The sequence below is a fragment of the Apium graveolens genome, chromosome 5, assembly GCF_009905375.1.
Source record: "Apium graveolens cultivar Ventura chromosome 5, ASM990537v1, whole genome shotgun sequence".
NCBI lineage: Eukaryota > Viridiplantae > Streptophyta > Magnoliopsida > Apiales > Apiaceae > Apium > Apium graveolens.
In genome coordinates, this window is record NC_133651.1 from 36,241,052 (window position 1) to 36,385,230 (window position 144,179).

Consider the following 144,179-nt stretch of genomic DNA (forward strand, 5'->3'; position numbering starts at 1 on the left):
CTTTGTCATTGAGTGTTGAACTGGATTTCCTGTCATAGCAATAGCACTTTGATTATCACAGTAAATGGGTATTTTAGAAAATTCTAACCCATAGTCCAGTAACTGATTTTTTATCCAAAAAATCTGTGCACAACAGCTTCCTGCAGCAATATATTCTGCTTCTGCAGTTGATGTGGAAATTGATCTATGTTTCCTGCTAAACCAATCTATTTTGCATCCTGTAAAAACTGCATTTGAGTAACCTATTAGCTTAAAATCTGATTCCCTAGGATACCACAATCCTAGATCAGCTATACCCTTGAGGTACTTGAAAATTCTTTTCACAGCTATTAGATGAGGTTCTCTTGGATCAGCCTAAAATCTTGCACAAACACAGGTAGCATACATGATATCAGGTCTACTTGCAGTTAAATAGATTAAAGAGCCAATCATATCTCTGTACTTAGTAATATCTACTGATTCTCCAGTATCTTTATCTAACTTGGTTGCAGTGGCCATTGGTGTGGATGCAGTTGAAATGTCATGCATTCCAAATTTCTTGAGTAAATTTCTGGTGTACTTGGATTGATTTATAAAAGTACCTTCTTCATTTTTCTTGACTTAAACTCCCAGAAAATAGCTAAGTTCTCCCATCATACTTATTTGATATCTTGACTGCATTAGCTTTGCAAACCTTTCACAGAGTTTGCTTAAGGCCATAAAATGCTTTATCATGCTCTTGGAGCTTGCTTAAGGCCATAAAGTGCTTTATCAAGTCTATAGACATGATTAGGAAATTTTGGATCTACAAATCCTGGTGGTTGTTCAACATATACCTCTTCCTCTAATTCCCCATTTAGAAAAGCACTTTTTACATCCATTTGAAAAACTTTAAACTTCTTGTGAGCAACATAAGCCAAAAAGATTCTTATGGCTTCCAATCTAGCAACTGGAGCAAATGTTTCATCATAATCAATACCCTCCTATTGCGAGTAAACTTTAGCAACCAGCCTTGCTTTGTTTCTTGTAATTATGCCATCACTGTTAGTTTTGTTTCTGAACACCTATTTTGTGCCAACAATGGATCTGTTCTTTTGTCTTGGCACTAGGGTCCAGACTTTATTTCTTTCAAATTCATTTAACTCTTCCTGCATTGCTTGTACCCAATCAGCATCTTGAAGAGTTTCTTCCATTTTCTTTGGTTCAGTCTGAGATAGAAAGGAATGATAGATACATTCATTTGATGTTGTTCTAGTTCTGATACCTGCTTCAGGATCTCCAATTATTAAGTTAGGTGTGTGAGATTTAGTCCACTTCCTTGCAGATGGAAGTTGATCTCTAGAACTAGATCCTCCCCCATGATCCACGCTATCTCCATCAGCATTTTCTAATGCTCCCCCTGAAGTTATGCTGTCTGAAATTTCAGAATTTGAGTTGGATCCTTCAGGAATTGAAGAATCAGAGTTTCCAGAATTATCAGAATTTGGCTCATCGGAACTTGATGAATCAGAACTTGAAGAGCCAGTGATAGGTTCTGATGCTTCTTGAGAGTCTTGAGATGTGGTAGGATCGTTAGATTGTCCCCCCTGAATAGGTGCATTCTCCCTTGGAGTAATTACCACAGTTTCAATGACATCAGAATTTAACCCGTCAGAACTTACAGGATCAGGATTTAGGTCATCAGAATTTGCAATATCAAAATTTATATCTTCATTTTCAAATCTCAGATTGATCATGATCATTGAAATCTTCAAGTCCTGATATCTTTTTATCATCAAAAGATACATTGATAGATTCGATGACAACCCTTGTTCTTAAATTGTAGACTCTGAAGGCTTTTATGGAAAGTGGATAGTCAACAAAATTTCCTTCATCAACTTTTACATCAAATTTTGACAGCTATTCAGGATGAGTCTTAAGAACAAAATACTTGTATCCAAATACATGAAAGTATTTCAGATTTGGCTTCTTTTTTTCACTATCTCATATGGTGTTTTTCCATTCTTGTTTATGAGTGTAGCATTCTGTGTAAAATAAGCAGTCTGCACAGCTTTAGCCCAAAAGTAGGTTGGTAGCTTTTCTTCATCAAGCATAGTTCGTGCATCTTCAATTAGAGTCTTGTTCTTTCTTTCTACAACTCCATTCTGCTGTGGAGTTCCAGGTGTAGAAAATTCCTGCTTTATTGTATGCTCTTTGTAGAACTCTTCCATGATTGAATTCTTGATCTCAGTGCCTTTATCACTTCTTATTATTTTAACAGAATCTTTGACCAACTTATCTAGCTGTCTGACATGATCAGTTAGAGTAGATGCAGTTTCATTCTTCTTGTGCAGAAAATACACCCAAGTGTATCTTATGAACTCATCCACTATAACCATAGCATATTTCTTCTTTGCAATGGACATGACATTGACTGGACCAAATAGATCAACATGCAGTAAGTGATAGGGCTCAAGAATTGAGGATTCGATTTTGCTCTTGAATGAAGATTTTCTTTGTTTTGCCTTTTGACATGAATCACAAAGACCATCGGGAGCAAATACTGATTTTGGCAGTCATCTCACAAGATCTTTCTTTACTAGCTCATTTATGTTGTTAAAACTTAAATGAGAGAGTCTCATGTGCCAACTCCAGCTTTCTTCAATTGATGCTCTGCTTAACAGACAGATTGCAGAACCATCAGAACTTGTTGAAAGTCTGGCTTCATATATGTTACCATGTCTATAACCTTTCAGAACCACTTTGCCTGTAGAATTACTTATAACTTCATAGTGTTCTTCAAAGAAATCCACATGATAACCTCTGTCACATATTTGACTCACACTTAGCAGATTGTGTTTAAGTCCCGAGACAAGAGCTACTGATTCAATTATGACATTTCCAAGATTGATATTACCATATCCCAGAGTCTTTCCCGTGTTGCCATCTCCATAAGAAACTCCTGGGCCAGCTTTCTCTACAAAGTCTGATAGCAGGGCTTTATTTCCAGTCATATGTCCTAAACATCCACTGTCCAGAACTAGGATGTTTTTCATGTTGCCCTGCAATCACAAAGACAACTATTGATTAGTTTTAAGGACCCAGACTTGCTTGGATCCTTTGGCCTTTTTAAGTTTGTTAGCATTTGCAGCGGATTTAGTTTCAGAGTTTATGCTAACATGCTTTTAATCAAACTTTATATTAGTCTTTGCATCAGAATTTATACTAGAAGGAATTACAATAAATTTCTTCAAAGAAGGTTTTATATAATAATAATCATAGTACAAACTATGATATTCCTTACAAGTATAAATAGAATGCCATAAACTACCACAATGAAAACAAGGATTTTATGGTTTAAACCTAACAGACTGACTCTTAACTCCTAATTTAGGAGGTAAAGAGTTTATATCTTAATTTTTCCTGCAAAAAGAAGCAAGATGGCTAGAGTTTCCATAATTATAGCATTTCTTTCTAGGAGTATTAGAAACAGGCATATAATTATTGCTTTTATTCACACCTTCCTTTCCATTCCTATTTTTCCTAGCTTCCTTTACCTTGTTCACATTTGTAATCTCTTTCAGCTTATGCTTAAGCTGCTTCTTTGTCATTAAACCTATGTTTACTTCAGCTGGTTTATCCTGTTTTAATTTGTCAGAAGTTGACTTTTCTTTGACTTCGGTTTTAGAGTCTATCATCTTTTCAGATTTTGACTTAACAGAATTTGACACAAATTTGACAGGATTAACTTTAGGCTTTTCAGCTTTCTTGGTAAAGTTTGGTTTAGATGACACAATTTCCTTTTCTTCTTTATCATCTAGGTAACCTAGACCTTCTTTCCAATTTCCATTTTCTAAGATTTTCTGAGTTGTTCTTCCAGGGTTAGTCCAAGTTTTGATTATCTCCTTTTCCTTTTCCAATTCAGATTTAAGAGATTTATTCAATTTTAGCACTTCATCTCTAACATACAAAGCCTCATCTCTTTTTTTTTCTGAGTTTGATGGAACATAACTAACTCCTTTTCTAAGTAGTTATTTCTGTTTCTAAGAGCAAGACTTTCAGATGTTAATCTTTTATTTGTTATAGTCTGATCTCTAAAACTAATGAACATTGTTTTAAGATATAATCTTAGCTCAGAAATATCATCCGTATGAAAAGCAAGAGTTGATTGAGGTACCTTCAATTCAGCAGCATCAGAACTACTATCAGCATTTGCCATCAAGGCATAGTTCACCTCTTCTTCAGAATCTGAAGTGTCTGCCCAGTTTTTCTTTTTTGTGATAAGTGCCTAGCCTTTATCACTTTTTCCTTTCTTGCAGTCAGGAGAGATGTGGCCTCTTTCACCACAATTGTAGCATTTGACATTTGAGTTGTCTCCTCTGTCAGACTTTCCTCCTTTGCGATCAGACTTTCTGAACCCTTTCTTTTCAAAACTTCCACCTTTCCTGGAAAACTTCTTGCCCTTTCTGAATTTCTTATAGGCTATCTTTGTGATACCCTTCACCATAAGAGCACACAGTTGCATCATCTCTGCATCAACATCAACTTCAGATAAATTTTCAGATTCTGAATCATCATCATCATAATATGATGACTCTGAATCAGACTGTATGATGAGAGCCTTTCCTTTGCCCCTCTTTGAGACAACCACTTTAGGAGATTCCTCCTCAGCTTTAAGAGCAACTGTCTTTGACTTTCTTCCATGCCTTTTGCTCCTTTGATCCATCTCAAGTTCATGAGTCTTGAGCATACCATGAATTTCATCAAGAATAGTTTCAGCAAGGTCATAGTTGTCCCTTATGGTAGTAGACTTCAAATCCTAATTTTCAGGAAGAGCTAAAAGGAATTTTAGATTTGAATCTTCAAGATCATATTCCTTATCCACCAGTGACAGATCATTCAAGAGTTTGGCAAACCTGTCATATAAATCAGTTAATGACTCATCAGCTTTTGAGTCAAAGTGCTCATACTCTTGAGTGAGTATAATTTTTTTGTTCTTTTTGATTGCAACATTTCCCTGGCATCTTGTCTCCAAAGCATCCCATATCTCCTTTACAGTCTTGCATCCAATTACCCTGTTTGACATGACATTGTCATTTGCACTGTGCAACAGATGTCTTACCCTTGCATCCTTGGCAATAGATGAGATTTCTTCAACTGTGTAATCACCTTTCTCCTTTGGTATCATCTTTGATGGTTGATCAGCAACTGCAACAGAAAGCTTAGTAGGATTATATGGTCCATCATTAATTCTATCAAGGTATTCTGGATGTGTGGCTTCTAGAAACATAGCCATTTTTACCTTTCATATATGATACTCAGATGCTCTCAGTATGGGAACCATATTACTCTCATATCGACTGTGAATTTGATTATTTTGAGTATCTTGAGTTTTGGTGGGCTTAGTTGGAGTTTGTGTTTCTTCATACATGATTGTATACTGGATCTCACTGTTTGTATATCAACAGAGATGCTCTGATATCACTTGTTAGGTCACACAACACTATAGAAGGGGGTTGAATATAGTGTTTATACAATCAAATCGATTTCAAACACAAGTATGTAACAGTAATCAAGTATATTCAATATAATAAACTCTGTTACAATAGAACAGTTGTTCTCTCTCAGTGATGAACAATATCACTAAGAGCTGCTAGGTTATAATGTATAATGTTCTCGTGAATGATAACGCATATAGTGTAAACCCTAAGCTGTGTTTATATAGTATACAGTTACAAGATATCTTCTGATTGATATTGAATATAATTCTGTCTCCTAAAATATATCAATCAGATATTATCTTCTACAAGTCTTCTAGTCTTCTAACTCTCCGTGCATATCTTCTATTATTTTAGTCATGATCCTTTCCTGTAAATCAGCCGCATTCCTTATCTGAAGTATCCGTACTTAAGTCCTGATATAAATTCTGACGGCCTTAAGTTCTGACTTCAGTAAGTTCTGATTTCCAGTAAATCCTGATATTAAGTTCTGAAACTAAACACAACATATTAGACATGACATCAGAAATATATCTAACAGTATAAGGGATATAGATGAAAAGCTGTAATAAGATTTGGGTATAAATGAATGTGTCAGATTATGTGAATATGTGATTACTTGCTATATGTAAAGTGTCGAGTTAATCGGTAATATAAAGCGTATAAAGGTGTTAACCTATTAAGTGTTACGTGTGATATATGTATAATCGATAAGCGAATATCACAATTGGGGTAGAAAGTTAGACGTTCTGAGAAACGCCAGAAATTGATAAAGTTTCTAATTAAGGTTCGTTTGTATTGTAGATTTGGAAATCGAAGGCATTCAGGCTAGGAAAGGAAAAGAGATCTTAGGTGGCAGTAGCTCAAATTCCGTGAAACTGGAAAGCTTTCTGAGGTAAGTAACTCTGCCTTCTACTGTGAATTGATTATAAAGAGGATATTGATGTTATGCACTGACTTAGTAAAGAATCTTCGTAATACTATTGTTGAACCTTGTGATAAACCCAGATAGTAGCCTTTATTTCAAGCACTAATACCCTGTTTTCATACTTTTGCTATCCTTGCGATCCTTTGTCCCAAAGTGACGTAATGAACCCTTCATATTTCATACCCTGTTAACTTAGATTCCTATGATGATAAATTTGTGCCATGCTTATATGTCATTCTTTGAAAGTATCCTGATAATAGCCTTGTTATACCCTACTTAATGATTGATCATTCCTTCACTTACGATACCTTTATTTCCAATTTACTTATTTCCTTTGAATTCTTGAATTGAACCTAAGAATGACTTTCAACTTGAATGAATTCAAATGATTTCACACACTGGTAATGTTAAAATGAATTTAGTTAAAACTTCTTTGTCTTCCAATATAAAGGTTTTCCAAATGAATTCCTAAAGATTGGATAGAGACGTAAGAGGCTAGTGGGACTAGTCCAATCACGTAAGAGGCTAGCTGGGCTAGTCCAATATATAGGCTAAAATAATCCCATTGGTACCTTAATGACCGGATGGAGGTCAGTACGGGCTGATCACCCGTATTATATTTAAAAGATGGATATTCCAATCAAGGATTCTTTATTGTTAAAGTATAAAAGTGAAATATTTATAAAATTTGGATTAAGCAATATTCACTACTTTTGATTTGAAATTGAATAGTTTGAATTGAATCTTCTTTAGAGTTGTGAGAAAAGTTATTCAAGAACCATGTCACTCTACTTTGATATTTGATACTCAAAGCTTGGAACGATCTTCTCTAAAGTTGTGAGAAACTCTTTGAGAACATTATCGTTTGATCTTGAGAAATATTGATTTTTCAAACTTGAATCTTAAAAGTCTTGAAACCCTCTTTTGAAACCCTTTCCTAGATATTGATAGAATGCTGCCACCTAGTTTACTGGGAATAGAATGCCTATGTTATTTTTGATATTTATAATTGTTTAAATAGTTACCTGTTGAGCCTTTTTACTCATATATTTATGTTAATCTAACCATGGAAGTTAAGCAAGAAGATGGTAAGACTTAGGTGCACCGCTCGCAAGAGCGTTCCTGGAGGTCCCTATCATACCGTCGGATTTCAGGTGTAAGACCAGGTAGATGCTGTGTGAGAAAGCGACGATAGGTGGTGGGAGGTGTATTAGCTAAAACAGATACTTTTGGGTTATCTGTCGATTTTAAGTCGGAATCGAATAATTTGGTTTAATTTATAATAAGAGTTGTATAATAATATTCTGGCTGGTAGTTGTAATCTTATCTCATATTTTATCTTGTTTAGATCCTAATAGTATCGGGGTTTATTATATTTCCGATGTTATATTATATTGGTATATTGGTGATGTGGGTCGTTATTTCTAACCCCGAGTTTGAGGGCCGTCACAAGTTTGTATCAGAGCTACATGATTTAGTCCCTGAGACAAGTTAGGATAAAAGGGTATTATGTGTGATTAAATAGTACGAGAGTGTTCGACTCATATAGAGTTGAGTTAGACTATTCGGTATAGTCTAAGTAAGTGAATAGGACAAGATAGTAATTAGAGTTAGGGCATCGAGTCAGTTGGAGGTTTAATTTAACTCTAATGTTGTTTCTTGGTTGTTGTTTTATGTTTTATCTCAAGACCCTGATAGTGGTAGTGATGTTGATCGACTCCTCCTGCTAGCCCTTTTGATTCTATCGAGGATAGTTTACTACCTGGATTCGTGGAGCCCTAGCACATTAGTTCAGACTCTGAGAAGGACCCGTCTGAGAATACCGTGACCCCTATGTCTGTTTCTACCCTAATACCAGTACCCGAGTCCCCAGTTGTTAGGGTAGATTCTCCAGCTCCTATGCCTGAGTCCCCAGCTCCTAATGGAGTACCTGTTTTGCCTGTACCTGCCCATGTTAGTGATGATTTGGATCGGGACCGTGATTTTGTGTTTTCTCGTATACTAAAGTTGAGATCTTTGGTAGATAGATTGGCCCGAGAGTCTAGGTTGCAGATGTTGGTGCCAGAGCCCGAGTGGCGTGTTCGTATTGAGATGGTGGAGCAGGTTGCCCGTAGGCGTTTAGATGAGGGACCATCTTCCAGTGATGCTGAGGTCGAGGCCCGCAGAGTTCATAAGATGTTGTGATGGATATTTTTTGTGTTGAGGGAGGTTCTTGATCGCCATGTTTAGTTTGGATTGTGAGTTCAGATGGGACATCTGGTAGGGGTCGGATTGTGTTATTTTTTTTTTCCAGCGCCAGTAGGCTTGGGATATTTGGTCAAATACCGGGTTCCCTTCATGTTGTGTTATGATCTGTTTTAGTATTAGTTGTATTGGTAGAAATTAGGTAAAATTTAGGGGTAGATAGGGAGATATTTTTCAGTTCTTCCTCTGTTTAACCCAGCTATATTATTATACCTTGTATCCAGCACTTGTTGTGTTTGAACTCTTTATCTATGTACCTTCATTTCCTTATTGTGGTTCTTTGAATTTCATAAGCTATTTTGTTAGATATATTTGATAATGTCATGTGTAATGTAATAACCCCCAAAATTTTCAACTTTTTGTAACCCTTGTGAATAGTGTTTTAGCTGAATGAGAAAACTTTTCATGCCACACTATGTAGGGGTTCTGTTATGGATATTCTGAGATTTTATTAGTACTCTATACGGTATATGAGTGTATGTAAAGATCGTCAGAATCCAAATTCCGAACACTTTGGTTTTTCCCGGAAATCCACTAGATACGGAGAGAATTGAGTATAAGGTAACAAGATAAAAAGGATTTAAATTAAAGGATTATAATAGAGGATCATAAAAAGGAATATAATGTATTGAGAAAGGTTAAGGGAACCTAAGTAATAAGATCCCGGGTATGATCCTTCAAACAATAAATGAAAACGAAAGTTAAGCGAACAGTATAACAGATCAGCGGTCATTAGGCAAACGATTAGGAAGTTAAGCAAAGGGATTAGAGGGAGTGATGTCACCCAACCAATGAGAGGAGGACAAGGAGGGAAAGATGACATCACAACATGACATAGGCATGACATGGGAAGGAAGGAGGTGTGGTTGAATGAGAACCACACAAATTCAAGGGCAACAAGGTAATTAACTAAATCAAACACAAAAACAAATCAACCAAGCCAAGCAAATTCATTCTTCATCAAAATCAAAAAGAAACCAAGGCTTTGTTCTTGAGAGCTCTCGGCTTTTTACTATTCAAAAGGCAAGAAATTTCAAAAATTCAAGATCCAAGCTTCCTAAATTGGTGAGTTAATTCCCTAATCATCTTCATGCTTAGTTAGGGCTATATCATGAGTTTAAGCCATCAATTCCTTCTCAATCTTCTTCATTTAATCAAAGAAGAAGACTATGAATAGTGTTTTCAAGTTTTTAACTTGAAATTTTTCTTGTTTTCCTTGAAGATCCAAGCATTCCTAAGACTTCTCAAAGCTTCTTAAGGCTTCCTAGCTCCTCCCACCACTTCAAGGAAGGTATATCATCTCCAAACCCTAGATTCCTATGTATTATAAGATGATTTTGATTAGTAGGGTGATATTGTAGCTTGATGTTTGTGATTTAGAGTTTGGAATTGAAATGGTATTGAAATGGAATGGTAAATGTTGTTGTTTTGATTAAAAGAACTTAAGTATGGTTAAAGTTAAGCTTAGGCATAAGTATGAATGTTAAAATTGAATTGGTTGGGGTTGTTATGATGTGATAAGGATGGATGTTGGTTGTATGTTGGATTTGAGGTTGATTTGGGTTGGTTTTGAATGGTTTAAAATTGGGAAATCGCGTGAACATAGCCGTCGTAACGTCCGATTTTCTTTAGACTGTTTTTGTGCATAACATTAGAACCCGAGAACCCCCTGCTAGATTATGACCATTGCCATGTTTAGATAGTTCGTGTTACGAGCTTCGTTTTGATATGTAGTTCGTTCGATTCCGATGCACGGTTTAGGAGAAACGACCGTTTCATGTAACGGCGTTTCGCGAACAAAACTTTTCCCCTCGCCTTACTTTGAAACATAGGTTAAAGACCAAAAAGGGTTAATTAATGTATGAAACATTTATGGTAAGTGTGTTAGGCAGTTGGTAAGACACTCGCGAAGGAATCGCCTTAAAACTCGTAAAGGTTAAATTATTAAAAATGGTGGAGCCGAGGGTACCTGAGTGACTTAAGCAAATCAGTAAGCGCAAAACAAGCGTTAGAGTCTAAGTTAGTTAAAGTATAGATTTACAAGTGACTTTGGTTTAATTCCAACTTACTTGTTGTTTATAGGTTACCAGACTCGTCCCGAGCCTTTTATCACCCCAAGTCGCTCAGGCAAGTTTTTCTACCCGTTATACTGTTGTTGTGATGTATATGTGTATATGCATTATCTTGCGATAGATGCATGTTGGTTAATTAGCAAATGTTGCAATATATTGAAGCATGCTGCTATGGTATATATATATGCATGCCTGTTTTGTATTCTTTCCATATCTAATTGTTGATTCAGTTGATAATACCGATGCTAGAGGATAACGGTAATTTGCATATACCCTTAGTATAGGGACCCAAAGGTGAAAATATTTTCTAAAACCGGGAGTCAAGGATCCCGAGTAGATTTTGTATATATGGATATAAATATATATATATATATACTTATATATATATATGGTCATAGTTTTCAAAACTATTAATCGAATAAGGTTTATTCGATAACTTTAACTTTATTTTATTAATGAATATTATTTTGAATATTCATTCGAAGGCTTATGACTCCTTTATATTAAATGAATATTATTTTGAATATTCATTCGAAGGCTTATGACTCCTTTATATTAAATGAATATTATTTTGAATATTCATTCGAGGGCTTATGACTCAGTTTATATTATTTAATGAATATTATTTGAATATTCATTTGAGGATCTATGACTCCGATTATTTGCTGAGATATATTCTTTATTTTATTAAAGAATAAGGTGTCAATAATCAAACTTATTTTTGATTATTCAAATAAAGATAGTACTTTCATATAAGTATATCTTTGGTTATTTAATACTCGTTTCAAGTATAAGTTTTAATACTTCTACTTCAATTATTTTTATAAAGATTATTCTTTTGGGAATATTGTTTAAATAATAATATTCAGACATTTTCTAAATATTCCGGGGACTGATTTACTTCATTAAATCAGCTTTACTCCAAACACTCTTTAAAGTGTTTTCGAGTCTTCAAAATGATTTTTAAAAGTTAGAGCGGATCCCAAAACTCATTTTTATATTTAAGATCTTCCTTTTTAAGGGGATTTAAATACTCGCTCAAAACCTGAGGGATCTGGCTCTGTGGTGTATTTTATATTCGCAACACGGTTGCAGTTTTGGTAAATGAATTGATTACTTACCCAATGTTCGGGAAGTAAGTCCATCTATTGAGTCGGCATAAGCAACATGGGCTCAGTGGGCGTCCATGATAGTGTAAGTGGCTCAGTGGGAGTCCATCAAATGCATAAGTGGCTGAGTGGCAGTCCAGCATAAGGTCCTATTACGACCAGGGTGATGACCAGTGGGGAATTCGTCCATCTACTAGTAGAAAAGGTTACTTATTGGTATCTTTGCCTGATCAGCAAGATATCTGGTTTATGCCAAATTCTTTTCCTTTCCAAATTTATTGGATATTGCAATTCTGTTCATACTTTACATGACAGAGGTTTTCAGGAAATTGTATAAAGAAGATGTATATGTGGATATATATATATATATCAGAACTTAATGAAGTATATCATGACTTCATTTCCTTTAATAAAATTTCAAAGATTTAATATATTCAAATCTTGTCTTGTAGTCTCATCTATGTGATGAACTGTTGAAAACTCTTTATACTTTGAACAGTGGTAGTTCAAGTAGTTTTATAAATGATATAAGTGTAGTGAAGTATTTGGTAACTTCATCCCTTGTTTTTACTTATATCTAGTAAGTAATTATCTTACACTTGATAAAAGATTCTAGTAAGTATCCATTTAGATACTTATATTATTGTTATCACTATATATTATCTTGCGAGCTATAAGGCTCACTCTTGCTTTATTTCTTCATCACACAACAACAGTTAGGAAAGATGGCCAGACTCCAGCAGACCCAGCGCAAGCGCGTGGGAAGCGTCCCGCGTCTTCCCGATGATGTTGTAGCTGCTATAGCTGCAGAGGTAGATCTATTGTAGATCAGACCATCTACTTTTGAGAATCAATTATGTATAATTATAACTTGTGGCAGATAATGGCAATTAACTGTAAATTTATCAAGTAATCGTTTTGGGTTGTAATAACTTTTAAATTGTGGATTCAAAGACTTGTACTTATTTCAATTTCATCTCTGAGACTATAACGGGTTGTGGTGTGTGTGTTAAGTGTGGGGTCACAACATAAGGTTATTTATTATTAATTAAGTGAAGTGATATTGTGGAAAGAAAGACCGTGACGACCCGGATCCCCGACCCCGGATCTGGGGGTGTTATATGTAATATGATTTGTGTTTAGTTTTCAGATCTTACTTAACAGGACAAATCAGTACTTTACTGGAAATCAGCACTTATACTGAAGACAGAGCTTAAGATATCAGAACTTAAGTTATCAGAACTTAAGTGATCAGAAGATATTTATAAGGAGATAATATCAGGACTTAAGATGACTTTCAGATAAGACAGGCGGCTGATTGAAAGAAAAGAAGATCGAGACTAAGACAGAAAGAATTATGCATGAAGAAAGAATTCTATGAAAAATAGGATACTTGGAAGAAAAGATAACTAGTTGATGTATTTTAGGAAGCAGAATTATATTCCATATCAATTAGAGTTTATCTTGTAACTGTGTAGTATATAAACACATGCATAGGGTTTACACTATAAGTGTTACGATTATCGAAGTTATTATTCTTTGTAACCCTAGCAGCTCTCGTGATAATTTGTTCATCACTGAGAGAGGACAGTTCCATATTGTAACAGAATTTATTGTGTTGAGTAAAATCTATTTTCTGTTACTTGAGTTCTTATAATCGATTTGATTGTGCTAAACACTGTATTCAACCCCCTTCTACAGTGTGTGTGACCTAACAAGTGGTATCAGAGCAATCTGTTAACACACAAACAGTTTAAGATCCAAAAATAATCATGTCTGAAGAAGAAACTCCAACCAAGCCCACCAAAACTGAAGAACCTCCAAAAACTATAACCCATAGTCGATATGAGACTATAAGAGTTCCCATGTTGAAACCTTCTGAGTATTCCATATGGAAAGTGAAGATGGCTATATTTCTGGAAGCTACAGATCCAGAATATCTCGACAGGATTTATGAAGGACCACATATGCCAACCAAACTCTCTGTGGAAGTTGCAGCTCAGCCAGCAAAGTCTGTACCAAAGGAGAAAAGTGATTACACTGCTGAAGATATCTCATCGATTACAAAGGATGCAAAGGTAAGACACTTGCTGCATAGTGTCATTGATAATGTCATGTCAAATAGGGTAATTCAATGCAAGACTGAAAAAGAGATATGGGATGCTTTGGAAATAAGGTGTCGGGGAACTAATTCAATCAAGAAGAACAGGAAGACAATACTCACTCAAGAATATGAGCACTTTGACTGAAAGCCTGATGAGTCATTAACTGATTTATATGACAGATTTGTCAAACTCTTGAATGATTTGTCACTAGTTGACAAAGAGTATGATATTGAAGATTCAAATCTTAAATTCCTGTTAGCACTTCCTGAAAGATGGGATTTGAAGGCCACAATAATAAGAGACAACTATAATCTTGACGAAACAACTCTTGATGAAATTTATGGGATGCTCAAGACTCATGAACTTGAGATGGAACAAAGAAGTAAGAGGAATGTAATAAAGTCAACGACAGTTGCTTTTGTGGCTGAGGAGGAAATTCCCAAAGAAGCTGCCTCAAAGAAAGGCAGGGGCAAGGCTCTCATCACAAAGTCTGATACTGAGTCATCAAGTTCTGATAGTGATGATGACTCGGAAACTGAAAGTATATCTAAGATAGACCCTGATGAAGAGATGATGAAGCTGTGTGCTCTTATGGTGAAAGGAATCACAAAGATTGCATACAGGAAATTCAGAAGAGGAAAGAAGTTTTCCAGGAAAGGTGCAAGTTCTGAAAAGAAAGGTTTCAGAAAATCTGAAGGCAAAGGAGAAAAGTCTGACAGAGGAGATTACTCATACGTTAAATGCTACAACTGTGGTAAGAAAGACCACATATCTCCAGATTGCAGAAAAGGGAAAAGTGACAAAGGCAAGGCTCTTGTCACAAAGAAGAAAAGGTGGTCAGATGCTTCAGATTCTGAGGATGAGGAAAACTATGCCTTGATGGCAAATGATGATAGCAGTTCTGATACTGCTGACTTAAAGGTACCTCAAACTACTTATGCCTTTCATACTGATGATATTACTGAGTTGAGAAGATATCTTAAAACCATGTTAATTAGTTATAAAGCTCAAAATTTAACATGTGAAAGATTAACTTCTGAAAATCTTGCTTATAAAAAGAGGAATGATTATTTAGAAAATGAGTTAGTCATGTTCCATCAAACTCAGAAAGATAGAGATGATGCCTTTTATGTTAGGGATGAAGTGTTAAAAATGAATGAATCTCTAAAAACTAAGTTAGAAAAGGAATGAGAGATTATCAGGACTTGGACTAACTCTGGTAAAGCAACTCAGGAAATTCTTAGTAGTGGAAACTGGAAAGAGGGCTTAGGTTATGGAGATCATAAGAATAGTAAGGGAACTGTAGAAACTGAGCCTATAGTTGTTAAACAAAAACCAAAGGTAAATCATGTTAAGTTTGTAACTGTAAAGTCTGATATTGAGAAATCAGAAGTTAAGGAGAAAGTAACTTCTGACAAACCTAAACAGGATAAGCCAACTGAAGTTAACATAGGCTTAATGACTAAGATGCAGCTTAAGCATAAGATGAAAGATGTTAAGAATGTAAACAAGGTAAAACCACCTAGGAAAAATAGGAATGGAAAGGAAGGTGTGAACAAAAGTAACAATTATAATCCTGTTCCTAATGCTCCTAGAAAAACATGTCATAACTGTGGAAATTCTAACCATCTGGCTTCTTTTTGCAGGAAGAATTAGAATATAAACTCCTTACCTTCAAAATTAAGAGTTAAGAGTCAGTCTGTTAGATATAAGCCACAAAATCCTTGTTTTCATTGTGGTAGTTTATGGCATTCCATTTATACTTGTAAGGAATATCATAGCTTGTACTATGATTATTATCAAATAAAACCTTCTGTAAAGAAAGTTAGCATTATTCCTTCTAGTATAAGTTCTGATGCAAAGTCTGATATTGCAAATTCTGATAAGAAAACTGTTAACAGAAACTCTGATGCTAAATCCGCTGCAAATGTTAACAAACTTAAAAAGGCCAAAGGATCCAAGTAAGTCTGGGTCCTTAAAACTAATCATTAGTGGTCTTTGTGATTGCAGGGCAACAGGAAGAGCATCCTAGTTCTGGACAGTGGATGTTCAGGACATATGACTGGAAATAAAGCCTTGCTATCAGACTTTACGGAAAAAGCTGGCCCAGGTGTTTCTTATGGAGATGGCAACATTGGAAAAACTCTGGGATATGGCAATATTAATCTGGGGAATGTCATCATTGAAAAAGTAGCTCTGGTCTCAGGACTTAAACACAATCTGCTAAGTGTGAGACAAATCTGTGACAGAGGTTATCATGTGGATTTCTTTGAAGAACATTGTGATGTTGTAAGCAAATCTGCAGGAAAAGTTGTTCTGAAAGGATACAAGCATGGTAACATTTATGAAGCCAAGCTTTCAACAAGTACTGATGGTTCTGCAATCTGTCTGTTGAGTAAAGCATCAATTGAAGAAAGCTGGGATTGGCACAAGAAACTCTCTCATTTAAATTTTAACAATATAAATGAACTTGTCAAGAAAGATCTTGTGAGAGGACTGCCAAAATCAGTATTTGCTCCTGATGGCCTTTGTGATTCATGTCAAAAGGAAAAACAAAGAAAATCTTTATTCAAGAGCAAGACTGAATCATCAATTCTTGAGCCTTATCACCTACTACATATTGATCTATTTGGTCCAGTGAATGTCATGTCTATTGCAAAGAAGAAATATGATATGGTCATAGTGGATGAGTTCACCAGATACACATGGGTGTATTTCTTGCACACAAAAAGTAAAACTGCATCTATCTTGATTGATCATGTCAAACAACTGGATAAATTGGTCAAAGATTCTGTGAAGATCATAAGAAGTGATAATAGCACTGAGTTCAAGAATTTGATCATGAAAGAGTTCTGCAAAAACCATGGAATAAAGCAGGAATTTTCTGCTCCTGGAACTCCATAGAAAAATGGAGTTGTTGAAAGAAAGAATAGAACTCTTATTGAAGCTGCACAAACTATGCTTGATGAAGCAAAGTTGCCAACCTACTTTTGGGCTGAAGCTGTGCAGACTGCTTATTTTACTCAGAATGCAACACTTATCAACAAGCATGGAAAAACACCATATGAGATGGTGAAGAAAAAGAAGCCAAATCCGAAGTATTTTCATGTATTTGGATGCAAGTGTTTTGTTCTTAAGACTCATCTCGAACAGCTATCCAAATTTGATCTAAAAGCTGATGAAGGAATTTTTGTTGGATATCCACTTTCTACAAAAGCCTTCAGAGTCTATAATTTAAGAACAAGGGTTGTCATGGAATCTATCAATGTCTCTTTTGATGATAAGAAGATTACTGGACTTGAAGATTTCAATGATCATGATCAGCTGAGATTTGAAAATGAAGCTTTAAATTCTGATTCTGTAACTCCTGACAGTCTAAAACCTGATACTGCAAACTCTGATGGATTAAACTCTGATGTCATTGAAATTGTGGTGACTACACAAAAAGAAGATGCACCTGTGCAGGGGGAGCATACTGAAGATCCAACCACATTTCAAGAAGCATCAGAACCTACAATAGGCTCTTCAAGTTCTGATGGGCCAAGTTCTGATAATTCTGGAAACTCATGTTCTGATATTTCTGGAAACTCAAATAATGAAGGATCCAACTCAGAGAGCATAATTTCAGGGGGAGCATCAGAAAATGTTGATGAAGACAACATGGATTATGGGGGAGCATCCAGTTCTAGAGAGAACCTTCCATCTGCAAGGAAGTGGACTAAAGCACATACACCTGACTTAATTATTGGAAATCCTGATGCAGGTGTCAGAACTAGAACAGCTACATCAAATGAATGTCTCTATCATTCTTTTCTTTCTCAGTCTGAACCAAAGAAAGTGGAAGAAGCTCTTCAAGATGTTGATTGGGTGCAAGCAATGCAAGAAGAGTTAAATGAATTTGAAAGAAATAAAGTCTGGACCCTAGTGCCAAACCAAGGAACAGATCAGTTGTTGGTACAAAATGGGTGTTGAGAAACAAAACTGACAGTGATGGCATAATTACAAGGAACAAAGCAAGGCTGGTTGCAAAATGATACTCTCAACAGGAGGGAATTGACTATGATGAAACATTTGCACCAGTTGCTAGATTGGAAGCCATAAGGATATTTTTGGCTTATGCTGCTCACAAGAAGTTTAAAGTCTTTCAAATGGATGTGAAAAGTGCTTTTCTCAATCGAGAATTGGAAGAAGAGGTATATGTTGAACAACCTCCAGGATTTGTAGATCCCAAATTTCCCAATCATGTCTACAGGCTTGATAAAACACTTTATGGCCTTAAGCAAGCTCCAAGAGCATGGTATGAGACATTAGCTCAGTTTCTTCTGGAAAGTGGATTTAACAGAGGGACTATTGACAAAACATTGTTCTACCTCAACCATGGAAAAGACTTACTTGTGGTGCAAATATATGTTGATGATATCATTTTTGGTTCTACAAATGACAGACTTTGTAAGAAGTTTGCCAAGCTGATGCAGTCAAGATATCAAATGAGTATGATGGGAGAACTTAACTATTTTCTGGGCCTTCAAGTCAAGTAGAATGAAGAAGGAACTTTTATTTGTCAATCTAAGTACACCAGAAATTTGTTGAAAAAATTTGGAATGCAGGATTGTTCAAGTGCATCCACTCCTATGTGGATAAGGATACTGGAGCATCAGTAGATATTACTAACTACAGAGGTATGATTGGCTCTCTACTCTATCTAACTGCAAGTAGACCTGATATCATGTATGCTACCTGTTTTTGTGCAAGATTTCAAGCAGATCCAAGAGAACCTCACTTAACAGTTGTGAAATGAATTTTCAAGTACCTTAAGGGTACAGCTGATCTGGGATTATGGTATCCTAGAGAATCAGACTTTAAACTAATAGGTTACTCAGATGCAGATTTTGCAGGCTGCAAAATTGACAGGAAAAGCACAAGTAGAAGCTGCCAATTTCTTGGAGGCATATTGGTTTCTTGGTTTAGTAAGAAACAGAAGTCAATTTCCACATCAACTGCAGAAGCAGAATACATTGCTGCAGGAAGCTGTTGTGCATAGATTCTTTGGATGAAGAATCAGTTACTGGATTATGGGTTAGAATTTTCTAAAATCCCTATTTACTGTGATAATCAAAGTGTTATTGCTATGACAGGTAATCCAGTTCAACACTCAAAGACAAAGCACATCAGCATTAGGTACCACTTTATAAGGGAACATGTGGATGAAGGTACAGTGAAATTGCATTTTGTTCCCACAGATCAACAACTAGCAGATATCTTCATAAAACACTGTGTGAAGCTACTTTTACAATATTGGTAAATGAACTTGGAATGTTTTCAGGTTCTTTCTCTAAATCTGCTTAGTTTAAGTTCTGATACATCAGACTTTATGATCAGTATTTACAGATATTACTATCTTTGTGTATTCTGTGCTAAAATTGAAAAATTGCTTAAGTGCCGATTGTTGTCTGATATGAATTTCTAAACTCTGATAGTGATATGAATGTTTCTGTGACTATTCAAATCCAATGAGGATAATTGTGCTAGATGCTGAACTAGTAGTCTTTAATATACTAAAGATCCCATGTTTGAAGTAATTGTTTATGTGGAAAACTTTTAACACAAGCAAATTCTGATATTGAGCTCAGTTAAGTTTACTTTGTGTATTTTATTACTAAGTCAAAAACTAGAATAATGCTTCTTATCTGTTAAAGTTCTGATGTTAGTAAATCTGGTGGATGTACTAAGTGCTGATAAGCCTCACTTATCAAAAGAAAAAGAAAAGAAATAAAAATCAGGTACCCCTTTGAGATTTAGAGTAAAAATGTGGAAGGGAAGACCCAAGTGCATTGCTGGTATTAAGTAATATGCATTAGAAAAGAAAAAATACAATTTTCTTGGTGACCTTTCACACTTTATGATTACTGGAAAAATACTCTGATAACAACATAAATTCTAATAAGCAGTCGTGACTCACTTACACTGAGAAGCCACTGTAAAATAGAATTTCAAAAGATGCATAAAATGAGAACAAAACAATTAAGATGGACTCATGCATGAACTCATTCTAAAGTAGACTTCAGAATAATGACAGATTTTGAGCAAAATTCTTAGTTATGCCTTATTTCTAAGATGTACTGAAGTGAATCAGACTTTACTCTTTGTCTGATATTTAGCTTAATGCACACACTTACACTCCATATGAATGATGAAAATTACTGTGGTGATCAATGTTGTTTTAGATGAACAGTCTATGTGTCAGATTGCATAAATTCTGAGGACAAGTTCTGATGGAAGTTCTGATGATTAAGTTCTGATGAAACCATATCAGCATTTGTGTGAAGAATTACAGGAATACACATTCACTTTTCGAGTTAAGGAGCCATATTCTGATGACCTTTAAATCCTGATAATAATCAAGTTTTGATGCTTATGTGGCAGTATTTATTTGCTTGTTTATTTTTGGTCATTACCTGAACGATAATATTTTTACAAAATATTGGTTAATGTGAGATAAAACAGTCATAATCATTATGGGTTAGTGGTTAGCGTGTATGTCTTGAAAACCTGCATGCGCACAGTAATTATTATCATATCCCGTGCCCATTAACTCTGGCTTTAGATCTTTTACTGACTGTTATTATTACACTTCAGTCTAGGGAGTCGAGGGATCATTATTTTTACTTGTAAAGATTAACCAGTTCTCGCGTCCCTTGGTATTCTATTGGCTATTTAAACCAACCATTCATTCCAGTCAAAATATCTTTCATTTTCTCACAAACTCACTCTCTTTTTATTCATACCAACAAAAATGGTCCGGTTCAACATGTTCCTGAACTATGAAACCTTTCACATCGAGTTGAGTTGTGATGAATGGCAACAAGAGTGGCATGTCACCGCCATTCCTGACGAACTTTGGAACTCACTTTCACAAGAGGTTCACACAGAACTCTTGTTCTTATCAATGGAGTATCACCTCCATCTTGATAGGTTGGAAGAGGAAAGGAGAGAAGCTCTCCGTCAGTAAGAACGGATCATCCGTCTTGCAGTTCTCTTCGTCAGTAGCAGAAGGAGTTAGTCGTTAGGTCTTCTTAGACTAGGACTAAGGTTGTTGATATTAGGAATCGTAGAATAGGACTATCTTGTAATTTTTGCATGTAATTGCTAAATTTCATCAAATGTAATCATCTGATATATCAATGAAATTTTCTTTAATTGCAAGATATGTTCTTTGTTTCTCAAATTATTTGACTGTGCATGTTTAATTGCAATTTATTAATCTTTACTTCATCGACTTTTAATTTTATTTTGTGATGAATGTGTTGATTAAATTCTGCTGATTTGAGGAAAAACTGAGGAACATGTTCCAATATCAGAACTTGTTGTTTTAGAAGCTGAGAAGGTTTCTTCTCAGAAAGATACTGTAACTGGGAGTTCTAGGCCCCTCAAAAGGCTTAGAAAGTTAAATTCTGATGATAAAGCTCCTACAGTGTCTCCACCTTTGAAGAAATTAAAGAAACAGAGAGCTCATAGGGACATAGTTGAGTTAGATTCAGATGTAGTGGAAGCAACTAAGGAAGGGGATCAGGAATCTCTGAACTCAACAGAACCTATTGTTATTGAATCACTTCCTTCTGCACAATATGAAACTGCTCAAGTTAAAATACCTACACCTCCTATGTCACCTATAGTTGATCCAGTACATTCTGAAGAACTAGGTACAAATACTGAAATTGATATTCATAACTTGATTGTGCCTGAGGTTTTGTACTTGGAAGCTCCACCAATCCAACTCACTCCACCAACAACATCAATTTTGGATGTTGATCAGAACCTGGCTGCAGATCAGAATTTAGAGGATAATGTCGAAGCCTCTATAGCCTCACATACTGCTGTTTTACCAGAGGATGCTGATACTGCAGGATCTACAAGTTCTGATACCGCCAATGAATAAATTACTGGTGAAGCTGCTGGTAATTTTGATGCTGATGCAGCTGGTCCATCAGGACATGCACCTCAACAAACTATTCATAAAGCTGATTTAGTCAAGAAGTTTGTTACAGGGGAAACACCAGTACCTTGGAGTGAAACTCCTAGAGGAAAGGAGTGGACTAAGGAATGGAACACAGTTAGTTTTGTTCCTTCTGAAAAGATTCTTGCTGAGCATCTTGTAAAAGCTGATGAAATACTGATAAATGATGATTTCAAGGCACAGCTGCGAGTTACAGCATTGAGTACAAGGCACCTTCAAGGTCAACACTCAATAACGCATGACAAGGTGAACAAAATTGGAAGCTCTAATCCAGCAAGATATGAATGTGAAATTTGAAAAGAACAGATTTTTCAAGCCAACCTTTGACAGAATTGCCTACATTGAGAAAACTCAGGAGAAGCAACAAACTCAAATTGAAGAAATTCTGAAGAATCAAGCTTCTCACCAAAATCAACTCAATGAGATCCAATCCTCAGTGGAATTGCTTGTCTCTCTTCTTTTACCTGCTGATGCCAAAAAGGGGGAGAAAGTGATTAAGTCCAAATCTAGAATCTATTTAGACACTGAAAGGAAAGGATGATGGAAATGATGACCAGGGAAACTCTGATAAGGGTAGAGGTCAAGGTCAAGGCAAAGGGTTTTCATCAAGTAAAGCTAGAATTAAAAGTCAAGGAACAAGTTCTGATACTGGGAGAAGAATAAGTTATGATACTGGTAAAAGGATAAGTTCTGGTAAACATTTGGAACTTGATGAAGAAATTTTAAAACAGTTATTTCTTAAAGAAAATCCAGGAATGGACTTTGAGAGTCTAAAGGAAGAAGAAGCTAGACTCAAAGCAGAAGGTGTCAAGACAAAATCTAAATCTTCTGTTGTAGAAAAGAAATTTCCAAAGCCTAAGGGTATTGTGATAAAGGAAAGAACAAGTTCTGAGGCAACCAAATCTAAATCACAAGTGGAAATTGATCCAAGGTCCAAGGGCAAAGAAAAAGTTGATGAACCTGTAAAGGTTTATATGCCAGTCATGGATGAAGAAATAATTGATGATGAAGAAGATACCAGTCTTACTCTGATTTCAAAGAAGATTTCTCAAACAACCTCTGACATGACTCATGTTGTTCAGAGTCAAGATATACTAAGTTCTGATATGACAGTGAAGCAAGCAACCTCTGACATAGCTCAAGTTGAATTGATATCAGAAGATAAGGAAAAGGAAACCTCTGACATTGCTCATGTTAAACCTTCAAAGATACTCCTATCAGGATTCACCAAAGCTAAACAGACTCAACCTTTGAAGACTGCAACTGGTGGTTTTGAAGCAAGAGTTGTTACAGGAAAGGAAGCAAGAGATAAATCTGGGTTGGGTAGTTCTGATGAAAGAAGAGTACATAACACTACCAATGATCCAACTTCCTTAAGTGAACCAGGTATTGGAGCAACTCCTGAAAGATTGAATCGACTTGAATCTGTATAAATGGTTTACCATACCTTTTTGAAAGAACATATCTTGTTATATTTTATGACAGATGGAAGGGTATACCAGATTAAGCAGAATGCTATACCACTGAAGTATTTTGAGAAACTGGAACATGTTCTATTCCTACTTCAAGTGAAAGACAGATTAACAGATAGTGATGCATGATATTTAAAGTCTCAAATTCAAAGACAGAAGAAGCTTTATTCTGTAAAGTCTGACAGCACATACTGTCCCAAGCACAGAGATCACAAGGGTGATATTGTCGAAATGAAGCCTAACTCTGCTAAGATTATAACTACTTTTCTGGGTTATAAAGCTGTGGAATTCAATCTAGAGTCTGACAAGGCACATCTGATCAGACTAGATCAGGAGATAAGAAAAGCTAAGATAAATGATCTCAGAGCAGCAATTTTTTTAAACTGGAGAAGATACAGCTGAATTGATAAATGTTAAAAGGAGGATGGTTAATGAACTTGAATATGCTGAGAGATGTTTGTTGAAGAACTATCTCAGGACAACTCCTGATATCAAAGAGATCAGAAATTGAAATTAAAGCCAGGTCAAAGATCTACAACTGCTTAAATTCTGAAGTATATACAGACTGAAGCTGTTATCAGAAGTTTAAGATGGTAAAGCTGAAAGGACTGTAAGTTGTAGTTATCTAGTCAAATTCTCATGTATTTGTACTTAATATTTTTGACATCATCAAATATCTGTTAAACTTGTATATTATGCTAATTTACAAGTTGGGGGAGATTGTTAGATATATTTGATAATGTCATGTGTAATATGATTTGTGTTTAGTTTTCAGATCTTACTTAACAGGACAAATCAGTACTTTACTGGAAATCAGCACTTATACTGAAGACAGAGCTTAAGATATCAGAACTTAAGTTATCAGAACTTAAGTGATCAGAAGATATTTATCAGGAGATAATATCAGGACTTAAGATGACTTTCAGATAAGACAGGCAGCTGATTGAAAAGAAAGAAGATCGAGACTAAGACAGAAAGAATTATGCATGAAGAAAGAATTTTATGAAGAATAGAATACTTGGAAGAAAAGATAACTAGTTGATATATTTTAGGAAGCAGAATTATATTCCATATCAATTAGAATTTATCTTGTAACTGTGTTGTATATAAACACAGGCATATGGTTTACACTATAAGTGTTACGATTATCGAAGTTATTATTTTTTGTAACCCTAGTAGCTCTCGTGATAATTTGTTCATCACTGAGAGAGGACAGTTCCATATTGTAACATAATTTATTGTGTTGAATAAAATCGGTTTTCTGTTACTTGAGTTTTTATAATCGATTTGATTGTGCTAAACACTATATTCAACCCCCTTCTACAGTGTGTATGACCTAACATATTTGCATAACATGTTTACCTAATAGGACTGCATGTGCAAATGGGTAAAATTTAGAAAGTGTTATAACCCACTGTTTAAAAAGAATCATTGTTACTATACATGCCATGATATCGTATTGCTAAATAATTGCTCATCAAGTTTATAAAATGGTCATTTCACCAAATTACCCTGAAGAAGAAACGCAACCTCAAAACCAAGACACCTATGTGATGAACCGACTTCTTCAACTCCATCAAAAACCCCAGCCTCGAGAGTCGGAAACTTCAAACATTTTCAATCCGTTCATCCCCCAGAATTTGTAGGTTTTCCCGATCCGATTAAAGCTCAGTCCTGGTTAAGAGAAATGGAAAAAGCTTTCGAGTTAGCAGAAGTTAAGGACGATAAAAAGACAAAGTATGCAATTTATTATCTTAAGGATGAGGCTAGTTATTGGTGGGAATCTACCAAAGTGTTGCAAGAAGAAGAAACTATCTCTTGGCAGAAGTTTACGAAATTGTTCCTAGAGAAGTATTTACCGAGCTATATGCAAGATCAGTTAGAGATAAGGTTTCCGGATTTAAAGCAAGAGAATATGACTGTAGCGGAGTATGAAGTGAAGTTTTCGGAGTTAGCAAGATTTGTGCCAGAATACGTGAATACAGAAGCTAAGAAAGCTAAAAGATTTCAGCAAGGACTTAAGCTGTGGATTCGGAGTATGTTAACACCTTTCAAAAACAAAATTTAAACAAATATAATTTAATTGAAAAATTAAATTATGTATCTAATGTAACTACAAACTCTATGAACTATTATCCAACTTAATTTCTAACGTAATGAACTTGTTTCTTACTTCTTTTGTAAGGAACCAAACACTTCCGAAATTTATTTTAGCAATTCAAATTATAATATAACAAAATAATTAATAAATTAAGAAAAATTTAAAAAAAAAATAATACCAAATCATTCACATACACCACTACTATTTAAAACTCCCATTTTTCTATAGGCTTTGCACTCGTGCAGCGAAAGACTTTTTAATATTTTAAATATCTAAATTTTGAATTGTTCAATAATATAATACATAAAAAATAAATATTTTAACTTTGTTAATCTCGAAAATATATAATTATTATTTGTAGTCAAAGCTTAATTATGATTAAAAGCCAAGTTCCCAGAGAGATATTTACATTGAGGTACAGACGAGGGAGCTTAGTCAAGTGAAAGATCTCTCCTAGCATCTCCCCATGCATAGTGGTAATGCAACAAGGGCCTATCAAGGTTTTGAGATAAGCAATAGTTGGTATCAGCTTAGAATAGTATATAATAGATAGATAGATTGATATTATTTTTTTAATTTTTAATTATATTGTTATATTATAATTTGAATTAATAAAATTAATTTTGGAAGTGTTTGGTTCCTTACAAAAGAGGTAAGAAAAAAGTTGAGTGCAATTAGAAATTAAGTTGAATAATAATTCATAAAATTTGTAGTTATACTAGGTACATGATTTATGATTTTTAATAAAATTATATCTCTTTAAACTTTATTTATTTTGAAAAGTGTTAGCATACTTTTTTGGAAGGTGCCGACCGAACAAAACCATGTTTCGCTTATAATAGTATAGTATAGATTTAAACTTTATTTATTTTGGAAGGTGTTAGCATATTTTTTAGGAAGGTTTTAATTAACCGAACAAACGAAACCGTGTTTCACTTATAATAGATAGTATATAGTTTTTCCTTGATTTATTAATTATATTGTTATATTATAGTTTGAATTAATAAAATTAATTTTGGAAGTGTTTGGTTACTTATAAAAAGGTAAGAAAGAATTTGAGTGCAATTAGAAATTAAGTTGGATAATAATTCATAAATTTTTTTAGTTATATTAGGTACATGATTTATTTATTTTAATAAAATTATATCTATTTAAAATATATTTATTTTGAAAGTTGTTAGGATACTTCTTAGGAAGGTGTTAACCAACCGACCAAAAGAAACTATGTTTAGCTTATAATAGTATAACTAGCATAATAACCCGTGCGAGGCACGAGTCATTTTCTAGAATTTTTTTATGCATCATGCAATTATAATGTTCTTAATTATTTTCTTATTTGTAATTGTTGTACAATGTCTAACGTATATAAAATACAAGTTGATTGTTTATCAATGTGTATTATTTTCATAAAAGACAATACCAAATTACACAACATTTCAAATATAACTCATTAAGCAATATATATATATATATTCTTATTTGTGTTGTATAATTTATATTTAATGAATGAATATAAATAGGGTAGTCAGTGTACGTTTAAAATGAAACTATTATACTTAATATGTAGAATGTCGTTAGTATGTTTACAAATAAAAAGTTAAAAAATAACATTTATGTTGATTACAGAGTTAATCAAATTTTTTTAATTTTACTTAAATAAACTATTTGTACTCGTGTATATTATTACTGAGTTCACTACTAACTTACAATTAACTTACTCAATTTAAAAAGATAAAAATGCATAATTGAAGTCCAGATGACTTGCAATCATAATATACAATAATGTAAAATTTACACTATTCTTAATATAAAAGTTGATTTTAATGAAAAATGTTAGTTTTTGAAATTCAACGTATGTATGCATGAAAAAATGTTAGTTTTCTATTTACTCCACGGTTATCAAAGTAACATTAAGTTATATGTGTGTGTCAGCATGTAAATTGTCTAATGTTACATTTCTTGGTAAATTACAATAATTTCAATTATTTATATGCTATATATCTGATTTATGTACAACTTTAATCACTATTAACATCTAGTGAGACAAATGATTACTTAAATAACATGCATTTATAATTATTCAAAAATTAAAATTATGTAATAAATAAATTGTTATAATTTATATATGGTATTCATATTATCACTGACAAACAATCTATATCCAGTTTTTACGCAACTGAGTATCAATCATGGTTGTAACATAAAAATAAATTATATATTATAAAGACTTATTATTGATATTCATGGTTTTTTTCAAGGATTCGAAGGAAAAAATTATAATTATATCGTTATTTAAACCGTTTTTAAGTTCCTTTCATTACTACTCTAATATTTCTTTATATAATTTGATAACATTGTTTACTATTCTCATAAAATTAAATATTTTTCAATTTGAAATATTTTATAAATATCAGTTGAACTGGTTAATTCATTCAGATTATTGAACAATATATATTTTTTCTTTAAATAGTAGAAAATACATTGAATCAAATGTTACAATATAATATAGATATAATTTTTATTTGAATAATTCAAAATATAAAAATAATTCAAAATATTTGTACAATATTATCTTGATCAATGAATATTATTTATCTAGAATAATTCTATTTAAAAAGTTAGTTTTTTAAAAATAAAAAATAAGAAATAAATCGATTTAATATATCATCGTAGTTTTAAAAAATCTCTTGAGATCTCATATCAAAATTCGAATATTTTTAAAATCGGGACAAGTCCCAAAAATAATAATGCGCTACCAGTGAAGTTAGTAATTTTAACATAAATAATCAATTGACTTGAACTTATAAACACCTAAAACACATTAATTTATTTTAACATAAGATGTAATAACCCCAGTTTTTGAGAAATTTTGAAACCCTTATGAATAGTGTTTTTGCTGAACGAGAAAACTTTTCATGCCACGCTATGTAGGGGTTCTGTTATTGATCTTATGGGATATTATTAGTACTCTATGTGGTATATAAGTGTATGTAAAGATCGTCAGAATCCAATTCCGAACACTTTGGTTTTTCCCGGAAATCCACAAGATACGGAGAGAATTGAGTATAAGGTAACAGGATAAAAAGGATTTAAATTAAAGGATTATAATAGAGGATCATAAAAAGGAATATAATGTATTGAGAAAGGTTAAGGGAACCTAAGTAATAAGATCCCGGGTATGATCCTTCAAACGATAAACGAGAACGAAAGTTAAGCGAACCGTATAACAGATCAGCGGTCATTAGGCAAACGATTAGGAAGTTAATCAAAAGGATTAGTGGGAATGATGTCATCCAACCAATAGAAAGAGGACAAGGAAGGGAGGATGACATCATGAGGATGACATAAGCATGACATAAGAGGGAAGGAAATGTGGTGGAATATTAACCACACAAAGTCAAGGCTACAAAGGGAATTAACCAAAAAAACAAGACAAAAAGCAACCAACCAAGCAAAACAAATCACAAAACACCAAACCTTCCATTTCTTCATGAAGCTCTCGGCTTCTTTCTTAAGAATTGGGAAGTCCAAGCTCCTCCACTTGCCATTTTACAAGGTAATTATCCTAGCTTCTCCTAGTTAAGTTACATACTTCCTAGAAATCTTAGCTTCAAAATCCTTTCCTAGCATTTCCTATAAATCATTCAAGAAGATGGTGAATAGTACTTTCTTGAAATTAATTTTTGTGTTCTTGATTTCTTTGAAAGAACAAGCTTGTAGGAGGTTAGATTAAGGCTTCCATGGGCATTCCAAGGACCTTTCATGGATTAAAAGCTTCAAGGAAGGTATAACTCTTCATGGTCTTAGTTTTAAGTTTTGTTGTTTAGATTTCCTAATGTTTAGATGATGGGTTAGTGTAATGGGTGTGTAATCATGTTTAGAGCTTGTTATGAGTAGTTTAGTTGGTGAGAGGCATGATTATTGTGTGTTTAGAGATTGGTTGATTTTGTGATATTTTTGGAGTTGGAAATCTTGGTTATTAGTTAATGAACTTAAGTAAACTCTTAGTTCATAATTGAGAAATAAGTATGAATTGGAAATATTGAATTGTTGGGTCTGTTGTAGTATGGTATGGATGGATGTTGGTTGTATGAATGATATGTGGTTGAATTGTGGTTGTTTTGAATTGGTTTAAAATTGGGAAATCGCGTAAACATAGCCGTCGTAATGTCCGATTTACTTTAGACTGCTTTTGTTCATAACATTAGGACCCGAGAACCCCCTGCTAGTTTATGACCACTGCCATGTTTAGATAGCTCATGTTACGAGCTTCGTTTTGATATGTAGTTCGTTCAATTCCGATGCACGGTTTAGGAGAAACGACCGTTTCAAGTAACGGCGTTTCGCGAACGAAACTTTTCCCCTCGCCTTACTTTGAAACATAGGTTAAAGACCAAAAAGGGTTAATTAATGTATGAAACATTTATGGTAAGTGTGTTAGGCAGTTGGTAAGATACCCGCGAAGGAATCGCTTTAAAACTCGTAAAGGTTAAATTATTAAAAATGGTGGAGCCGAGGGTACCCGAGTGACTTAAGCGAATCAGTGAGCGCAAAACAAGCGTTAGAGTCTAAGTTAGTTAAAGCATAGATTTACAAGTGACTTTGGTTTAATTCCAACTTACTTGTTGTTTATAGGTTACCAGACTCGTCCCGAGCCATTCGTAACCCCAGTCGCTCAGGCAAGTTTTCTACCCGTTATACTGTTGTTGTGATGTAAATATATGTATATGCATTATCTTGTGATATTGCATGATTGTTATTAGCAAATTTTGCGATATATTAGAGCATGCTAATATGGTATATATGCATGTCTGTTTCGTAATCTGGTTATCTATCTGTTGATTTCAATGCTTATAGTTGCATAATACCTATGCTAGAAATAAGCAAGTAGTTGCGTATACCCTTAGTATAGGGGATAAAAGGTGAACATATTTCTAAACCGGGAGTCGATGTTCCCGAGTATATATATATATATATATATTTATTTATATATATATATGGATATAGTTTTTAAAACTATTAATCGAATAAGGTTTATTCGATAACTTTAACTTTATTTTATTATTGAATATTATTTTGAATATTATTCGAAGGCGTATGACTCCTTTATATTAAATGAATATTATTTTGAATATTCATTCGAGGACTTATGACTCCTTTTACTTTATTAATGAATATTATTTTGAATATTCATTCGGGGACTTATGACTCCTTTTATTTATTTATCTGAATATTATTTGAATATTCATTCGAGGGCTTATGACTCTTTTATATTATTTATTGAATATTATTTGAATATTCATTCGAGGGCTTATGACTCTTTTATATTATTTATTGAATATTATTTGAATATTCATTCGAGGGCTTATGACTCAGTTTATATTATTTTATGAATATTATTTGAATATTCATTTGAGGATCTATGACTCCGATTATTTGCTGAGGTATATTCTTTATTTTATTAAAGAATAAGGTGTCAATAATCAAACTTATTTTCGATTATTCAAATAAAGATAATACTTTCATATAAGTATATCTTTGGTTATTTAATACTCGTTTCAAGTATAAGTTTTAATACTTCTACTTCAATTATTTTTATAAAGATTATTCTTTATGGGAATATTATTTAAATAATAATATTCAGTCATTTTCTAAATATTCTGGGGACTGATTTACTTCATTAAATCAGCTTTACTCCAAGCACTCTATAAAGTGTTTTCGAGTCTTCAAAATGATTTTTAAAGTCAGAGCGGATCCCAAAACTCATTTTTATATTTAAGATCTTCCTTTTTAAGGGGATTTAAATACTCGCTCAAAACCTGGGGAATCCGGCTCTGTGGTGTATTTTATATTCGCAACGAGGTTGCAGTTTTGGTAAATAAATTGATTACTTGCCCAATGTTCGGGAAGTAAGCCCATCTAATTGAGTCGGCATAAGCGACAGGCCGGGGTACGGTCTATTATTGTGTAAGTGGCTGGGTGGCAGTCCATCAACGCATAAGAGGCCGGGTGGCGGTCCAGCACAAGGTCCTTATGAGGCCAGGGTGATGACCGGTGGGGGATTCATCCATCTACTAGTAGAAAAGGTTACTTATTGGTATCTTTGCCTGATCAGCAAGATATCTGGTTTATGCCAAAATTCTTTTCCTTCCAAATTTATTGGATATTGCAACTCTGTTCATACTTTACATGACAGAGGTTTTCAGGAAATGTATAAAGAAGATGTATATGTGGATATATATATATATATATATATATATCAGAACTTAATGAAGTATATCCTAACTTCATTTCCTTTAATAATATTTCAAAGATTGAATCTATTCAAGTCTTATCTTGTGGTCTCATCAGTGGGATGAACTTTTGAAACTAATTATAACTTGAACGGTGGTAGTTCAAGTAGTATTTGGGAAAGATATAAGTATATTGGGGTATCTTGTAACTTCATCTTTTAAACTTATATCTAATTAATAATTGTCTTATGAATGACAAAGATTTTCAGAAAAACGTTGAGACAAGGTTAGATATATGAGATCACCTTGCAACGATATTTTTTTTATATACAGTTATACACTGGGACTTTGTGTATATTATGCATGGAAGAGGACTTCCAATATTTTGAAAAGTATATATGTATATATACTGAATATTTTGCGACTTCATCGCATTAAGATATCAAACTTGGTTCATTTCTTTTGACCAAGACTTTCATGAGTATTATGAGTAGGCTCATATATTGTAAATCATTATACATATTATTTTGGTGGGCTTGCTGCTCACCCTTGCTTTCTTCTTTCATCACACAACAACAGTTAGGAAAGATGGCCAGACTCCAGCAGACCCAGCGCATGCGCGTGGGAAGCGTCCCGCGTCTTCCCATTGATGTTGTAGCTGCTATAGCTGCAGAGGTAGATCTATTGTAGATCAGACCATCTACTTTTGAGAATCAATTATGTATAATTATAACTTGTGGTAGATAATGGCAATTAACTGTAAATTTATCAAGTAATCATTTTGGGTTGTAATAACTTTTAAATTGTGGATTCAAAGACTTGTACTTATTTCAATTTCATCTCTGAGACTATAACGGGTTGTGGTGTGTGTGTTAAGTGTGGGGTCACAGCATAAGGTTATTTATTATTAATTAAGTGAAGTGATATTGTGGAAAGAAAGACCGTGACGACCCGGATCCCCGACCCCGGATCTGGGGGTGTTACAGAAATGGTATCAGAGCTAAGCGTTATAAACCTCAGAGATGATGGGACGTTAAGATAATAAGTTCACTAAGATAATAAGAACTCTTGCCAAGTTCATAGTCGGACTACCTAACGTAGTACTGACAGTTAAAACCCTTATGGGAACCCTTATAAATGTAGCGATAGAAGCGTAGTTCGTTATCGTATATGGTAGCGGGACTCCGAACCCTGAAGTTGAGGAACATCAACGCGATGATGTTTTATTATTTATTAGGGATCAGATTATGGATCCGATAGAGCGTCCTAACGCGGGACCGGATGATGTTGATATTGAGGATGTAGCGGTTGAGGATGTTGTCCTAGAAGGGATAGTTGCTGAGAAGGATCCCATGGAGGATCCTGACAAGAATGAATAAAGGACCACTGATGAATTGATGACCATGGTTAGGTCGACTACCAGAGGTAGGATTGGTCGGTCACTACCGGAGGTTCGTTCAAGTTGTAAAGATAGTAGCCCCTTTAACGCGGCTTACTCGTAAGACTGAGAAGTTCGAATGGACAGAGAAATACGAGAACAGCTTTCAAGAACTGAAGCAGAGGTTGGTGATGGCCCCTATGCTGGCGTTGCCGGATGGAAAAGGAGATTTTGTGAAGTGTAGTGACGCTTCGCACAAGGGCTTGGGGTGCGTGCTTATGCAGCACGGTAAGGTAATCGCGTACATGTCAAGACAATTAAGGTAATATGAAATTCGATATCCCCGCTCATGAGCTTAGGCTCGTGGCAATAGTTTACCCTAAAGATTGGAGGCACTACTTGTATGGAGAGAAGTGCGAGAATTACCTAAGCCATAAGTGCTCTAGTACATTTTCACGTAGAAAGAGCTCAACATATGCCAGAGGAGGCAGTTAGAGCTAATCAAGAATAATGATTGGGAGATTCTTTATCATGCGGGGAAAGCCAATATGGTGGCTGATGCCCTTAGTAAAAAGGAGGGACTCAAGATGATAATGTCTTTTGGAGAGTTTATAAGAGATTTTGAGAAAATGGAAATAGAAGTGAAGGTAACCGGAGCCGGTACCGAAAAGCTGTTTGAGATTGCAATACAGCCCGAATTATTGGAAAAGATCATATTGTGCCAGAAAAAGTTATGAATAAAGGCAGAGAACCAACAATTAGATAAAAGATTAATATCGAGAAAGATGATAAGGGAATAATGAGGTATTCCTATAGAATTTGGGTTCCGAAAGTTCAAGAGCGTAAGGATGAGAACTTAGATGAGAGCCATGGTTTGAGGAATAAGATTTAGAGCAAACCCTGAACGTGATAATCAGGGAGGTCGCCATCAAGATAGAAGGAACCCATGACATAATGGAGTGGAAAATGAGGATTTTAAATTAAAAGATGACCCCAATTATGGGGAGTAGGATGAAACATTTCATACTAAGGAAACAGAAAGTCGAGTAAGGAAAGGAGACCCGAGACGGTACTCCTATACGACAATTCATGGACCTGTCTAGACAGAACTTAGACTATTATCCCCAACCACCACCTTGAGGAAACAATGTGGTGTGAAATTCTTTCAGGACCTCTAAGTCGCTAAGCTCCCAGAGTTCCAAGGAACAAGCTGGCCCAATCGAGGCAAGAGCCTGGCTAAAGGAAATATAGGAATCATTTGAGATTCTAAATGATTGACGAATCTCAAAAGGACTGTTTTGTCACTTACCCTCCTAAGAGAGAGACCACCCGCTGGTGAAAGACCAAGAAAGGCACGGAGCCAGAGGTTAGAATAAACTGATTTAAGTTCAGTCAATTATTTTCGGAAAAGTAATTCCCAAAGATAAGGAGATAGTGTAAAAGCCTTGGAGCTAGAGCAAAGGCAGACGAGTATGATAAATTGTGAATCTAAGTTGTAAAAGTTATCAAGATTCGTTCTGAGGACACGAATCCAGAATGACGGGATGTTTGAAATCAATGCTTATGTTGTGTTGGTTCATGAAATAATGATAAGAAAAAGGGAAATAAAAAGGAACTGAAGTGGAAAGGGATATAAAGGTAAAAGAGTTTGAGGTATGATAAGGGAGTCGGGTATGAGGAAACCCTAAAGACTCATAGCAATAGAAATAGAAAAGTATGTAATCGTCAGGATGATGATGATCCACCATGAGTTAAAATTGATGGTTGAAGGCATAAGAGATACATATATTGTACCCCCCTTTAAGTTGGGAGGATTCGAGGAAACCTTGAAATAGTTCGAAGGATAAATAATGAGACGCAGATAGACTGAGGAGACAAGGAAGTAAGAAATTAGGAAAAATTGGATGAAGGAAGTGACCTTCAAGAATGTGAAGTGTAAGACCGGTGGCTTGATATCCAGAAAGGGAGACGCCAGGTATGAAAGATATCCCAACATTGAGGTGACTGTTGAGATAAACAACAAAAGTAAATAAGGAATTATTAAGAAGAAGTTCACGTTGAATATGACCAATATCTTTCAGAAGCTTCATGTTATCATTACCAAATCAGGAAAGAAAAGCGGATGACCATTGTTATCTCTTTGAGGCCATATGGATTGACCTCAATTTGAATAAGGATGCTATTATGAAGTTAGGTATAGACTATCGAGGTGGGAATGATGAATAAGATAATCTATCAAGGATATATGAATTGATTTATCCATGGAAGGATGCATGTACCTTTTTAAAGGTGGAATTAAGAATAGAACATCGGTAACTTAAAATGAATCCTAGGGGAATGCATAAAGGTTGGCATTTCACCCTTAATAGGGATAGTATGAGTTTTGACAGTATGAATTGGAAAGGATTAAGGTAATAATAACCTTTAAGGATCAGTGGAGAAATTTTTCAGAAGTATATAGACAATGGTTCTAGTATTAGTAAATGGTATTTTGATATGCCCTGTATATAGGGAATACAGGAGGAACGATTGAACGATAACCTTAGAGGTTTTACAAGGAGAAAGGAAATATTCGAAGTTCTCAAGAATAAAAATGTTGATAAAGGAAATATGACATAATTATAATGTTGCCAAGTGAGGCACGTGCTAAACCACGAGAAAGTATGGATCGAACCAGTAATGGTCGAAATTGTTCAGGGCAATTAGGACTTAAGATAAAAGATGTTCTAATTATGATTGAGCGTCAGTCATGACAGTGATTAACCTCTAAAGACTGAGGCAACAACTTATGGAAAAATGGTGATTTTTTTTTACTTATCAGATGTTAAGGAAAACATCTTCACATAAGCTGTGATTGAAATGAGGTAGAAAATTTAGTTGAAGGTGGTTAAAAGACATTGATTATAAGGAACTATTACTATCAGGGAAGGCCAAAGAGGTGGCCAACACTTTAAAGGTAAGAGGATAATTATAGGCGCTTGTGCCAAAGGAATACAGTAATGATGGTTAAAACTGTGAAGGTTGTATTGTGGTTTGGAAGATTGACATTCCTTCTGATGACTGTGCAATACCCAACCGTAATAGTAGTTCGGTAAAGGTTTAATTCGTGTAATCGCCAGGAGCGGGCTATCTATCTTAGAAGGTACCATCTTGAGAATGAGCCAGGACTATATTTCAAAAAGGACTAAACAAACCTTTGAGTTAAGTCTTCTATTGAAGGTATATGATTAAGAATGGTATTAACCTGCTATCGTTGCTTTGAGCAAAACTCTTCTGCAAATTTTATCTGCTTCATGTCATGTATGTATGTCAGAATCAGGAGTGTACTCCATGAATCATGAATGGTGATTATGTTATCTCCTTAGAAGGATTTGATACGACATGTATGGACTCCGTATGGTTAGCTATTAAGACTTCATGGAAAATGAATGACTACAGTAGGTCAGTGATGGACCATAGTAAGGCAGCAATGATTCTGCGAGTATTGAGCTGAATACAACCGTGAGAGTTGTATTGGAATGGGTGTTGAGATTGTGTACCACTAATCGGGTCGTGGTAGTGTATAAGTTATCATTGATAGACTAATTAAGTAGAGTATCTACCTAGTGAATAATTATTCTTTCTTATCAATAGAGAGTCGTATTATTATACGAGGAAGGTTGCGGTGCAAGCATAGAATTCTAGTAACGATGATGTCTAGAATGAGATCCCAGGTTTGATTTTCGATATCGAGGGAGTTTCAAAGGTAATTGTGTATAAGCTAGAGGAAGTGCATGGGTCCATAGAATGATGGACGGAATAGCAAATATTTAAGCATGTGAAATACGATGCGATAATACTCGATGTTGATATAAATACATATATGTTTTGTTCTCCTATGACAAACCTCTATAGTTCAGAGGTAGATTCCAAGCCAGATATTTTATGGCAATATTTTTTTTACATATATATACAATTCTCTTCAGTTCGTTCTTTTCTCTTCTTTTCATTTCATTCATGTAAGCTAAGAAGAACAACCCTTCTAGAAGGGGAGGTATTGCCGAATGACTATCTATCTTTGTGATAGAAGCCTAGTAGGATACCACATGTTGTTTAATTGCTTGTCAAGTACTAAAGGCTGGCCACCTTCTGTACTAACTATGCGATATAACAAGTGTTCATGGTCATAGTGATCTCTCAACAAATTCCTTTACTTCTATTTGATTGATCAAATTTTGGAAAATAGAAACAACTGAAAAAGGAGTAATAAAGTGGTGGTAGTATGCGGAATGGGAACACATTCGTGATACTAAGGTTGACGTGGTTATTAAAAGGTTATAGAACGCTAACGAGCAAAAGTATAACCAGTATAATATTAGGAACGGAAGGTAGTAGCGATTACGAACTGGAAAAGAATGGGTATTAAGAAGCAAAAGCTATAATGCTAGAAGCTATAATGAGAGTCTGTGCAATAGACTTGAAAGGAATTGGAATGATCACTTAATGCGGATTGAGTTATCTTACGACAATAGATCATATGTCATTATCGAGATGTCGCCTTATGAGATCCTTGAGGGAAGATAATGTCGATCTCCCTTATGTTAGGATGAAGTTGTAGAGCGCAAGATGCTCGGACCCGCAGTAGTCCAAAGGACCAAGGATATGATAGATCCAATCAGAGGACGGCTGGTAGTAGCCCAAGATGGACATGATAAGTATGTTGATTTGACACGAAAGGATAAAGAGTATGAAATAGGGGACCTAGTAATGTTATAGGTATCCCTTGGAAAGGATTGATGAGATTCGGAAAGAAAGGAAAGCTAAGTCTATAATTTGTTGGACCCTTGGATATATTAAGACGTTTGGGAAGTTAGCATATGAGCTAGCCCTAACCCAGAACATGTAGCAGGTCGTAACGTGTTTCACGTATCAATGTTAAGGAAGTGTAATTCAGATGCCAGATAAATAGAGGCATATGAGCGCATAGATATGCAACCCGACGTAACCTATATGGGGCAACCAGGAAGGGTTATAGAGTGAAAAGGAACAAGTGCTTAGGAGAAGGATTATCAAACTAGGCAGAGTTTGGTGGTAGAACCACAATGTGGAAAATTGACTCGAGAGTTAGAAAGTGTAATGCTAAGAAAGTATCCCCATTTGTTTTCTATCTGATTCCGGGACGGAATCCTTTTAAGGAGGGGAGACTGTAATAACCCCAATTTTTGAGAAATTTTGAAACCCTTATGAATAGTGTTTTTGCTGAACGAGAAAACTTTTCATGCCACGCTATGTAGGGGTTCTGTTATTGATCTTATGGGATATTATTAGTACTCTATGTGGTATATAAGTGTATGTAAAGATCGTCAGAATCCAATTCCGAACACTTTGGTTTTTCCCGGAAATCCACAAGATACGGAGAGAATTGAGTATAAGGTAACAGGATAAAAAGGATTTAAATTAAAGGATTATAATAGAGGATCATAAAAAGGAATATAATGTATTGAGAAAGGTTAAGGGAACCTAAGTAATAAGATCCCGGGTATGATCCTTCAAACGATAAACGAGAACGAAAGTTAAGCGAACCGTATAACAGATCAGCGGTCATTAGGTAAACGATTAGGAAGTTAATCAAAAGGATTAGTGGGAATGATGTCATCCAACCAATAGAAAGAGGACAAGGAAGGGAGGATGACATCATGAGGATGACATAAGCATGACATAAGAGGGAAGGAAATGTGGTGGAATATTAACCACACAAAGTCAAGGCTACAAAGGGAATTAACCAAAAAAAACAAGACAAAAAGCAACCAACCAAGCAAAACAAATCACAAAACACCAAACCTTCCATTTCTTCATGAAGCTCTCGGCTTCTTTCTTAAGAATTGGGAAGTCCAAGCTCCTCCACTTGCCATTTTACAAGGTAATTATCCTAGCTTCTCCTAGTTAAGTTACATACTTTCTAGAAATCTTAGCTTCAAAATCCTTTCCTAGCATTTCCTATAAATCATTCAAGAAGATGGTGAATAGTACTTTCTTGAAATTAATTTTTATGTTCTTGATTTCTTTGAAAGAACAAGCTTGTAGGAGGTTAGATTAAGGCTTCCATGGGCATTCCAAGGACCTTTCATGGATTAAAAGCTTCAAGGAAGGTATAACTCTTCATGGTCTTAGTTTTAAGTTTTGTTGTTTAGATTTCCTAATGTTTAGATGATGGGTTAGTGTAATGGGTGTGTAATCATGTTTAGAGCTTGTTATGAGTAGTTTAGTTGGTGAGAGGCATGATTATTGTGTGTTTAGAGATTGGTTGATTTTGTGATATTTTTGGAGTTGGAAATCTTGGTTATTAGTTAATGAACTTAAGTAAACTCTTAGTTCATAATTGAGAAATAAATATGAATTGGAAATATTGAATTGTTGGGGCTGTTGTAGTATGGTATGGATGGATGTTGGTTGTATGAATGATATGTGGTTGAATTGTGGTTGTTTTGAATTGGTTTAAAATTGGGAAATCGCGTAAACATAGCCGTCGTAATGTCCGATTTACTTTAGACTGCTTTTGTTCATAACATTAGGACCCGAGAACCCCCTGCTAGTTTATGACCACTGCCATGTTTAGATAGCTCATGTTACGAGCTTCGTTTTGATATGTAGTTCGTTCGATTCCGATGCACGGTTTAGGAGAAACGACCGTTTCAAGTAACGGCATTTTGCGAACGAAACTTTTCCCCTCGCCTTACTTTGAAACATAGGTTAAAGACCAAAAAGGGTTAATTAATGTATGAAACATTTATGGTAAGTGTGTTAGGCAGTTGGTAAGACACTCGCGAAGGAATCGCTTTAAAACTCGTAAAGGTTAAATTATTAAAAATGGTGGAGCCGAGGGTACCCGAGTGACTTAAGCGAATCAGTGAGCGCAAAACAAGCGTTAGAGTCTAAGTTAGTTAAAGCATAGATTTACAAGTGACTTTGGTTTAATTCCAACTTACTTGTTATTTATAGGTTACCAGACTCGTCCCGAGCCATTCGTAACCCCAGTCGCTCAGGCAAGTTTTCTACCCGTTATACTGTTGTTGTGATGTAAATATATGTATATGCATTATCTTGTGATATTGCATGATTGTTATTAGCAAATTTTGCGATATATTGGAGCATGCTAATATGGTATATATGCATGTCTGTTTCGTAATCTGGTTATCTATCTGTTGATTTCAATCCTTATAGTTGCATAATACCTATGCTAGAAATAAGCAAGTAGTTGCGTATACCCTTAGTATAGGGGATAAAAGGTGAACATATTTCTAAACCGGGAGTCGATGTTCCCGAGTATATATATATATATTTATTTATATATATATATATGGATATAGTTTTTAAAACTATTAATCGAATAAGGTTTATTCGATAACTTTAACTTTATTTTATTATTGAATATTATTTTGAATATTATTCGAAGGCGTATGACTCCTTTATATTAAATGAATATTATTTTGAATATTCATTCGAGGACTTATGACTCCTTTTACTTTATTAATGAATATTATTTTGAATATTCATTCGGGGACTTATGACTCCTTTTATTTATTTATCTGAATATTATTTGAATATTCATTCGAGGGTTTATGACTCTTTTATATTATTTATTGAATATTATTTGAATATTCATTCGAGGGCTTATGACTCTTTTATATTATTTATTGAATATTATTTGAATATTCATTCGAGGGCTTATGACTCAGTTTATATTATTTTATGAATATTATTTGAATATTCATTTGAGGATCTATGACTCCGATTATTTGCTGAGGTATATTCTTTATTTTATTAAAGAATAAGGTGTCAATAATCAAACTTATTTTCGATTATTCAAATAAAGATAATACTTTCATATAAGTATATCTTTGGTTATTTAATACTCGTTTCAAGTATAAGTTTTAATACTTCTACTTCAATTATTTTTATAAAGATTATTCTTTATGGGAATATTATTTAAATAATAATATTCAGTCATTTTCTAAATATTCTGGGGACTGATTTACTTCATTAAATCAGCTTTACTCCAAGCACTCTATAAAGTGTTTTCGAGTCTTCAAAATGATTTTTAAAGTCAGAGCGGATCCCAAAACTCATTTTTATATTTAAGATCTTCCTTTTTAAGGGGATTTAAATACTCGCTCAAAACCTGGGGAATCCGGCTCTGTGGTGTATTTTATATTCGCAACGAGGTTGCAGTTTTGGTAAATAAATTGATTACTTGCCCAATGTTCGGGAAGTAAGCCCATCTAATTGAGTCGGCATAAGCGACAGGCCGGGGTACGGTCTATTATTGTGTAAGTGGCTGGGTGGCAGTCCATCAACGCGTAAGAGGCCGGGTGGCGGTCCAGCACAAGGTCCTTATGAGGCCAGGGTGATGACCGGTGGGGGATTCATCCATCTACTAGTAGAAAATGTTACTTATTGGTATCTTTGCCTGATCAGCAAGATATCTGGTTTATGCCAAAATTCTTTTCCTTCCAAATTTATTGGATATTGCAACTCTGTTCATACTTTACATGACAGAGGTTTTCAGGAAATGTATAAAGAAGATGTATATGTGGATATATATATATATATCAGAACTTAATGAAGTATATCCTAACTTCATTTCCTTTAATAATATTTCAAAGATTGAATCTATTCAAGTCTTATCTTGTGGTCTCATCAGTGGGATGAACTTTTGAAACTAATTATAACTTGAACGGTGGTAGTTCAAGTAGTATTTGGGAAAGATATAAGTATATTGGGGTATCTTGTAATTTCATCTTTTAAACTTATATCTAATTAATAATTGTCTTATGAATGACAAAGATTTTCAGAAAAACGTTGAGACAAGGTTAGATATATGAGATCACCTTGCAACGATATTTTTTTTATATACAGTTATACACTGGGACTTTGTGTATATTATGCATGGAAGAGGACTTCCAATATTTTGAAAAGTATATATGTATATATACTGAATATTTTGCGACTTCATCGCATTAAGATATCAAACTTGGTTCATTTCTTTTGACCAAGACTTTCATGAGTATTATGAGTAGGCTCATATATTGTAAATCATTATACATATTATTTTGGTGGGCTTGCTGCTCACCCTTGCTTTCTTCTTTCATCACACAACAACAGTTAGGAAAGATGGCCAGACTCCAGCAGACACAGCGCAAGCGCGTGGGAAGCGTCCCGCGTCTTCCCGTTGATGTTGTAGCTGCTATAGCTGCAGAGGTAGATCTATTGTAGATCAGACCATCTACTTTTGAGAATCAATTATGTATAATTATAACTTGTGGCAGATAATGGCAATTAACTGTAAATTTATCAAGTAATCATTTTGGGTTGTAATAACTTTTAAATTGTGGATTCAAAGACTTGTACTTATTTAAATTTCATCTCTGAGACTATAACGGGTTGTGGTGTGTGTTAGTGTGGGGTCACAGCATAAGGTTATTTATTATTAATTAAGTGAAGTGATATTGTGGAAAGAAAGACCGTGACGACCCGGATCCCCGACCCCGGATCTGGGGGTGTTACATAAGATTTTAAAAAAATTCACATTATTGGTAAGATATTCTCGCCGAACTTGTAATTAAAATTTACTAAACGTAGAATGTGACGATATTTTTCGGCCGGGTCATGTAGTCAAATTTTGAGTATTTTTTGAAGAATGGGCCAATTTCTAATTTCAAATTGGAATAAAATAAAATGCTTTGACTTATTATAATTCGAACTCATCTAAATATGTAATACCATTATAGATTATTTATATATAAGCGATTCTATTTTCAATATTTTCTTTAAATATTATATATGTACATTTTAATTACTTTTTATAATAATAAAATATGTTAAAAATATATGAGATACATTTTCAAACCAAAAAAGATTAATAAATAAGATAATAATTAATTTATGTACTATATCTAATTTTGTATCCGAAATTTAATTCTTTAAAATTAACTGTACAAATATTAAAGTAACTATCTTTTTTTGCGGAATTCAAGTAACTATCTTTGAAGTTAAATAAAATATTGATTTAACACACTTACATAGTATGTGTATGATAAAAAGCACATGTGACATTATGGTGTAATGGTATGAGGTTGTATAGGTGAATGAAATATCTCGAGTTCAATTCCCACAAAACACATTTTTTATATAAAAATTAAAAACAGGGGTACTTTAGTCTATTTAATGAGACTTTTTAATTTCACTAATTATCCCATTATTCTCCTATTATATATAGAAGAGAGAAGATATATAGACTAGCATATAACCCATGCCATACACGGATTGCTTTTAACACTCGAATAATTTTTAATAATATATATTTTATCTTAAAATTATTAAAACAGATTTTTTTAGTTGAAAAATAAATTGAAGAATATAATAAGTTATAATTATATATATTTTATGATAATTTGAGATTTGACTGAAAATAAATAATAGAATACTCCCCCAGTTCCTTCCAATTGTTTACATTTCTGAGGATGTGTTCGACACGCATTTTAAGGTGCATAAAAAGTATAGTTATGCAACTTATTTTTACAATTTTCTTTTTCTGAATAAAAGTTGAATGTTTTAATTTTTATTTAGAAAAACAAAATTGTAAAAAAAATTACAAAACTATATTTTATATGCACCTGAAAATGCGTGTCGGAAACTATCTAAAAAATGTAAATAATTGAAAGGGACGGAGGGAGTATATAATATGTTGTTCACGGGACTCGAACCTTGAACTTGTAGAAATTATTAAAAATAAAGAATATAAAAATTTAAATATAAAATACGCTGTTGACAGGATTCGAATCCTGAATCTTAAATATTAATATAATATTATTTTATTGTTACATCCGACGGTTCGTATCTATCTGTCTTTAGATTTGACGATTGTTATTTACCGTATTAAACAAATGTACCGAAAAACTGATCAATTATTAAATAAAATATATTCTACTTATAATAATATAGTATAGATGGATAAGAGATAGTATAGATGCAGAAGGAGAAGATCCAAAGAAGTGAAAATGCTTTCGTGGAGAAAAAGGCTGGTGTGTCGGGTTGGGCCAACTCGTAAAGGCCAAGAGCAAGTCCAACCATGTGCCCGTCGTAGGGAAAATATTAAAATAATTAATTTATAATTTAAAATAAATAAATTATTTATAGATAATAAAAGATTAATATTTATAAGTTCTGTAATTGTTTGGATGATTTTATTTTAAGTCAGCATTGCTTCTTTAGTTTAAATAAATTAAATTAAATAATTTGTAAATATAGTCATCTTAATTTATGAATTTAATATTAGATTAACATTTAAAAACATATATTTTAAAACAAAAGTTAATAAAAATGAAAAATTAAAATAAGTTGAAAAAAAATATGTCATTACTAACATATAACTTATAAGTTTATAAATTGTAAATTCAATTTATAAATTAAGTCGACAAACACTCATCCATAAACTGTTGCGGACTTATAAGTAATAAGTTCACTTATAAGCAAATGCTAAACACGTCTAATAACGTACATTGTACTTAGTTAAAATCCGAGGAATTTTAAATAAATGAGTGATTCAACAATATTTTACTGGTACCATCAAAAACTAGAACACCCATAAAATGTCTTATTTTCAAGGCACCACTGGCACTGTACATATATCTCCTTTTATATTTTTGCTTCCTTACAATTGTAATTCAAATATATTATTATTTTAATAATAAGGGACAACTATAATGTATGTTGTTGAATTTGAGGTCCCAAAATAGGTAAAAAAGAATCTCTAATGATGTAGCAGAAGACGGTATAGACGATTTTAAGTGGTACCTTTAATGTGAATACATGAGTGTCCATCTTTTTTAATTGTATCATAACCAATTAGAAAATGTCACGTGACATTTCAGAACCATTTTGAGATCCAATTTGATTACTTTAGCATTTTTCTAAAAATAATAGAATAATTCTAAAGCTCCCAAAATGGATTTTAAATGTCACATTTTGTGGTCTGATTGTCTAAAAATCATTTAAAAAGAGTGAGTCTCTGCATTTATATAAATTTCACTAATTAAAATATCTTAAATTGTCAAATCACCAATATCATATCATGTATGAGCTTTTTAATACCTAATTTGATAACTATACCACTCCGTGAAATGATATTTTATATTATCGGAACATTATTTTTAAGGGTAAACGACGACCCTTATAGTTGTGAATAAAAACTTAATTTTCAACAATATTATAATTTGTGCTCATATTATGTATACATGAGTCCAGTTATATTTCTGGTTTCCGGAAGTAAGGACAAAGAAGCAATTATATTTTTAAGTCATTTACAAAGCTATTATTGGACTTAATCTAACCAGACCTTTTATACAGGCTAGATTTGGAAAATAATACAAAGAGGGACATTACCCTGAACCCTAAATAATCCCCCTTCGCCGTAACACAATCAGTCAATCACTACTAGTTTTGATGCATCGCGTATCAGCTAAACACTAAAACGAAAGTACTGGCTTCAAAGTTAACTATACAGACTAGGGCTAAGCAAAAAACGAAACAAATCGAACCGAAATCATTAAAACCCTGAAAAAATCAAGCCGAAACTGAAAATTAAAAATTGAACTGGTTTTATGGGTCCGGTTCCGGTTTCGAACCGAAAAAACCGAACCGAATCTTTAAATAATTAGATAAATAAATATATAATATGCAATATATAATTTATATAATTTTTAAACAATTTTAAATATCTAATATTTTATAAGTTGGGCCAATATTAATTCATTTGTACTTAATAGCTAAGCTCATGCAGTAAAAGCATGCCTTTGTACCGGAAATTTGTACTGTTTGTACATGTGGTTTAATGGGTTTCAGTTTTATTAACTGGTAAACTGTAAACAAATTTGGCAGTTACTTCCTATCATCCTTGTTTTTCTCTTTTTCAGTGAATAGTTTCAGTTACTTGCTAACATATTTCTAGTGCATTTTTTATTTTTTATCTTTCAATCAAGTATGTGATAAACTTTGTAGTGTCATTGATTGTGTAAACTTAGACCGCTTAAATAATTTTTGAACTAGGTATGTTTTTTTATTTATTAATTGTATACAAATTTTCTAATTTTAAAATAATCCGGTTTGAAATTGAAACCGAGCTGATTATAACAAAACCAGAGTTTTTTAAACCGAAATTTTAACCAAATCCAAATCGGCGATTACAGTTTTCGATTTTAAAAATCGAAAATATATGGTTGCGGTTCCGGTTTTATCCGAAAATCGATCCAAACCGGCCCATGTTCTCCCCTAATACAAACCGAATAAAAACTAGAATTGATACAATTATATAAAATTTAAAGGATACATGTCAAACACTAAAATTTATAAATCTAAAACATTTTAATTTGTGCAGTTGTTTGAATGCAGAGGCTGTTATTCCCTAACAATACAACAAGAATTACAGAAGGGGGGTTGAATGTAATTCTGGCTACTTTTTCAAATTAATTAAAAGTGGTTCTATCTTAATAATATATAAGTCTTTGATTTGCAAGGTGCGGAATGAAAAGTTAGATAAATCAAAATACAAGTAATAAAAACACAAGTTTTTAAAACTTTCTGGTAGATTTGAATGTATCCACCAGATATATATATATATATATATATATATATATATATATATAAAGAGAACCCTGTGAAGCTTGAATAATTTACATCTGCTTACAAATATGAACAACTAAACTTACAGAGAAATGCTACAGGATACAGTTTACAATTATTTCTCTGAGAGTGTATTTTGCTTAGTCTTCTTATTATTCTATTTGCTTCTCTTGGTTTATATATCACCAAGATTACATAGTAATAAGACAAGATAATAAAACAAAATCTATCAAGTCTAATACCATGCTGCTTCACTACTCTATTCCAGCATCTTTGAATATCTTCATAACAACATGAAAATGTTAATGCTTCTTTGTTCTCAAAAACCCAGCTGAATAGGCTGCCACATTTCTTTTGAAAACACTCGACGCATGTGACTGTGTTGTCACTATCAACAGATGTTTGAATTGATTATCCGTCGGGTACATGATTATCATCCGTTGGGTTGCCTTGTTGATCATCCGTCGGGAGCTTTGTTGATCATCCGTCGATGGATTTGTTGATCATCCGTCGGGAGCTTTGTTGATCATCCGTTGGTGGCTTTGTTGATCATCCGTCGGGTAGCTATTTGACACTTGACTTTATTTCACTTATGCAGAATTACAAGACATCTTATATTTACAATTAATCAACCTATTCTGCATATCTAATTAAAGTCAACATGACTTATATGCTACTACAGAATCTATAAAAAGGTGTTTACAGAAATATGCTACATGACTTATTGTTACATAAGCTACTCACTCGATGGATGTCAAATCATCATCCGTCGAGATTATATTGAGTCATCCGTCGGGACTATATCTGATCATCCGTCGAGTGCTACATTTTTCACTAAGTTGAATCTACTAAGGTGTTTTGTTAATGTAACAACATATTCCCAACAGAGGCCATCACTATTAAGAAGTGAAACTCAATTAAAACAAGCCAAAATCGGTAACTCAACCGATTATTTTCAATTTCCGAAATCTATAATGCGCTATATATGTATTCAATTTATTTTAGTGAAAAAAGAAACAATTCTAAGCTGTTTGTCACTGCACCAGGTAACACAATGAACTTTCATCACAGATTTTGTCAATATTTTTCGAACTCGATGAATTTTTTGGCCTAATGTAATTCTTAGCAGGGATGTAATTCGGGCCCAGGTAGCGATGTAATATTAGCCGAGGTTAATCACATCGAGTCGGCTCGACTCATTTAACTAGTTAAGTTTAAATTATTTTTCGAATTCGGCTCATTTAATTTTACGATTTTAGTCTAGTCAAGTCGGTCGTCTCGTAACAAACCGGTTTTAACAAGTCGGACGAGTTGACTCTTTTAATTTAACACTTAATCGAATCTAAAACTCTAATAAAACTCGCCTTTTTTAATTTCACGAGTTGAGTCGAGCCGAGCCGACTCGTCTATAATTAAACAAACCTGAATCTCTACCCGAACTCAGAGTCAATATTTAACCAAACAAGCCGAGTCAAATTTAGTTTAACGAGTTCGAGTCAGACGAGCTCACCCCGATTTACCACTTTAATACTTGGGTTGGAGATAAGTAATTGTCATGCTCACCCATGCTATAAATTATTATGACTAAAAAAGTTGATATAAAATGACAGATTTAGGTCCTCCTATTTAGGGCCCATTTCGAGTTTTTTAAAATAAGTAATTTATTACTTAAAGTTAAAAAGTGCAATATAAGTAATATGAACAACGTAACTATACTTTATTTAGCTGTTTTGATAATTTTACGTATGGGTCACTTATAAGTTGATTATGTGTTTGATAAATCATAATTTATAAGTTAAAAAAAATTCAAAACAAAAATTAAATTGTAAATATGATTAATAATTTTAATACATGAATAAAATAAAAAAGAGAATATTTTAAAATAAGGATATTGACTTTAAGATAAAATTATATAGTATACACTATTCTTCTCGACAAATATAAAAGTATACAATTGATCCAGGTTAAAAAAATAAAACTAAATATAATTAGACTGATTTAGTTTGGTCGATATAAAAGTCTCGGGTTAAAAAAAGTTATACGATTGAAACGGGTTACAACATAAATAAAATCAACAAATAATTAGGCATCATTTAAAAATTTTAAATAATAATTTGATGCATGAATATTAAATTGAAAAGAAAAAACTTAAAATAGAAAAAAGAGAAAAATGCCCCTAAGTACGTACTTATGGGGCTTATCTAAGTATATAGTGTATCTTTTTTTTATCGTACGGAACCCGCAGCCGTTACCCTTCGGGTGCGCACTGGGTAAACCCCACGGGCTTACGTAATAGGCTGCAAACCACGTGAACCAAGATAAATCACATTTAAGCGATAGACTCTGGCTCATGAGGCATAATCATAAATTCTCCTCCCGTGGGATTCTAATCTGTGACCAAGAGGATAGTTATCACGTCTTTAAACAACTGAGCCAACCCTTACGGGCGTACATAGTGTATCTTTAATGATAAAGTTATGATTTTTTTAATTTAATAATGTAATTACAATAATACCCTCGTGCATTCACATTAAAAATGATTTTTACTCACCTAAATTACGTGAGTACGAAATTAGAAGTATCAATCCCTAGAAAAAATATATGCAATTTATTATGGAATAATATATAATCAATATTAATTATTATAATCTTAACTATGGATAAAATTCTAATATCATATGCAACTAGCATGATAGCCCGTGGAAAGTACGGACCATATTTTATTTCATGTATTTACTTTTTAAATGTTGTGTTATTGCAACTCCTAGACAGTTTTTTTTTAAATTTTTTCATGAAAGATGTGTACTTTAGTATTACTACATGAGAATTGTTGAATATATATCAATCTCATCCATTTCGTTTACATATATTTTCTAGATGATATTAATCTTAATTTTAATTTTAAATTTTAGTCGCACCCCTATAATATATAAATTCTCACTGGATTAATATAATATTTTTGAAGCTCTGTATCATCTGTAATTAGCTAATTAAAAGTAAAATTTAGACAAACTGTTTACTTGCATGTAATATTTGTCAAGTAAAAATTTGTTTATGGTTAGTTGAGCGCAAAAGTTGAGATTATAAAATTTACAAAGGAACCTCTTCATAGCAATCTTTCATACTCATTTAGTATGATGTAGCATTTTTATTTATATGTTAAACATGTTAAATTTCTGAAAAATAAGATAATTAATAATTATTTTTTTACTAAACTCATCTTTAGAAAAAATTAAAGACCACATCAGTGCTTTCATTGTAATTAAGATTGCTTAATAAAAATAAAATATCCTATAATTTATAAAGTATATTATGCATCACATTTATTATAAAATAAGCATGTGCTTAAATGAGAATATACCTTAAAATGAAAACAAAACTAAATCAAAACTCCAATACTTTAATTATTTTGATTTGTAGCCACAATATATATTTTTAATAGATGTATTATCACGTTTTCATCTCATGCATCATATTTTCTACAACTTATTTTAAAGGTCTCCTAACCCCTAATTTTTGCCACTCTGCGATTACAATCCTACCACCTTACTATCTTTCAAATTACCTCCTCATTTATCTTTTCATTGACCGCCTTGTTCCATATTTAATGACTTTATACATGGTTAACTTTCCTCCTTCCGGTTCATCTTTGAAAATCTTTCATCCACTTACATTTCCAAAAATACTTATTGCTTTCGGATCATGGTAACTATGAAGATGATGGTATAAACAACAACAATAGAGGTTGTGATTCGTGAGATGATCCATACTTAAATTCATAATATCTCTACTTATTATTTTTTTTTTAAATTCGGGGATAAGAAAAATTTGCAGTGTGTTAACTTTTTCATAATATGTAATTTAATTTTGGTGTTCATGAATGTAATTTAGAAGTTCTCTAATTAGTGGTATTATTATTTTTATTATAATTATAATAATAATAATAATTATTATTATTATTATTGTCATTATTATTATTATTATTATTATTATTATTATTATTATTATTATTATTATTATTAACAAGTTAAAAGCTTATATGTCAGTATAATTCCTATATTTTAACTCTATAAACTTTGGCTTGTATAATATATATATTTTTTACAAAAATAATATTTTTTCTAAACCAAATATAATGAACAATATTAGATAACATTAATATGGTTATAAGGGTATATAAGTAATTTACTAAAGAGATTTAAAAGTCATGTTTAAGGCATGCAGTTAATGATTTTAAAAATTGTATCAAACGTTGTGTTGGTGCAATGATTGAATATGAACATTGATATTATGTGTCTGTATTGTATCTTGGGTTCAATTTCCATGAAATATATTTTTTATAATTAATATGGTTAAGAGGGCATGTATGTAATTTACTAAACAACTTGAAAACCCATGTTCACATATAATAGACGTTATAGATTAAATATTATGATGACAATTTTATAATGAGATGTTAAATTATGGATGGTTCAATTATTTTAATGATAAATAATGAGAATAGGCGAAATGATAACGAGAATGTACATTCATTCTGTTTATCCTTAGAAAGAAGCAAATATGCCTCATTTACCTTTTACCCAAATATTTGTCCTAAGCCAGAAACGTGTATTTATTCATCTAATTTGTTTTGAAAGTGTGACCAAATAACCACTTACTATTATAACAGAAGATCTTAACATTGAACCTAAAACATATATAAAGGCATTCGTCTTAATGTGGTATCCTAATTTTGAATCAAATTCGCATGAATGTATGAATGAGTCTGATAATATACCTCCAGCCTACAACATTATCAAACATTAACATTAATTTACTTCAATATCTTAGTAATGAAATATTGAGCTACAAAATTTATAAAATCTACATTCATCGTGGAGGAAACTGTGTAGAGAAACTAAATTTATGGTGGAATAATTATTTCATTTTGTTTTTAAATATTATAAATTTATTTGAATTTTTTTGAAAAAAATGATTTACTCATGAGCTAACTACTGATTCAAGATAAAATATTGAGGCATGTGCGTTGTAACGTAGGATAGACTGGAAAAAAAGAAATGAATCATGTCAGTGCATGAAAAAAGATGTTAGTCGTTAAGTAACGAGCTCATCATCTAAAAATCTTAAAGTATATCTTCAATGGGTGGCACATTTGAAGCTATGCTCACTTTGCCGCATAATCAAATATATTATATTTTATATTCCCTCTATTCCATATTAGTTTGGTATCCTTATTTCAGAAAATACTCCAATGATTGTCACCCAAAGATGCTAAGTTCACTAATATAAAAAAATGTTTAATAGAAATATATATAAGAATTCTTTTTTATGCATCATTAGTACCACAAATGAAGTTCACACATTACTTTATGCGATGACAACTTTTGACACCTTAAGTTAGCACCTCACGCCAACTCACTTGACACAGAATTATATCACAACTCCAATGGAGTGCTAACAAGGGTGTCAAATCACGTAATACCACGTGGAGTTGGCACGCTTCTTAACACGCTCCATCGGAGATGCTATTAAAGTGGGTTGTGTTACCAAAATCTAAAAACTCATTTTTCTTACTCAAATTTATATTATATTTTATTCCCTTTTTACTCAGAAGACTAATTTGGAATTAAAGAGTGAATTACATACGTATATCTAAAAGAGTCTTTATTTCAAGATATCGTGATCGACACACTGCTAATATTTCCAGAGTTCATTCTATTGAGGTGATTAGTGATGTTCATTTAGAAAATGACAGATATGACTCTAAGGTGGATGAAATTTTAAGGCAAGAAGAAAAGGATCTACAACTAGTACAAGAAGCCACCGCTACTAATATGGACCATGAGAGTGGCCCTAGTGGATGATGAAGTTTATATAAGCCCTAATATTGATATGATCTCTCATGTGTATGCTATGTATAATGTACGATAAGAAAGAGGTCGAATAATTGAAAATTAACTAGTATTCATCACCGTCTTTCTTACATTCTTTGCACTAGTTTGTTCTAAATACTAAGTCTTTATTTCAAGATATCATGATCGACACTCTGGTAATATTTCTAGAGTTCATGCTATTGAGGTGACTGGTGATGTTCCTTTAAAAAAAGACAGAAAAGACTCCAAGGAGGATAAAATTTTAAGGCAAAAAAAGGGATCAACAACTAGTATAAAAAGTCACATATACTAATATCAATCATGAGAGTGGTCTTGGTCGATGATGAAGTTTATGTAAGCACCAATACTGATATGCTATCTCATGCTTATGCTATGTAATATCATTTTTACTCATACGTATAAAGCATTTGACATTGAAGCTATATGCAGATTAACATGTTGTCACTATCCTGATGATTTTTCTGAAAATGATAGGCTATATTTAAGATTTCAAAATAAATATTAAATACTTGACATTTTCCAACATAATGAGTTTCAAGCTGTGCCTATAATTTTTGAGCTCTGCCAACTATTATTCAAGACAAAGAAGTCAGATATATATCCTCTTCTTGGTCGATTGATTCATTTGGTTTTGACATTGTCTGTTTCAACAGTTACAACTGAACATACCTTTTTAGCAATGAATTTCATCAAAAATAAACTACAGAACAAAAGAGAGGATGATTTTATGCATAATTACTTAGTTACATACATCAAGAAAAAAGTTGCTGAAATTTTTGACAAATGATTCCATCATTGACATGTTCTATAAGATGAAAAAACAGCGTTCTCAATTAAAATAATGTAACACCCCCAGATCCGGGGTCGGGGATCCGGGTCTTCACGAGTTCCATTTCCCTTAATAACACCCAATCTTAATAATTACTCAACTACTCTGTACTGTGACCCCACAATAAACACACACACCACACGTTATAGTCTCAGAGATGAACATCCAAAAATAACCACAAGTCATTTTATTCCACAATTATCTGCCAATACACCTTAAAAGGTTTTCTGAATAAATTTACATTTCTTTGCCATTATTACAATTCATAAATATAAATAAATCTGGTACATGAAAAGTTGAAAGCCTAGCCTATTGGTAGTTCCTACCTCAGCTACGGCGGCATCAATGCTTCTAGAAAACTGTGGAACGTCTCCTAATCGCTTGCGAATCGGGAGCTTGGTTCTGTTCATCTTTTCTATCTGTTGTTGTGTGATGAAAGAAGAAAGCAAGGGTGAGCAGCAAGCCCACCAAAATAATATGTATAATGATTAATAGTATATGAGCCTTCTCATAGTACTCATGAAAGTCTTGGTCAAAAGAAATGAACCAAGTTGATATCTTAATGCGATGAAGTCACAAAATATTCAGTATATATACATATATACTTTTCAAAATCTTGGAAGTCCTCTTCCATACATAATATACACAGAGTTCCAGTTTATAACTGTATAAGAATATTGTTGCAAGGTGATCTCATATATCTAACCTTGTCTCAACGTTTTTTTCTGAAAATCTTTGTCATGCATAAGATAATCATTTACTAGATATAAGTTTAAAAGATGAAGTTACAAGATACTCCAATATACTTATATCTTTTCCAAATACTACTTAAACTACCACCGTTCAAGTTATAATTAGTTTCAAAAGTTCATCACGTAGATGAGACTACAAGACCAGATTTGAATAGATTAAATCTTTAAAATATCATCAAAATAAAATGAAGTTACGAGATACTTCATTTGATGCAAACATCATTTTAAAAACTTGACCCTGCCAACACTCAACAATCGCCCAGCCGTAGCCTTTCTATCGAAGTGCTCTGGGTAGTGTTGCAGAAATATCCAATTGGATGATGAACTCATTACGGAAGTTTGCCGCGCCAGGAAGACCACTTACGATGATCAGTCGTAGTAGTACAACCCCACCATTTTCTACATGTAGAGGAGAACCTGTCGGATTTACTTGTCAACCGAACACTGAACTCCTAAGGAATGGACCACCTTAGCGGAACTTCCAGGCCATTTGGGCCAATATAATAAGGCTGGGCCGGCGCCACTCGACCACTTACGCCACTCCTAGTTCAGATGAAATCCATGACTCTGAAACGTAAAGCTCGTTCCCCCTTTCCCCAAGTAGAAACTTGTTGATACGGCTCCACCAAGAAGTCGTATCTAGTTGGAAAGGAGAACTCACCGATATTTCCCAGGCGATGCCTGTTAATGGATTAACTTGTTCCAAGAATTTTACTTCCCGAGTGTTGGGTAAGTAATCGATTCATTTAACAAAACAGCAACCTTGTTGCGAATATAAAATACACCACAGAGCCGGATCCCTCAGGTTTTGAGCGAGTATTTAAATCCCCTTCGAAAGGAGGATCTTAAATATAAAAATGAGTTTTGGGATCCGCTCTAACTTTTAAAAATCATTTTGAAGACTCGCAAAACATTTTTAAGAATGTTTGGAGTGATGCTGATTTAATAAAATAAATCAGTCCCAATATATTAGAAAATATCTGAATATTATTATTTAAATAATATTCCCATAAAGAATAATCTTTATAAAAATAATCGAAGTAGAAGTATTAAAACTTATACTTGAAATGGATATCAAATAACCAAAGATATACTTATATGAAAGTACTATCTTTATTTGAATAATCGAAAATAAGTTTGACTATTGACACCTTATTCTTTAATAAAATAAGGAATATATTTCAGTAATAAGCGGAGTCATAATACCTCGAATGAATATTATAAATAATATTCATTAAATAAAATAAAGGAGTCATACATCCTCAAATTAATATTCAAATAATATTCAATAATAAAATAAAGGAGTCATAAGTCCTCGAATGAATATTCAAAATAATATTCATTAAATAAAATAAAGTTATCGAATAAACCTTATTCGATTAATAGTTTTGAAAACTATAACCATATATTTATATAAATATATATGTATATATATACATATATACAAAATCTACTCGGGATCCTCGACTCCCGGTTTAGAAAATATTTCTACCTTTTGGGTCCCTATACTAAGGGTATATGCAAGTTACCGCTATCCTCTAGCATAGGTATTATCAACTGAATCAACAATTATATATGGAAAGAATATGAAACAGGCATGCATATATATACCATAGCAGCATGCTTCAATATATTGCAACATTTGCTAATATAAACATCATGCATCTATCGCAAGATAATGCATATACATATATACATCACAACAACAGTATAACGGGTAGAAAACTTGCCTGAGCGACTGGGGGTTACGAATGGCTCAGGACGAGTCTGGTAACCTATAAACAACAAGTAAGTTGGAATTAAACCAAAGTCACTTGTAAATCTATACTTTAACTAACTTAGACTCTAACGCTTGTTTTGCGCTTACTGATTCTCTTAAGTCACTCGAGTACCCTCGGCTCCACCATTTTTAATAATTTAACCTTTACGAGTTTTAAGGCGATTCCTTCGCGAGTGTCTTACCAACTGCCTAACACACTTACCATAAATGTTTCATACATTAATTAATCCTTTTTGGTCTTTAACCTATGTTTCAAAGTAAGGCGAGGGGAAAAGTTTCATTCGCGAAACGCCGTTACTTGAAACGGTTGTTTCTCCTAAACCGTGCATCGGAATCGAACGAACTACATATCAAAACGAAGCTCGTAACATGAGCTATCTAAACATGGCAGTGGTAATAATCTAGCAGGGGGTTCTCGGGTCCTAATGTTATGCACAAAAACAGTCCAAAGAAAATCGGACGTTACGACGGCTATGTTTACGCGATTACCAATGTTTAAACTAATCCAATTAACCACCAACCAACTCATAACCATCAATACAACAAAACTTCACCTAAACCATACCACATCAGCCCATAATCTCCAAGGTTTTCAACTCAAACAACCACAATCAAGACCTATGAACTATAATCAAGCTTCAATTACCAAAACACTTCCAAATCAAACCAAACTACTAATAATCACAATCCATGCTTCTCATTTCACAACACCAACCATTAAACTTACTAACAAATAAAGTAAAGGCTAGGGTTTGAAGTTTATACCTTCCTTGGGAGGTTTTAAGTTGCTAGGAAGCCTTAGGGAGCCTCCTACAAGCTTGATCTTTCCAAAGAAATCAAGAACACAAAGTTAGGCTTTGAAGTTTCTAAAAGTCCGATTTAAAGAACTGTAAAAATGAGGGTCTTACCATGATTATTTGGACGGGAATGTGAACAAGAGTTGTAGGCCATCTCAATACCTTTCCAATGAGCTATAGAACACAATATTTGAGTGAGAAATGAAGGAGATACAGCAGTTTTAGTGTTCTGGTTCTGTTTTGGCCGAGAGCATGAAGAACAATGCCTTGGTTTCTTTTTGATTTTGATGAAAAATGATTTGCTTGGCTTGGTTGGTTTGATTTTTGTGTTTGTTTTAATAAATTACCTAGTTGCCCTTGATTTTGTGTGGTTAAAAAGCCACCACATCTCCTTCCTTCCCATGTCATGCTTGTGTCATCCTCATGATGTCATCCTCCCCTTCTTGTCCTCTTCTCATTGGTTGGCTGACATCATCCTCTCTAATCCCTTTGATTAACTTCCTAATTATTTGCCTAATGACCGCTGATCTGTTATACGGTTCGCTTAACTTTCGTTTTCGTTTATCGTTTGAAGGATCATACCCGGGATCTTATTACTTAGGTTCCCTTAACCTTTCTCAATATATTATATTCCTTTTATGATCCTCTCCTATAATCCTTTAATTTAAATCCTTTTTATCCTGTTACCTTTTTCTCAAATCTTTCCATATCTAGTGTATTTCCGGGAAAAATCAAAGTGTTCGGATTTGGATTCTGACGATATTTACATACACTTATATCCCATATAAAGTACTAATAAAATCTCAGAATATCCATATCAGAACCCCTACATAGTGTGGCATGAAAAGTTTTCTCATTCAGCAAAAACACTATTCATAAGGGTTTCAAAAATTTCCCAAAAATTGGGGTTATTACAGTCTCCCCTCCTTAAAAGGATTCCGTCCCGGAATCAGATAGAAAATAAATAGGGATACTCTCTTAGCATTGCACTTTCTAACTCTCGAGTAAATTTTCCCACATTGTGGTTCTACCATCAAACTCTTACTAGTTTGATAACCCTTCTCCTAAGCACTCGTTCCTTTTTACTCTATACCCTTCCTGGTTGCTCCATATAGGTTACGTCTAGTTGCATGTCTATGCGCTCATATGCCCCTATTTGTCTGGTATCCGAATTACACTTCCTTAACATTGATACGTGGAACACGTTATGAACTTGCTACAGGTTCGGGGGTAGGGCTAGCTTATATGCTAACTTCCCAAACGTCTTAATATATCCAAGGGTCCAACAAATTGTAGACTTAGCTTTCCTTTCTTTCCGAACCTCATCAATCCTTTTCAAGGGTTTCCAAGGGGATACCTATAACATTACTAGGCCCCCTATTTCATACTCTTTGTCCTTTTTGAGTCAAATCAGCATACCTCTTATGTCCATCTTGGGTTACTACCAGCCGTCCTCTGATTAGATCTATTATATCCCTGGTCCTTTGGACTACTGCGGGTCCGAGCATCTTGCGCTCTACAACTTCATCCTAACATAAGGGAGATCGACATTATCTTCCCTCAAGGATCTCATAAGGTGACACCTCGATAATGACATATGATCTATTGTCGTGATATAACTAAATCCGCGTTAAGTGATCATTCCAAATTCTTTCAAGTCTATTGCACAGACTCTCATTATAGCGTTTAGCATTAGAGCTTTTGCTTCTCAATACCCATTCTTTTCTAGTTCGTAATCGCTACAACCTTCCGTTCCAAATATTATACTAGTTATACTTTTCCTCGTTAGCGTTCTATAACCTTTTAATGACCACGACAACCTTAGTATCACGAATGTGTTTCCATTCCGCATACTACCACCACTTTATTACTCCTTTTTCAGTTGTTTCTATTTTCCAAAATTTGATCAATCAAATAGAAGTAAAGGAATTTGTTGAGAGATCACTATGATCATGAACACTTGTTATATTGCATAGTTAGTACAGAAGGTGGCCAGCCTTTAGTACTTGACAAGCAATTAAACAATAGATGGTATCCTACTAGGCTTCTATCACACAGATAGATAGTCATTCGGCAATACCTCCCCTTCTGGAAGGGTTGTTCTTCTCAGATTACATGAAATGAAAAGAAGAGAAAAGAACGAACTGAAGAGAATTGTATATATAAAAAAAAATATATACTGCCACAAAATATCTGGCTTGGAACCTACCTCTGAATTATAGAGGTTTGTCATAGGAGAACAAAACATAAACGTATTTATATCAGCATCAAGTATTATAGCATCGTATTTCCCATGCCTAAATATTTCTATTCCGTTCATCATTCTATGGACCCATGCTCTTCCTCGAGCTTATACACAATCACCTTTGAAACTCCCTCGACATCGAAAATCGAATCTGGGATCTCATTCTAGACCTCATCGTTACTAGAACCCATTTCTATACCGCAACCTTCTTCGTATAATAATACGACTCTCTATTGATAAGAAAGAATAAATATTCACTAGGTAGATACTCTACTTAATTAGTCTATCAATGATAACTTATACACTACCACGACCCGATTAGTGGTACTCAATCTCAACATACATTCCAATACAACTCTCACGGTTGTAATCAGCTCGTTACTCGCAGAATCATTGCTGCCTTACTATGGTCCACCACTGACCCACTGTCATCATTCACTTTCCATGAAATCTTAATATCTAACCATACGGAGTCCATACATGTCGTATCAAATCCTTCTAAGGAGGTAACATTATCACCATTCATGATTCATGGAGTACACTCCTGATTCTGACATACATACATGACATGAAGCAGATAAAATTTGCAGAAGAGTTTCGCTCAAAGCAACGATAGCAGGTTAATACCATTCTTAATCATATGCCTTCAATAGAAGACTTAACTCAAAGGTTTGTTTAGTCCTTTTTGAAATATGGTCCTGGCTTATCTCAAGATAGTATCTTCTGAGATAAATAGCCCGCTCATGGCGATTACACGAATTAAACCTTTACTAACTACTATTATGGCTGGGTATTGCACAGTCATCAGAAGGAATGTCAATCTTCCAAACCATAATACAACCTTCAGCTTTTAACCATCATCACTGTATCCTTTGGCACAAGCGCCTACAATTATCCTTTTACCGTTAAAGTGTCGGCCACCTCTTTGGCCTTTCCTGGTAGTAATAGTTCCTTACAGTCAATGTCATTTTAACCACCTCCAAATAAATTTTCTACCTTATTTCAATCACAGCTTATGTGAAAATGCTTTTCTTTAATATCTGATGAGTAAATAAAAAAAATATCACCATTTTTCCATAAGTTATTGCCTCAATCTTTAGAGGCTAATCACTGTCAAGACTGACTCTTAATCATACTTAGAACATCTTTTATCTTAAGTCCTAATTGCCCTGAACAATTTCGACCATTACTGGTTCGATCCATACTTTCTCGTGGTTTAACACGTGCCCCACTTGGCAACATTATAATTATGTCATATTTTCTTTATCAACATTTCTATTCTTGAGAATTTTGAATATTACCTTTCTCCTTGTAAAACCTCTAAGGTTATCCTTCAATCGTTCCTCCTGTATTCCCTAGATACAGGGCATATCAAGATACCATTTATTAATACCAGAATCATTGTCTATATACTTCTGAAAAATTTCTCCACTGATTCTTAAAGGTTGTTGTTACCTTAACCCTTTCCCAATCATTCTGTCAAAACTCATACTGTCCCTATTAAGGGTGAAATGCCAACCTTTATGCATTCCCCTAGGATTCATTTTAAGTTACCGATGTTCTATCCTTAATTCCACCTTTAAAAGGTACCTGCATCCTTCCATGGATAAATCAAGTCATATATCCCTGATAAGGGTGTCTTATTCAATCATTTCCACCTCGATAGTCTATACCGAATTTCACAATAGCATCCTTATTCAAGTTAAGGTCAATCCACATGGCCTCCAAAAGATAAAAATGGTTATCCACTTTTCTTTCCTGATTTGGTAATGATCACATGGATGATCTGGAAGATATTGGTCATGTTCAACGTGAACTTCTTCTTAATAAATCCTTATTTACTTTTGTTGTTTATCTCAACAGTCATCTCAATGTTGGGATATCTTTCATACCTGGCGTCTCCCTTCCTGGGTATCAAGCCACCGGTCTTACACTTCACATTCTTGAAGGTCACTTCTTTCATCCAATTTTCCTAATTTCTTACTTCCTTGTCTCCTCAGTCTATCCGCGTCTCAATATTTATCCTTCGAACTATCTCAAGGTTTTCCTCGAATCCTCCCAACTTAAAGGGGATAAAATATACATAACTCTTATGCCTTCAACCATCAATTTTAACTCATGGTGAATCACCCTCATCTTGACGATTACATACTCTTCTATTTCTATTTCTACGAGTCTTTAGGGTTTCCTCATACCCAACTCCCTTACCATTCCTCAAACTCTCTTGCCTTTATATTCCTTTCTCTTATCGTTATTTCATGAACCAACACAACATAAGCATTGATTTCAAACATCCCGTCATTCTGGATTCGTGTCTTCAGAACGAATCTTGATAACTTTTATAACTTAGATTCATAATTCATCATACTCGTCTGCCTTTGTTCTGGCTCTAAAGCTTTTACACTATTCCATAACCTTGGGAATTACTTTCCCGAAAACAATTGGCTGAACTTTAATCAGTTTATTATAATCTCTTGCTCCGTGCCTTCCTTGGCCTTTCACCAGCAGGTGGTCTCTCTCTTAGGAGGGTGAGTGATAAAAACAGTCTTTTGTGATTCGTCAATCATTTAGAATCTCAAATGATTCCTATATTTCCTTTAGCCAGGTTCTTGCCTCGACTAGGTCAACCTGTTCCTTGGAACTCTGAGAGCTTAACGATTTAAAGGTCATGAAAGAATTTCCTGCCGCATTATCCCCTCAGGGTGGTGGTTGGGGATAATAGTCTAAGTTCTGTCTAGACAGGTCCATAAATTGCCATATAGGAGTACCGTCTCGGGTCTCCTTTCCTTACTCGACTTTCTGTTTCCTTAGTAGAAATGTTTCAACCTTCTCCCATAATCGGGGTTATCTTATACATTAAAAACCATGTTTTCCACTCTATTATGTTATGGGTTCTTTCTTTCTTGATGGCAACCTCCCTGACTATCACACTCTGGGTTTGCCCTAAATCCTATTCCTCAACTATGGCTCTCATCTAGTTCTCATCCTTAAGCTCTTGAACTTTCGGAACCCAAATTCTATAGGAATACCTCATTATTCCCTTATCATCTTTCTCAGTATTAATCTCATATTTATTTGTCGGCTCTCTGCCTTCATTCATCACCTTTTTCTGGCACAAATGCTCTTTTCCAATAATTCGGTCTCTATTGCAATCTCAAACAGCTTTTCGGTACCGGCTCCGGTTACCTTCACTACTATTTCCATTTTCTCAAAATCTCTTATCAACTCTCCCAAAGACATTATCATCTTGAGTCTCTCCTTTTTACTAATGGCATCAGTCACCACATTGGCTTTCCCCGAATGATAAAGAATCTCCCACTCATAACTCTTGATTAGCTCTAACCGCCTCCTCTGGCGTATGTTGAGCTCTTTCTACGTAAAAAGGTACTAGAGCTCCTATGGTTTGTGTAAATCTTGCACTTCTCTCCATACAAGTAGTGCCTCCAATCTTTAGGGAAAAACTATTGCCACGAGCCCAAGCTCATGGGTGGGGATATCGAATTTTATATTCCCTTAATTATCTTGACGCGTACGCGATTACCTTGCTGTGCTGTATAAGAAGCACCCTAATTCCTTATGCGAAGCGTCACTATATTTCACAAAATCTCATTTTCCATCCGGCAACGCCAACATAGGGAACATCACCAACCTTTGCTTCGGTTCTTAAAAGTTGTTCTCGCATTTCTCTGTCCATTCGAACTTCTCAGTCTTACGAGTAAGCCGCGTTAAAGGGGCTACTATCTTTACAAACTTGAATGAACCTCTGGTAGTGACCGGCCAATCCTACCTCTGGTAGTCGACCCAACCAGGGTCATCAATTCATCAGTGGTCCTTTATCCAATCTCGTCAGGATCCTCCATGGGATCCTCCTCAGCAACTATCCCTTCTAGGACAACATCCTCAACCGCTACATCCTCAATATCAACATCATCCGGTCCTGCGTTAGGACGCTCTATTGGATCCACAATCTGATCTCCAATTAGTAATAAAACATCATCGCGTTGATGTTCCTCAACTTCAGGGTTCGGAGTCCCGCTACCATATACGATAACGAACTACGCTTCTATCGCTACATTTATAAGGGTTCCCATAAGGGTTTTAACTGTCAGTACTACGTTAGGTAGTCCGACTATGAACTTGGCAAGAGTTCTTATTATCTTAGTGAACTTATTATCTTAACGTCCCATCATCTCTGAGGTTTATAACGCTTAGCTCTGATACCATTTCTGTAACACCCCCAGATCCGGGGTCGGGGATCCGGGTCTTTACGAGTTCCATTTCCCTTAATAACACCCAATCTTAATAATTACTCAACTACTCTGTACTGTGACCCCACAATAAACACACACACCACACGTTATAGTCTCAGAGATGAACATCCAAAAATAACCACAAGTCATTTTATTCCACAATTATCTGCCAATACACCTTAAAAGGTTTTCTGAATAAATTTACATTTCTTTGCCATTATTACAATTCATAAATATAAATAAATCTGGTACATCAAAAGTTGAAAGCCTAGCCTATTGGTAGTTCCTACCTCAGCTACGGCGGCATCAATGCTTCTAGAAAACTGTGGAACGTCTCCTAATCGCTTGCGAATCGGTAGCTTGGTTCTGTTCATCTTTTCTATCTGTTGTTGTGTGATGAAAGAAGAAAGCAAGGGTGAGCAGCAAGCCCACCAAAATAATATGTATAATGATTAATAGTATATGAGCCTTCTCATAGTACTCATGAAAGTCTTGGTCAAAAGAAATGAACCAAGTTGATATCTTAATGCGATGAAGTCACAAAATATTCAGTATATATACATATATACTTTTCAAAATCTTGGAAGTCCTCTTCCATACATAATATACACAGAGTTCCAGTTTATAACTGTATAAGAATATTGTTGCAAGGTGATCTCATATATCTAACCTTGTCTCAACGTTTTTTTCTGAAAATCTTTGTCATGCATAAGATAATCATTTACTAGATATAAGTTTAAAAGATGAAGTTACAAGATACTCCAATATACTTATATCTTTTCCAAATACTACTTAAACTACCACCGTTCAAGTTATAATTAGTTTCAAAAGTTCATCACGTAGATGAGACTACAAGACCAGATTTGAATAGATTAAATCTTTAAAATATCATCAAAATAAAATGAAGTTACGAGATACTTCATTTGATGCAAACATCATTTTGAAAACTTGACCCTGCCAACACTCAACAATCGCCCAGCCGTAGCCTTTCTATCGAAGTGCTCTGGGTAGTGTTGCAGAAATATCCAATTGGATGATGAACTCATTACGGGAGTTTGCCGCGCCAGGAAGACCACTTACGATGATCAGTCGTAGTAGTACAACCCCACCATTTTCTACATGTAGAGGAGAACCTGTCGGATTTACTTGTCAACCGAACACTGAACTCCTAAGGAATGGACCACCTTAGCGGAACTTCCAGGCCATTTGGGCCAATATAATAAGGCTGGGCCGGCGCCACTCGACCACTTACGCCACTCCTAGTTCAGATGAAATCCATGACTCTGAAACGTAAAGCTCGTTCCCCCTTTCCCCAAGTAGAAACTTGTTGATACGGCTCCACCAAGAAGTCGTATCTAGTTGGAAAGGAGAACTCACCGATATTTTCCAGGCGATGCCTGTTAATGGATTAACTTGTTCCAAGAATTTTACTTCCCGAGTGTTGGGTAAGTAATCGATTCATTTAACAAAACAGCAACCTTGTTGCGAATATAAAATACACCACAGAGCCGGATCCCTCAGGTTTTGAGCGAGTATTTAAATCCCCTTCGAAAGGAGGATCTTAAATATAAAAATGAGTTTTGGGATCCGCTCTAACTTTTAAAAATCATTTTGAAGACTCGCAAAACATTTTTAAGAATGTTTGGAGTGATGCTGATTTAATAAAATAAATCAGTCTCAATATATTAGAAAATATCTGAATATTATTATTTAAATAATATTCCCATAAAGAATAATCTTTATAAAAATAATCGAAGTAGAAGTATTAAAACTTATACTTGAAATGGATATCAAATAACCAAAGATATACTTATATGAAAGTACTATCTTTATTTGAATAATCGAAAATAAGTTTGACTATTGACACCTTATTCTTTAATAAAATAAGGAATATATTTCAGTAATAAGCGGAGTCATAATACCTCGAATGAATATTATAAATAATATTCATTAAATAAAATAAAGGAGTCATACATCCTCAAATTAATATTCAAATAATATTCAATAATAAAATAAAGGAGTCATAAGTCCTCGAATGAATATTCAAAATAATATTCATTAAATAAAATAAAGTTATCGAATAAACCTTATTCGATTAATAGTTTTGAAAACTATAACCATATATTTATATAAATATATATGTATATATATACATATATACAAAATCTACTCGGGATCCTCGACTCCCGGTTTAGAAAATATTTCTACCTTTTGGGTCCCTATACTAAGGGTATATGCAAGTTACCGCTATCCTCTAGCATAGGTATTATCAACTGAATCAACAATTATATATGGAAAGAATATGAAACAGGCATGCATATATATACCATAGCAGCATGCTTCAATATATTGCAACATTTGCTAATATAAACATCATGCATCTATCGCAAGATAATGCATATACATATATACATCACAACAACAGTATAACGGGTAGAAAACTTGCCTGAGCGACTGGGGGTTACGAATGGCTCAGGACGAGTCTGGTAACCTATAAACAACAAGTAAGTTGGAATTAAACCAAAGTCACTTGTAAATCTATACTTTAACTAACTTAGACTCTAACGCTTGTTTTGCGCTTACTGATTCTCTTAAGTCACTCGAGTACCCTCGGCTCCACCATTTTTAATAATTTAACCTTTACGAGTTTTAAGGCGATTCCTTCGCGAGTGTCTTACCAACTGCCTAACACACTTACCATAAATGTTTCATACATTAATTAATCCTTTTTGGTCTTTAACCTATGTTTCAAAGTAAGGCGAGGGGAAAAGTTTTATTCGCGAAACGCCGTTACTTGAAACGGTTGTTTCTCCTAAACCGTGCATCGGAATCGAACGAACTACATATCAAAACGAAGCTCGTAACATGAGCTATCTAAACATGGCAGTGGTAATAATCTAGCAGGGGGTTCTCGGGTCCTAATGTTATGCACAAAAACAGTCCAAAGAAAATCGGACGTTACGACGGCTATGTTTACGTGATTACCAATGTTTAAACTAATCCAATTAACCACCAACCAACTCATAACCATCAATACAACAAAACTTCACCTAAACCATACCACATCAGTCCATAATCTCCAAGGTTTTCAACTCAAACAACCACAATCAAGACCTATGAACTATAATCAAGCTTCAATTACCAAAACACTTCCAAATCAAACCAAACTACTAATAATCACAATCCATGCTTCTCATTTCACAACACCAACCATTAAACTTACTAACAAATAAAGTAAAGGCTAGGGTTTGAAGTTTATACCTTCCTTGGGAGGTGTTAAGTTGCTAGGAAGCCTTAGGGAGCCTCCTACAAGCTTGATCTTTCCAAAGAAATCAAGAACACAAAGTTAGGCTTTGAAGTTTCTAAAAGTCCGATTTAAAGAACTGTAAAAATGAGGGTCTTACCATGATTATTTGGACGAGACTTGTGAACAAGAGTTGTAGGCCATCTCAATACCTTTCCAATGAGCTATAGAACACAATATTTGAGTGAGAAATGAAGGAGATACAGCAGTTTTAGTGTTCTGGTTCTGTTTTGGCCGAGAGCATGAAGAACAATGCCTTGGTTTCTTTTTGATTTTGATGAAAAATGATTTGCTTGGCTTGGTTGGTTTGATTTTTGTGTTTGTTTTAATAAATTACCTAGTTGCCCTTGATTTTGTGTGGTTAAAAAGCCACCACATCTCCTTCCTTCCCATGTCATGCTTGTGTCATCCTCATGATGTCATCCTCCCCTCCTTGTCCTCTTCTCATTGGTTGGCTGACATCATCCTCTCTAATCCCTTTGATTAACTTCCTAATTATTTGCCTAATGACCGCTGATCTGTTATACGGTTCGCTTAACTTTCGTTTTCGTTTATCGTTTGAAGGATCATACCCGGGATCTTATTACTTAGGTTCCCTTAACCTTTCTCAATATATTATATTCCTTTTATGATCCTCTCCTATAATCCTTTAATTTAAATCCTTTTTATCCTGTTACCTTTTTCTCAAATCTTTCCGTATCTAGTGTATTTCCGGGAAAAATCAAAGTGTTCGGATTTGGATTCTGACGATCTTTACATACACTTATATCCCATATAAAGTACTAATAAAATCTCAGAATATCCATATCAGAACCCCTACATAGTGTGGCATGAAAAGTTTTCTCATTCAGCAAAAACACTATTCATAAGGGTTTCAAAAATTTCCCAAAAATTGGGGTTATTACAAATAACATGTAATAGCATAGTTTCAGGCCTGTTTTGAAGTAGTTACTGGCCTGTTTTGAAGTAGCTGATATGTAAAAAAAATTGATTTAAGTTTTTCCCCTCCAAAATATAATCCTGGTTCTGTCCCCAATATATTTAGAATAATAATTGATCATCGTGTACGTTGAAAATATTGGGGGTACAAAACAACATAAAAAAAATATATTGAACACATATTATCTGTATACTTACTCATTAATCGTAAAAATCAATATGTATTTTGGTTGTGGCGGAGCAATAGGCTGATGCGTCTAGTTGGGCCAGTTCGTAAAGGTAGACGTGCCAATTCGCGAAGGCCGAGAATAGGCAATATTTTAGCAGATCACACTATTATAATATCACAAAATATTTTTAATCAACTTTAATAATAATAATACTAATAATAATAATAATATGTACTTTTATTTCGACCATGATATTGAAATTTCAGATACCCAAATGGTATTGAAATTTTAAATTTAATTTTTCAATTCTAGTTAAAGTTCTTAACACTTGCGTGCACAAATTAAAAATCAAATAATCCTACAAAATATTTTAGATTTCTTTAATGCCTTTAAACTTAAAAGTAATGAAATAATTAACACGTACATACATCAGAAATTGTTTAAAGATCAAACGGAGTCCACAGTTATATGATTATAAATAGGTAAATTTCGTATAAAGTATAAATTTGGAAAGATTATAGAAACGACACATGAATGTGCTAACAACTACAACAAAATAAAACAAATACAAATTTTGATTTTACAAAGTTTTTACTCATAACTTATAAGCTAACTATACCAAATGCATGGGTGCATTTGCCCTAACTATTTCACAAACTCTAAGCAAAATAAAAATTTAGGGCCTGAAACACGTATAAAATAATTTATATACAAAAAGACTCACATCATAAATGTAACTTCAACACAAGTTAAATAGTACGCAAAAAAATTGATAGTCAATCTATATTAAAAATGTTGTGAAGTTGTGAAATACTATAACACTTATATGCATTTGACAATATTACTACAATGCTTATGTGTATTTGATAACGTCGGGGACCTTTAAAATTGAGGACTTTGCATGAAGTATGTATGGGTAGACAATGATCAAGTTTGTCATCTCTTATCTCTTATACGTCATTTATAATGCAAAAAAAGAAAATGAATATACTTTTTAATTTATAAATTATGCCAAATTGAACCCCTCATAATTCATGAAGATGGCAGTAACAATTCCGTAATTGTTTAATATATATTAACAATTGAACAAATAATAGTCGCGTTGGAATTAGTTATAATTTATAATTATACATAAACTGTCCTATTAATTATTTATATTCGATATTGAAATTTCAGGTGCTGTAGAGATCTACTATTGAATCTTGTTTCAGCTCTCCACATGAGCATACATGAAACAAACACAAAAATATAGTTTTGTCCTATACCTTTAATGAAATATTAAACATATACATGCATCAAAACGAGTTCACGGATAAAATGAGTCCATAGTTTTATATAGTTTCATGGAGTCTAAATAGATAAATTTCATGTAAATTTTGGAGAGTGATAAATGACTTGTTCATGAGCTCACAGGCCACAACTACAACAAATAACACATTTTGGCAATAAAATTATTTACATATGACTCATCAACTACCTATACTACATGCATGACTAGAAGAACAAAATTAGGTTAATATGTGGTGATTTGACATAAACAATTTCACCTTCACCAGTCTAATTTCTTTTCAAACATTTTCTTCTTTGAAATATTTCACTTTTTTTTTACATTTGTAAGATAATATATTTTTTAGTAAATAGATTTTCCCACTCTAACCCATTTCTTTTCATTTTCTGCAATCCTTTTTTTTATAACTTTAATACCATTTAAAAGAAGTAACATAAGACGAACAAGGAGAAAGATCCACGAAAAATAACAATGTAACTTAAATAATAATAATAATGATGTAGAAAGTAAAATACTTAGACATCATATTGTACATGATCAATAAAGCAAAGATTCCCCATGATTTAGACATCAAAAATAACAGATTAGAATTTAAAATAAAATTGTCGTTATCTCTGAAAGATGAGTACTAATTAAAAAAAAAAAATTCTATTTTTTAAGAATAAGATCGGTCTAAAACTAATCACTACTATTTTCAAAAATCTTTTTACTAATTTTTAAGAATGAGACTGGTCTAAAACTAACCACTACTATTTTCGAGCCAGTAGGAATTTTAATCTATATTATATCCAATTTGTTTCTAGTGATTTAGCTCATGACATCACATGTAATATTAGTCTTTAATAAAATCTTCCAGGAACAGAATGAAAGAATCATTTAATGGGGCTCCATATCAGCCTCTACTCCCTCTCCTGAAAAACACTAGCACAATTCTTCTGGTCTGGGGGTTATCATCAGCCTTTTGGTTGATGATATGCCCCATTTTCTCGTAATATTTAATGTTATATATTATTTGTTAACATATTATTGTTGATGTAACACATAAATTTATTATAATAATTAGAGAAATGGGATTTTTTTCTCACTACATCAATAATAATATGTTAACATTTATTCATAAAATTAAAGCCAGTGCTGGAGTCTAGGCTAGCATTCCAGAGTTCTAATTTGTTGACCATGTAGTGACTTAATTGAAGGATATTAGAAAGAGATGAAAATGTTAGCTGGAAGGCTAATATGGATAATGCTATAGTAGTCATTAGGCATAACAAAGAAAGATATTAATTGGGCTGGTCAAAAAGGAGAATCAGGAGGAGGAGAAGCTGTAATACAATTGAACTCCTACCTTATTTATCCCGAGCCAGACTCCACAATGGGACTAGCTGCATATACTGATTCGAGCCTCTTAACTATCCTCTATCAAAATGATACAACCGGTTTTCAAATATTCAAGGAAGGAACCGATTGGCTCACAGTTCGGCCACAAACATGGGTTCTAATTAGTGGACATAGGTGATTTAATGCACATTCTCTTGAATGGGCTATATCCGACTGTTCTTCATCGAGCCCTAGTGAATGGGAAACAACATCATATTTTAATAGATTACATATACGAGCCTTCAACTAATTTTCATATCTCCCCGCTGCCTAAATTAGTGGATCATTATCACCTTTGTATATATAGACATATTACTTGGAGTGAGTACTTGGAACGGAAAAGCAAACACTTTAGGAACACACTTTCAGTTATTTGAATTGCAGGCACTCTAAATGTATTTTTGGTGCTCGTGTTTTGTCATTTGTATATGCTTGATTGTCTTTGATCTTTTAAATGTTTAGTTCTTTACTTTTAAGTTTCAATAATAAGTTCATAACTTGTAGCAAGCTGTACTTATGTGCTAAACTCGACTTTAAAGAGTAGAGATGTTGTTTGGAAAAAATCAAATTTTTTTATCTAAATATTTATCCGCATCTACTTTTGAATATTCGATCAAACAAAACATGTACTTCCTATAAGGATTTAATAACGGCAATCTGTTTGTATCTACAAATCAATGAATTTGATATTTATACCATATTGTGCCAATAACTTCTATGTTGGGAACATGAACTTAAATTTTCATTACTTAAATCAAGATTTTAGGTATTTGCATGAAAATTTTCTAAAATACTACTATATTTTATGTAAAGCATTTTCTCTCATACCGAGATTTTTATAATTTTTAGAGTAATTGGGACTTTATGACCCTTTTTTTTGGGCATTTTTCGATTTGGGTATATATAATGTTTTCTTGCAAGTTGCACCTTTAACTTGAAATGTCGTTTTGTCTTGCAACCCTTGGACCTTTTTTGAAAGTTACACCAGGGGTAAAATCGAAAAAATTCTGGTCTCGAAGAATGACTCGCCGGATCATTCGATTTCTCAGTCTGAACCTAGAATCAAGTACATGAATTGATTGCAAATGACAAGCAAAAGCTATCTATAATATCAAATTTTCTGAAAAATGCCCGAAAATCAAATTCTCAATTTGAAGTAAGAACCTTATAATCGAGTTCAATATTATTTTACCTTTTTAGTGGTTTGGAGGCTAGAATCTGTTAGGGCTTGATTAGAGGTTCAATTTAGTTACTAGAACTTGAGATTTTAGTTCAATAACATATACAAAATTGATTTTTGATCTTCAGAATTTGAATTTATAAGGTGCATCTTGTTATAACCTGAACTCGAATTATTTTTTCCGATTTTACCCCTGATCAAACTAACAATTTTACAAAATTTTGTTCCAGGAATTGCAAAATGACGCAAAATTCAAAGTTGAAGGTACAACTTGCAAGAAAATATTAATAGACCTGAATTGAAAAAATGCCCAAAAAAAGGGTTACAAAATGTCATTTACTCTAATTTTTAATATCAGATTATAGTGATATTTTATAGGCCTAAATCAGTGTGCCAACCCATGTCTTCTCTGCTTGCTAAATGGGCTGCCTTTTCATTCATATAAATTGTTGTGCAAGACATGCCTAAATGATAACAAGACTAAGTCACATTGACAACATTAAGATTGAGTTGTATGATAATCTATATATGTATTATGTATTGTATTCCTTGAGTCTATAGTTTTTTTTAGTAGATTAGACTGGAGGATTTTTCTGTGAACAGTCTTAAGCTAAGGAATAAACTCTAGAAGAAGATCAAGTCATGATCATGCCTCAGAGAAAAGATGTAGAAGCTTGGAGTTGAATAAAGTTGTTCTATGAAAAATGTCTAAAATCAAGATATCGACAAGTTACAGATCAAGTTATATCAAGAAGTCATTCGAGAAGTCTAAAATGACTTGTAGAAAAGTCCAAAATGGGTTATAGAGAAGTCTCAGAGATATCGACAACTCAAATGAAGATGTGAAGAATTGGAGATATCGACAAGTCAATTTCTCATATAGAGATCTCAGAGATATCGACAAGTCAAATTGGGTATATAGAAATCTCAAAGATATCGACAAGTCAATTTCTCATATAGAGACTTCAAAGATATCGACAAGTCAAATTGGGTATATAGATATCTCAGAGTCATTTCTGTGTGTAGAGATTTCGATGATATCGATAAGTCATTTCACACATGGAAAAGTGGAGACCTCGATAAGTCAAATAGAACTATAGAGATCTCAGAGATATCGACAAGTCATTATACTTATCGATATGTCACTTCTCTAAAGAGCAACTGGAGATCTCGACATACTTCTTAAATTCAGAGACAAGTTCAAGATTCAAGATTATCAGTCAATAAATTATTCATTCACTGAATTGGAAAGTCTACAAAACAGCTTGAAGAATACAAGATCAAGGGCCAAGATTAACAGGACAAAGGGTGGTCACAGACCTGCAAGATTCCACAAAGATTTCCTAACACCAGAAAAGGAAATCGACAAGGTTGCTTTAGAAATTGGTTTAGTACATTTTAGTACAAGTTTTGTAAACCCGTGCTGCTAGTATGTAAAGCATGCACGGTTCCTTAGTTCACTAGTAACGAAACAGATCTAGACTTTCTTGTATTCTCTCATGAAAAAAGCTGAGTTCTTATTTTCTTAAGAACACAGATTTGTAGCAAGATAAACTTGATTAATACAATTAAGTGAGTTTTTGATATATTGTGTTTGTGTTCATTCTAATAAACATAATATCTACATTTCCAAACTATTTTGTTCAAACCAAAATCCATTAAGCTTAAAATGAAGAAAAATCCAAAAACACATTAACCCCCACTCTGTGTTACACTCGAAATCATTCAATATCTAACAAGTGGTATCATAGCAAAATCTGAAAGTAAACAGATAAAGATCTTGGAAGAATGAGTGCTTAAAAGATAAGTAACATCAAGATACCAATCTTTGATAAAGCTAACTACACACTGTGGAAAAAGAAGATGATGTTGTTTATAAGAATGGCCAACCCCATGTACATTCAAATTCTCAAGAATGGACCTTTCATTCCTATGGAAAGGTTTCCTGAGTCTACTGATGGAGATATGGTCATTCCATCTCAGTTTGCACCTAAAGAACCTACAACACACAGAGAGCCTGAAAAGGAGAAGCTCTCTCTAGACAGTGGCTTACTGATAATACTGACTGAGTCACTTAATAATGTAATGTATAACAATATTGTCAACTGTGACACAACCAAACAGATTTGGAAGAAAATCGGAATTCCATGTGAAGGTACGGAGGAAGTTAGATCAAATCAAATGAGAATACTGGTGTCTAAGTATGAGGGATTCATGGCTACACCTAAAGAAGGAATTACTGAAGTTTTTGAAATATTCAACAAATTGATTAATGACTTGCAACTTCATGATAAATTCTATGAAGCTGAAGAGGTTAACCTGAAATTTTTGCTTACCCTTTCTGACCATCTTGAAGTGAAAATATCTGCTATTAGAGAAGGAAACGACTTGAACAGAATGACATATGAGGTCCTATATGGGATTTTGAAAATATATGAGCTTGAGATATTTCAGAGAAAGTCATTAAAGACAAACCAAGGACATGTGGTTGATGGATCTAATGCCTTGATGGTAAATGACAGTGCAATAGTTGAAGATGAACAAGAAGCTCAAACTCCAGTCACTCATGCAGTTGAGCAAAAGAACAAAGAGCCTCATAAACAGGTTATATTGGAACTAGAATAGGATGAATATTACACCCTTGATGAACTAGATGAGATGGATCAATCCATGGCTTACCTTGCTAGAAAATTTTCTAACATTGGGGTAAAAAAGCCAAAGTATTAGAGCAAGGGACAGACCTCAAACAACAACAACTGGAAAGGAAAAACTCAGTTCAACTCAGGTGGAAAAGGTGGCTACAAGAATGGATCCATTGACAGATCAAAGATAAGGTGCTACAACTGTGATGAGTTGGGCCACTTTGCAACTGAGTGTAGGAAGCCAAAGAAAGTGAAGAAGGATAAATCTTATTTGGAATTGGAAGCAAAGTATGAAGCTCTCTTGAGAAAATAACAGGGAAAGGCTTACATAGCTGTAAGGCAAGAGTTTGGATGACACTGATGAAGATGATGATAATGAAGAATTTGGAAACTATGCATTCATGGCCCTAGAGCAAGGAAAATTATCCTTATCAAAATTAGAGGTACCAACTCTAACTACCATTGATTTAAATACAAGCCAATACAAATAAACTGTTGAAAAGATGAGTGTAGAAATGTTTCATATACACACACGCATGGTGGCAGCTACTGCAGAAGTTAGTAGACTGTCAAAGATTAATAAGAAGCTTGAGTTTGAAAAGCAAGAACTGGAACTGCAGCTTGTTGGGTTTGAAATTGTTAAACAAGAAAATTATTATCTGAAAAACAAGCTCAAGTATGTAAGTGAAATTGAAGTAGTGGTGAGGGAAAAATTGGAAAAGAATGAAGTAAAATTGAAGTCCTTTAAGAATGCATCTCAGTTGGTTGGATAATACCATGAGAAAAATAAACCATGTGCAAATATAGCTATTGGTTTGGACTATGATGGCTTGAACAGAAACAAGAAAAATGAAGGTGACAAAGGAAAAAAATTTGTAGATCAAGATGTCCCACATGTGCTGAGAAAAGTAAATGCACCTTTGTTCAAAGCATGTGATGTTAAATTCAGTGAGGTTGAATTGATCAATAAGGAAGAACTTACAGATGAAGACAATGAAAAGAAAGATGCAGAAACCACTCCTACAAAGGAAACTGAAAAGGAACCAGTAGTCAATCAAGTTATCAAGACACCCACCAAGGAGGTATAAACTGAGAATGTTGGCAGAAAAAAAAGAACATGAATGGGTATATATGTGTAAATAAGAGAAACAACTATGCCTATGTTATAGATGCTCCAAGAAAGAAATGTCATAAATATGGCTCAACAAATCATCCATCTCACCTTTATAAAAAGGCTATTAGTGAGCCAAAAGCAGGCGCATGCAAATACAATGAGGTAGTGGCTGAGGATCCCTATTTATTTTGTGACAGATTTGATTGCATTCCTTGCAATATGAAAGTGTAATATTTGGGATATATCGTGTAATTATTTTTGTTAATAAATAAATATTATGCATATTCAGTATTTATTCTGTGAATTATTTGTTAAGTGGTATATGTGTTTGGATGTATAAATATAATATAAATTGAGTATTTTAATTTTATATGTCCAAAATAAAATATAGATAATTGTCATATCTTCCTATTTATTTTTATGATGATTTATGATTTTAAAGGAAATTTATGGATTTTATAATTTCTTTTTCCGAGTATTTACAAACTATCTTAAATAATCGGGAACCAGCCGATTTCACCCGTTTTTATGTTTTTTATAACCCGAAACTCTTCCGGAAACTCCTTCCTAACCTAATTGCAATATTCCGAGCATTTTCCATGTTTCGACTTTTTTGATCCGACGTACGGTTTGTCCTGTGCGGGTCCTGACACAATATTTTCGATACAAAATTCATTTCGGTAAATCAATAAAACACGTATTTTCGATAAACGGGGTCTTTTTATTAAAATATTATAATTATCACCTCGTAATACGTGTAACCAGGCGCTGAGACCAAGACCGCAGTACAAATTGTACAGATTTGGATAATTATCCCGAAAACCGGTACCGTTTGGATCTGTTTTTATAAATAAACGTACTATTTTATATCCGGAATGATCCAACGGGATACTAATTTTCCGTAAATATAAATAGCCTTTACCGTATTTTATTTCGTACCGAAAATCATTTGCAAACAGTAATTATAGAATTTTCCAGAGAAAAACCCTAATTTCATAAAACCTTCTGAGAATCAAACTACAGTTTCAAGGTGTTATTGAAATTGGTTGGGAAAGTTGGAGTAACCAAAACAAAGGATTTGGAGTGTACTTCAGATTCCAGAACTCGTTTTATTGGAAAAATCAAGGTTTAATTTGTATATTTTTCTTTATTTTCGAATTATTATGATTAAAATTATGAATTTTTGTTCGGATGATTATTTGGATGATTTGATGATTGCATGTTGTAGAGCTTTTCTTCCTGATGATTTTGATATGTCATATGACTGATTTGGAGTTCAATAACATGTTCAAAATTGGGTTTAATTCTCAAATTTCAAAATTAGGGTTTATAACCCGTAAGAATGTTCTTAATTGAAATTTGGGGCTTTTTGTTCTAGGGGTTATTAGAAATTTTTGTTGATTGCTTCGTATTCTTTGTTGAATTTACAATCGATTCATATATATTACAACGACTGACGATTCGTGGTTTTCTCAAATCGAAGCAAACAAGTTCGCCGGAAACCGGCGAACTTCTCGGCCAAATTCCGGCCAACTCAGGGGTTATTAGAACGATTTGAATACATGCTTGTGTTCTTTGTGAGCTGTAGTTGTGATCTGGAGCTGATGGTAGTGTGATGATGCCGAAATCGAGTTCTCCGGCGAGGCAGGGGAATTTTCCGGCGAGGGGTGTAAAAATTGAACTTTAGCCCCTGTATTTTTGAAGAAGATGAAGTTAGGTCCCTGTGGTTTTCAGAGTTTGCAGAAATTGGATCCCTGTTTTAAAAATATTTAAAAATCATATTTCCTATTGATTTTAATTATTAAAATTTTTAGAAATTATTATTTTAATTCCAAAAAGTATTTTTAATTCAAAAATAAATCTGAATTAATTAGTTAATTAATTTTAGTTAATAATTAATTGATTAATTGGTCAATTAATTCAAAAATTAATTGATTAATTGATTTATTTAATTATTAATTAATTTTAATTAATAATTTAATTAGATTTAATTATTTATTATTGATTTAGAAATTACGAAAAATAGTTTCGAGCTTTAAAATATTATTTTAAATTGTTTTCAAGACTCGATAATTATTATAAAATAATTTTGAAACCAGATTTGGCCAACCAAACCCTGTTTATTGCTTTAAAATTGATCCAACGACCCGTTTTGACTCCGAAAAATGTTTTCAAAATCATATTAAATACCCGAAAGACTGTTTATGACCTGAGACTTCCTCATAAATGAAATTTCATTGATTGTTTGACGTTCTATGTGTTATACATGACTTGTTTGTTTGACTGTCGGGCTATATGATCAGTGTTTACTTGTTTTTAGCATAACTTTTAATCCGTTAATCGGATTTGGGTAAAACGAAGGGTAGATAGAAGTGTATACCGAATAGAATCGTATGAGTTGAGTATTGCTAGATACTTATGATATGTGAGCAGAAGAGGCAAGGCGTAGGAAAGGGAAGCAAGTAGTCGAGGAATAGGAGATTGTGATAGAAAGTTAGTGAAATATAGCAAGCTAATATGAGGCAAGTGTTCTGAACCTTCTCGAGATATATTGTAGATAATTGATAGTTCTGTTTTATATTGCAAGTGCTTTGAAGCACTGAACCCTAAACCTTGATTTCAGTTATTGATCTTTGAGCCGTAAACCTTATTCTTTCTAAACCATTGATTGTTGATTACCAGAATACAAACCACTGAGATACGATACTACTCCACAAATACATACAAACTAAATACCAAATACTGAACCAAGGTTGATTACATACTCAAACCATTGTACCTTCTACATTGAAAGATCAAATCCACGTAACCCTAAACTTTGATTCTTTTGTGATCCAGTTCTTTCATTACTTGTTAGCCATACTTCCTTTGTGAAGATTGAAACCATCTCTTGATTGGTAATCCAACGTTGCTTATGATTCTGTTTATTGCATTATATTTTTTATTCTGTTATTATGTTAGAATTTGATTGTTTTATAAAATTGTGGACCAGATTCGTGGTCAGACCAGATTGGTGGTCAAGTTAGGCCAATGTGTGCCTTGGATCCAGTAATTAGATGTAACACCCCCAGATCCGGGGTCGAGGATCCGGGTCGTCACGGTCTTTCTTTCCACAATATCACTTCACTTAATTAATAATAATAACCTTATGCTGTGACCCCACACTAACACACACCACAACCCGTTATAGTCTCAGAGATGAAATTTAAATAAGTAAAAGTCTTTGAATCCACAATTTAAAAGTTATTACAACCCAAAATGATTACTTGATAAAATTTACAGTTAATTGCCATTATCTGCCACAAGTTATAATTATACATAATTGATTCTCAAAAGTAGATGGTCTGATCTACAATAGATCTACCTCTGCAGCTATAGCAGCTACAACATCAACGGGAAGACGCGGGACGCTTCCCACGCGCTTGCGCTGGGTCTGCTGGAGTCTGGCCATCTTTCCTAACTGTTGTTGTGTGATGAAGAAATAAAGCAAGGGTGAGCAGCAAGCCCACCAAAATAATATGTATAATGATTTACAATATATGAGCCTACTCATAATACTCATGAAAGTCTTGGTCAAAAGAAATGAACCAAGTTTGATATCTTAATGCGATGAAGTCGCAAAATATTCAGTATATATACATATATACTTTTCAAAATATTGGAAGTCCTCTTCCATGCATAATATACACAAAGTCCCAGTGTATAACTGTATAAAAAATATCGTTGCAAGGTGATCTCTTATATCTAACCTTGTCTCAACGTTTTTTTTCTGAAAATCTTTGTCATTCATAAGACAATTATTAATTAGATATAAGTTTAAAAGATGAGGTTACCAAATACCCCAATATACTTATATCTTTCCCAATACTACTTGAACTACCACCGTTCAAGTTATAATCAGTTTCAAAAGTTCATCACATAGATGAGACTACAAGACAAGATTTGAATAGATTCAATCTTTGAAATATTATTGAATGAAAAAGTTATGAGATACTTTATTTAGTTCCGATATATATATATCCACATATATATATCTCTAAAACATTTCCTGGAACCTCTGTTATGTAAAGTATGAACAGAGTTGCAATATCCAATGAATTTGGAAGGAAAAGAAAACCTTTGGCATAAACCAGATATCTTGCTGATCAGGCAAAGATACCCATAAGTAACCTTTTCTACTAGTAGATGGACGAATTCCCCACTGGTCATCACCCTGGTCATAATTAGGACCTTATGCTGGACTGCCACTCAGCCACTTATGCATTTGATGGACTCCCACTGAGCCACTTACACTATCATGGACGCCCACTGAGCCCATGTTGCTTATGCCGACTCAATAGATGGACTTACTTCCCGAACGTTGGGTAAGTAATCAATTCATTTACCAAAACTGCAACCTTGTTGCGAATATAAAATACACCACAGAGCCGGATTCCCCAGGTTTTGAACGAGTATTTAAATCCCCTTTAAAAGGAAGATCTTAAATATAAAAATGAGTTTTGGGATCCGCTCTAACTTTTAAAAATCATTTTGAAGACTCGAAAACACTTTATAGAGTGTTTGGAGTAAAGCTGATTTAATGAAGTAAATCAGTCCCCAGAATATTTAGAAAATGACTGAATATTATTAATTAAATAATATTCCCATAAAGAATAATCTTTATAAAAATAATTGAAGTAGAAGTATTAAAAGTTATACTTGAAACGAGTATTAAATAACCAAAGATATACTTATATGAAAGTATTATCTTTATTTGAATAATCGAAAATAAGTTTGATTATTTACACCTTATTCTTTAATAAAATACAGAATATATTTCAGCAAATAATCGGAGTCATAGATCCTCAAATGAATATTCAATAATATTCACTAATAATATAAAAGAGTCATAAGCCCTCGAATGAATATTCAAATAATATTCAATAAATAATATAAAAGAGTCATAAGCCCTCGAATGAATATTCAAATAATATTCAATAAATAATATAAAAGAGTCATAAGCCCTCGAATGAATATTCAAATAATATTCAGATAAACAAATAAAAGGAGTCATACGCCTTCGAATAATATTCGAAATAATATTCAATAATAAAATAAAGGAGTCATAAGTCCTCGAATGAATATTCAAAATAATATTCAATAATAAAATAAAGTTAAAGTTATCGAATAAACCTTATTCGATTAATAGTTTTAAAAACTATATCCATATATATATATATAAATAAATATATATATATATATATATATATATATATACTCGGGAACATCGACTCCCGGTTTAGAAATATGTTCACCTTTTATCCCCTATACTAAGGGTATACGCAACTACTTGCTTATTTCTAGCATAGGTATTATGCAACTATAAGCATTGAAATCAACAGATAGATAACCAGATTACGAAACAGACATGCATATATACCATATTAGCATGCTCCAATATATCGCAAAATTTGCTAATAACAATCATGCAATATCACAAGATAATGCATATACATATATTTACATCACAACAACAGTATAACGGGTAGAAAACTTGCCTGAGCGACTGGGGGTTACGAATGGCTCGGGACGAGTCTGGTAACCTATAAACAACAAGTAAGTTGGAATTAAACCAAAATCACTTGTAAATCTATACTTTAACTAACTTAGACTCTAACGCTTGTTTTGCGCTCACTGATTTGCTTAAGTCGCTCGGGTACCCTCGGCTCCACCATTTTTAATAATTTAACCTTTACGAGTTTTAAAGCGATTCCTTCGCGAGTGTCTTACCAACTGCCTAACACACTTACCATAAATGTTTCATACATTAATTAACCCTTTTTGGTCTTTAACCTATGTTTCAAAGTAAGGCGAGGGGAAAAGTTTCGTTCGCAAAACGCCGTTACTTGAAACGGTCGTTTCTCCTAAACCGTGCATCGGAATCGAACGAACTACATATCAAAACGAAGCTCGTAACATGAGCTATCTAAACATGGCAGTGGTCATAATCTATCAGGGGGTTCTCGGGTCCTAATTTTATGCACAAAACAGTCTAAAGAGAATCGGACGTTACGACGGCTATGTTTACGCGATTACCAATATTTATACCACTCCAATTCTTTACCAATTCACTACAAACCACCCAACCATCATCAATACCTCAAACACAACTTATATCAAGGCAAAGTCAGTCCATAATCTCAAGGTTTTCCAACTTATTCAACCACAAACATGATCTACTAACCATAACTTAAGATTCATTAACCATTAACCAAGATTCATATCCAAAATCACCACAAATCCAACCAAACTATCTAACATACATGGATCTTGCTATACATACATGGATATTTCTATATATACATTAATCCATCCATAAACTCATCAAAACTCAAAGTTCAAACTATAAGTTAAAGGTGAAAGTTGTTTATACCTCCTTGAAGCTTCCTAACACAACCCAAAAGCTTTGAATGCCTAAAAGAACCTTGATCCTTGCTTGTATAACCTTAATCTTTCATAAAAATTCAAGAAAACTAAAGTTACTTCTTGAAGGTTACTATTCACCATCTTCTTCCTTGATTTATTGGAAGAGATTGTGAAGGAATTAGGAGCTTAAACTTATAGCATATCCATATCTATGTACAAGGAAGCTTAGATAATTACCTTGTGATTTAACAATGCTTGGAACTTGATTTTTGAAATTCTTGCCCTTGAAAAAGATGAAAAGCCGAGAGCAAGATGATGAGAATGAAATGATTTTGTGTTTTTTGATTTGTTTGGCTTAGCTTGGTTGTTTTTTGTTTTGTTTTTGGTTAATTACCTTAATAACCTTATATTTGTGTGGTTATAAACCAACCACACCTCCTCCTTCCCTATGTCATGCTTACATCACATTGCTATGTCATCCTCCCTTCCTTGTCCTCTTCTCATTGGTTGGGTGACATCACTTCCTCTAATCCCTTTGCTTAACTTCCTAATTGTTTGCCTAATGACCGCTGATCTGTTATACGGTTCGCTTAACTTTCGTTTTCATTTATCGTTTGAAGGATCATACCCGGGATCTTATTACTTAGGTTCCCTTAACCTTTCTCAATACATTATATTCCTTTTTATGATCCTCTCTTATAATCCTTTAATTTAAATCCTTTTTATCCTGTTACCTTTTTCTCAATTCTTTCCGTATCTAGTGGATTTTCGGGAAAAATCAAAGTGTTCGGAATTGGATTCTGACGATCTTTACATACACTTATATCCCATATAAAGTACTAATAAAATCTCAGAATATCCATATCAGAACCCCTACATAGTGTGGCATGAAAAGTTTTCTCATTCAGCAAAAACACTATTCATAAGGGTTTCAAAATTTCTCAAAAATTGGGGTTATTACAGTCTCCCCTCCTTAAAAGGATTCCGTCCCGGAATCAGATAGAAAACAAATGGGGATACTTTCTTAGCATTACACTTTCTAACTCTCGAGTCAATTTTCCCACATTGTGGTTCTACCACCAAACTCTGCCTAGTTTGATAATCCTTCTCCTAAGCACTTGTTCCTTTTCACTCTATAACCCTTCCTGGTTGCTCCATATAGGTTACGTCTGGTTGCATGTCTATGCGCTCCTATGCCCCTATTTATCTGGCATCCGAATTACCCTTTCTTAACATTGATACGTGAAACGCGTTATGACTCGCTACATGTTCTGGGGTAAGGCTAGCTCATATGCTAACTTCCCAATACTCCTTAATATATCCAAGGGTCCAACAAATTGTAGACTTTGCTTTCCTTTCTTTCCGAACCTCATCAATCCTTTCCAAGGGATACCTATAACATTACTAGGTCCCCTATTTCATACTCTTTATCCTTTCGTGTCAAATCAACATACTTATCATGTCCATCTTGGGCTACTACCAGCCGTCCTCTGATCAGATCTATCATATCCTTGGTCCTTTGGACTACTGCGGGTCCGAGCATCTTGCGCTCTACAACTTCATCCTAACATAAGGGAGATCGACATTGTCTTCCCTCAAGGATCTCATAAGGCGACATCTCGATAATGACATATGATCTATTGTCGTAAGATAACTCAATCTGAATTAAGTGATCATTCCAAATTCTTTCAAGTCTATTGCACAGACTATCATTATTGCTTTTAGCATTAGAGCTTCTGCTTCTCCATACTCGTTCTTTTCCAGTTCGTAATCGCTACTACCTTCCGTTCCTAATATTATACTGGTTATACTTTTGCTCGTTAGCGTTCTATAACCTTTTAATAACCACGTCAACCTTAGTATCACGAATGTGTTCCCATTCCGCATACTACCACCACTTTATTACTCCTTTTTCAGGTGTTTCTATTTTCCAAAATTTGATCAATCAAATAGAAGTAAAGGAATTTGTTGAGAGATCACTATGATCATGAACACTTGTTATATCGCATAGTTAGTACAGAAGGTGGCCAGCCTTTAGTACTTGACAAGCAATTAAACAACATGTGGTATCCTACTAGGCTTCTATCACAAAGATAGATAGTCATTCGGCAATACCTCCCCTTCTGGAAGGGTTGTTCTTCTCAGCTTACATGAAATGAAAAGAAGAGAAAAGAACGAACTGAAGAGAATTGTATATATGAAAAAAATATACTGCCACAAAATATCTGGCTTGGAACCTACCTCTGAACTATAGAGGTTTGTCATAGGAGAACAAAACATATATGTATTTATATCAACATCAAGTATTATAGCATCGCATTTCACGTGCCTAAATATTTTCGCTATCCCGTCCATCATTCTATGGACCCATGCTCTTCCTCGAGCTTATACACAATCACCTTTGAAACTCCCTTGACATCGAAAATCGAATCTGGAATCTCATTCTATACATCATCGTTACTAGAATTCTATGCTTGCACCGCAAACTTCCTTGTATAATAATACGACTCTCTATTGGTAAGAAAGAATAATTATTCACTAGGTAGATACTCTACTTAATTCGTCTATCAATGATAACTTATACACTACCACGACCCGATTAGTGGTACTCAATCTCAACACCCATTCCAATACAACTCTCACGGTTGTAATCAGCTCAATATTCGCAGAATCATTGCTGCCTTACTATGGTCCACCACTGACCTACTGTCGTCATTCATTTTCCATGAAGTCTTAATAGCTAACCATACGGAGTCCATACATGTCGTATCAAATCCTTCTAAGGAGGTAACATAATCACCATTCATGATTCATGAAAAACACTCCTGATCCTGACATACATACATGACATGAAGCAAATAAAAGTGCAGAAGAGTTTCAATCGAAGCAACGATAGCAGGTTAATACCATTCTTAATCATACGCCCTAAATAGAAGAATTAACTCAAGGGTTCATCTAGTCCTTTTTGAAACATGGTTCTGGCTTATCTCAAGATAGGACCTTATAAGATAGATAGCCCGTTCATGGCGATTACACGAATTAAACCTTTACCAACTACTATTACGGTTGGGTATTGCACAGTCATCAGGAGGAATGTCAATCTTCCAAACCATAATATAACCTTCACAGTTTTAACCATCATCACTGTATTCTTTTGGCACAAGCGCCTATAATTATTCTCTTACCTTTAAAGTGTCGGCCACCTCTTTAGCCTTTCCTGATAGTAAAATTTCCTTACAGTCAATGTCATTTTAACCACCTCCAAATATATTTTCTACCTTATTTCAATCACAGCTTATGTGAAGATGTTTTCCTTAAAATCTGATGAGTAAAAAAAAAAATCACCATTTTTCCATAAGTTATTGCCTCAGTCTTTAGAGGTTAATCACTGTCATGACTGACGCTCAATCATAATTAGAACATCTTTTATCTTAAGTCCTAATTGCCCTGAACAATTTCGACCATTACTGGTTCGATCCATACTTTCTCGTGGTTTAGCACGTGCCTCACTTGGCAACATTATAATTACGTCATATTTCCTTTATCAACATTTCTATTCTTGAGAATTTTGAATATTACCTTTTTCCTTGTAAACCTCTAAGGTTATCCTTCAATCGTTCCTCCTGTATTCCCTAGATACAGGGCATATCACAATACCATTTACTAATACTAGAACCATTGTCTATATTCTTCTGAAAAAATTTCTCCACTGATTCTTAAAGGTTATTATTACCTTAATCCTTTCCAATTCATACTGTCAAAACTCATACTATCCCTATTAAGGGTGAAATGCCAACCTTTATGCATTCCCCTAGGATTCGTTTTAAGTTACCGATGTTCTATCCTTAATTCCACCTTTTAAAAAGGTGCAAGCATCCTTCCATGGATAAATAAAGTCATATATCCCTGATAAGGGTATCTTATTCAATCATTTCCACCTCGATAGTCTATACCGAATTTCACAATAGCATCCTTATTCAAGTTAAGGTCAATCCACATGGCCTCCAAAAGATAAAAATGGTTATCCGCTTTTCTTTCCTGATTTGGTAATGATCACATGGATGATCTGGAAGATATTGGTCGTGTTCAACGTGAACTTCTTCTTAATAAATCCTTATTTACTTTTGTTGTTTATCTCAACAGTCATCTCAATGTTGGGATATCTTTCATACCTGGCGTCTCCCTTCCTGGGTATCAAGCCACCGGTCTTACATTTCACATTATTGAAGGTCACTTCCTTCATCCAATTTTTCCTGATTTCTTACTTTCTTGTCTCCTCAGTCTATCCGTGTCTCAAGATTTATCCTTCGAACTATCTCAAGGTTTCCTCGAATCCTCCTAACTTAAAGGGGAAAAAATATATGTATCTCTTATGCCTTCAACCATCAATTTTAACTCATGGTGGATCATCATCATCCTGACGATTACATACTTTTCTATTTCTATTGCTATGAGTCTTTAGGGTTTCCTCATACCCAACTCCCTTATCATTCCTCAAACTCTATTGCCTTTATATTCCTTTCCACTTCAGTTTCTTTTTATTTTCCTTTCTCTTATCATTATTTCATGAACCAACACAACTTAAGCATTGATTTCAAACATCCCGTCATTCTGGATTCGTGTCCTCAGAACGAATCTTGATAACTTTTACAACTTAGATTCACAATTCATCATACTCGTCTGCCTTTGTTCTGGCTCTAAAGCTTTTACACTATCTTCATAACTTTGGGAAGTACTTTCCTGAAAACAATTGACTGAACTTTAATCAGTTTATTATAATCTCTTGCTCCGTGCCTTCCTTGGCCTTTCACCAGCAGGTGGTCTCTCTCTTAGGAGGGTGAGTGATAAAAACAGTCTTTTGTGATTCGTCAATCATTTAGAATCTCAAATGATTCCTATATTTCCTTTAGCCAGGCTCTTGCCTCGACTAGGTCAACCTGTTCCTTGGAACTCTGAGAGCTTAACGATTTAAAGGTCATGAAAGAATTTCTTGCCGCATTGTCCCCTCAGGGTGGTGGTTGGGGATAATAGTCTAAGTTCTGTCTAGACAGGTCCATAAATTGCCATATAGGAGTACCGTCTCGGGTCTCCTTTCCTTACTCGACTTTCTGTTTCCTTAGTATGAAATGTTTCAACCTTCTCCCATAATCGGGGTTATCTTATACATTAAAAATCTTGTTTTCCACTCTATTATGTTATGGGTTCTTTCTTTCTTGATGGCAACCTCCCTGACTATCACACTCTGGGTTTGCCCTAAATCCTATTCCTCAAACTATGGCTCTCATCTAAGTTCTCATCCTTACGCTCTTGAACTTTCGGAACCCAAATTCTATAGGAATACCTCATTATTCCCTTATCATCTCTCTCGGTATTAATCTCATATCTATTTGTTGGCTCTCTGCCTTCATTCATAACTTTTTCTGGCACAATATGATCTTTTCCAATAATTCGGGCTGTATTGCAATCTCAAACAGCTTTTCGGTACCGGCTCCGGTTACCTTCACTACTATTTCCATTTTCTCAAAATCTCTTATAAACTCTCCAAAAGACATTATCATCTTGAGTCTCTCCTTTTTACTAAGGGCATCAGCCACCATATTGGCTTTCCCCGAATGATAAAGAATCTCCCAATCATAATTCTTGATTAGCTCTAACCGCCTCCTCTGGCGTATGTTGAGCTCTTTCTACGTGAAAATGTACTAGAGCACTTATGGCTTAGGTAATTCTCGCACTTCTCTCCATACAAGTAGTGCCTCCAATCTTTAGGGTAAAACTATTGCCACGAGCCTAAGCTCATGAGCGGGGATATCGAATTTCATATTACCTTAATTGTCTTGACATGTACGCGATTACCTTACCGTGCTGCATAAGCACGCACCCTAAGCCCTTGTGCGAAGCGTCACTACACTTCACAAAATCTCCTTTTCCATCCGGCAACGCCAGTATAGGGGCCATCACCAACCTCTGCTTCAGTTCTTGAAAGCTGTTCTCGCATTTCTCTGTCCATTCGAACTTCTCAGTCTTACGAGTAAGCCGCGTTAAAGGGGCTACTATCTTTACAAACTTGAACGAACCTCCGGTAGTGACCGACCAATCCTACCTCTGGTAGTCGACCTAACCATGGTCATCAATTCATCAGTGGCCCTTTATTCATTCTTGTCAGGATCCTCCATGGGATCCTTCTCAGCAACTATCCCTTTTAGGACAACATCCTCAACCGCTACATCCTCAATATCAACATCATCCAGTCCTGCATTAGGACACTCTATCGGATCCACAATCCGATCTCCAATTAGTAATAAACATCATCGCGCTGTTGCTCCTCAACCTCAGGGTTCGGAGTCCTGCTACCATCTACGATAACGAACTATGCTTCTATCACGATATTTATAAGGGTTCCCATAAGGGTTTTAACTGTCAATGCTACGTTAGGTAGCCCGACTATGAACTTGGCAAGAGTTCTTATTATCTTAGTGAACTTATTATCTTAACGTCACATCATCTCTGAGGTTTATAACGCTTAGCTCTGATACCATTTCTGTAACACCCCCAGATCCGGGGTCGAGGATCCGGGTCGTCACGGTCTTTCTTTCCACAATATCACTTCACTTAATTAATAATAATAACCTTATGCTGTGACCCCACACTAACACACACCACAACCCGTTATAGTCTCAGAGATGAAATTTAAATAAGTAAAAGTCTTTGAATCCACAATTTAAAAGTTATTACAACCCAAAATGATTACTTGATAAAATTTACAGTTAATTGCCATTATCTGCCACAAGTTATAATTATACATAATTGATTCTCAAAAGTAGATGGTCTGATCTACAATAGATCTACCTCTGCAGCTATAGCAGCTACAACATCAACGGGAAGACGCGGGACGCTTCCCACGCGCTTGCGCTGGGTCTGCTGGAGTCTGGCCATCTTTCCTAACTGTTGTTGTGTGATGAAGAAATAAAGCAAGGGTGAGCAGCAAGCCCACCAAAATAATATGTATAATGATTTACAATATATGAGCCTACTCATAATACTCATGAAAGTCTTGGTCAAAAGAAATGAACCAAGTTTGATATCTTAATGCGATGAAGTCGCAAAATATTCAGTATATATACATATATACTTTTCAAAATATTGGAAGTCCTCTTCCATGCATAATATACACAAAGTCCCAGTGTATAACTGTATAAAAAATATCGTTGCAAGGTGATCTCTTATATCTAACCTTGTCTCAACGTTTTTTTTCTGAAAATCTTTGTCATTCATAAGACAATTATTAATTAGATATAAGTTTAAAAGATGAGGTTACCAAATACCCCAATATACTTATATCTTTCCCAATACTACTTGAACTACCACCGTTCAAGTTATAATCAGTTTCAAAAGTTCATCACATAGATGAGACTACAAGACAAGATTTGAATAGATTCAATCTTTGAAATATTATTGAATGAAAAAGTTATGAGATACTTTATTTAGTTCCGATATATATATATCCACATATATATATCTCTAAAACATTTCCTGGAACCTCTGTTATGTAAAGTATGAACAGAGTTGCAATATCCAATGAATTTGGAAAGAAAAGAAAACCTTTGGCATAAACCAGATATCTTGCTGATCAGGCAAAGATACCCATAAGTAACCTTTTCTACTAGTAGATGGACGAATTCCCCACTGGTCATCACCCTGGTCATAATTAGGACCTTATGCTGGACTGCCACTCAGCCACTTATGCATTTGATGGACTCCCACTGAGCCACTTACACTATCATGGACGCCCACTGAGCCCATGTTGCTTATGCCGACTCAATAGATGGACTTACTTCCCGAACGTTGGGTAAGTAATCAATTCATTTACCAAAACTGCAACCTTGTTGCGAATATAAAATACACCACAGAGCCGGATTCCCCAGGTTTTGAACGAGTATTTAAATCCCCTTTAAAAGGAAGATCTTAAATATAAAAATGAGTTTTGGGATCCGCTCTAACTTTTAAAAATCATTTTGAAGACTCGAAAACACTTTATAGAGTGTTTGGAGTAAAGCTGATTTAATGAAGTAAATCAGTCCCCAGAATATTTAGAAAATGACTGAATATTATTAATTAAATAATATTCCCATAAAGAATAATCTTTATAAAAATAATTGAAGTAGAAGTATTAAAATTTATACTTGAAACGAGTATTAAATAACCAAAGATATACTTATATGAAAGTATTATCTTTATTTGAATAATCGAAAATAAGTTTGATTATTTACACCTTATTCTTTAATAAAATACAGAATATATTTCAGCAAATAATCGGAGTCATAGATCCTCAAATGAATATTCAATAATATTCACTAATAATATAAAAGAGTCATAAGCCCTCGAATGAATATTCAAATAATATTCAATAAATAATATAAAAGAGTCATAAGCCCTCGAATGAATATTCAAATAATATTCAATAAATAATATAAAAGAGTCATAAGCCCTCGAATGAATATTCAAATAATATTCAGATAAACAAATAAAAGGAGTCATACGCCTTCGAATAATATTCGAAATAATATTCAATAATAAAATAAAGGAGTCATAAGTCCTCGAATAAATATTCAAAATAATATTCAATAATAAAATAAAGTTAAAGTTATCGAATAAACCTTATTCGATTAATAGTTTTAAAAACTATATCCATATATATATATATAAATAAATATATATATATATATATACTCGGGAACATCGACTCCCGGTTTAGAAATATGTTCACCTTTTATCCCCTATACTAAGGGTATACGCAACTACTTGCTTATTTCTAGCATAGGTATTATGCAACTATAAGCATTGAAATCAACAGATAGATAACCAGATTACGAAACAGACATGCATATATACCATATTAGCATGCTCCAATATATCGCAAAATTTGCTAATAACAATCATGCAATATCACAAGATAATGCATATACATATATTTACATCACAACAACAGTATAACGGGTAGAAAACTTGCCTGAGCGACTGGGGGTTACGAATGGCTCGGGACGAGTCTGGTAACCTATAAACAACAAGTAAGTTGGAATTAAACCAAAATCACTTGTAAATCTATACTTTAACTAACTTAGACTCTAACGCTTGTTTTGCGCTCACTGATTTGCTTAAGTCGCTTGGGTACCCTCGGCTCCACCATTTTTAATAATTTAACCTTTACGAGTTTTAAAGCGATTCCTTCGCGAGTGTCTTACCAACTGCCTAACACACTTACCATAAATGTTTCATACATTAATTAACCCTTTTTGGTCTTTAACCTATGTTTCAAAGTAAGGCGAGGGGAAAAGTTTCGTTCGCGAAACGCCGTTACTTGAAACGGTCGTTTCTCCTAAACTGTGCATCGGAATCGAACGAACTACATATCAAAACGAAGCTCGTAACATGAGCTATCTAAACATGGCAGTGGTCATAATCTAGCAGGGGGTTCTCGGGTCCTAATGTTATGCACAAAACAGTCTAAAGAGAATCGGACGTTACGACGGCTATGTTTACGCGATTACCAATATTTATACCACTCCAATTCTTTACCAATTCACTACAAACCACCCAACCATCATCAATACCTAAAACACAACTTATATCAAGGCAAAGTCAGTCCATAATCTCAAGGTTTTCCAACTTATTCAACCACAAACATGATCTACTAACCATAACTTAAGATTCATTAACCATTAACCAAGATTCATATCCAAAATCACCACAAATCCAACCAAACTATCTAACATACATGGATCTTGCTATACATACATGGATATTTCTATATATACATTAATCCATCCATAAACTCATCAAAACTCAAAGTTCAAACTATAAGTTAAAGGTGAAAGTTGTTTATACCTCCTTGAAGCTTCCTAACACAACCCAAAAGCTTTGAATGCCTAAAAGAACCTTGATCCTTGCTTGTATAACCTTAATCTTTCATAAAAATTCAAGAAAACTAAAGTTACTTCTTGAAGGTTACTATTCACCATCTTCTTCCTTGATTTATTGGAAGAGATTGTGAAGGAATTAGGAGCTTAAACTTATAGCATATCCATATCTATGTACAAGGAAGCTTAGATAATTACCTTGTGATTTAACAATGCTTGGAACTTGATTTTTGAAATTCTTGCCCTTGAAAAAGATGAAAAGCCGAGAGCAAGATGATGAGAATGAAATGATTTTGTGTTTTTTGATTTGTTTGGCTTAGCTTGGTTGTTTTTTGTTTTGTTTTTGGTTAATTACCTTAATAACCTTATATTTGTGTGGTTATAAACCAACCACACCTCCTCCTTCCCTATGTCATGCTTACATCACATTGCTATGTCATCCTCCCTTCCTTGTCCTCTTCTCATTGGTTGGGTGACATCACTTCCTCTAATCCCTTTGCTTAACTTCCTAATTGTTTGCCTAATGACCGCTGATCTGTTATACGATTCGCTTAACTTTCGTTTTCATTTATCGTTTGAAGGATCATACCCGGGATCTTATTACTTAGGTTCCCTTAACCTTTCTCAATACATTATATTCCTTTTTATGATCCTCTCTTATAATCCTTTAATTTAAATCCTTTTTATCCTGTTACCTTTTTCTCAATTCTTTCCGTATCTAGTGGATTTCCGGGAAAAATCAAAGTGTTCGGAATTGGATTCTGACGATCTTTACATACACTTATATCCCATATAAAGTACTAATAAAATCTCAGAATATCCATATCAGAACCCCTACATAGTGTGGCATGAAAAGTTTTCTCATTCAGCAAAAACACTATTCATAAGGGTTTCAAAATTTCTCAAAAATTGGGGTTATTACATTAGAGCAGAGCTGTGTGCCTTGCTCGGGGTTAGTGCTTGACTGATCAGCAGCCTAACCTTGGTTTTTAAAATGAAAATATAATATCCAATTCTGAATCATTATTCATTGTTCACTTGATACCTCAAATTATTTCACTTGATCATTTTATTCTCAGTATTGTCAATGTGACTTGCTGGCCTAGTTAGCTCATTTGTGCGATGTTGTTTATGTTCTTTTCCAGTTAAGAAGGAACCTGTTGGTAGCGAGGATCCCCAATCCAGTACGAGAGCTAGGGGTCCAGGTTGATCGAGTTAAGCTAGCTACAGCGTTTGGGATAGTTTAAGTTTGTAAAGTTTGTAATGATGTTTAATATTCAGTTTTAAGTTTGAATAGTTGGGATTTTGACGTTTATAGTATAAGTGTGTGTGTGTGGCTTGTGTAATACTTTAACCTGTTGCGGTCCGTGGTAGTTGGTAAGTAGGGTCACTGTATATTATTATTATATTTATTATTGTTATAAGCAGGTTATAAATAAGGTGTGTATGTGTGTGGACCCCAAACTTTTGACCCGGGTTTGGAGGGCGCCACAGGTTTGGTATCACAGCTACAGGTTATAAGTCACTGACACAAGTCTAGGTTGACGGGAATGGGTAGAGGGTTAGGATTTGAATTAAGTAAATAGAAAGATAGAACGTCGAGAGGTTGAGTGCGATGGTATAACAAGTATTAGTATGATTTGCGTTGTGGTTCGAGATTCTTATATTGCGATATGATTTCAGATAGCAGCGATGGCCGACTCTTTCATCCCAGTATCAGCTGATGACTCAGAGCCCTCAATTGGAGGACCATCTTCAGATCCACGTCCTGTTGTTCCACTTATGTTGGCAATTTTACCTCCACCTATGTTGCAGCCCGTACCACTGCAAGCTATTCCACCCCCAGGCATGAGGCCATCTATCAGAGGACCCCCACCTGCTGAGTCATATTCCACTGGGCATTCAGTTGCGGGTTCCCCATTCCGGTCTACATTGCATCCTGTTCCTTATTACCGGTATGAGGCTCTTCTACTGGAGCATGATTCCTTGTTGGCACAGATTTGAGAGCTGCAGCATGTCATCAGGATTATAGATGTTGATGTGGTGTGAGGGAGCTTCGAGAGGAGATTCATGTGACACGTAGGTTTCTTGAGGCTAGATTGCATGGAGCTACATTACTGGCCCTGATGCATTTATGGGATTGGCTAGTGAGGTGATGGAGGACCTCGAGAGGCTGGGCGGACCAGAGTTTCCTTGGAGTTAGAACCAGAGGCACAGAGATGGAGATGCTGATCAGTGCTGTTGTGGTTGTTTAGTATGTACAGTAGTGTGTAGTATGTATCAGTAGACTTTTGGGTTGTACTTATAGACTAGATCTGCTGAGTAGTGAGTAGGTTTGTTATACCCCTTTTGCTTTTACTTTTGAAGCGTTTTAACGCTTGTACTACCTAAAACTTTTGATCTATATATATCAGCACCTTTTCCTTTCCAGCATTGTCATTTACATTACTGCACCTGTTTTAGTTTACTTTATTTATTGCACCAGTTATACCACCTGTGACACCATGTACCCTACCCCTTTAACTGTTTATATTCTGTAAAGAAGCATGTAATTTACTTAGTTTAACTGTTACAACAGTTTTCAAAAAGAGATATTTTTATTTTACAAAACATTTCTTTTATGCAAAGAATTTGATTTAAAGGCTAAATAAGTTTGATTCTTTACAGAAAATGTCTCCCAGAAGAAATACCCGCACCAACACCCAGAATAAAGAAACCAACAACAACAACAACCAAGATAATACCAACCAGAATGCAAACCCAGGACCCATAGACCCAGCAGTAGCCCAGATTTTTCAGATCTTGGCTCAACAAACAGTTCACCTGACTCAACAACAACAAAGACAGACCAATCCCCAGGTAACTTTCAAAACTTTCCAGGCGGTGAACCCACCAGAATTCAAGGGTTCCTTAGATCCAATTGAAGCGAATGTTTGGCTAAAGGAAATAGAGAAGTCGTTTGCTTTAGTTAAGGTAAAGGAGGAACAGAAGGTTGAGTTTGCAAGTTATTATTTGAAGAATGAGGCCACCTATTGGTGGAAAACTGTGAAAAAACTGGAAGGTACAGATGTTATTACGTGGGATAGGTTCAAGGAATTGTTTTTAGAAAAAATATTTTCCCCAGTTTTTTCAGGATCAGATGGAGTTGAAGTTTTCAGAGCTAAAGCAAGGAAATATGTCGGTAGCTGATTATGAAAGTAAGTTTGAAGAGTTGTCGAGGTATGTGCCATCATATGTGGACACTGACCAGAAGAAGGCCAAGAGATTCCAGCAAGGTCTGAAGCCATGGATCAGAGGAAAGGTAGCCATCTTTGAATTGGATACCTATGCAGGAGTTGTAAGAAGGCCATGATTGCAGAAACTGAGAGTTAAATGTTACAGAAAGAAAAGGAAAGTAAGAAGAGAAAGTTTGAAGGGAATGAAGGACTGTCACAACCATGGAAGTTTCCAAATTTTAAGAAGGGCAAGTTTCATCCAGGGAGAAATTTTAATTTCAAGAAGCAAAATATAGGCGATGGAGGTCAATGCAACCGTCCAGTCAATGTAAATCAGCTGAATCAGTTGAGGCTAACTTTTCCAGAGTATCAGGTATGTGGGAAGAAGCACGGACGAGTTTGTAATAAGTTGAACGTGGTTTGTTTCAAGTGTAATCAGAAAGGGCACTATTCGAGAGAGTGCCGCAATCAGCCAGCAAGAGAGCCAGTGAACAAGGATCAGCCTACTCGGAATCCAGCAATTAAGGTTCCAACTATTGGATTTACATGCTTTAAATGTGGGAAGCCAGGACATATAGCCAGGGTTGCAAGACACCAGCCCCATTTTGTAATGCATTGAGAATTATGGGATCTACTCCAGCAGTGAATGAGACTCCAAGGGCTAGAGTTTTTGATATGTCTGTGAAGGACGCTATCCAGGATACTGATGTCGTGGCAAGTACGCTTAATATAAATTCTTTATGTGCCAAAGTGTTAATAGATTCGAGAGCAACTCGATCATTTATTTCTCAAGATTTTGTTAATAAGTTAAATTGTCCAGTTGAGTATTTAAATGAAATAATGACTGTGGAATTAGAAAATCAAGAGCGTGTATCTGTTAATCAAGTTTGTGGGAATTGTGAAATTGAGATTTCTGGTAATAAGTTCTTTGTGGATTTGATACCATTTAAGCTAGGAGAGTTTGATGTTATCTTAGGAATGGATTGGTTATCTAAGCACGATGCCCAGATAGATTGTCGAAATAAGAAGGTAATGGTGAAGACGCCAGACAAAAGGATAGTAACGTTTAAGGGCCAGAAACAAGCAAAGAAGTTCTTAACGATGATCCAAGCTAAAAAGTTACTACGGCAAGGATGCGAGCATTTCGTTGCTTATGTGATTGATATAAGTCAGGACCCAGCAAAACTTGAAGATATTCAAGTAGTCAATGAATTTCCAGACATATTTCTCGATGAGTTACCAGGACTTCCTCTAGACAGAGAAATTGAGTTTGCGATCGACTTAGCACCTGGAACGGAACCAGTATCCAAGGCCCCGTACAGAATGGCACCCATTGAGATGAAGGAACTAGCAAAGCAATTGCAAGAATTGTTAAAGAAAGAGTAATCAGACCCAGTATATCCCCGTGGGGTGCACCGGTACTATTTGTCAAGAAGAAGGATGGAAGCCTGAGACTGTGCATCGACTATCGAGAGCTCAACAAGCTTACAATCAAGAACAAGTATCCGTTACCTAGAATTGATGATTTGTTTGACCAATTAAAAGGAGCCAAGTACTTCTCCAAGATTGATCTAAGACCGGGATATCACCAACTAAAGATTAAGCCAGAGGATATACCAAAGACAACTTTTAGAACAAGGTATGGACATTATGAATTTTTAGTGATGTCTTTTGGATTAACCAATGCCCCAGGAGCATTCATGGACCTAATGAACAGAATCTTCAAGTAATACTTGGACAAGTTTGTTATTGTGTTTATAGATGATATTTTGATTTATTCAAAGATAGAAGAGGATCATGCTGAACATTTGAGGACAACTTTGAGATTTTGAGGAAGAAAAAGTTATATGCTAAATTCTCAAAGTGTGATTTTTGACTACAGGAAGTTCAGTTCTTAGGACACATAGTTAGTAATGAAGGGATCAAAGTGGACCCAACAAAGATTGAAGTAATTACAAATTGAGAAAGACCGAGAACACCGACAGAGGTAAGAAGTTTCTTGGGATTAACGGAATATTATCGCCGATTTGTTCAAAAATTTTCAAGGATTGCAACACCATTGACAAAGCTTACATGGAAGAATGAAAAGTTTATATGGAACGACAAATGTGGAAAAAGTTTTCAGGCTTTGAAGCAAAGATTAATTACAGCACCTGTTTTGTCACTTCCAGACGATCAAGGGAACTTCCTAATCTATAGCGATGCTTCTCATAAAGGACTCGGGTGCGTTCTGATGCAGCACGATAAGGTTATTGCGTATGCGTCAAGGCAATTGAAACCACACGAATAAAAGTATCCTACTCATGATTTGGAGCTAGCAGCCATAGTATTCGCTTTGAAGATTTGGAGACATTATCTATATGGAGAAAAATGCGAGATTTATACGGATCACAAAAGCTTGAAGTACATATTCACACAGAAGGAGCTTAATATGAGACAGAGAAGATGGTTAGACTTGATTAAAGATTACGATTGCACGATTAACTATCATCCCGGTAAAGCAAATGTTATGGCGGATGCGTTAAGTAGGAAAGAAATGTTGAATGTGTTATCATTACCCGAAGAGATATACAAGGAATTTTAGAAACTGGAATTGGAAATCAGAGTTTGCAAGCCCGATGAAGCGAAAGTGAATAGTATGACTTTTCAGCCGGAGCTATTAGAAAAGATAAGGAAGTGTCAATAGGAGGTAATGGATCAGGACATAAATCGTTTGATAGGTGAGGAATTGTGTACGCAAAAGGACGATCAAGGTATTCTTAGATTTTCTTCTAAAAATTTGGATTCCACCAGTAACGGAGTTGAAGAATGAAATTTTACAGGAAGCTCATAATTCAAGGTATTCAATCCATCCCGGGAGTACCAAGATGTACAGAGATTTAAAGGAAAATTATTGGTGGCCAGATATGAAGAGGGAGATTGCAGAATGGGTTAGCAGATGTTATACATGTCAAAGAGTTGAAGCAGAGCATCAGAGACCAAGTGGATTGTTATGGCCATTAGAGATTCCAGAATGGAAGTGGTAACATATTGCTATGGATTTCATAGTCGGATTACCAAGGACGAAATCTAATGATGATGCTATTTGAGTTATAGTGGACAGACTTAAAAAAGTCAGCTCATTTTCTACCTATAAATGAAAGATTTTCACTGAACAAGTTTGTCCATATGTACCTGAAAGAAATCATTGTTCGTAATGGAGTTCCAGTGTCTATCGTATCCGATCGAGATCCGAGGTTTAATTCGAGATTTTGGAAGAGTTTCCAAAAATGTTTGGGAACGAAACTGAATATGAGTACGGCTTACCATCCACAAACGGACGACCAAAGTGAACGAACAATCTAGACAATCGAAGACATATTACGTGTTTGTGCAATTAATTTCAAAGGAAGTTGGGATGAGCATTTACCCTTGGTAGAATTTGCTTACAACAACAGTTATCATGCCAGCATTGGGATGCCACCCTATAAAGCTCTTTACGGACGCAAATTTCGATCTCTAGTGTATTGAGATGAAGTAGGAGAACACAAAATACTTGGACCTGAATTAGTGCAATAGACGAAGGAAGTTATTGAAGTTATCCAGAAGAGATTGATAGCAGCACAAGACCGTCAAAGGAAGTATGCAGATCAATCAAGGAAAGATACGGAATTCGAAGAAGGAAATCTAGTATTACTGAAAGTATTGCCATGGAAAGGATTGACAAGATTCGGGAAGAAAGGAAAACTGAGCCCTAGATATGTCGGACCTTTTGAGATTCTAAATCGTGTTGGTAAGGTAGCTTACGAGTTGGCGTTACCCCCGCACATGGAGCACATTCACATCAATGCTTAAGAAGTATAATCCATACTCCAGGCATGTAATCGAATACGAGCCAATAGAACTTCACGCAGATTTGTCGTATGTAGAAAGTCCGATAGAGATTCTTGAAGAAAGAGAGAAAGTATTAAGAGATAAAGTGGTAAAGTTAGTAAGAGTACTGTGGAGAAACCAAAGGTTGAAGAATCGACCTGGGAGTTAGAAAGTGATATGAGAGAAAAGTACCCTCATTTATTTTCTTAGGAGATTCTGAGGACAAAATCCTTTTAAGGGGGGAGGATGTAATATCTCGGATATATCGTGTAATTATTTTTGTTAATAAATAAATATTATGCATATTCAGTATTTATTCTGTGAATTATTTGTTAAGTGGTATATGTGTTTGGATGTTTAAAAATAATATAAATTGAGTATTTTAATTTTTATATGTCCAAAATAAAATATAGATAATTGTCATATCTTCCTATTTATTTTTATGATGATTTATGATTTTATAGGAAATTTATGGATTTTATAATTTCTTTTTCCGAGTATTTATAAACTATCTTATATAATCGGGAACCAGCCGACTTCACCCGTTTTTACGTTTTTATAACCCGAAACTCTTCCGAAAACTCCTTCCTAACCTAATTGCAATATTCCGAGCATTTTTAATGTTTCGACTTTTTCGATCCGGCATACTGTTTGTCCTGTGCGGGTCCCGGCGTAATATTTTCGATATAAAATTCGTTTCGGTAAATCAATAAAACTCTTATTCTCGATAAACGGGATCTTTTTATTAAACTATTATAATTATCACCTCGTAATACGTGTAACCAGGCGTTGAGACCAAGTCCGCAGTACAAAGTGTACAGATTTGGATAATTATCCCGAAAAATGGTACTGTTTGGATCTGTTTTTATAAATAAAACGTACTATTTTATATCCGGAATGATCCAACGGGATACTAATTTTCCGTAAATATAAATAGCCTTTACCGTATTTTATTTCGTACCGAAAATCATTTGCAAACAGTAATTATAGAATTTTCCAGAGATAAACCCTAATTTCATAAAACCTTCTGAGAATCAAACTACAGTTTCAAGGTGTTATTGAAATCGGTTGGGAAAGTTGGAGTAACCAAAACGAAGGATTTGGAGTGTACTTCAGATTCCAGAACTCGTTTTACTGCAGAAATCAAGGTTTAATTTCTATATTTTTCTTTATTTTCGAATTATTATGATTAAAATTATGAATTTTTGTTCGGATGATTGTTTGGATGATTTGATGATTGCATGTTGTAGAGCTTTTCTCCCTGATGATTTTGATATGTCATATGACTGATTTAGAGTTCAATAACATGTTCAAAATTGGGTTTAATTCTCGAATTTCAAAATTAGGGTTTATAACCCGTATGAATGTTCTTAATTGAAATTTGGGCCTTTTGTTCTAGGGGTTATTAGACGTTTTTGTTGATTGCTTCGTGTTCTTTGTTGAATTTGCAATCGATTCATTTATATTACAACAACTGACGATTCGTGGTTTTCTCAAATCGAAACAAACAAGTTCGCCGGCAACCGGCGAACTTCTCGGCCAAATTCCGGCCAACTCGGGGTTATTAGAACGATTTGAATACATGGTTGTGTTCCTTGGGAGCTGTAGTTGTGATCTTGAGGTGATGGTGGTGTGAGGAGAATCGAGTTCCCCGGCGAGGAAGGGGAATTTTCCGGCGAGGGGTATAAAAATTGCACTTTAGCCCCTGTATTTTTGAAGAAGATGAAGTTAGGTCCCTGTGGTTTTCAGAGTTTGCAGAAATTGGATCTCTGTTTTAAAAATGTTTAAAAATCATATTTCCTATTTATTTTAATTATAAAAATTCATTTTTAATTATTAAAAATTCTAGAAATTATTATTTTAATTTCAAAAATTATTTTTAATTCAAAAATAAATTTGAATTAATTAGTTAATTAATTTTAGTTAATAATTAATTGATTAATTAGTCAATTAATTCAAAAATTAATTGATTAATTTATTTAATTAATTATTAATTAATTAATTAATTAGATTTAATTATTTATTATTGATTTAAAAATTCCAAAAAATAGTTTCGAGCTTTAAAATATTATTTTAAATTATTTTCAAGGCTCGATAATTATTATAAAATTATTTTGAAACCAGATTTGGCCAACCAAACCCTGTTTATTGCTTTAAAATTGGTCCATCGACTCGTTTTGACTCCGAAAAATGTTTTAAAAATTATATTAAATACCCAAAAGAATGTTTATGACCCGAAACTTCCTTATTAATGAAATTTCATTGATTCTTTGACGTGCTATGTGTAATACATGACTTTTTTGTTTGACTGTCGGACTATGTGATTAGGGTTTACTTGTTTTTAGCATAACTTTTAATCCGTTAATCAAATTTGGGTAAAACGAAGGGTAGATAGAAGTGTATACCGAATAGAATCATATGAGTTGAGTATTGATAGATACTTATGATATGTGAGCAGAAGAGGGAAGGCGTAGGAAAGGGAAGCAAGTAGTCGAGGAATAGGAGATTGTGATTGGAAGTTAGTGAAGTATAGCAAGCTAATATCAGGCAAGTGTTCTAAACCTTCTCGAGATATATTGTAGATAATTGATAATTCTGTTTTATATTGTAAGTGCTTTGAAACACCGAACCCTAAACCTTGATTCCAGTTATTGACCTTTGAGCCGTAAACCTTATTCTTTCTAAACTATTGATTGTTGATTACCCGAATACAAACCACTGAGATACAATACTACTCCAAAAATACAAACAAACTAAATACCAAATACTGAACCAAGGTTGATTACATACTCAAACCATTGTACCTTCTGCATTGAAAGATCAAATCCATATAACCCTGAACTTTGATTCTTTTGTGATCCAGTTCTTTCATCACTTGTTAGCCATACTTCCTTTGTGAAGATTGAAACAATCTCTTGATTGGTAATCCAACATTGCTTATGATTCTGTTTATTGCATTATATTTTTTATTCTGTTATTATGTTAGAATTGGATTGTTTTATAAAATTGTGGACCAGATTCGTGGTCAAACCAGACTGATGGTCAAGTTAGGCCAATGTGTGCCTTGGATCCAGTAATTAGAGCAGAGTTGTGTGCCTTGCTCGGGGTTAGTGCTTGACTGATCAGCAGCCTAACCTTGGTTTTTAAAATGAAAATATAATATCCAATTCTGAATCATTATTCATTGGTCACTTGATACCTCAAATCATTTCACTTGATCATTTTATTCTCAGTATTATCAATGTGACTTGCTGGGCTAGTTAGCTCATTTGTGCGATGTTGTTTATGTTCTTTTCCAGTTAAGAAGGAACCTGTTGGTAGCTAGGATCCCCAATCCAGTGCGAGAGCTAGGGGTCCAGGTTGATCGAGTTAAGCTAGCTGACAGCTTTTGGGATAGTTTAAGTTTGTAAAGTTTGTAATGATGTTTAATATTCAGTTTTAAGTTTGAATAGTTGGGATTTGGACGTTTATAGTATAAGTGTGTGTGTGTGGCTTGTATAATACTTTAACCTGTTGCGGTCCGTGGTAGTTGGTAAGTAGGGTCACTGTATATTATTATATTTATTATTGCTATAAGCAGGTTATAAATAAGGTGTGTATGTGTGGACCCCAAACTTCTGACCCGGGTTTGGAGGGCGCCACAGGTTTGGTATCACAGCTACAGGTTATAAGTCACTGACACAAGCCTAGGTTAACGGGAATGGGTAGAGGGTTAGGATTTGAAGTAAGGAAATAGAAAGATAGAACGTCGAGAGGTTGAGTGTGATGGTATAACAAGTATTAGTATGATTCACGTTGTGGTTCGAGATTCTTATATTGCGATATGATTTCAGATAGCAGCGATGGCCGACTCTTTCATCCCCGTATCAGCTGATCACTCAGAGCCCTCAGTTGGAGGACCATCTTCAGATCCACGTCCTGTTGTTCCACTTGTGTTGGCAATTTTACCTCCACCTGTGTTGCAGCCCGTACCACTGCAGGCTATTCCACCCCCAGGCATGAGGCCATCTAACAGAGGACCCCCACCTGCTGAGTCAGATTCCACTGGGCATTCAGTTGCGGGTTCCCCATTCCAGTCTACATTGCATCCTGTTCCTTATTACCGGTATGAGGCTCTTCTACTGGAGCATGATTCCTTGTTGGCACAGATTTGAGAGCTGCAGCATATCATCAGGACTATAGATGTTGATCGTGGTGTGAGGGAGCTTCGAGAGGAGATTCATGTGACACGTAGGGTTCTTGAGGCTAGATTGCATGGAGCTACATTACTGGCCCTGATGCATTTATGGGATGGGCTAGTGAGGTGATGGAGGACCACGAGAGGCTGGGCGGACCAGAGTTTCCTTGGAGTTAGAACCAGAGGCACAGAGATGGAGATGCTGATCAGTGTTGTTGTGGTTGTTTTATATGTACAGTAGTGTGTAGTATGTATCAGTAGACTTTTGGGTTGTACTTATAGACTAGATCTGCTGAGTAGTTAGTAGTTTTGTTATACCCCTTTTGCTTTTACTTTCGAAGCATTTTAACGCTTGTACTACCTAAAACTTTTGATCTATATATATCAACACCTTTTCCTTTCCAGCATTGTCATTTACATTACTGCACCTGTTTTAGTTTACTTTGTTTATTGCACCAGTTATACCACCTGTGACACCATGTACCCTACCCCTTTAACTGTTTATATTCTGTAAAGAAGCATGCAATTTACTTAGTTTAACTGTTACAACAGTTTTCAAAAAGAGATATTTTTGTTTTACAAAACATTTCTTTTATGCAAAGAATTTGATTTAAAGGCTAAATAAGTTTGATTCTTTACAGAAAATGTCTCCCAGAAGAAATACCCGCACCAACACCCAGAATAAAGAAACCAACAACAACAACAACCAAGATAATACCAACCAGAATGCAAACCCAGGACCCATAGACCCAGCAGTAGCCCAGATTTTTCAGATCTTGGCTCAACAAACAGTTCACCTGACTCAACACCAACAAAGGCAGACCAATCCCCAGGTAACTTTCAAAACTTTCCAGGCGGTGAACCCACCAGAATTCAAGGGTTCCTTAGATCCAATTGAAGCGAATGTTTGGCTAAAGGAAATAGAGAAGTCGTTTGCTTTAGTTAAGGTAAAGGAGGAACAGAAGGTTGAGTTTGTAAGTTATTATTTGAAGAATGAGGCCACCTATTGGTGGAAAACTGTGAAAAAGTTGGAAGGTACAGATGTTATTACGTGGGATAGGTTCAAGGAATTGTTTTTAGAAAAATATTTTCCCCAGTTTGTTCAGGATCAGACGGAGTTGAAGTATTTAGAGCTAAAGCAAGGAAATATGTCGGTAGCTGATTATGAAAGTAAGTTTGAAGAGTTGTCGAGGTATGTGCCATCATCTGTGGACACTGACCAGAAGAAGGCCAAGAGATTCCAGCAAGGTCTGAAGCCATGGATCAGAGGAAAGGTAGCCATCTTTGAATTGGATACCTATGCAGGAGTTGTAAGAAGGCCATGATTGCAGAAACTGAGAGTGAGATGTTACAGAAAGAAAAGGAAAGTAAGAAGGGAAAGTTTGAAGGGAATGAATGACTGTCACAACCATGGAAGTTTCCAAATTTTAAGAAGGGCAAGTTTCATCCAGGGAGAAATTTTAATTTCAAGAAGCAAAATATAGGAGACGGAGGTCAATGCAACCGTCCAGTCAATGTAAATCAGCTGACTCAGTTGAGGCTAACTTTTCCAGAGTGTCAGGTCTGTGGGAAGAAGCACGGAGGAGTTTGTAATAAGTTGAACGTGGTTTGTTTCAAGTGTAATCAGAAAGGGCACTATTCGAGAGAGTGCCACAATCAGCCAGCAAGAGAGCCAGTGAACAAGGATCAGCCTACTCGGAATCCAGCAATTAAGGTTCCAACTATTGGATTTACATGCTTTAAATGTGGGAAGCCAGGACATATAGCCAGGGTTGGAAGACACCAGCCCCAGTTAGTAATGCATTGAGAATTATGGGATCTACTCCAGCAGTGAATGAGACTCCAAGGGCTAGAGTTTTTGATATGTCTGTAAAGGGCGCTATCCAGGATACTGATGTCGTGGCAAGTACGCTTAATGTAAATTCTTTATGTGCCAAAGTGTTAATAGATTCGAGAGCAACTCGATCATTTATTTCTCAAGATTTTGTTAATAAGTTAAATTGTCTAGTTGAGTATTTAAATGAAATAATGACTGTGGAATTAGAAAATCAAGAGCGTGTATCTGTTAATCAAGTTTGTGGGAATTGTGAAATTGAGATTTCTGGTAATAAGTTCTTTGTGGATTTGATACCATTTAAGCTAGGAGAGTTTGATGTTATCTTAAGAATGGATTGGTTATCTAAGCACGATGCCCAGATAGATTGTCGAAATAAGAAGGTAATGGTGAAGACGCCAGACGAAAGGATAGTAACGTTTAAAGGCCAGAAACAAGCAAAGAAGTTCTTAACGATGATCCAAGCTAAAAAGTTACTACGGAAAGGATGCGAGCATTTCGTTGCTTATGTGATTGATATAAGTCAGGAGCCAGCAAAACTTGAAGATATTCTAGTAGTCAATGAATTTCCAGACATATTTCTCGATGAGTTACCAGGACTTCCTCTAGACAGAGAAATTGAGTTTGCGATCGACTTAGCACCTGGAACGGAACCAGTATCCAAGGCCCCGTACAGAATGGCGCCCATTGAATTGAAGGAACTAGCAAAGCAATTGCAAGAATTGTTAAAGAAAGAGTAATCAGACCCAGTGTATCCCAGTGGGGTGCACCGGTACTATTTGTCAAGAAGAAGGATGGAAGCCTGAGACTGTGCATCTGTAATAACCCCAATTTTTGAGAAATTTTGAAACCCTTATGAATAGTGTTTTTGCTGAATGAGAAAACTTTTCATGCCACACTATGTAGGGGTTCTGATATGGATATTCTGAGATTTTATTAGTACTTTATATGGGATATAAGTGTATGTAAAGATCGTCAGAATCCAATTCCGAACACTTTGATTTTTCCCGGAAATCCACTAGATACGGAAAGAATTGAGAAAAAGGTAACAGGATAAAAAGGATTTAAATTAAAGGATTATAAGAGAGGATCATAAAAAGGAATATAATGTATTGAGAAAGGTTAAGGGAACCTAAGTAATAAGATCCCGGGTATGATCCTTCAAACGAGAAATGAAAACGAAAGTTAAGCGAACCGTATAACAGATCAGCGGTCATTAGGCAAACAATTAGGAAGTTAAGCAAAGGGATTAGAGGAAGTGATGTCACCCAACCAATGAGAAGAGGACAAGGAAGGGAGGATGACATAGCAATGTGATGTAAGCATGACATAGGGAAGGAGGAGGTGTGGTTGGTTTATAACCACACAAATATAAGGTTATTAAGGTAATTAACCAAAAACAAAACAAAAAACAACCAAGCTAAGCCAAACAAATCAAAAAACACAAAATCATTTCATTCTCATCATCTTGCTCTCGGCTTTTCATCTTTTTCAAGGGCAAGAATTTCAAAAATCAAGTTCCAAGCATTGTTAAATCACAAGGTAATTATCTAAGCTTCCTTGTACATAGATATGGATATGCTATAAGTTTAAGCTCCTAATTCCTTCACAATCTCTTCCAATAAATCAAGGAAGAAGATGGTGAATAGTAACCTTCAAGAAGTAACTTTAGTTTTCTTGAATTTTTATGAAAGATTAAGGTTATACAAGCAAGGATCAAGGTTCTTTTAGGCATTCAAAGCTTTTGGGTTGTGTTAGGAAGCTTCAAGGAGGTATAAACAACTTTCACCTTTAACTTATAGTTTGAACTTTGAGTTTTGATGAGTTTATGGATGGATTAATGTATATATAGAAATATCCATGTATGTATAGCAAGATCCATGTATGTTAGATAGTTTGGTTGGATTTGTGGTGATTTTGGATATGAATCTTGGTTAATGGTTAATGAATCTTAAGTTATGGTTAGTAGATCATGTTTGTGGTTGAATAAGTTGGAAAACCTTGAGATTATGGACTGACTTTGCCTTGATATAAGTTGTGTTTGAGGTATTGATGATGGTTGGGTGGTTTGTAGTGAATTGGTAAAGAATTGGAGTGGTATAAATATTGGTAATCGCGTAAACATAGCCGTCGTAACGTCCGATTCTCTTTAGACTGTTTTGTGCATAACATTAGGACCCGAGATCCCCCTGCTAGATTATGACCACTGCCATGTTTAGATAGCTCATGTTACGAGCTTCGTTTTGATATGTAGTTCGTTCGATTCCGATGCACGGTTTAGGAGAAACGACCGTTTCAAGTAACGGCGTTTCGCGAACGAAACTTTTCCCCTCGCCTTACTTTGAAACATAGGTTAAAGACCAAAAAGGGTTAATTAATGTATGAAACAATTATGGTAAGAGTGTTAGGCAGTTGGTAAGACCCTCGCGAAGGAATCGCCTTAAAACTCGTAAAGGTTAAATTATTAAAAATGGTGGAGCCGAGGGTACTCGAGTGACTTAAGAGAATCAGTGAGCGCAAAACGAGCGTTAGAGTCTAAGTTAGTTAAAGTATAGATTTACAAGTGACTTTGGTGTAATTCCAACTTACTTGTTGTTTATAGGTTACCAGACTCGTCCCGAGCCATTCGTAACCCCCAGTCGCTCAGGCAAGTATTCTATCCGTTATACTGTTGTTGTGATGTATACATTTGTATATGCATGATCTTGCGATAAATGCATATTGGTTATTTAGCAAATTCTTGCGATATATTGTAGCATGTGATATGGTATATATGCATGCCTGTTTCATATTCTTGAAATATATATCTGTTGGTTCAGTTGATAATACCTATGCTAGAGGATAGCGGTAACTTGCATATACCCTTAGTATAGGGACCCAAAGGTGAAAATAGTTTCTAAAACCGGGAGTCGAGGATCCCGAGTAGATTTTGTATATATATGGATATGGATATATATATATATATTTATATATATATACATATATATGGTCATAGTTTTCAAAACTATTAATCGGATAAGGTTTATTCGATAACTTTAACTTTATTTTATTATTGAATATTATTTCGAATATCATTCGAGGACTTATGACTCCTTTATATTATTTATTGAATATTACTTGGATATTCATTTGAGGATGTATGACTCCTTTATTTTATTTAATGAATATTATTTATAATATTCATTCGAGGTATTATGACTCAGCTTATTTATTTAATGAATATTATTTATAATATTCATTCGAGGTATTATGACTCAGCTTATTATTTAATGAATATTATTTCGAATATTCATTCGAGGGCTTATGACTCAGCTTATTTATTTATTGAATATTATTTCGAATATTCATTCGAAGGCTTATGACTCAGTTTATATTATTTAATGAATATTATTTGAATATTCATTTGAGGATCTATGACTCCGATTATTTGCTGAAATATATTCTTTATTTTATTAAAGAATAAGGTGTTAATAATCAAACATATTTTCGATTATTCAAATAAAGATAATACTTTCATATAAGTATACCTTTGGTTATTTAATACTCGTTTCAAGTATAAGTTTTAAAACTTCTACTTCAATTATTTTTATAAAAGATTATTCTTTATGGGAATATTATTTAAATAATAATATTCAGTCATTTTCTAAATATTCTGGGGACTGATTTACTTCATTAAATCAGCTTTACTCCAAACACTCTTTAAAGTGTTTTCGAGTCTTCAAAATGATTTTTAAAAGTTAGAGCGGATCCCAAAACTCATTTTTATATTTAAAATCTTCCTTTAAAGGGGATTTAAATACTCGTTCAAAACCTGAGGGATCCGGCTCTGTGGTGTATTTTCGCAACAAGGTTGCAGTTTTGGTAAATGAATTGATTACTTACCCAACGTTCGGGAAGTAAGTCCATCTATTGAGTCGGCATAAGCAACATGGGCTCAGTGGGCGTCCATGATAGTGTAAGTGGCTCAGTGGGAGTCCATCAAATGCATAAGTGGCTGAGTGGCAGTCCAGCATAAGGTCCTAATTATGACCAGGGTGATGACCAGTGGGGAATTCGTCCATCTACTAGTAGAAAAGGTTACTTATGGGTATCTTTGCCTGATCAGCAAGATATCTGGTTTATGCCAAAGGTTTTCTTTTCCTTCCAAATTCATTGGATATTGCAACTCTGTTCATACTTTACATAACAGAGGTTCCAGGAAATGTTTTAGAGATATATATATGTGGATATATATATATCGGGACTAAATAAAGTATCTCATAACTTTTTCATTCAATAATATTTCAAAGATTGAATCTATTCAAGTCTTAACTTGTGGTCTCATCTATGGGATGTTTTTCTTAAAACTAATTATAACTTGAATGGTGGTAGTTCAAGTAGTATTTGGAAAAGATATAAGTATATTGGAGTATTTTGTAACTTCATCTTTTAAACTTATATCTAGTAAATGATTGTCTTATGAATGACAAAGATTTTCAGAAAAACGTTGAGACAAGGTTAGATATATGAGATCACCTTGCAACGATATTTTTTATATATACAGCTATACACTGGGATTTTGTGTATATTATGCATGGAAGAGGACTTCCAAGATTTTGAAAAGTATATATGTATATATATATATATACTGAATATTTTGCGACTTCATCGCATTAAGATATCAACTTGGTTCATTTCTTTTGACCAAGACTTTCATGAGTATTATGAGTAGGCTCATATATTGTAAATCATTATACATATTATTTTGGTGGGCTTGCTGCTCACCCTTGCTTTATTTCTTCATCACACAACAACAGTTAGGAAAGATGGCCAGACTCCAACAGACCCAGCGCAAGCGCGTGGGAAGCGTCCCGCGTCTTCCCGTTGATGTTGTAGCTGCTATAGCTGCAGAGGTAGATCTATTGTAGATCAGACCATCTACTTTTGAGAATCAATTATGTATAATTATAACTTGTGGCAAATAATGGCAATTAACTGTAAATTATCAAGTAATCCTTTTGGGTTGTAATAACTTTTAAATTGTGGATTCAAAGACTTGTACTTATTTAAATTTCATCTCTGAGACTATAACGGGTTGTGGTGTGTGTGTGGGGTCACAACATAAGGTTATTTATTATTAATTAAGTGAAGTGATATTGTGGAAAGAAAGACCGTGACGACCCAGATCCCCGACCCCGGATCTGGGGGTGTTACAGAAATGGTATCAGAGCTAAGCGTTATAAACCTCAGAGATGATGGGACGTTAAGATAATAAGTTAACTAAGATAATAAGAACTCTTGCCAAGTTCATAGTCGGGCTACCTAACGTAGCACTAACAGTTAAAACCCTTATGGGAACCCTTATAAATATCGTGATAGGAGCGTAGTTCGTTATCGTATATGGTAGCGGGACTCCGAACCCTGATGTTGAGGAGCAACAGCGCGATGATATTTTATTACTAATTGGAGATCGGATTTTGGATCCGATAGAGTGTCCTAATGCAGGACCGGATGATGTTGATATTGAGGATTTAGTGGTTGAGGATGTTGTCCTAAAGGGATAGTTGTTGAGGAGGATCCCATGGAGGATCCTGACAGGATTGGATAAAGGACCACTGATGAATTGATGACCATGGTTTGGTCGACTACCAGAGGTAGGATTGGCCGGTCACTACCGGAGGTTCGTTCAAGTTATAAAGATAGTAGCCCCTTTAACGCGGCTTACTCGTAAGACTGAGAAGTTCGAATGGACAGAGAAATGCGAGAACAGCTTTCAAGAACTGAAGCAGAGGTTGGTGATGGCCCCTATACTGGCGTTGCCGGATGGAAAAGGAGATTTTGTGAAGTGTAGTGACGCTTCGCACAAGGGCTTAGGGTGCGTGCTTATGCAGCACGGTAAGGTAATCGCGTACATGTCAAGACAATTTAGGTAATATGAAATTCGATATCCCCGCTCATGAGCTTAGGCTCGTGGCAATAGTTTTACCCTAAAGATTGGAGGCACTACTTGTATGGAGAGAAGTGCGAGAATTACCTAAGCCATAAGTGCTCTAGTACATTTTCACGTAGAAAGAGCTCAACATACGCCAGAGGAGGCGGTTAGAGCTAATCAAGAATTATGATTGGGAGATTCTTTATCATTCGGGGAAAGCCAATATGGTGGCTGATGCCCTTAGTAAAAAGGAGAGACTCAAGATGATAATGTCTTTTGGAGAGTTTATAAGAGATTTTGAGAAAATGGAAATAGTAGTGAAGGTAACCGGAGCCGGTACCGAAAAGCTGTTTGAGATTGCAATACAGCCCGAATTATTGGAAAAGATCATATTGTGCCAGAAAAAGTTATGAATGAAGGCAGAGAGCCAACAAATAGATATGAGATTAATACCGAGAGAGATGATAAGGGAATAATGAGGTATTCCTATAGAATTTGGGTTCCGAAAGTTCAAGAGCGTAAGGATGAGAACTTAGATGAGAGCCATAGTTTGAGGAATAGGATTTAGGGCAAACCCAGAGTGTGATAGTCAGGGAGGTTGCCATCAAGAAAGAAAGAACCCATAACATAATAGAGTGGAAAACAAGATTTTTAATGTATAAGATAACCCCGATTATGGGAGAAGGTTGAAACATTTCATACTAAGGAAACAGAAAGTCGAGTAAGGAAAGGAGACCCGAGACGGTACTCCTATATGGCAATTTATGGACCTGTCTAGACAGAACTTAGACTATTATCCCCAACCACCACCCTGAGGGGACAATGCGGCAGGAAATTCTTTCATGACCTTTAAATCGTTAAGCTCTCAGAGTTCCAAGGAACAGGTTGACCTAGTCGAGGCAAGAGCCTGGCTAAAGGAAATATAGGAATCATTTGAGATTCTAAATGATTGACGAATCACAAAAGACTGTTTTTATCACTCACCCTCCTAAGAGAGAGACCACCTGCTGGTGAAAGGCCAAGGAAGGCACGGAGCAAGAGATTATAATAAACTGATTAAAGTTCAGTCAATTGTTTTCAGGAAAGTACTTCCCAAAGTTATGAAGATAGTGTAAAAGCTTTAGAGCCAGAACAAAGGCAGACGAGTATGATGAATTGTGAATCTAAGTTGTAAAAGTTATCAAGATTCGTTCTGAGGACACGAATCCAGAATGACGGGATGTTTGAAATCAATGCTTAAGTTGTGTTGGTTCATGAAATAATGATAAGAGAAAGGAAAATAAAAAGAAACTGAAGTGGAAAGGAATATAAAGGCAATAGAGTTTGAGGAATGATAAGGGAGTTGGGTATGAGGAAACCCTAAAGACTCATAGCAATAGAAATAGAAAAGTATGTAATCGTCAGGATGATGATGATCCACCATGAGTTAAAATTGATGGTTGAAGGCATAAGAGATACATATATTTTTTCCCCTTAAGTTAGGAGGATTCGAGGAAACCTTGAGATAGTTCGAAGGATAAATATTGAGACACGGATAGACTGAGGAGACAAGAAAGTAAGAAATCAGGAAAAATTGGATGAAGGAAGTGACCTTCAATAATGTGAAATGTAAGACCGGTGGCTTGATACCCAGGAAGGGAGACGCCAGGTATGAAAGATATCCCAACATTGAGATGACTGTTGAGATAAACAACAAAAGTAAATAAGGATTTATTAAGAAGAAGTTCACGTTGAACACGACCAATATCTTCCAGATCATCCATGTGATCATTACCAAATCAGGAAAGAAAAGCGGATAACCATTTTTATCTTTTGGAGGCCATGTGGATTGACCTTAACTTGAATAAGGATGCTATTGTGAAATTCGGTATAGACTATCGAGGTGGAAATGATTGAATAAGATACCCTTATCAGGGATATATGACTTTATTTATCCATGGAAGGATGCTTGCACCTTTTTAAAAGGTGGAATTAAGGATAGAACATCGGTAACTTAAAACGAATCCTAGGGGAATGCATAAAGGTTGGCATTTCACCCTTAATAGGGATAGTATGAGTTTTGACAGTATGAATTGGAAAGGATTAAGGTAATAATAACCTTTAAGAATCAGTGGAGAAATTTTTTCAGAAGAATATAGACAATGGTTCTAGTATTAGTAAATGGTATTGTGATATGCCCTGTATCTAGGGAATACAGGAGGAACGATTGAAGGATAACCTTAGAGGTTTACAAGGAAAAAGGTAATATTCAAAATTCTCAAGAATAGAAATGTTGATAAAGGAAATATGACGTAATTATAATGTTGCCAAGTGAGGCACGTGCTAAACCATGAGAAAGTATGGATCGAACCAGTAATGGTCGAAATTGTTCAGGGCAATTAGGACTTAAGATAAAAGATGTTCTAATTATGATTGAGCGTCAGTCATGACAGTGATTAACCTCTAAAGACTGAGGCAATAACTTATGGAAAAATGGTGATTTTTTTTTTTTTTTTACTCATCAGATTTTAAGGAAAACATCTTCACATAAGCTGTGATTGAAATAAGGTAGAAAATATATTTGGAGTTGGTTAAAATGACATTGACTGTAAGGAAATTTTACTATCAGGAAAGGCTAAAGAGGTGGCCGACACTTTAAAGGTAAGAGAATAATTATAGGCGCTTGTGCCAAAAGAATACAGTGATGATGGTTAAAACTGTGAAGGTTATATTATGGTTTGGAAGATTGACATTCCTCCTGATGACTGTGCAATACCCAACCGTAATAGTAGTTGGTAAAGGTTTAATTCGTGTAATCGCCATGAACGGGCTATCTATCTTATAAGGTCCTATCTTGAGATAAGCCAGAACCATGTTTCAAAAAGGACTAGATGAACCCTTGAGTTAATTCTTCTATTTAGGGCGTATGATTAAGAATGGTATTAACCTGCTATCGTTGCTTCGATTGAAACTCTTCTGCACTTTTATTTGCTTCATGTCATGTATGTATGTCAGGATCAGGAGTGTTTTTCATGAATCATGAATGGTGATTATGTTACCTCCTTAGAAGGATTTGATACGACATGTATGGACTCCGTATGGTTAGCTATTAAGACTTCATGGAAAATGAATGACGACAGTAGGTCAGTGGTGGACCATAGTAAGGCAGCAATGATTCTGCGAATATTGAGCTGATTACAACCGTGAGAGTTGTATTGGAATGGGTGTTGAGATTGAGTACCACTAATCGGGTCGTGGTAGTGTATAAGTTATCATTGATAGACGAATTAAGTAGAGTATCTACCTAGTGAATAATTATTCTTTCTTACCAATAGAGAGTCGTATTATTATACAAGGAAGGTTGCGGTGCAAGCATAAAATTCTAGTAACGATGATGTATAGAATGAGATTCCAGATTCGATTTTCGATGTCAAGGGAGTTTCAAAGGTGATTGTGTATAAGCTCGAGGAAGAGCATGGGTCCATAGAATGATGGACGGGATAGCGAAAATATTTAGGCACATGAAATGCGATGCTATAATACTTGATGTTGATATAAATACATATATGTTTTGTTCTCCTATGACAAACCTCTATAGTTCAGAGGTAGGTTCCAAGCCAGATATTTTGTGGCAGTATATTTTTTTCATATATACAATTTTCTTCAGTTCGTTCTTTTCTCTTCTTTTCATTTCATGTAAGCTGAGAAGAACAACCCTTCCAGAAGGGGAGGTATTGCCGAATGACTATCTATCTTTGTGATAGAAGCCTAGTAGGATACCACATGTTGTTTAATTGCTTGTCAAGTACTAAAGGCTGGCCACCTTCTGTACTAACTATGCGATATAACAAGTGTTCATGATCATAGTGATCTCTCAACAAATTCCTTTACTTCTATTTGATTGATCAAATTTTGGAAAATAGAAACACCTGAAAAAGGAGTAATAAAGTGGTGGTAGTATGCGGAATGGGAACACATTCGTGATACTAAGGTTGACGTGGTTATTAAAAGGTTATAGAACGCTAACGAGCAAAAGTATAACCAGTATAATATTAGGAACGGAAGGTAGTAGCGATTACGAACTGGAAAAGAACGAGTATGGAGAAGCAGAAGCTCTAATGCTAAAAGCAATAATGATAGTCTGTGCAATAGACTTGAAAGAATTTGGAATGATCACTTAATTCAGATTGAGTTATCTTACGACAATAGATCATATGTCATTATCGAGATGTCGCCTTATGAGATCCTTGAGGGAAGACAATGTCGATCTCCCTTATGTTAGGATGAAGTTGTAGAGCGCAAGATGCTCGGACCCGCAGTAGTCCAAAGGACCAAGGATATGATAGATCTGATCAGAGGACGGCTGGTAGTAGCCCAAGATGGACATGATAAGTATGTTGATTTGACACGAAAGGATAAAGAGTATGAAATAGGGGACCTAGTAATGTTATAGGTATCCCTTGGAAAGGATTGATGAGGTTCAGAAAGAAAGGAAAGCAAAGTCTACAATTTGTTGGACCCTTGGATATATTAAGGAGTATTGGGAAGTTAGCATATGAGCTAGCCTTACCCCAGAACATGTAGCGAGTCATAACGCGTTTCACGTATCAATGTTAAGAAAGGGTAATTCGGATGCCAGATAAATAGGGGCATAGGAGCGCATAGACATGCAACCAGACGTAACCTATATGGAGCAACCAGGAAGGGTTATAGAGTGAAAAGGAACAAGTGCTTAGGAGAAGGATTATCAAACTAGGCAGAGTTTGGTGGTAGAACCACAATGTGGGAAAATTGACTCGAGAGTTAGAAAGTGTAATGCTAAGAAAGTATCCCCATTTGTTTTCTATCTGATTCCGGGACGGAATCCTTTTAAGGAGGGGAGACTGTAATAACCCCAATTTTTGAGAAATTTTGAAACCCTTATGAATAGTGTTTTTGCTGAATGAGAAAACTTTTCATGCCACACTATGTAGGGGTTCTGATATGGATATTCTGAGATTTTATTAGTACTTTATATGGGATATAAGTGTATGTAAAGATCGTCAGAATCCAATTCCGAACACTTTGATTTTTCCCGGAAATCCACTAGATACGGAAAGAATTGAGAAAAAGGTAACAGGATAAAAAGGATTTAAATTAAAGGATTATAAGAGAGGATCATAAAAAGAAATATAATGTATTGAGAAAGGTTAAGGGAACCTAAGTAATAAGATCCCGGGTATGATCCTTCAAACGATAAATGAAAACGAAAGTTAAGCGAACCGTATAACAGATCAGCGGTCATTAGGCAAACAATTAGGAAGTTAAGCAAAGGGATTAGAGGAAGTGATGTCACCCAACCAATGAGAAGAGGACAAGGAAGGGAGGATGACATAGCAATGTGATGTAAGCATGACATAGGGAAGGAGGAGGTGTGGTTGGTTTATAACCACACAAATATAAGGTTATTAAGGTAATTAACCAAAAACAAAACAAAAAACAACCAAGCTAAGCCAAACAAATCAAAAAACACAAAATCATTTCATTCTCATCATCTTGCTCTCGGCTTTTCATCTTTTTCAAGGGCAAGAATTTCAAAAATCAAGTTCCAAGCATTGTTAAATCACAAGGTAATTATCTAAGCTTCCTTGTACATAGATATGGATATGCTATAAGTTTAAGCTCCTAATTCCTTCACAATCTCTTCCAATAAATCAAGGAAGAAGATGGTGAATAGTAACCTTCAAGAAGTAACTTTAGTTTTCTTGAATTTTTATGAAAGATTAAGGTTATACAAGCAAGGATCAAGGTTCTTTTAGGCATTCAAAGCTTTTGGGTTGTGTTAGGAAGCTTCAAGGAGGTATAAACAACTTTCACCTTTAACTTATAGTTTGAACTTTGAGTTTTGATGAGTTTATGGATGGATTAATGTATATATAGAAATATCCATGTATGTATAGCAAGATCCATGTATGTTAGATAGTTTGGTTGGATTTGTGGTGATTTTGGATATGAATCTTGGTTAATGGTTAATGAATCTTAAGTTATGGTTAGTAGATCATGTTTGTGGTTGAATAAGTTGGAAAACCTTGAGATTATGGACTGACTTTGCCTTGATATAAGTTGTGTTTGAGGTATTGATGATGGTTGGGTGGTTTGTAGTGAATTGGTAAAGAATTGGAGTGGTATAAATATTGGTAATCGCGTAAACATAGCCGTCGTAACGTCCGATTCTCTTTAGACTGTTTTGTGCATAACATTAGGACCCGAGAACCCCCTGCTAGATTATGACCGCTGCCATGTTTAGATAGCTCATGTTACGAGCTTCGTTTTGATATGTAGTTCGTTCGATTCCGATGCACGGTTTAGGAGAAACGACCGTTTCAAGTAACGGCGTTTCGCGAACGAAACTTTTCCCCTCGCCTTACTTTGAAACATAGGTTAAAGACCAAAAAGGGTTAATTAATGTATGAAACAATTATGGTAAGAGTGTTAGGCAGTTGGTAAGACCCTCGCGAAGGAATCGCCTTAAAACTCGTAAAGGTTAAATTATTAAAAATGGTGGAGCCGAGGGTACTCGAGTGACTTAAGAGAATCAGTGAGCGCAAAACGAGCGTTAGAGTCTAAGTTAGTTAAAGTATAGATTTACAAGTGACTTTGGTGTAATTCCAACTTACTTGTTGTTTATAGGTTACCAGACTCGTCCCAAGCCATTCGTAACCCCCAGTCGCTCAGGCAAGTATTCTATCCGTTATACTGTTGTTGTGATGTATACATTTGTATATGCATGATCTTGCGATAAATGCATATTGGTTATTTAGCAAATTCTTGCGATATATTATAGCATGTGATATGGTATATATGCATGCCTGTTTCATATTCTTGAAATATATATCTGTTGGTTCAGTTGATAATACCTATGCTAGAGGATAGCGGTAACTTGCATATACCCTTAGTATAGGGACCCAAAGGTGAAAATAGTTTCTAAAACCGGGAGTCGAGGATCCCGAGTAGATTTTGTATATATATGGATATGGATATATATATATATATTTATATATATATACATATATATGGTCATAGTTTTCAAAACTATTAATCGGATAAGGTTTATTCGATAACTTTAACTTTATTTTATTATTGAATATTATTTCGAATATCATTCGAGGACTTATGACTCCTTTATATTATTTATTGAATATTACTTGGATATTCATTTGAGGATGTATGACTCCTTTATTTTATTTAATGAATATTATTTATAATATTCATTCGAGGTATTATGACTCAGCTTATTTATTTAATGAATATTATTTATAATATTCATTCGAGGTATTATGACTCAGCTTATTATTTAATGAATATTATTTCGAATATTCATTCGAGGGCTTATGACTCAGCTTATTTATTTATTGAATATTATTTCGAATATTCATTCGAAGGCTTATGACTCAGTTTATATTATTTAATGAATATTATTTGAATATTCATTTGAGGATCTATGACTCCGATTATTTGCTGAAATATATTCTTTATTTTATTAAAGAATAAGGTGTTAATAATCAAACATATTTTCGATTATTCAAATAAAGATAATACTTTCATATAAGTATACCTTTGGTTATTTAATACTCGTTTCAAGTATAAGTTTTAAAACTTCTACTTCAATTATTTTTATAAAAGATTATTCTTTATGGGAATATTATTTAAATAATAATATTCAGTCATTTTCTAAATATTCTGGGGACTGATTTACTTCATTAAATCAACTTTACTCCAAACACTCTTTAAAGTGTTTTCGAGTCTTCAAAATGATTTTTAAAAGTTAGAGCGGATCCCAAAACTCATTTTTATATTTAAAATCTTCCTTTAAAGGGGATTTAAATACTCGTTCAAAACCTGAGGGATCCGGCTCTGTGGTGTATTTTCGCAACAAGGTTGCAGTTTTGGTAAATGAATTGATTACTTACCCAACGTTCGGGAAGTAAGTCCATCTATTGAGTCGGCATAAGCAACATGGGCTCAGTGGGCGTCCATGATAGTGTAAGTGGCTCAGTGGGAGTCCATCAAATGCATAAGTGGCTGAGTGGCAGTCCAGCATAAGGTCCTAATTATGACCAGGGTGATGACCAGTGGGGAATTCGTCCATCTACTAGTAGAAAAGGTTACTTATGGGTATCTTTGCCTGATCAGCAAGATATCTGGTTTATGCCAAAGGTTTTCTTTTCCTTCCAAATTCATTGGATATTGCAACTCTGTTCATACTTTACGTAACAGAGGTTCCAGGAAATGTTTTAGAGATATATATATGTGGATATATATATATCGGGACTAAATAAAGTATCTCATAACTTTTTCATTCAATAATATTTCAAAGATTGAATCTATTCAAGTCTTAACTTGTGGTCTCATCTATGGGATGTTTTTCTTAAAACTAATTATAACTTGAATGGTGGTAGTTCAAGTAGTATTTGGAAAAGATATAAGTATATTGGAGTATTTTGTAACTTCATCTTTTAAACTTATATCTAGTAAATGATTGTCTTATGAATGACAAAGATTTTCAGAAAAACGTTGAGACAAGGTTAGATATATGAGATCACCTTGCAACGATATTTTTTATATATACAGCTATACACTGGGATTTTGTGTATATTATGCATGGAAGAGGACTTCCAAGATTTTGAAAAGTATATATGTATATATATATATACTGAATATTTTGCGACTTCATCACATTAAGATATCAACTTGGTTCATTTCTTTTGACCAAGACTTTCATGAGTATTATGAGTAGGCTCATATATTGTAAATCATTATACATATTATTTTGGTGGGCTTGCTGCTCACCCTTGCTTTATTTCTTCATCACACAACAACAGTTAGGAAAGATGGCCAGACTCCAGCAGACCCAGCGCAAGCGCGTGGGAAGCGTCCCGCGTCTTCCCGTTGATGTTATAGCTGCTATAGCTGCAGAGGTAGATCTATTGTAGATCAGACCATCTACTTTTGAGAATCAATTATGTATAATTATAACTTGTGGCAAATAATGGCAATTAACTGTAAATTATCAAGTAATCCTTTTGGGTTGTAATAACTTTTAAATTGTGGATTCAAAGACTTGTACTTATTTAAATTTCATCTCTGAGACTATAACGGGTTGTGGTGTGTGTTAGTGTGGGGTCACAGCATAAGGTTATTTATTATTAATTAAGTGAAGTGATATTGTGGAAAGAAAGACCGTGACGACCCAGATCCCCGACCCCGGATCTGGGGGTGTTACAGCATCGACTATCGAGAGCTCAACAAGCTTACAATCAAGAACAAGTATCCGTTACCTAGAATTGATGATTTGTTCAACCAATTAAAAGGAGCCAAGTACTTCTCCAAGATTGATCTAAGATCGGGATATCACCAACTAAAGATTAAGCTAGAGGATATACCAAAGACAACTATTAGAACAAGGTATGGACATTATGAATTTTTAGTGATGTCTTTTGGATTAACCAATTCCCCGGGAGCATTCATGGACCTGATGAACAGAATCTTCAAGTAATACTTGGACAAGTTTGTTATTGTGTTTATAGATGATATTTTGATTTATTCAAAGACAGAAGAGGATCATGCTGAACATTTGAGGACAACTTTGGAGATTTTGAGGAAGAAAAAGTTATATGCTAAATTCTCAAAGTGTGATTTTTGACTACAGGAAGTTCAGTTCTTAGGACACATAGTTAGTAATGAAGGGATCAAAGTGGACCCAGCAAAGATTGAAGTAATTACAAATTGAGAAAGACTGAGAACACCGACAGAGGTAAGAAGTTTCTTGGTATTAGCGGAATATTATCGCCGATTTGTTCAAAATTTCTCAAGGATTGCAACACCATTGACAAAGCTTACATGGAAGAATGAAAAGTTTATATGGAACGACAAATGTGGAATAAGTTTTCAGGCTTTGAAGCAAAGATTAATTACAGCACCTATTTTGTCACTTCTAGACGATCAAGGGAACTTTGTAATCTATAGCGATGTTCTCATAAAGGACTCGGGTGCGTTCTGATGCAGCACGATAAGGTTATTGCGTATGCGTCAAGGCAATTGAAACCACACGAATAAAAGTATCCTACTCATGATTTGGAGCTAGCAGCCATAGTATTCGCTTTGAAGATTTGGAGACATTATATATATGGAGAAAAATGCGAGATTTATACGGATCACAAAAGCTTGAAGTACATATTCACACAGAAGGAGCTTAATATGAGACAGAAAAGATGGTTAGACTTGATTAAAGATTACGATTGCACGATTAACTATCATCCCGGTAAAGCAAATGTTGTGGCGGATGCGTTAAGTCGGAAAGAAAAGTTGAATGTGTTATCATTACCCGAAGAGATATACAAGAAATTTTAGAAACTGGAATTGGAAATCAGAGTTTGCAAGCCTGATAAAGCGAAAGTGTATAGTATGACTTTTCAGCCGGAGCTGTTAGAAAAGATAAGGAAGTGTCAAGAGGAGGTAATGGATCAGGACATAAATCGTTTGATAGGTGAGGAATTGTGTACGCAAAAGGACGATCAAGGTATTCTTAGATTTTCTTCTAAAAATTTGGATTCCACCAGTAACGGAGTTGAAGAATGAAATTTTACAAAAAGCTCATAATTCAAGGTATTCAATCCATCCCGGGAGTACCAAGATGTACAGAGATTTAAAGGAAAATTATTGGTGGCCAGATATGAAGAGGGAGATTGCAGAATGGGTTAGCAGATGTTATACATGTCAAAGAGTTAAAACAGAGCATCAGAGACCAAGTGGATTGTTATGGCCATTAGAGATACCAGAATAGAAGTGGTAACATATTGCCATGGATTTCATAGTCGGATTACCAAGGACGAAATCTAATCATGATGCTATTTGAGTTATAGTGGACAGACTTACCAAGTCAGCTCATTTTCTACCTATAAATGAAAGATTTTCACTGAACAAGTTAGTCCATATGTACCTAAAAGAAATCGTTGTTCGTAATGGAGTTCCAGTGTCTATCGTATCCGATCGAGATTCGAGGTTTAATTCGAGATTTTGGAAGAGTTTTCAAAAATGTTTGGGAACGAAACTGAATATGAGTACGGCTTACCATCCACAAACGGACGACCAAAGTGAACGAACAATTTAGACAATCGAAGACATATTACGTGTTTGTGCTATTAATTTCAATGGAAGTTGGGATGAGCATTTACCCTTGGTAGAATTTGCTTACAACAACAGTTATCATGCCAGCATTGGGATGCCACCCTATAGAGCTCTTTACGGACGTAAATGTCGATCTCAGTGTATTGGGATGAAGTAGGAGAACACAAAATACTTGGACCTGAATTAGTGCAATAGACGAAGGAAGTTATTGAAGTTATCCAGAAGAGATTGATAGCAGCACAAGACCGTCAAAGGAAGTATGCAGATCAATCTAGGAAAGATACGGAATTCGAAGAAGGAAATCTAGTATTACTGAAAGTATTGCCATGGAAAAGATTGACAAGATTCGGGAAGAAAGGAAAACTGAGCCCTAGATATGTCGGGCCTTTTGAGATTCTAAAGCGTGTTGGTAAGGTAGCTTACAAGTTGGTGTTACCCCCGCACATGGAGCACATTCACAATGTTTTTCATATATCAATGCTTAAGAAGTATAATCCATACTCCAGGCATGTAATCGAATACGAGCCAATAGAATTTCAAGCAGATTTGTCGTATGTAGAAAGTCCGATAGAGATTCTAGAAGAAAGAGAGAAAGTGTTAAGAGATAAAGTGGTAAAGTTAGTAAGAGTACTGTGGAGAAACCAAAGGTTGAAGAATCGACCTGGGAGTTAGAAAGTGATATGAGAGAAAATTATCCTCATTTATTTTCTTAGGAGATTCTGAGGACAAAATCCTTTTAAGGGGGGAGGATGTAATATCTGGGATATATCGTGTAATTATTTTTGTTAATAAATAAATATTATGCATATTCAGTATTTATTCTGTGAATTATTTGTTAAGTGGTATATGTGTTTGGATGTTTAAAAATAATATAAATTGAGTATTTTAATTTTTATATGTCCAAAATAAAATATAGATAATTGTCATATCTTCCTATTTATTTTTATGATGATTTATGATTTTATAGGAAATTTATGCATTTTATAATTTCTTTTTCCGAGTATTTATAAACTATCTTATATAATCGGGAACCAGCCGACTTCACCCGTTTTTATGTTTTTATAACCCGAAACTCTTCCGAAAACTCCTTCCTAATGTAATTGCAATATTCCGAGCATTTTCCATGTTTCGACTTTTTCGATCCGGCGTACTGTTTGTCCTGTGCGGGTCCCGGCGCAATATTTTCGATATAAAATTCGTTTCGGTAAATCAATAAAAATCTTATTCTCGATAAACGGGATCTTTTTATTAAACTATTATAATTATCACCTCATAATACGTGTAACCAGGCGTTGAGACCAAGTCCGCAGTACAAATTCTACAGATTTGGATAATTCTCCCGAAAACTGGTACTGTTTGGATCTGTTTTTATAAATAAACGTATTATTTTATATCCGGAATGATCCAACGGGATACTAATTTTCCGTAAATATAAATAGCCTTTACCGTATTTTATTTCGTACCGAAAATCATTTGCAAACAGTAATTATAGAATTTTCCAGAGAAAAACCCTAATTTCATAAAACCTTCTGAGAATCAAACTACAGTTTCAAGGTGTTATTGAAATCGGTTGGGAAAGTTGGAGTACCCAAAATGAAGGATTTGGAGTGTACTTCAGATTCCAGAACTCGTTTTACTGCAGAAATCAAGGTTTAAGTTCTATATTTTTCTTTATTTTCGAATTATTATGATTAAAATTATGAATTTTTGTTCGGATGATTGTTTGGATGATTTGATGATTGCATGTTGTAGACCTTTTCTTCCTGATGATTTTGATATGTCATATGACTGATTTGGAGTTCAATAACATGTTCAAAATTGGGTTTAATTCTCGAATTTCAAAATTAGGGTTTATAACCCGTATGAATGTTCTTAATTGAAATTTGGGCCTTTTGTTCTAGGGGTTATTAGACGTTTTTGTTAATTGCTTCGTGTTCTTTGTTGAATTTGCAATCGATTCATTTATATTACAACAACTGACGATTCGTGGTTTTCTCAAATCGAAACAAACAAGTTCGCCGGAAACCAGCGAACTTCTCGGCCAAATTCCGGCCAACTCAGGGGTTATTAGAACGATTTGAATACATGGTTGTGTTCCTTCGGAGCTGTAGTTGTGATCTGGAGGTGATGGTAGTGTGAGGAGAATCGAGTTCTCCGGCAAGGCAGGGGAATTTTCCGGCGAGGGGTATAAAAATTGCACTTTAGCCCTTGTATTTTTGAAGAAGATGAAGTTAGGTCCCTGTGGTTTTCAGAGTTTGCAGAAATTGGATCTCTGTTTTAAAAATGTTTAAAAATCATATTTCCTATTTATTTTAATTATAAAAATTCATTTTTAATTATTAAAAATTCTAGAAATTATTATTTTAATTTCAAAAATTATTTTTGATTCAAAAATAAATATGAATTAATTAGTTAATTAATTTTAGTTAATAATTAATTGATTAATTGGTCAATTAATTCAAAAATTAATTGATTAATTAATTTAATTAATTATTAATTAATTATTTAATTAGATTTAATTATTTATTATTGATTTAAAAATTCCAAAAAATAGTTTCGAGTTTTAAAATATTATTTTAAATTATTTTCAAGGCTCGATAATTATTATAAAATTATTTTGAAACCAGATTTGGCCAACCAAACCCTGTTTATTGCTTTAAAATTGGTCCATCGACTCATTTTGACTCCGAAAAATGTTTTAAAAATCATATTAAATACCCAAAAGACTGTTTATGACCCGAAACTTCCTTATTAATGAAATTTCATTGATTGTTTGACGTGCTATGTGTTATACATGACTTTTTTGTTTGACTGTCGGACTATGTGATTAGTGTTTACTTGTTTTTAGCATAACTTTTAATCCGTTAATCAAATTTGGGTAAAACGATGGGTAAATAGAAGTGTATACCGAATAGAATCATATGAGTTGAGTATTGATAGATACTTATGATAGGTGAGCAGAAGAGGGAAGGCGTAGGAAAGGGAAGCAAGTAGTCGAGGAATAGGAGATTGTGATTGAAAGTTAGTGAAGTATAGCAAGCTAATATCAGGCAAGTGTTCTAAACCTTCTCGAGATATATTGTAGATAATTGATAGTTCTGTTTTATATTGCAAGTGCTTTGAAACACTGAACCCTAAACCTTGATTCCAGTTATTGATCTTTGAGCCGTAAACCTTATTCTTTCTAAACCATTGATTGTTGATTACCCGAATACAAACCACTGAGATACAATACTACTCCACAAATACATACAAACTAAATACCAAATACTGAACCAAGGTTGATTACATACTCAAACCATTGTACCTTCTGCATTGAAAGATCAAATCCACGTAACCCTGAACTTTGATTCTTTTGTGATCCAGTTCTTTCATCACTTGTTAGCCATACTTCCTTTGTGAAGATTGAAACCATCTCTTGATTGGTAATCCAACATTGCTTATGATTCTGTTTATTGCATTATATTTTTTATTCTGTTATTAAGTTAGAATTGGATTGTTTTATAAAATTGTGGACCAGATTCGTGGTCAGACCAGATTGATGGTCAAGTTAGGCCAATGTGTGCCTTGGATCTAGTAATTAGAGCAGAGCTGTGTGCCTTACTCGGGGTTAGTGCTTGGCTGATCAGCAGCCTAACCTTGGTTTTTAAAATGAAAATATAATATCCAATTCTGAATCATTATTCATTGGTCACTTGATACCTCAAATCATTTCACTTGATCATTTTATTCTCAGTATTATCAATGTGACTTGCTGGGCTAGTTAGCTCATTTATACGATGTTGTTTATGTTCTTTTCCAGTTAAGAAGGAACCTGTTGGTAGCTAGGATCCCCAATCCAGTGCGAGAGCTAGGGGTCCAGGTTGATCGAGTTAAGCTAGCTGACATCTTTTGGGATAGTTTAAGTTTGTAAAGTTTGTAATGATGTTTAATATACAGTTTTAAGTTTGAATAGTTGGGATTTGGACGTTTATAGTATAAGTGTGTGTGTGTGGCTTGTGTAATACTTTAACCTGTTGCGGTCCGTGGTAGTTGGTAAGTAGGGTCACTGTATATTATTATATTTATTATGGTTATAAGCAGGTTATAAATAAGGTGTGTATGTGTGGACCCCAAACTTCTGACCCGGGTTTGGAGGGAGCCACAGATTTGGTATCACAGCTACAGGTTATAAGTCACTGACACAAGCCTAGCTTGACGGGAATGGGTAGAGGGTTAGGATTTGAAGTAAGGAAATAGAAAGATAGAACGTCGAGAGGTTGAGTGCGATGGTATAACAAGTATTAGTATGATTCACGTTGTGGTTCGAGATTCTTATATTGCGATATGATTTCAGATAGCAGCGATGGCCGACTCTTTCATCCCCGTATCAGCTGATCACTCAGAGCCCTCAGTTGGAGGACCATCTTCAGATCCACGTCCTGTTGTTCCACTTCTGTTGGCAATTTTACCTCCACCTGTGTTGCAGCCCGTACCACTGCAGGCTATTCCACCCCCAGGCATGAGGCCATCTATCAGAGGACCCCCACCTGCTGAGTCAGATTCCACTGGGCATTCAGTTGCGGGTTCCCCATTCCAGTCTACATTGCATCCTGTTCCTTATTACCGGTATGAGGCTCTTCTACTGGAGCATGATTCCTTGTTGGCACAGATTTGAGAGCTGCAGCATATCATCAGGACTATAGATGTTGATCGTGGTGTGAGGGAGCTTCGAGAGGAGATTCATGTGACACATAGGGTTCTTGAGGCTAGATTGCATGGAGCTACATTACTGGCCCTGATGCATTTATGGGATGGGCTAGTAAGGTGATGGGGGACCTCGAGAGGCTGGGCGGACCAGAGTTTCCTTGGAGTTAGAACCAGAGGCACAGAGATGGAGATGCTGATCAGTGCTGTTGTGGTTGTTTAGTATGTACAGTAGTGTGTAGTATGTATCAGTAGACTTTTGGGTTGTACTTATAGACTAGATCTGCTGAGTAGTGAGTAGGTTTGTTATACCCCTTTTGCTTTTACTTTCGAAGCGTTTTAACGCTTGTACTACCTAAAACTTTTGATCTATATATATCAGCACCTTTTCCTTTCCAGCATTGTCATTTACATTACTGCACCTGTTTTAGTTTACTTTGTTTATTGCACCAGTTATACCACCTGTGACACCATGTACCCTACCCCTTTAACTATTTATATTCTGTAAAGAAGCATGCAATTTACTTAGTTTAACTGTTACAACAGTTTTCAAAAAGAGATATTTTTGTTTTACAAAACATTTCTTTTATGCAAAGAATTTGATTTAATGGCTAAATAAGTTTGATTCTTTACAGAAAATGTCTCCCAGAAGAAATACCCGCACCAACACCCAGAATAAAGAAACCAACAACAACAACAACCAAGATAATACCAACCAGAATGCAAACCCAGGACCCATAGACCCAGCAGTAGCCCAGATTTTTCAGATCTTGGCTCAACAAACAGTTCACCTGACTCAACAACAACAAAGGCAGACCAATCCCCAGGTGACTTTCAAAACTTTCCAGGCGATGAACCCACCAGAATTCAAGGGTTCCTTAGATCCAATTGAAGTGAATATTTGGCTAAAGGAAATAGAGAAGTCATTTGCTTTAGTTAAAGTAAAGGAGGAACAGAAGGTTGAGTTTGCAAGTTATTATTTGAAGAATGAGGCCACCTATTGGTGGAAAACTGTGAAAAAACTGGAAGGTACAGATGTTATTACGTGGGATAGGTTCAAGGAATTATTTTTAGAAAAATATTTTCCCCAGTTTGTTTAGGATCATATGGAGTTGAAGTTTTTAGAGCTAAAGTAATGAAATATGTCGGTAGCTGATTATGAAAGTAAGTTTGAAGAGTTGTCGAGGTATGTGCCATCATATGTGGGCACTGACCAGAAGAAGGCTAAGAGATTCCAGTAAGGTCTGAAGCCATGGATCAGAGGAAAGGTAGCCATCTCTGAATTGGATACCTATACAGGAGTTGTAAGAAGGCCATGATTGCAGAAATTGTGAGTGAGATGTTACAGAAAGAAAAGGAAAGTAAGAAGAGAAAGTTTGAAGGGAATGAAGGACTGTCACAACCATGGAAGTTTCCAAATTTTAAGAAGGGCAAGTTTCATCCAGGGAGAAATTTTAATTTCAAGAAGCAAAATATAGGCGACGGAGGTCAATGCAACCGTCCAGTCAATGTAAATCAGCTGAATCAGTTGAGGCTAACTTTTCCAGAGTGTCAGGTATGTGGGAAGAGGCACGGAGGAGTTTGTAATAAGTTGAACGTGGTTTGTTTCAAGTGTAATCAGAAAGGGCACTATTCGAGAGAGTGCCGCAATCAGCCAGCAAGAGAGCCAGTGAACAAGGATCAGCCTACTCGGAATCCAGCAATTAAGGTTCCAGCTATTGGATTTACATGCTTTAAATGTGGGAAGCCAGGATATATAGCCAGGGTTGCAAGACACCAGCCCCAGTTAGTAATGTATTGAGAATTATGGGATCTACTCCAGCAGTGAATGAGACTCCAAGGGCTAGAGTTTTTGATATGTCTGTGAAGGACGCTATCCAGGATACTGATGTCGTGGCAAGTACGCTTAATGTAAATTCTTTATGTGCCAAAGTGTTAATAGATTCGAGAGCAACTCGATCATTTATTTCTCAAGATTTTGTTAATAAGTTAAATTGTCCAGTTGAGTATTTAAATGAAATAATGACTGTGGAATTAGAAAATCAAGAGCGTGTATCTGTTAATCAAGTTTGTGGGAATTGTGAAATTGAGATTTCTGGTAATAAGTTCTTTGTGGATTTGATACCATTTAAGCTAGGAGAGTTTGATGTTATCTTAGGAATGGATTGGTTATCTAAGCACGATGCCCAGATAGATTGTCGAAATAAGAAGGTAATGGTGAAGACGCCAGACGAAAGGATAGTAATGTTTAAGGGCCAGAAACAAGCAAAGAAGTTCTTAACGATGATCCAAGCTAAAAAGTTACTACGGAAAGGATGCGAGCATTTCGTTGCTTATGTGATTGATATAAGTCAGGAGCCAGCAAAACTTGAAGATATTCCAGTAGTCAATGAATTTCCAGACATATTTCTCGATGAGTTACCAGGACTTCCTCTAGACAGAGAAATTGAGTTTGCGATCGACTTAGCACCTGGAACGGAACCAGTATCCAAGGCCCCGTACAGAATGGCGCCCATTGAGATGAAGGAACTAGCAAAGCAATTGCAAGAATTGTTAAAGAAAGAGTAATCAGACCCAGTGTATCCCCGTGGGGTGTACCGGTACTATTTGTCAAGAAGAAGGATGGAAGCCTGAGACTGTACATCGACTATCGAGAGCTCAACAAGCTTACAATCAAGAACAAGTATTCGTTACCTAGAATTGATTATTTGTTCGACCAATTAAAAGGAGCCAAGTACTTCTCCAAGATTGATCTAAGATCGGGATATCACCAACTAAAGATTAAGCCAGAGGATATACCAAAGACAACTTTTAGAACAAGGTATGGATATTATGAATTTTTAGTGATGTCTTTTGGATTAACCAATGCCCCGGGAGCATTCATGGACCTGATGAACAGAATCTTCAAGTAATACTTGGACAAGTTTGTTATTGTGTTTATAGATGATATTTTGATTTATTCAAAAACAGAAGAGGATCATGCTGAACATTTGAGGACAACTTTGGAGATTTTGAGGAAGAAAAAGTTATATGCTAAATTCTCAAAGTGTGATTTTTGACTACAGGAAGTTCAGTTCTTAGGACACATAGTTAGTAATGAAGGGATCAAAGTGGACCCAACAAAGATTGAAGTAATTACAAATTGAGAAAGACCGAGAACACCGACAGAGGTAAGAAGTTTCTTGGTATTAGCGGAATATTATCGCCGATTTGTTCAAAATTTCTCAAGGATTACAACACCATTGACAAAGCTTACATGGAAGAATGAAAAGTTTATATGGAACGGCAAATGTGGAAAAAGTTTTCAGGCTTTGAAGTAAAGATTAATTACAGCACCAGTTTTGTCACTTCCAGACAATCAAGGGAACTTCGTAATCTATAGCGATGCTTCTCATAAAGGACTCGGGTGCGTTCTGATGCAGCATGATAAGGTTATTGCGTATGCGTCAAGGCAATTGAAACCACACGAATAAAAGTATCCTACTCATGATTTGGAGCTAGCAGCCATAGTATTCGCTTTGAAGATTTAGAGACATTATCTATATGGAGAAAAATACGAGATTTATACGGATCACAAAAGCTTGAAGTACATATTCACACGGAAGGAGCTTAATATGAGACAGAGAAGATGGTTAGACTTGATTAAAGATTACGATTGCACGATTAACTATCATCCCGGTAAAGCAAATGTTGTGGCAGATGCGTTAAGTCGGAAAGAAAAGTTGAATGTGTTATCATTACCCGAAGAGATATACAAGGAATTTTAGAAACTGGAATTGGAAATCAGAGTTTGCAAGCCCGATGAAGCGAAAGTGTATAGTATGACTTTTTAGCCGGAGCTGTTAGAAAAGATAAGGAAGTGTCAAGAGGAGGTAATGGACCAGGACATAAATCGTTTGATAGGTGAAGAATTGTGTACGCAAAAGGACGATCAAGATATTCTTAGATTTTCTTCTAAAAATTTGGATTCCACCAGTAACGGAGTTGAAGAATGAAATTTTACAGGAAGCTCATAATTCAAGGTATTCAATCCATCCCGGGAGTACCAAGATGTACAAAGATTTAAAGGAAAATTATTGGTGTCCAGATATGAAGAGGGAGATTGCAGAATGGGTTAGCAGATGTTATACATGTCAAAGAGTTAAAACAGAGCATCAGAGACCAAGTGGATTGTTATGGCCATTAGAGATTCCAGAATGGAAGTGGTAACATATTGCCATGGATTTCATAGTTGGATTACCAAGGACGAAATCTAATCATGATGCTATTTGAGTTATAGTAGACAGACTTACCAAGTCAGCTCATTTTCTACCTATAAATGAAAGATTTTCACTGAACAAGTTAGTCCATATGTACCTGAAAGAAATCGTTGTTCATAATTGAGTTCCAGTGTCTATCGTATCCGATCGAGATCCGAGGTTTAATTCGAGATTTTTGGAAGAGTTTTCAAAAATGTTTGGGAACGAAACTGAATATGAGTACGGCTTACCATCCACAAACGGACGACCAAAGTGAACGAACAATTTAGACAATCGAAGACATATTACATGTTTGTGCTATGAATTTCAAAGGAAGTTGGGATGAGCATTTACCCTTGGTAGAATTTGCTTACAATAACAGTTATCATGCCAGCATTGGGATGCCACCCTATAAAGCTCTTTACGAACGCAAATGTCGATCTCCAGTGTATTGGGATGAAGTAGGAGAACACAAAATACTTGGACCTGAATTAGTGCAATAGACGAAGGAAGTTATTGAAGTTATCCAGAAGAGATTGATAGCAGCACAAGACCGTCAAAGGAAGTATGCAGATCAATCAAGGAAAGATACGGAATTCGAAGAAGGAAATCTAGTATTACTGAAAGTATTGCCATGGAAAGGATTGATAAGATTCAGGAAGAAAGGAAAACTGAGCCCTAGATATGTCGGGCCTTTTGAGATTCTAAAGCGTGTTGGTAAGGTAGCTTACAAGTTGGCGTTACCCCCGCACATGGAGCACATTCACAATGTTTTTCATATATCAATGCTTAAGAAATATAATCCATACTCCAGGCATGTAATCGAATACGAGCCAATAGAACTTCAAGCAGATTTGTTGTATGTAGAAAGTCCGATAGAGATTCTAGAAGAAAGAGAGAAATTGTTAAGAGATAAAGTGGTAAAGTTAGTAAGAGTACTGTGGAGAAACCAAAGGTTGAAGAATTGACCTGGGAGTTAGAAAGTGATATGAGAGAAAAGTACCCTCATTTATTTTCTTAGGAGATTCTGAGGACAAAATCCTTTTAAGGGGGGAGGATGTAATATCTGGGATATATCGTGTAATTATTTTTGTTAATAAATAAATATTATGCATATTCAGTATTTATTCTGTGAATTATTTGTTAAGTGGTATATGTGTTTGGATGTTTAAAAATAATATAAATTGAGTATTTTAATTTTTATATGTCCAAAATAAAATATAGATAATTGTCATATCTTCCTATTTATTTTTATGATGATTTATGATTTTATAGGAAATTTATGGATTTTATAATTTCTTTTTCTGAGTATTTATAAACTATCTTATATAATCGGGAACCAGCCGACTTCACCCGTTTTTACGTTTTTATAACCCGAAACTCTTCCAAAAACTCCTTCCTAACCTAATTGCAATATTCCGAGCATTTTCCATGTTTCGACTTTTTCGATCCGGCGTACTGTTTGTCCTGTGCGGGTCCCGGCGCAATATTTTCGATATAAAATTCGTTTCGGTAAATCAATAAAACTCTTATTCTCGATAAACGGGATCTTTTTATTAAACTATTATAATTATCACCTCGTAATACGTGTAACCAGGCGTTGAGACCAAGTCCGCAGTCCAAATTGTACAGATTTGGATAATTATCCCGAAAACTGGTACTGTTTGGATCTGTTTTTATAAATAAACGTACTATTTTATATCCGGAATGATCCAACGGGATACTAATTTTCCGTAAATATAAATAGCCTTTACCGTATTTTATTTCGTACCGAAAATCATTTGCAAACAGTAATTATAGAATTTTCCAGAGAAAAACCCTAATTTCATAAAACCTTCTGAGAATCAAACTAAAGTTTCAAGGTGTTATTGAAATCGGTTGGGAAAGTTGGAGTAACCAAAACGAAGGATTTGGAGTGTACTTCAGATTCCAGAACTCGTTTTACTGCAGAAATCAAGGTTTAATTTCTATATTTTTCTTTATTTTCGAATTATTATGATTAAAATTATGAATTTTTGTTCGGATGATTGTTTGGATGATTTGATGATTGCATGTTGTAGAGCTTTTTTTCCTGATGTTTTTGATATGTCATATGACTGATTTAGAGTTCAATAACATGTTCAAAATTGGGTTTAATTCTCGAATTTCAAAATTAGGGTTTATAACCCGTATGAATGTTCTTAATTGAAATTTGGGCCTTTTGTTCTAGGGGTTATTAGACGTTTTTGTTGATTGCTTCGTGTTCTTTATTGAATTTGCAATCGATTAATTTATATTACAACAACTGACGATTCGTGGTTTTCTCAAATCGAAACAAACAAGTTTGCCGGAAACCGGCGAACTTCTCGGCCAAATTCCGGCCAACTCAGGGGTTATTAGAACGATTTGAATACATGGTTGTGTTCCTTGGGAGCTGTAGTTGTGATCTGGAGGTAATGGTGGTGTGAGGAGAATCGAGTTCTCCGGCGAGGCAGGGGAATTTTCCGGCGAGGGGTATAAAAATTGCACTTTAGCCCCTGTATTTTTGAAGAAGATGAAGTTAGGTCCCTGTGGTTTTCAGAGTTTGCAGAAATTGGATCTCTGTTTTAAAAATGTTTAAAAATCATATTTCCTATTTATTTTAATTATAAAAATTCATTTGTAATTATTAAAAATTCTAGAAATTATTATTTTAATTCCAAAAATTATTTTTAATTCAAAAATAAATTTGAATTAATGAGTTAATTAATTTTAGTTAATAATTAATTGATTAATTGGTCAATTAATTCAAAAATTAATTGATTAATTTATTTAATTAATTATTAATTAATTATTTAATTAGATTTAATTATTTATTATTGATTTAAAAATTCCAAAAAATAGTTTCGAGCTTTAAAATATTATTTTAAATTATTTTCAAGGCTCGATAATTATTATAAAATTATTTTGAAACCAGATTTGGCCAACCAAACCCTGTTTATTGCTTTAAAATTGGTCCATCGACCCGTTTTAACTCCGAAAAATGTTTTAAAAATCATATTAAATACCCAAAAGACTGTTTATGACCCGAAACTTCCTTATTAATGAAATTTCATTGATTGTTTAATGTGCTATGTGTTATACATGACTTTTTGTTTGACTGTCGGACTATGTGATTAGCGTTTACTTATTTTTAGCATAACTTTTAATCCGTTAATCAAATTTGGGTAAAACGAAGGGTAGATAGAAGTGTATATCGAATAGAATCATATTAGTTGAGTATTGATAGATACTTATGATATGTGAGCAGAAGAGGGAAGGCGTAGGAAAGGGAAGCAAGTAGTCGAGGAATAGGAGATTGTGATTGGAAGTTAGTGAAGTATATCAAGCTAATATCAGGCAAGTGTTCTAAACCTTCTCGAGATATATTGTAGATAATTGATAGTTCTATTTTATATTGCAAGTGCTTTGAAACACTGAACCCTAAACCTTGATTCCAGTTATTGATCTTTGAGTTATAAACCTTATTCTTTCTAAACTATTGATTGTTGATTATCCGAATACAAACAACTGATATACAATACTACTCCACAAATACATACAAACTAAATACCAAATACTGAACCAAGGTTGATTACATACTCAAACCATTGTACCTTCTGCATTGAAATCTCAAATCCACGTAACCCTGAACATTAATTCTTTTGTGATCCAGTTCTTTCATCACTTGTTAGCCATACTTCCTTTGTGAAGATTGAAACCATCTCTTGATTGGTAATCCAACATTGCTTATGATTCTGTTTATTGCATTATATTTTTTATTCTGTTATTATGTTAGAATTGGATTGTTTTATAAAATTGTGGACCAGATTCGTGGTCAGACCAGATTGGTGGTCAAGTTAGGCCAATGTGTGCCTTGGATCCAGTAATTAGAGCAGAGCTGTGTGCCTTGCTCGGGGTTAGTGCTTGACTGATCAGCAGCCTAACCTTGGTTTTTAAAATGAAAATATAATATCCAATTCTGAATCATTATTCATTGTTCACTTGATACCTCAAATTATTTCACTTGATCATTTTATTCTCAGTATTATCAATGTGACTTGCTGGGCTAGTTAGCTCATTTGTGCGATGTTGTTTATGTTCTTTTTAAGTTAAGAAGGAACCTGTTGGTAGCTAGGATCCCCAATCCAGTGCGAGAGCTAGGGGTCCAGGTTGATCGACTTAAGCTAGCTGATAGCTTTTGGGATAGTTTAAGTTTGTAAAGTTTGTAATGATGTTTAATATTCAGTTTTAAGTTTGAATAGTTGGGATTTGGACATTTATAGTATAAGTGTGTGTGTGTGGCTTGTGTAATACTTTAACCTATTGCGGTCCGTGGTAGTTGGTAAGTAGGGACACTGTATATTATTATATTTATTATTGTTATAAGCAGGTTATAAATAAGGTGTGTATGTATGGACCCCAAACTTCTGACCCGGGTTTGGAGGGCGCCACAGGTTTGGTATCACAGCTACAGGTTATAAGTCACTGACACAAGCCTAGGTTGACGGGAATGGGTAGAGGGTTAGGATTTGAAGTAAGGAAATAGAAAGATAGAACGTCGAGAGGTTGAGTGTGATGGTATAACAAGTATTAGTATGATTTGCGTTGTGGTTCGAGATTCTTATATTGCGATATGATTTCAGATAGCAGCGATGGCCGACTCTTTCATCCCCGTATCAGCTGATCACTCAGAGCCCTCAGTTGGAGGACCATCTTCAGATCCACGTCCTGTTGTTCCACTTGTGTTGGCAATTTTACCTCCACCTGTGTTGCAGCCCGTACCACTGCAGGCTATTCCACCCCCAGCTATGAGGCCATCTATCAGAGGACCCCCACCTGCTGAGTCAGATTCCACTGGGCATTCAGTTGCGGGTTCCCCATTACAGTCTACATTGCATCATGTTCCTTATTACCGGTATGAGGCTCTTCTACTGGAGCATGATTCCTTGTTGGCATAGATTTGAGAGCGGCAACATATCATCAGGACTATAGATGTTGATCATGGTGTGAGGGAGCTTCGAGAGGAGATTTATGTGACACGTAGGGTTCTTGAGGCTAGATTGTATGGAGCTACATTACTGGCCCTGATGCATTTATGGGATGGGCTAGTGAGGTGATGGAGGACCTCGAGAGGCTGGGCGGACCAAAGTTTCCTTGGAGTTAGAACCAGAGGCACAGAGATGGAAATGTTGATCAGTGCTGTTGTGGTTATTTAGTATGTACAGTAGTGTGTAGTATGTATCAGTAGACTTTTGGGTTGTACTTATAGACTAGATCTGCTGAGTAGTGAGTAGGTTTGTTATACCCCTTTTGCTTTTACTTTCGAAGCGTTTTAACGCTTGTACTACCTAAAACTTTTGATCTATATATATCAGCACCTTTTCCTTTCCAGCATTGTCATTTACATTACTGCACCTGTTTTAGTTTACTTTATTTATTGCACCAGTTATACCACCTGTGACACCATGTACCCTACCCCTTTAACTGTTTATATTCTGTAAAGAAGCATGCAATTTACTTAGTTTAACTGTTACAACAGTTTTCAAAAAGAGATGTTGGGTCCCAATGAGTTTGTAGAAGGGGGGTTGAATACAAACAGTACCAAATAATCGAATAAAATGCGGAATAAAAAATGTGAAACAAAATTCAAGTTAAATAAAAATATTATTAAACTTGAAATGTGTTACAACAACTGTATCGATTACAAGGAATTAATCTCAAATTAATTATCACAAATTTAGAATAAATTCGACATGAACTTTTTCTATTTTTGCAATAATTAGAATCAAATGCTAAACGCGATTTGAGATTAAGTTCTAGGGATTTTGATCCGCTAGATTGTTACACAAGAACAAGATAAAGATTTCTAGTTGATTGGATTTAACTTTACAATCTAGAAATGTGATCTTGAATTAAGCAGATGAAAAATGGAATGTTTCAGAGGCGGCTGCTTTTTCTTTCTGTGTTCTTGTTTTTGACTTGTGTATTGATTGAGTTAAAAAATGATATGCTGCTTCTCTGCTTCTATTTAATCAATCAGCTGAATCAATTGAATTGGAATGACAATCCTTTAAGCTTGCAAGACTTTCGGTAGGACAATTGAATGAACTAGCAAGACAATCTGAATGAACTAGCAAGACAATCAGAATGAACTAGCAAGACAATCTGAATGAACTAGCAAGACAATCAGAATGAACTAGCAAGACAATTATTCTCCTAGAGTAACTTTCGGTATGACAATGGAAAATGGCCTAGCATGACAATCGGTATGACAATCCAGATTGTCATGCTAGTTCATTTCCATTTGTCTTGCTGATTTAAGATTTGAATTTAATCCAATTAAACTTCTGAAAATTCTTAAAATTCCTAGAATTAATTCAGAATTAATTAATCAATTAATTCAATTAATAAATAAATTATTCTTCGCAGATATAATTTATTTTCTTAATTAAATTAGATGACTTAATTAATTAATAGAGAATTAATTCTAGTCTTGAGCAGCAACCATTCTTCTGCAAATCTTCTGAAAATCACTGAAAATTATGAATCAATTCCACCACTTCAACGTTGACACTCGATGTACTGTCTGGTTCATGAGTGACTAACTTCCGTGACGTTTCTTCATGTCTTGACTCTGACACTTTGATTTTCTTCAGATTAAATCCTTGTAATTTATTGATACCCTGACGAGATCTCTGTCACTTGATTAAATCCACGATCTTGATTTATATCACTGAGGCATGATCAACTTCTTGAACTTCTTCCAGTGAATTAACTCCTCAAGTCTGTAGATGAACCTTGTTTCTGAATCCTTTGACAGATATTACTTTGCGAGATCTCTCTGACGGTCGATCCACTATTTACTTATTACATTCTTATTTGAGTTGAGTTGAATCCTCGAATATACAAATAGGCTATGACATATGACTTACAATCTCCCCCTATTTGTTTGTTAGACAATAACACACAAATACCTAGAGGATAACTCAACTAACAAATAAGAAAAAGATATAAATATACATGCAAAGTAAATAGCAGAAAAGTTCTGGATGAGATTTAACATTTTCCAGATTCCAAGTAGATGTTCCTCTAGACTGAACATATCTTCAAGTAGTTCCATCTTCATTTGTACAACCACATTTCCTGTTGAGAAGCCCATATCTCTTGCTTCTCCCCCTATGAGAATCAACTGATTAAAGAAGATCACCTTCGTTTTACCACCTCTCCCGTACAATAGGATCCGCAGATAAAAACCAATGGTACTCCCCTAACAGCTTCTTCCCTTACTAGGAAATCACCTTGTGTTTACCACCTCTCCCGTACAATAGGATCCGTAGTTACAAACAACAATGGTGTGGTGTAGTGTACATGTAGGATCTTTTTCTTACTCCCTGCTATTTCTCCCCCTTAGTTGAGGAATCCTCCAAACTATTACTTAAGCTTTTATCTCCCCCTTAAAGAAGGAATGTATGCCGTCGTCAGAAGGAGTTCTCATATTTCACTTGGTTGGAAAAGAAATAACAAGTAGTTTCACTTTCTTCCTCACTGTGAGTGTGTGATCCTGTTTAGTGTACCTCACATGTGTTTCACTCTTCTCTCCACTCGTGTTTACACTCATTCTCACAAGTGTATCACTCCTCTCATAGCTCCAAAAATAAGCTGTACCTGCAAGGAAAATCACCTTAGCCATCCTTTAAGGAGGTCACAGGTGGTGCAATGGGAGTTCGCAAATCCCCATCCTTGTTAAACTCGTCAGATAAATCTGAGTCATAATCTACAAGTTGCTAGTTTCCCTTTTAGGGTTCCAGATTTGAATTCTGGGAAGGTAAACAATGATCCAACGATTTTAGCATAAAGATCAAAGTTCCCTTCTAATGTCTGTGAAGACACTTCCTTGTGACTTATCAGGTAATATCTGAATCATTGTCAACAAGTTGCCGATCTGCACCTATGTCAGATCCACTATCCGCAGATGCATCCAGGGGATTTAAGCCTGGGGAGGTAGACACTGACCACTGACATATGGCTTTTGGATCAGTATCCTCTCCTAACACCTGTAAAGGCAATTGGTCCACTAACGAACCTTGAACAATCGAATCTGACCTTAAAATGGTCGAAACTCTTGTTTCCGTCAACTCATCCTTTGTGTGTGTAACCTCTCCTTGTGCATCAAGAATTGTTTATGTTTGAAGTGGTGACACTACATCGGATACCTTGGCTGACAGGCAAAATTCAATAGACGCACCCTGTTGAGAGAATGAATCTAGTAACTGTTTTTGTGCCTTTTCAGCCATTACATCTTTTTGAGAAGATGTATGGGGGCTAGCAGTTGTCTTGGTTTAAATACTACTCATCTATGTAGGAGACAGAGCTACTGGGTTGACTACAGAACCTTCCTTATGTGGTGCACTAGGCACTATCTCCCTCACGCTCATTCATACTACTTTTAGTGGTAAAAGAGTGTTGGTTGGTTCTGTTTTTGTGTTTGTCTTTACAGTCTGGGATAGACGTTGTGGGTTTTCAACCTCATGACTGTTAATGAAAGAAAGTCATTGGAGACTGAACCTGTAACACAGAATATATGGTAATAGAGAGAAAATGATTTACAATAGTGATTTTAAAAGATTTTACATGAAATAAGAAATCACTAATGTAGAAAGAAGTTTAATTTTGTTTTTCAATATGAATGAGTTTTTGATAAAACATTGATCACTTAGGGTAAAGTCTAAGTAATTCTCATTCATGTCAAAAGCTTACAAATATCTGCAACATAATGTTAACAAGATGTCATTGACCGATACTTGTCAAGTACTTTAGATACTAATTATTATGTTGCATAATCAATATACCACTGCACATATAAAACAATATGATTGTGCTTAGTGATAAAATAGTTATAAATATGACGACTCTACTAGTTCATATAAGATTACAACTTCTGTTAGAGTGCCATACCATGTCCTTGACGATTGCTTGAGCAGTATACTAGTTCATACCAACCTGAAGTGAGATTGTGAAGAAGAGATTGCATAGTCCAATAGATCTGCAGCTGCAAAGTCCATGAACTGTGGTGCACTGACTTCCTCTTTTAATTCACCAATCAGGAGTACACTTGTACACATCTTACTAGAGTACAATTCCAAGTGTAATGTGCAGCAGGTGCCTGATATGTCGTAATATTCTCAAGTCTCGTCACTGGTGCTATATGTTAGACACTGCTTCCTGATAATAACCTAGCACAATATACAAAATTACAATGATAACATTCCCAGCTTGCAAACAGCCATATCCCTCAGATAAACCTTTGCTGTTATCTCCAAAGGTAATCAGGGGGCCAGCTTTCTCAATCCTCATTTGATAGCAGGGCTCTATCTCCGGTCATATGTCTTGATGATCCACTGTCAAGAATCCACACTACCGGTTACACCTGTATACTGCCCTGCACTTCAAATGGATTAGACCTTCTTCGGAACCCAAACTTGGTTGGGCCCGGCATACTTGTAGAATTGTCCTTTGTCAGGCAAAACAACATTTTTAATTTTAATTGTCTCAACTTTCTCAATGACTGAACATTTGACCTTGTAAACAGCCTTAACAAATTTCTGTTTAAGCTTAGGCACAAATGTCTCCTTTCTAGCCTTAGAAGGACTAGCAGTCTTAGACCTATCATGCTTCATGTTATTCACATGCTGACGAGGAGTAGTCTTATCATTAGACACATGCTTACCATTAAAATAAGCATACATCATATTAAAAGCACAAGACATACAATTAGCAACACCACATGCTTTATGAGAGTGATTAATAGCAGGTAATTTATGCATGGTAGACATGGCATTATTGTTATCCAACTCATGTGTGTCTGAGTTAGTCTCAGTTGCTTTCACAACTTTGACTGGAACTTTCGACTCACTTGACTTGGAAACAATCTTCTCATAAGCATGATCCTCAGCACGTATTTCTTCTTGAATAACAGAAGAGGTCGCATCAAATGGTTCAGCAATTGATGCTTTATAGAGGGGTTCATCAACACCCTTAAGCACATGTGGTACTTCCCTCCCTTTAGCACAGACATGAGGAGGGGAGTTTATGCCTAATTCTCCAATAGCAGCATTGTAATCATAACCTATTCCAGATGTTTGATTAACAGCTTGCTTACTGTAGAACTCTTTAGCCTTCGAACAAGAATTGAAGTAGGCTCTAACCTTAGTCTCAAGACCGGTGATCTTGTCTTTGAGAATAGTTTCGAGTTTTCTATAACAGTCAACTCTATTCTCTAGAAAAGATACCTGTTCTTTTAATTTGTCTTGATTAATGTGCACAAGTCTTAATTCATTGACCTCTTTCTCAAGGTCTGTGATCTGTAAACTTAACAGTTCATTATCACGACGTGCACAATCTAAGTTACCTCTTAGATGATAAACCATTTCAGCATCAGAAAGTTTTACCTCTATTCTTGACGATGAAGCTTTTCCATCAATAGCCATAAGAGCAAGATTTCCTTCATCTTCATCTTCACTGTCAGTATCATCCCAGCTTCTTCCCTTTGCCAGATAAGCCCTTTCAGAGTTCTTTCTTACTTGCTTTGGCTTCCTACATTCTGTGGCAAAGTGTCCCAACTCATTGCAGTTATAGCATCTAATGGTGCTTCGATCAACCATCCCTGTTTTGTACCCACCACTGCTGGTGTTAGAGGATGAAGATCCACCTTTCTGGAATTTGTTGTAGTTGGACTTGTACTTAAGCTTGGGATTCCTCCTGAATCTGACATGGGAGAATCTCTTGACAATTTGGGCCATTGATTCATCTTCCAATTGCTCCAGCTCTTCCAAGGAATAAAAATCATCACTTGATTGATTTGTAGTAGGAGGATCATATTCTGCTACTAACTCATTTTCCTCACCCTTGGAAAACTGTACCATTCTTTCTAACTGTTGAGATTGTTGTTGTTGTTGACCTTCAGCTACAAGTGCAGTAGATGTGCTGACCATTCTATCCTTCCCGTAGACTTCCTTCTGTTGAATCTGCTCCAACTCATAGGTTTTTAACACTCCATAGAGCCTGTCCAAAGAAATCTCACTCAGATCTCTAGCTTCTCTAATGGCAGTGATTCTATGTTCAAGATGAGCTGGCAGTGTTAAAAGGAACTTTTTGTTGACCTCCCTGATTGAATAATACTTTCCATTGATGTTCAGGTTGTTGATCAACGCATTGTACCTCTCAAACACTTCAGTAATTCCTTCTCCTGGATTTGATTTGAAATGTTCATATTCAGAGGTTAGGATTTCCAACTTGTTCTCCCTAACTTCCTCTGTGCCTTCATTAATCACCTCAATAGTTTCCCACATGTGTTTGGAATTTTTACAGTTCATCACATGTCTGTTCATCAAGGGATCAAGGGAATCAATTAATATTAATTGAAGGCTGGCATCCAAGGAGGCTTCTTCCTTCTCAGCAGGAGTAAAATCTTCAGGCTCTTTTGGATAGGTTCTAGCTTCAGTAGTCACCACACCATCTATTATTACCTCCGGTTCAATAACCATCGGAGTTTTTATACCCTTCTTTAACAAGTTTGAATATTTGGGATTTGCAACTTGTAAAAATAATAGCATCTTCTTCTTCCACATGATATAATTCTCTTTATCAAATTGTGGAATTTTAACGGTTCCAACTTTATGTGAAGTCATTATGAATTTTTGAATAAATAAAAATTCAAGGAGTTGAAAAATCACAAAAGTCTAGGATCTTGATTTGTTCGTTAATCAGAAGGCTCTGATACCAATTGTTGGGTCCCAATGAGTTTGTAGAAGGGGGGTTGAATACAAACAGTACCAAATAATCGAATAAAATGCGGAATAAAAAATGTGAAACAAAATTCAAGTTAAATAAAAATATTATTAAACTTGAAATGTGTTACAACAACTGTATCGATTACAAGGAATTAATCTCAAATTAATTATCACAAATTTAGAATAAATTCGACATGAACTTTTTCTATTTTTGCAATAATTAGAATCAAATGCTAAACGCGATTTGAGATTAAGTTCTAGGGATTTTGATCCGCTAGATTGTTACACAAGAACAAGATAAAGATTTCTAGTTGATTGGATTTAACTTTACAATCTAGAAATGTGATCTTGAATTAAGCAGATGAAAAATGGAATGTTTCAGAGGCGGCTGCTTTTTCTTTCTGTGTTCTTGTTTTTGACTTGTGTATTGATTGAGTTAAAAAATGATATGCTGCTTCTCTGCTTCTATTTAATCAATCAGCTGAATCAATTGAATTGGAATGACAATCCTTTAAGCTTGCAAGACTTTCGGTAGGACAATTGAATGAACTAGCAAGACAATCTGAATGAACTAGCAAGACAATCAGAATGAACTAGCAAGACAATCTGAATGAACTAGCAAGACAATCAGAATGAACTAGCAAGACAATTATTCTCCTAGAGTAACTTTCGGTATGACAATGGAAAATGGCCTAGCATGACAATCGGTATGACAATCCAGATTGTCATGCTAGTTCATTTCCATTTGTCTTGCTGATTTAAGATTTGAATTTAATCCAATTAAACTTCTGAAAATTCTTAAAATTCCTAGAATTAATTCAGAATTAATTAATCAATTAATTCAATTAATAAATAAATTATTCTTCGCAGATATAATTTATTTTCTTAATTAAATTAGATGACTTAATTAATTAATAGAGAATTAATTCTAGTCTTGAGCAGCAACCATTCTTCTGCAAATCTTCTGAAAATCACTGAAAATTATGAATCAATTCCACCACTTCAACGTTGACACTCGATGTACTGTCTGGTTCATGAGTGACTAACTTCCGTGACGTTTCTTCATGTCTTGACTCTGACACTTTGATTTTCTTCAGATTAAATCCTTGTAATTTATTGATACCCTGACGAGATCTCTGTCACTTGATTAAATCCACGATCTTGATTTATATCACTGAGGCATGATCAACTTCTTGAACTTCTTCCAGTGAATTAACTCCTCAAGTCTGTAGATGAACCTTGTTTCTGAATCCTTTGACAGATATTACTTTGCGAGATCTCTCTGACGGTCGATCCACTATTTACTTATTACATTCTTATTTGAGTTGAGTTGAATCCTCGAATATACAAATAGGCTATGACATATGACTTACAAGAGATATTTTTGTTTTACAAAACATTTTTTTTATGCAAAGACTTTGATTTAAAGGCTAAATAAGTTTGATTCTTTACAGAAAATGTCTCCCAGAAGAAATACCCGCACCAACACCCAGAATAAAGAAACCAATAACAACAACAACCAAGATAATACCAACCAGAATGCAAACCCAGGACCCATAGACCCAGCAGTAGCCCAGATTCTTCAGATCTTGGCTCAACAAACAGTTCACCTGACTCAACAACAACAAAGGCAGACCAATCCCCAGGTAACTTTCAAAACTTTCCAGGCGGTGAACCCACCAGA

The 144,179-nt window shown here is 34.8% G+C and overlaps 1 pseudogene; it reads left to right on the forward strand.

Moving 5' to 3' along the window:
- The first annotated feature begins 8,217 nt into the window (after nt 1–8,217).
- Nucleotides 8,218–70,839, forward strand: LOC141659978 (gibberellin 3-beta-dioxygenase 2-like; annotated as a pseudogene).
- The last annotated feature ends 73,340 nt before the right edge of the window (nt 70,840–144,179 follow it).